We start from the raw sequence: 144,179 nt of genomic DNA on the forward strand, positions 1-144,179 counted from the left end.
TCCTTGAAACTAAGACATGCATTAAATAGGCATAAATGAGTATGGTAAATATAATGGAAAAACAAACTATAGGTGGGCACTACATGTAGTATCTCTCATCTCATTGATGCCAATGTCAACCTTATTTGGTATTGTGCTCAATGTTTAGGCCTTATTCTACATACTACTAATATTCAGACCTCTATGCCTATTTCAACTTTTATTCTTAGTATGGCCGCCTATGCTCCAACTCATTATAACCACTTAAATTCAAAACTCTAATGCTTTTCATGTTATAATTACTAATCATATTCCTCCTTCCATTTCTTCAAGTGTGCCATGATTTCATTTCCTTCATCCATGCAAACCTACCATAATGATCCCTTTTCACATTCAACCATTCCTTTAATTTCCAACAATGTTCCTAACATTTCCCATGTGTCCCATCCTGCCATCCTTTACCATTAGTAACTTGGCTCAAATTATGTCTTGTTTGCAATGAAAAATTATCTTAATAACTCAATCCAAGTTCTAGATTCCTTGCGATATTAATAGTCTTGTGTCTTTAGATATTATTCATGTCATTATCCCACATTATAAATAAAGACATGAATTTTGGAGAATATATAGTAGAAGAATACCTATAGATTAGAATTTTACATAATTGAAAAAGTATGGTCGACTTGCATAAATCCCATGTCTTATTTTTTAGCACAGAGTTCAACTTTTCTTTCATTGCAAACTCCCATTGAATCTTTGTATCCACCTACATGCTTCATCATAACATTCAGGTTCACTAGCATCAGTAAGTAAAATAGAATACAAGGAGAAAATCTTTTTGGAGGTCTACTTAGCCTTGTTGACCATTTAACATTCACTGGGGTGTATGGTATTTGTTGTTGCGGTTGTTACAGATCATAAGGAATTGCTGGAACATTAGCTTTTAGAAAAAATTGAGTTCCAAAAATTTCTAACATAATTTTTAATGGAGCTTATAAACATCACAATGATTATAGATTGAGTAGTTTTGTGAGTATCTGACATTATTGTCAGATGTTGCCCTAAGTGACATTGACCTTTTTTTTCATCACAAATTTTAGATATAGGTTATTTTACATCTCCTTTTACTATATCTATGTGAGTTTTCATTTCTATATTGCAATTTACTATATATGATGAAAAAAGTCAATTTTACACCTTTGCCTCTAGACCTAACATTATATTTATATATTTTAAGAGTCATTTTCAAATCAAGTATGGAGTGCTAAATTCATTCTATGCTAAATCTGTTGAGTCAAGTATATTCATTCTCCTTCAAACAATTAAAGTGGAAAAAGACTTAGCTTCCATGTTTGCATATGGGTAAAATCACAAACTTGTGTCACCTTTTATAAAGAAATGGAATATCAATACTTAAACTGTTCAACTTTAATGACAAAAAAGGGACATTTGTGTTTGGAATTTGAAGATGATGTAAACTAATAAAATGTATAAAATTGGATGAAGTTTATGACTGTGATTTTTTTTTTAAAGAATGGAGTGAAAATTTGAGCATTTTTTTAATTTTTAAAGTCTATTTTCTTATTTTTTTATAAATGTTAAAAATATAGAGTTTTATTCCCACCAAACAGATATATGCAAATAATCATATTTTGGTTTGATTTTGTAATATGTTATAGTTGACATGTATACCTAGTAGACAAAAAAATTTGATTTTGGACTTATATATTTCAAGTTATAAGTGTTCAAAGTCGAATTAGAAATTAACAGTTTTTTTTTTCCTACCAAACTTTTTCTATCAAATCTACATATTTTTTAAAACAAATTAAATCTTCTTGAAGATGACTCTCTCCTCTAAAGGTACACATAACTTTTTAATTTTTTGAACATGATTTACTATTTTTTTACTTTTTTTGAACAAACATATTCTTGAATCTTAAAATACCTACTTGTAATATTTTAAAATTATAGCATATTATAAATACTCAAAAACACTACAAAATTTATATGATCATAATTTTGACTCCGAGATCTACAAAAGGGTATTTTTAGTTTTTGAAAACACTTAATTTTGTATGGAGAAATATGCCTTGAAAATGAAAAGTTTAAAGAAATTGCATGTTTTGCTTGTGTAACTGCTACTTAGGATGACACACAAATAGTTATGACCAAAACTCTTTCAGCCATAATGGTTTTGGTCGTAACCCCTATCGATCCAAAAGAACCGCTAGCGGCCACATTGGAGGTTCAATATAAAATAAAGTGTTTTTTATTTCAATTTATAATAAGTATATAGTAAATTGTGAAATATAAAGGAGCATATTCAGAAATTAACATTTTTTGAAGCCATATTTATCAATAGTTTCAAGAACAATTACAAAGGATCATCATTAAGGTATTTTTTCACCTAGTTATTTTTATGTACTCTATCTTGAAACTTATTGAAATATATTTCTAGTGGAATCTAAATTAAAATATTTTTCATGTAGATCAAAGTATTCGATGGGTAATAAAAAGGCTAGATCAAGGAAATAAGATAGAATAAGAGATGAAAAATGAAAGGTCATACAAAACGTAATCAAAACCAACCTACTGAAGTTCATGAAGAAGATGAGATTCAAGAAGATGAACAAATTGGTAGTTCTAATGATAGAAACGTATTATTAGGTGTAGGAAATTTGATGGATTTGGATGAGGACCTATTTTTTAGTCAAATTCCATCTACACATATGGTAAAAGAGAAAAGTACTAAAAAGCATTGCTAAAACATGTGGGATGAATATTTCAAAAACAAGAGTATATTTGGAAAGACAATTATTTGTCAAGTTATTTAGGAGAAAAGATATGAGGCCTGTTTTGGAGTTGTTGGGTGTTGATAATAGGAAAAACCATGCACATAATGTTAAGAAACAATAGTTGAAAATTTGCAAACTTCTTATAACAAAAGTGACAACACAACTTGAGGAAGCAATTTGAGCACTACACATAGAGCGTTGATGACTACTATTTCTACTAGAAAGTTGACACATAGAAAGAAAGTACATGCAATTTCTGATTTACTATATATATCTAGAAGAACTATTCAAAGATACATTAGGAGGAGAAATTTGCTAGATGAAAAAATTAAGAATAATTAGGTGAATATTTGCAGACTTCCTAAAAAAGAAAAAAATTTTAAAGATGTAAAAAGACAGGTTATTGAATTTCAGACCACATCCTCTCGTGTTTCTTCCAATAGATGTGATACTATACAAATTAAAGATCAAGAGGCATGGGCAAAAATTGAAAATTCAAAACATTTTATAGATATAACAGAAAGTGAATTATTTCAAACATTCAAGCAAGAATTTTCAAATGTGAAAATATGTTAGAGACTATTTGAGAGCATGCATCCTTCCTTTGTACTCATAAACTAGATACGAGAAACTTGTTGTTGTCGAAACCATGTTGAATTTGGTTTACACTTGCAATCATATAAAAAAGTTATGGCAGCACTTGATCCAAATGTGGTCATCCCTAGCAGTACGACACAATTCATGAAGTCTATATCATGTGATAAATTAGAAGATTCAGATGAGTTCAAAGTACAATGCATAAAAAATCGATGTGTAGATTGTGGAGATTTATGTAAATTTCCACCGCAAATTGAGAATATTAATGAATCGACACCAATTTCATGGACGAGATATGAATATGAGACATACTAAAATAAGATAGGAGTTGAATCCAAAAAATATATATTGAAGGAGAGTGAATTGTGGTATGATGAGTTTATGACCAAGTTTCGACCATTAATATATCCACATATCCAACATTGTCACGGTGCACGATGGCAAGCTAAACAATTTTGTGATTGAAAAAATTGTTTTCCACCTGGTTGTATTCTTTCAGCTGTAGATTTCTCTAAGAACTATACATTTTCACCTCAAACAGAGCTTCAAGGGCAATATTTTCATTCTAAACAAGTTGCAATATTTGTGCAAGTGACTTATAGACATGCACCATTTGAGGTGGATGAGAAAGAAAGTTTAGACGAAAATGAACACAATATCATCAAGGAGGTTCATTTCTATATTAGTGATGATAGAGTTCATGATATGAGTTATGTCACTCATTATTTTTCAATGTTCTTTGAAGATCTTAGGAATTGTAGAATAAATCTTTCAAAGCAATGGATCTAGTCTGATGGTTGTGCAGGTTAGTGTACATGTGTACATTTTTATTTAACTTTCTTTAAAACTTATATTGATTTGTATGCGCATATTTCAATTTGATGTATATATAATTATTTTTAATCTCATTTCATGAACTCACAATATAATTTAAATATGCAAAAGCATTTAATTAGCTAGTCATGCAACATGCTACAAGCAATGTAAGATTTTTGTGAAACTTCTTTGAAAGTGGACATGGAAAAGGGGAGCACGATGGAGTAGAAGCATGTATAAAGTGCACACTTCGACAACATGAACTTGTAGGTACATATAAATTTAGTGTGTTCTTGATCTACTTATAACATATATAGATTCTCTTTAGAGATCTAGACATGTATATATAGATTTAGTGTATTTTAAATTATATACATGCATGTTACACTTTCAGGTAATAGGATAGAAAGTGTGAGTGAAATTATTGAATGGTGCAAAGATCATTTTGCTACTCAAGATATTGAATAAAATAAGCATTATTTTTGGGAAGTGAAAGGTAAATATTATATATTTATTTATTTATTTATTTATTGTTGGCATTTGAAGATCGCCAAAATGCAACATACTTTCACTATGACATTATAGAACACACATGTATGTACACAAGTTAGATTGAATCAAGAATATGTGTATGTCTCTAGGTACATGTATTTAAGCTCAAGTACGTCAAACTTATAAGTGTAAATTACATTAACAAATAAATTTGAACATATAAATATATTTACCATAGCATCATGTAATGCTCTACCAATCTGATTGATATCTGGATCGTGTAGTGATAAAACAACCTAGTCCAAGTTGACCACCTCATGTGAAAGCATAGTGGTAAACAGACGATGTCATACTATGGGGGCCTAAGTATGGAGGGGTGTTATAGGAGGAGCAACAGGATCCTAAGTAGGTGGGGGTTGGATGTTGTAGGACCTTGCGTAGGAGCAGGTGTTGTAGAAGTTGTAGGAATATCCTCCTATATCTATGAACCCTACGATCCTTGTGGTCCTATTGTGTGTGAGAGAATATGGTCAATTTGTCCACCAATATCACCAACATGAATCCTCGTGACTGTCAATAATGTCTAATATGAACTAAGAAGATCATATGCTAAATAGGATTCCATACGATGCAACACATCCACATCTGATATAGCAAAAACCTCTAGTGGAGATGGTATATCTGCTATCCCATATGCATCATCACCTCATATGCTAGAGGATGTAGCTATCAGAACGATACCACAAGATCATAACATATATTTGCCACATCGATATAAAGATATCTTCTGTAACTACGTACCAACTATGGAAATGCTAGAATACTCTGAGTACTGACTATATAATCTAGAAGAGTCATACCCGCAGCAACCATCTATAGAGCTCTCAGCATGACCAAAAGGTTTGGACCCACCGTCGCTCATTTATTAATGGGTGTAGGGGTGTTCGCAGATCTAAATCTCTCTAATAATCTATTGAGGCCTTGTCCAACATGACCTAGAAAATATGTATAATCTACATCATGGTGTAAATGAAATTCTACAAACAATTGTTTGCAGAAATAGAGAGGAAACTCATCCTTCTATGGTCACCTATGATGAGCAGCTAACCAACGAGGATATATAAATGGTGCAATAAGCTAATTTTTACACTTTGTAGTCAAATAAACTCTAACCCTATGCCTATCTATATAAAAAGGAAACATGCTCTTCACCATAGCGGTGGAAACCTTTATTTCAATTTGTCTATACTTCACAGTGCCAATGACACTACGAGAAAGAGAAGAGTAAAAACTCTCAATGCTAATATCATCATATGGGTTGTATGATTCAATCGTCTGAATCATACAACACAACCCATCTCTCATAGCAATAATCTTCTCCCTATTAGGGAGGATGGTAGAAGCCAACAGTGTAGAATCTAAGAACTTGATAGCATGAGATAGCCTAGCAATTGTATCTCTAAGAAAATGTTGTCTCTTCTTAGTAGATGATATCAATCTACGTGTTGTACTAGACTCAACACTATGACCCCCTCCCTAAATGCTAGCCTCCCTTGAGGATGTAGGTGCATCACCAGTACCAGATGTCATTATGTATGATATGCAAATAAGATATGTCTATAAATGCAAAGCTAAGATATGTAAGTATATATAATTTACTAAAAGTTAAATTTAATTTAAAATACATATGTATATATGTGTTTGTATATAGGTTTGTACTATGTTAATATTTTTTGAAACATAAATAATTTAGTTATCTAGGTCTAGACTTAAGTTTTCTATGTTTGATGTAAAATCTACATCTATTATTAAGTAGATATTTAATTAAAAACTACTATAGTACTCTAGCGAACATTGATTTAACTATATATAAAAAACAACTAATCTAAAAAAATAACTACTAAAACACTTGAAATATAATTAATTTAACTATTACTAATATGTAATAAGTAAAAATAACTTGATAAAAAAAAATCTACCTACCACTCACGACCGAAACACCCTAATCCGCTCCTCACAAACTAGAAATTGCAATAGTTAAAATGCCCTCCAAAATTGATTTCGATGGATTTATATTGCTTTGTACCCTTTCGATCGGAACCCTTTCAACTGAAAGGGTTTTTGCCATAACCGTGGTGGCCACATTGACCCTGGAAAGTGCCATGCACGTACAACTGATAAGGTTACAATCGAAACCTTTTCGATTGTAACCCTTTTGGTTGTAACCCTCCAAGATAACCCAAAGGGTGACACAAGTTTGTGCTTTTACCCATACATAAACTAGTGAACCCTATTTTCCTACATTACCATAATTTTCTTGTAGCGTATTATGTTAAACTTTTATTTTCCTTTATCTTTCAACGTTTTGTTAACAATTTTTCAATCTTCATGTGACCAAAAATTTATTGGGAAATAATTTAATTTAGACTTCATAATTTTTAAATCTATTAGTAATCATAGCCCACATCTCACAACTGGGAGGTGGGGGTAATCAGTTTTATACAATAACAAAAAATTCAAAAATTCTTAAACTGATAATTAATCAAGAATATAAAAATGCATAGCAATATAAAATCCAACACCATAAAACAAGGATTTTATTCTTGAGAAAAACCTTATTAAGGGAAAAACCTGCTCGTGAATAATACCCACAAGATCATGCACTAATATGAAAATATCCCTTTTAGAGAACCTGACCCTATTAGGAGTCGATAATATACATTTAGTACATTTACCCTTGTTAAAGGACTAAACCTCTATTAAAAGGTTCCAACCTTGTCAGGAACTAATGTGAACAAAAGGCTCACTTCCCAAAGAGAGAAGGTTAAATCCACCTTCAAGTAGACTTATTGTACAATATGTGAAGGTTAAAGATGCATTCAAGGATTTCCAAATTCAAATAATGAATTGATTAATGACAATACACTTATCTTAATAGTTCCAATGAAGCACACTAGGAATGATAACACTCATACCTCTTCTCAAAGAATCTTCCAAACCTTCATCTATACTCTAATATCCAACATCAAGGCTCATACTTATAATAATCATTCCACTCATTTCATACATTACAACCAAGCAATTAGGTTGGTCTATTGAGAATTATCTAATGAAAAAATAAACAAATATACCCATGCTAAGATTCACATGAAACCTTTTGTAATTATACAATAATTACACAATATAATTATATTTCATGATCCAGACGTAATGTTTTCTACATCAACTACCAAAATAATAATCCACATGCCACATGCTATAAATTAACACAATATAAAAAAATGACCCACAAATCTCAAAACAAGCACAAATCCAAGTATCATATCATTCTTTATGCTTTCAAACCTTAAGTCCTCCTTGTAATCATGTTATACTCAAAATTATGCAACTATCTTTGGTACAATTCTCTACTACAAGCTTGCAACCTATCTTCACCAAAATAACTTTAACTCACTCAAACTAGCACATAAACAATTGTGGTGATAGACAAAAGGTCTACAATTATCATGCAATACATATACAAGCTCACACAATTAGGAATAACATATGTTTTCCATATTGCTTTGATCAATAGTCTGTAACACGCATAATCTAACTCTATCTAACTCTTGTTTGAAACTCCAATATATATGTTGACATAAATGATAACACCTATATGACCAAAATCAACATGTCAGCAACAATTTCAACTCACCAACCTCAACAATCTCCACTATTCTTAGAAACTAAAATTAACCCTAATAATGTTAAACATAATTCACTCAAATACTAATTATTAAAATCAAACAACATTGGGGTGGGGGTGGGGGGTGGGGTGGATCAATGTTGCAACACTTTAAAACCAATTTAACACTTTATTACTTAACGATATATAACCAAAAACCACAATTCATAAAAGTAAAGCATACATCGAAAGAGGGAACTCATTAAACCATGATTTGTTTTTGAGGAAACCTTGGTGGGAATAAAAACCACAAGATGATGCACTTATATGAAAGTATCTACATTAGGAGATATGGCCTTTTTAGGAGTCATTGCATAGTCTTTAGTACATTGGTTCATGTTAAAGGATAAGATGTTGTTAAAGGTCTACAATCTTGTTAGGATTTGAGAATAACAAGGTGTTGAGTGGTCATTTTTCATGATGCTAACAACAAAAATTCTTTTGAATCTCTCTCTTGAAAATTTGATCAATGACCAACCTCAAGGTTCTAGATAGTTGTTGGGTAACTCAATTGAAGATAAATGTGAATCTTCACAATGAGGCCTTTGTTGGTATCCAACAAATCTACACAACTTTACTGAAATGTAACCGCAAAACCAATATGTTTTTGTATTTTCTATTTTATGATGAATGAAATTTCCAATCAATGCAACTATATGAATTCTTATTTTAATCAAGTGTTTGAAAATAAAATAACAAAGATAGAGTGACAAGAGATTTGAATCAAATTACTGAAAGAGAAATTCCTAATGGACATAAACCAAAGTAACAACACGTCTGGGAATTAAATTATCAAAAGGACATGGTAGGAAACCAATGAAATTAAGAGCATCACTTCCTCGACTCCATTTATGCAATCTTCAATGATAAATTCAATAAAAACCAAAAGATGTTTCATGTTTCATCAAATTGCAAGGCCACAAAAAGTGTGCTCACCTGAAACAAAAAGCTATGTAAGAACAAAAATGATCCTTTCTCCAATTTGTCATAACAATGGAATTTGTTAACATAAGGGAAACACTAAAATTAAAAGATCGCACAATTATAACAACTAAATAAAACCATTAGCTCCATTATCATTCATGAACATGGTTTCACAAAAAATAACACACTCTGACAAGATTTACTACACTTAGAATGAAAACACCAATAGCATTTATTCTTACATCAAAATATGACCACAAATACATATTACATCCATGTACTTATAAGAAATCCTCTCCTTTTGTGTTAGGAGTGATACCTCTTCTAATGCAAACTCATGCTAAAAAACTAATAAAATAAAGCTAATTATATACAAACTGACTCTCTAAATGGTACTAAGTAGGTCTCCACCTTTGTTTATATCAATAAATGGGTGCATGAGCCTTCACATGACTTAAAACAATAAAAGAAGAAGAAAATAAGAAGAGAGGAGCCATGAGATAATCTGGGAGTCATTGGGACTTCTAAAAATGTGAGGTGAGTTAAACTATAGTTAAAACACGCTTTCAATGCTCAAAAATAGCAACTAGCAGTTAACTGTCAGCACACTACTTTATCTCCAAAATTGTTGATGCACCTCTTGATTTATTGCACCTTGGAAAACAACTGCACCTTCAAAAAGTGCACCTCCAAAAAGCGCACCTCTGTGACAAGACCAAAAAATACAATTTTTTTTGCCAAGTGTCAAAACTTGATTTATTACATCTAGGTTTTCAAATACCAAAATGATGTATGGGTGTTTGCTCTTGAATTTCTTAATTATCTCTATAATTTCCTTAACCTTCAGTAAGTATAGTGACTCGTACTTATTGTGTACTACCTGGTGGTAGTTACTTATTTATATCCTCATATCAACATAGTCTTCTAGCTTAAAGTCCAGTTCTAACAATGTTTCTTCCGTTTTGAACACTTGTCTGATGTCATCTTTAGATAAAGCTACTTCAAATAAATCTCTAAATTGTTGAACTATTGTCTTGACTGAAGAAAGCTTAGTTCTTGATTCATCCTCAAAAATATCTAGGCTAGTGAAATTGTAATACTTGTTCACTTCCAAAAAACTTTAATCTTTATTCTTTATATCCCTCCATGACTTTATTTCCCACTCATACTTTATCAATCCAATCATCTAACTTATATAATTCTTCTACCATATAAACCTCCATTAACATTTGATACTTTTGTCCTTTTATAGACTTTAGTTCTTGTAGATCTTTGGCCTAGGTACGCACTTCATCCATTAGCCCCAAATCTTAGTTGACAATAACAACCAATTTGTCAACATTATTTTGGATGTTGTGCAGAAGGTTCAAATTACCTTCTATTATTTGTACTCCTCTATCTTCAAAATTGTGATGCTACCTTTTACAAGCATAAAAAAAATGAATCTCCTAGTGGTCATCTTGCCTCCTTTCTCTCTAATGTCACCCCTAAAGTAATCTCAAGGTGATCAAGGTCTATGGGACCCACTATCTCATTAAAATATCCTCTTAATAGTTCATTCTTCTTTCTCAGAACCAAAAGCTTTGATTCACCATTGTCTAGATGTGAGAACACTTGTTTGAGACATGTGGTGATCATAACTTTCATTGTATCCATTGCAGGCTTCCCTAGTACTATTGCCTTCATTTGGTACTCCTTAGGGGTCAACTCTTTTGTATCCACGTGAGGAGGCGAAGTAGCAGTATGATCTCGATCTTGATTCTTCATAATAGGAGCTAGTATTTTAGTATCGCCCTTGGGTGACTCAAGCTTCTTAGCCTCTGTTATCAACTCTACCATGCCCTCTTCTTCAATCAACTCCACTTGTCTCCTTTATCTAAATAAGACCTCATTTTTTGACCATGATGGCATTTTTCCCACGGGCGACATATATTGTGCTAAAGAAGGTGGTTCTAACGCTAATTATTTCCCCTTATCACTCCTCTCTAGAGTCTTCTTGTGTTAAGGACAGACTTCAGAGTGAGCTTCTATGTCAACATGAGATGGGGACCTATCCTATGTCCTAGGAGGAGCTTGTTGCCTTTCTTCCATAATTTGACCTTCCTCTGATACCTAATCAGTATGTAATTGGACATATTCTCCTTCCTCTAAGGTTTGACTCTCGGGTTCAACTATCGGAGGAGTTAGGGCAAACAACTGTCAAAAGTATAGACATAGAGCATATGATTGCGGATCCAAGCCTAAATGGTCATCAAATAAGCAAGCAAAGGTAAAGCATAATGACAACTCTTATAATTGGGATTATAATACTAGATATAGTTGTCACTATTATCAAGAGTATGGGCATGTTGCTAAAAATTGCATATGAACACATTTCATAAGTGACTACAAAAGATGATTGAGTCAAACCACATGTTTTAGTTGTTTGAAGATTGGTCAAATAAGCAAGAATTGTCCAACAAGGTTAACGGTACCGAGTAATGAGTTCAAAAAATGAAAAGGAAAGACATATGTTGAGAATGTTAGAGATGAGATGAACAAGACATGGAAGAGAAAGGAAGATTGCAACACATTATGTTTAGATAGGATCACTTCACCCAATGAGTCAAGTGATCACACCTCCTCAAATTAAGTAATCAAGAGGTATGTGTGGGACTGATATTTAAAAGATATACTATACATTAGTTTCAAGGATTTAGTTCTAAAAAGATTATATTTGCATGAAGAAAGATGCAAAGTGTTGTTAAAATCTAGAATAAATCTTTAAGTTTTCTCAGTTTTCATGTTACTACCGAGCATGAAAAGTTTCACTATGGCTGCTGAGTGAAATTTTGGTGTTGAGCTATCAAAGGTGATAGTGCTAACCGAGCTTGTAGCGGTTGTTGAGTGAGTTGAAATCTTTATTGAAGTCGAGCTTACAGCTGTGTAAGCACTAAGCATTAAATGAGAGGTTTTAAGGTCTATATGATCAATTTCTACTCATTTGACATCATTCAAATTTGAAGAAGAGCACAAAGAGTGGAAGGCGAATTGAAGAGATCATTCCAAGTATTTGCAAACAAGATTCAGCAATTCTCGACATCATCTCAACAAATTTAAAAAGTTATTTATTATGTGCCGAGCTATGCAGTTTGAACTTTTGTAAACCCTAGTTTTCGTAATGGTGTCTAGTTCTTTAGTTCCTAAGGTTAAAGATGGTAAAGAATTTTTGAATGTACAATTGGTAAACAATGAGATCAAACAACCAAATTTTTGAGCCATTCCTGATATTGCATACAAGCAAGATCCATGTAGTGCATTGTTGATGATACCACCTTGAGTTTTGATGATTCAAGATTTGAGATGTTGCTACACATGCAAGGTGGGTAGCATAGGTGACATGGAGATTAGGGAAACCTATGGAAAATTGTGTGAAAACAAAGCATTGAAAGATGAATTCAAAATTGTAGAGAGAAAAAGGTTAACCCATGCCCTAGATTTTCCCAATGTTTTCAAAACTGAATGGATAAAGATAGTTCTGAGTAGAATTCATGATATTTCTATATGGCTAGATAATGGACCAGTGAAAATCACAAAGAAAATTGTACACAGAATAACATGGTATCCAACCCTTGACTAACCTAAAACCATGAGAAGTGAATCCAAGGAAGTTATTGAGAAGAATACAGGGGCAATGTGTAATAAAAGAGGAATGATAATTGACACAATCTTAGATCCCCTAATTACTTTTGTAGTGAGGATAATAGCACATAGATTCTATCGATCTTGTAGGCTCAATAGTGTACCATGTATTACTATTGACATGGGACATAAAATAGTTAAGAAGGATCGTACCTATGACCTTGCCGAGTTGCAGATGCAACACTTGTTAGAAATTTTGGGAGCAATAAGGAAGACCAAGAGTGCACAATGTAGATTTGGTTCAATTCTTGTATGCATATTCTTTTATTAATAGAATACATTCCCTACTTTTGATAAAGTTTCATGGAAAACAAATAGATGTATTGTAGTGCAAACAGGTGAATTTGTTGAGCAACTTGGAAACAATTTTGAGTCTATTATGAGAAGCTACTTTGAAGATTTCAAGCAATCAATGAAGAAGAGTCCGAGGATACTAGTTTCACTAGTTGAGAAACATTTTAATGATGTTTTCTTTCTAGTTGATACTGATTTTACATATGTTCAAGTTGTTGTTCCAAGTGTAAGGTGGCTAAGGCCACTAGGCTATGAAATCAACATCGATGAAGCCTTTGCAACAATAACAACATTACTTGCAGAAGATGTAGATGTTAAGGTTACTACCTTTGGGAACTATGATGTGGTTAAATCTAAGATAACAATGGACTTAAAGACTGCCTCAGTCATAACAAAGAAAAACAAGATTGTCAAGAAACTTAAGGAGAAATTTGGCGAAGGAGCAGATGATGATGATGATGATGATGAAGAAGATAAACCTATTCAAGCACCATTGGCCTTAACTCAAGGTCAAGGAAAAGATCAAGCAGAAGAGGTAGAAATTGAAGAAGGTGTTGAGGAAGAAGAAGCCAACGAAGCACATGAGAAAAAGAAGGGGAAAGCTAAAGTCCCAGCAATTAGAAAAACAAGGAAGGTTGCAAAACCTAAGCCTACTGTTCACACCACTAGAGCAAGCACAAGAGCTACTATAAAAAAGGCTCAAGAGGTAGATAAGCCAAAAGAGAAGAGGGCTAGATCAACTAGCAAAGAAGAGGATCCTGAAAATAGACCAAAGAGAAAGTACATAGCTCCAACTAAATCTAATGAAGAGAGGACATAATCTGATGACAAAAACCAATTCAAAGTGGTAAGTCACTGTCCCTCCTTAGATTTAGACAATATATGTGAGAACATAAGGAATAATCTTGATCTTATCCAGTCTCACATATATTGAATTTGATAAACTTGGAAAATTTGAGATGAACCAAGTAGATGAGTCAATATATGCCATGATGGAAACATTCAAACAAACTCCAATTGAGATTGCCAACTCTCCACCAAAGGAATTATTTGATATAGTTGAGCAAAAGTGGCAATATAGTCTCAATATAGAAAGACAAATCAGAGAGATTACACTTGCACAAGTGATGCCAAAATTGGATAGGGAAACAATGGCTAAGTCAATAAAGAAGCATATTGGAAAGTTTGCAGCTAAATGCAGGACATAAAACATATTGTAGAAAAATGTTAAGGATATTGTATAAAAGATCACTCTGATTTGAAAATCATTATATGGTTTGACAACACCAAGGAAATAATTTAGACACCTACTAAAGTAGGTGAGGAAAAAGATGAGAAACAACAAGTAACTTAGGTTACTACAGTTGATACCGAGACAGTTGTACAAGAGAAAGGCACTAAGACACATGAAGACACATAGGAACCAGCTGAGGATGAGCAACAAATAGAATAGAGTGTACTAGATACACTAGTGCCAAGTGTTAGTCCTCCACATGAGTTTAATACAGATAGTGATACTATGAAGATTAAGGATGTTTCTGATACTATCACTTAAAACTTCAATCCCCTTATAGAGGAAGACTTGAAGAAGATACTAGTAGAATCCACTATCCAAGCTAAACTTTGTGAAAATCTTGTACTGGTGAGTTTTGATGAGATTGAGAAGGAAGATAAGGCATCTATAGGGGAGGAAGTACATAAACAAGTGACATCTATAGCCCCTCCTCAATTCACCTTGATACAACCTACATTACCCCTTGTGGTATATCAAAGGAAGGAGACAACAACCTCTACTATTAGCACATTGGTACAAAGTACTCCAGTCTGAGGACATGAAAAGGTCAAAGGAAATGACAAGGGTGAGACAGTTGGAGAGCATAGAGATGAAATAGAAGAGCATGAAAAAACTCAAGCACAAATAGGTTAGGATGTTACTCTTGCACCTACAACACAAGATCAAGGTGCATCTATGAATGAAGAGAAAGCAAAGGATAAGATTGGAGAGCTAGGTATGACTACAAAACCTGAGGAGCAACTAGTAATACAAACATTGGTGACTTTTCCAACATCTGCTACTCCTCCAAGTTAAGCTCTCCATAGGCCGAGTATAGAGGCTATATCCCTACAATCATCAAGGCCAAGTCCAAGTACATCTAGGGTAGATGAAGTTACATCATTTGTTGATGTGAACTTGGATGAAGTGATTGAGTTTCCCAAGTTTGATTTTGCAACCATCACTATTGAACAGTTGAGCATACTCTAGGATGCTCTTGAAAAGAAGAAAAACCAAGAACTACTCAAATAGGAGCATAGGCAGAAGCAAGCCTTGTTAAATATCAAGGACATTTTTCTGGATGCATTTAGCCTTCCAGCACCAGAAGCAACAAAGCCTATCATAGAGCAGTTAACCAACATAGTTGAGAAGGTCAATGACACTGACCTAGATTCAAATGTGAAATTACTTGAATGGTCTACAAGGAAGTTTCAAAATAAGGTTAATGAAAAGATATCAAGTGCTATTGCACTATCACAGGTTGAGTTAGCAACCAAAATTGATAGTGTGAAGAAGGTACTAGAGAACATTTTCTCTTTGTACACTAAATTGTGCAATCCAACACCCTTCACACAAGAAATCAGGAGTGACATTTTGAGTTTGGAGAGTCGTATGCAGACATCTACCATAACTTTACCAAGGTCTCCAACCTAGAGTGAGAAACATTTAAGAAATCTCCTGAACTCCCAGAGTCAATTAGCAGTGCTATATACAAATGAAGCAAATATTAAGGCTAAATTGATCAAAATCCAGTCTATCTTGACTCCACATATGGAGATATGGCACAAGGAACTAGCCTTTACTGAAACACTCATGAAGAAAGATCCACATCTTTCTACTCATGAATGCTTAGTTCACCTTGTTGTTGAGCTGGCCATCCAAATCAAATCATTGAAGGTAGCTTGTGACAATTGGGATGTTGCTTTGAAAATCATGCTTGAGGTCCACAATTTTTTTTTGGACAAATACACACTAAGTGTATAACCCTTTGACATGTGTCAAAAAGGGGGAGAAATAAGTATGGGGGAGATGATGGAGAGATAATTTTTTTTGGGGAGCTACTATTTTTGAAGAAAAGAGGAGTCAATGACAAAAATAGAGTACATAGATAAGCTAATGGAAATCTACTCAACATGAGGAATGATTTTGATTCAGATACAAAAAAAAATAATCAACTCAAGGGGAGTTATTGAATTTTGAGGTATGACTAATGAGTCATAAGTTTTTGCTAAATTTTTGAATTTTTTTGAAGGTGTGTGTGTAAATGGATATTATCTGAGTTATGCTTGAAAGGCTAGAGTTATTCATGCTTGACCAAGCATTTTTGTCACTCATTTCAAAGGGGGATATTGTTAATCTCAAATTGGTTTTGACATGTGAGTGACAACATACTTAAACCATTTACTTAGTTCATGGCAAACAAGTAATACATGTTGAGCATAAGTTATCAGATAGTATATGTTGAGCGACAAATATTTAGTATTTGTTGAGTAACTAGTAAGTGCCAAGTCACTCAAGTGTCGAGTAGATGGTATGTGCCAAGCTATTAAGATGTTGAGCGATCGATGGATGCTGAGTCATTCAGAGGCTGAGTTACAACATTGAAGTTGCAATTGATGCCGAGCATCAAGGACTTCAAGTGTCAAGTTATATAGTTTTGACATAGTTGTTTGCAATTGCACAAACTTGTATGTAAACCATTTTTGGGTCGACTTAAGGATTTTTTTACAATATTAGATGATAAAGGATATATCTTAATTGTGAATCCCTATGCATTACATGCATCCAATCAGAGGAAGGGAATGATTAAGCAACAATATGGGTGAATCACTATCATTGATTCATACCTAACCCTAAGTCACCTAGGTCTTCTTAAAGAGGACAAACCATGAACTTTTTGAGAATGCTTAAGGAGAATTGAAGAGAGTTTGCATGCGCAAATAGAGCATTCATAGTGACTAAGGAGTTATAATTTGAGTTACATTGTAGAATCAATTATAGGAGAACAAAGGAAAGGAATTAGAAGACAACAGAGATACATCTGATTAGAAAGAATCAAGTACACATCAAGATGGAGATGATCTGACATCAAGAAACATAGTGCTAACCGAAGGATCATTTTTGAGACATTTTAACAAGTGAATCAGTTAAATATTTTAATAAAGTAGTCTTGATAGGTTGTTGTAAATCCTTTAACAGGGTGCTTACTTCATTGTAAGTTAAAATCCTTTTACTAGGCACATTTTTAGCAGGGTGTCAAAATCCTTTAATAGGGTAAGATCTAACAATCTTGCAAGCCTTTAACATGGTAGACCTTTCACAAAGTAGATCATGTTTCATGATCAAAACATTGTAACCTTCATTGGATACACTTTATTACTACATTAGAGAAGATTTGTAGGTGTCATCCCCACCCCAATTTCACCCTCTCCTCGGAGGGTTTTTGGGTAACCAGATATCTTGTGTCATACATGTGTTGAATGTTTTACTTTCATGCTATAGATGTATATGCTTAATTTGGTATTTCAGTTTATATGCATAGATTGTGAGATGGATGTGTGGTGAATGGTTTTTGAGGTTGAAAGTTTTAAGTGGTTTTAGGTGTCATCCCCACCCCCCTCTTTCCACACCCTACTTCTTAGATTTTACTTCCCTATTGTATTTCCAACAACCATTAGCTCATATACACTACATATACCATGTTCCCAAAGTTATAACCACATCTAAATTTTTTGCTATTGTCACTAACCAAAACTGTTTGTTGGTATCTTGTGAACCCTTCCTGGACTTAAGGCATTTTTTACATTCAAACCTTAAAAAATTGATTGTTACATCAATAAAGCTTGAAAATGAGACATGTTTCCATCAATGACAACACCTAACTACTCACTTAACATTCACTTTCCAAAAATCTCCCCCTTTGGCATTGATGGCAACACTTAGTAAACAATGATCGAGTGTCCAACACCAATACAAAATTCTCTTAGTAGCTCGATCTATCAATACACTCCCTTTACAATATAAAATTTACATATATCATTATCAAAACTCATCTAGCTTATGTACAATAATCCAAAACTTTGCATCAAGGCAAACAATATCTACACAAGCCTCAAAACATCTACAAAATTGACATTCAATGCTTGAAATCCAATGCACCGTGTCTTCTCCAATGTTTCTGTAACCTATATCTCACCACACAAGGCCTATGCAACTATCTTTGTTGCCTCAAGGTTAGTAGGTCTGACAATTGCATAAGACTTTTGAGTTATCTAAAGCAATTTCAACTCCATCTACATTATCTCTAGCTTAGGAGTAATGCGACTCCTTATCTCTGAAAACCTTCTAAAAACTCCATCCTTCTCAGACTAAAGTGATATAATCTTATCCATAATATTTGTCACTTCTTTGTCAAAATTTTTCTTAGCTTGACTAGATGTCTCATACATAGTAGCCAAATTATGCAAACTTCCCTCTTCTTTGATTCTTTGATCATCTTATCAACATCTGCTACACACTTAGCTAATCTTATGCAATGAATGCATATTTTCTACCCCCAAACTACAAGTTTAACTTTATTAAATGTTCATCAACTATCTCAGTGTCACTAATGATGGAAGCACATATCTTGCTAATTATTTTCTCATTTATTCTTTTCTAGCTCTTTCGCTAGTTGCTTGCTCCAAAGACTTAAAATGAGTATCAAACTCATCTAATACCCTATCCAAGTTTTCCACCATGTTGCTGCTCAAAAAGTTTTAAATGGATAGGCAATATCTTGTTAAAATTTCCTAGTATTCTACTTAGAACTTTAGCCTTTTCCTTTGTTTTCCTTTTTTATTTCTCTTTTCCCTTAGAAAAATCCATCATAGATATCTTAAATTAACTTATCCTCATCAAATGTTTCTAGGTCTACTTCCTTCTCAACATTTTCAAATTCCTTTATTAAATCACTGACCAATAATGAAGTTCTGTCGGAAGTGGTGGGAGTCTACATTAGACTTTCCACTTTTTCAGTTACCACCTTTGTCTTCTTTGGAACATTACCCTTATTCATAGGATCAATGGTCATGTCTCGGAGATGAAGGCTCCAACTAAACATTATCCTTATTTGCGTCATCAATTGTGATCATTGAAGGCTTGCTTTATTAATTGCCTTCCTTATCTCATCTTATTCTTCTTCCGCATCCTTAACTAGATCATGTACCTCTAGAATAATTTATCTAACTTCTTCATTAGAATTGAAATTTTCCACGAAGTATTCTTTTCCTACTCTTCCTTAGATGGTTCTAAGGTAATTAACACGCTAGAGACAAAAATTAGGTTGGTGCACTATACTAAAGAATTGATTTACACTCTTAGTGTCATTTGTACCTTACTCCATGGGTGCAACTGATTACTCTCTGATTATAATGGCTTTTTATATTGGTGCTACCACTTCTACACCCTTGTAATCTATACTTGTTAATAAGGTCCAACACTTCTTAAGTACTCCATGAATTAAATTGGACATTTTTTTGAGTAGTAAATAGATAGTTTTTTAGACCCAAGAAGTAAAACTAACATGTAGTTCTACTGAGGCTCCCTTGTTATGATATTTAGACCCAAATGTCATTTTTATTTATCTTCTATTTCTAATTAAATTGTATGCCCTTCTACTCTTTTTAGTAAGACAATTATTCCACCACAACCTTTTGTTGGAATCACTACTGCCGTTACATCAAAAATCAAGTTGTCAATGAACGCTACAACAACTAGAGACAATGATCTGTGGGAGGCGGTTAAGGACATGTCACTAATCCGTCAATCTATGTTGGAAAGAGGCACCAACCTAGAGGGGATGGAGGCACCAACCTCCCAACACCTTTAACATTACTGATCATTTTGATCCAAACCACAAATTTTGAGTATGCTTTTGAAATGACACCTTGCATCCTTCTTGCTCATGAGTCCCAATGAGATGGATTATGTTTCTTTCTTCCATGATAGGCCCTAACATAGGTCTCCTTCTTGATGAACAACCTCTACAATTCCAACATGCTAAACTTTTAGGTATATTTGTGAAGCAATAATCACTATTTGCTTTGGTGCAAGAGACTCAAACTTGAGTGCATGTATCTTTTTATTCCTCGTCATCTTACAATCATCCACTCATTCTTTACTAGCTTCATGTTACATTTTACTCATTATAAAACTTAAGATTGATAAATCTACTTCATCATGGTATAACCATGCCGTTTTTCCATCATCTCTTCCCTTTCTAGAGAATTCTTGCTAAGAAAGGTTTTGTGAATACCAATATGAACAAGAGACATAATGCGTCATAGTTCCTGCCTAACACATAATGGTTGTAGAGGTGTAGATGAGTGAGAATCTAAATTAACATTATGAATGCATTAATTTTTGCTTAAAAATGCACTTGTGATCTGATAGGATTGCTCATATTTTGTTGTTAAATTCTCGCCCTAGAACTTGTGATCTGATAGGATGGCTCATATTTTGTTGTTAAGTTCTCGTGTTGTATTATTATATCTTTGGACATTTAAGCTCAAGAATAAGAGGCCGAAGTTCCCAATATGGCACTAAGTACTTAATATCATACTATGATCAATACATATGCTTTAGACAAATTTGCACCTTCTAAGTTGACAACTTAAATTATGTGCAATGAGAAAAGATATCCATACCAATATTTGAATTATAGAATTTGAAGAAGTGATGAAGCATTTGGAGTATCACATTATATGTTTAAGCATACTATGCATGCTACTAGACAACCATAAGTAGTTGGAATAACTCCCCCAACTATGTATTATTCTCATCTTGATTATCAAATGGAACTCACACTATTTTTAATCATTAGCACTGGACAAAAACTAAGATAGAGATATAGATAGAGATAAATAATAGTATACAACAATAACAACATAAACATATATGCAGAGGAAAAAAGGATAGATAATATAGAGGAGGAAGAGGAAGAGAGAAAATAGTAAGATAGAGTGATACCAACATAAGTTGTGTGTGTGAGAGAGAGAATTAAATATAATTATTTTTCTTAATAAAACAAATAGTCAAAATAAAATCATGGTTATAATAAAGAATTAAAATATATTATATTTTAATTAATAAAACTAAGAATTTAATTTTTATATTAAAACTCACATTTTTATAAGAAAAAATGAAATGTATTGAAATATAAAAATATTCTATAAGTAAAACTAATTGTTTAATTTTACACAATTAGAGAAGGTTTACTATTTAATGTTTTGTATTTCCAAATTTTTAATAAAATTAAGTAATTTTTAATTATGAAATAATATCTATATAATTTAATATGTACATTTATAAATAATAAATAGATGTAATACATATAAATTTGATGTCGATGAATAAATATGATGTAATAAATAAGAAATAAAATATAACCATTTAATTTTAATACATAGTTTATAAAAACCTAATAATAATTTAAATATCTTTGAGAATTGAATTATTTCTATTTTGTGGTTATTTCTTTAGTATTTTTTTGATATAAAATATAATTATTAATTTAATATTAAAATATATATTTAAGTTTTAAATGTATTTAAACTAAATGATAAATTGTTTAAATAAAAAATAATAATAATAAAAATACTATAATTTAAAAATTGTAACACTTATCAGTTATACATATTACAAACACTATTATAAAATATAATTAAAAAATAATATTGTTTAATTTATTTTTATAAAAGTAAAATAATAATAATAATTTAACCACTTTTATTAAAAAAATTAGAAATCCAAATACAAAGATATAACATATTGAAATTATGTTAAAAAGACAAAGATATATATATATATATATATATATGAAAGAGTCAAAAATAAACATTAATGTAAAATTAATAATAAATATATTTAAAATAAGAAATTAAAAATATTTAATAGATTGTGATAATTAATATTGATTAGACATGTTGTGTGAGGTGGAAGATAAAATGATTTGAAAAAATAAAATCTTATCAACTTGTCACAAATGTGAAAAAAACAAAATTATAATTAATACATTCATTAATGCAAAATGAAGTTGTTAAGAAAATATTTGTATTTTTTTGTTGAGGAAAATTAATTTTCTCCCCACCAAAAATAGTATGAACCAATAGAATGGATGAAAAATATGATTTATAAAATACTGAAAAATTAGAAAAAGATATAAACATTTGAAATCTCATATAATCTTTTAAATTCTTGAATTTGATTGGTTAGTGTTAATGCATAAGTATTCCTACTTGAAAGGAACTAATAAATGCAAGATTTTAATAATAACTTCAAAATGAAAGCAACCTATGAAAGAGGGGTGGACCTTTAGTTGGAGTATAACCTTCCCTATAGTAACTATGATACAACCTTTAAATAAATGATAAAAAATAAAGAAATAAATATAAAGAAATCATGTCCTACTTATCAAATAAATATAATTTATTCTTTATTCATTTGAAGTTGGTGCCCGTGAATATAGTTAAAATGTATCAGTCGGGGCGCGAGAAGTAGCGTAATGTCTGCAACGTTCCCGCATCTTCAGCCACTCGTTTTGTCCACGGTACTTAGCTTTAACAAAATGTTTAATGGCTCGTATTTGAACAGATCATACAGAATTCTGAATCAATTTTTAAGCTATGCCCGCATCCAATTCTTTCCAGACATTCAATTGTTGCTAACTAAACAAAACTTCAAATTTGAAACAAAGGTGGAACCATTGATGCCATTGCAAATTCAGCTATCAAACTTTACAAGGTGGAGCACTATGCGTTTTTCCGAGGCTCGAGGCGCTTATTTCTGATCAAGTTATTTTCAGAGAATACAATTTCATTCCAGCACCTTTCAAAGGTTTCGCTCCCACGGGTTAGAAAAAATGTTCCTTCCTGTAGCCATCTTGTAGTTCCTTTATCTACTCACAGAGTGCTTAATATTAGGAGAAATCTGGTTATGGCTCCCCTGTTCGTTGCGAAGAGAAAGGGCGAAGAAGAAGAACAAAATAAAAATTCTCCTGCAAAGAAGCTAAAAACCGATGTTGCCGAAAAAAATGTCTTCGAAGGGGAGGTTGCAACCGTGAAGGAAGTTCAGAATGGGAGAATTAGGGTTTTGAAGGACGGCGTAGAGGGAAAAACAGGGCCTGCTGTGTATTGGATGTCGAGGGATCAGCGTTCGAGAGATAACTGGGCCCTTTTACATGCAATTGAGCAGGCTAATAGGGCGGAGGATTCTGTGGTGGTGGTCTTTAATCTGGTTGATGAGTTTTTAGAAGCCAGGGCTCGTCATTTTGGTTTCATGCTGAGAGGGTTACGAGTCGTCGAAGGAAATCTCAAGGCCCTGGGCATTCCGTTTTTCCTGCTCGAGGTGGGTTTATTTTTTCTTTTATAATTTTATTTTTTTCAAATAAATTGTTTATTATAATATCTTAAATGTTGGAATTCATTTAGAGTATATATATTCGTGTGTTGATGGTGGATAAGAGAATGCAATTGGAAAGTCGATATTGAATCAAATTTGGGAACTATTAAGTAAATTTATCATTCATTGAATTGTAGAATTTTTTATTGCTTTTCATGATGCTTTTAGATTTTTTCCATGTTTTTCAATGAGATTATCACGTCCAGTTATTTCATCTACATCATTACTCGTCTTTGTGATTGACTATCATTCATAGAATTGTAATTTTTTTCGCTTTCCATGATATATGCTTTTAGATTTTTTCCATGTTTTCCAATGAGATTATCACGTCCAGCTATTTCATCTATTACTCTTGTCTTTGTGATTGACTTGTTAGATCGATAGTAAGAAATATTTCATCCATTTTGAAAAATCAGCATCTACGTCATTACACTGTCTTTGTGACTAACTTGTTAATTTAGTTAGAAATCTTGTGTCTGTTTTTAAAAATCAACATCTTGTGAGAATGATGATTTTTATTTAAACATGTTTATTGACAATGCATATAATACTCAGGATTAAAGGTTTTTGTATGAGTAATTCATTTTTTATTATTATATATAAATTAATTTATAAAAGGATAAATTTATATATTTCATATAATATTATATCTGAATGTGCTCATGTAAAAATCATCTTGTCTGAGTTATGTTGAGTTTTTGACACACATTCATTAACGAATGCATTAACAATAAATTTATTATTAAGTATAAACTTATTTATGTAAAAAGACAAATTCATCTATTCATATAATTTATATTTGAATGTTAGAATATCTCCTGCTGAAATTGTAATCTTATATTCACTATTGATGTGTAAATCTAAATGCCTAGCTGCTGATTCAGAATTGGAATCTGATTCGGGCACGTGAATCGGATCTGTGGATTCATCAAATTTTGTTTTTCTTCTTATGGTCCGTAAGGATTTGTGTGTGTGTGTGTATACAAAAAATAATAAGAGAACTATACACAATTCTAAAACCAAATCATTTTAATATGAATCTATGAATCTAGTATACTTGATCATTGATCTATTTTCACGATTATAAAGAAAATCAACACACTTACATTGAATTACTGAGTTACTAAATGAAATTATAAAAATTCAAATATTGATCGGTAGACTTTAAAGTTTGCAACATGATTCACTCATAAAAGAGTCAAGACTAAAGTTTTCAATTTTAATCATCAAATGGATTTTCAAGAAAATCCGCATCAGAGGGGTATTGATGAGTTGCAAGTGCCATTTATACATCATCAGAGGAACCCAAACTGGTTCCACTAGTAGTTGAGTGGATTCTGAACTCATAAGCCTCCTCCTTATCATCCACATCAGCCAAAGTGGCTCTAGCAAGATCCCAGATGGTCATATCTAGATCAACAGTCTCGAGTTGTACATCCCAAAGCTTCGCGGGCCCCTACTTGTACTTGGGATCCTTTTGTGACAAGAGGCCTAAGTTGCTGTGAATGAAAACAAGGTCTTATGCTTTTCTTGCAGCCAATCGGTTATGTTTGACTAAGTGGATAAAGGAGTAAGTACTCCATCTCTACTCAGCTACTGAAGAGCTTGCAACCTAGAGAGAAATTAAAAGAATACAAGACTTAAAATAAATTCAAGGAATCAAAAGTGTTAACTTTAAGAAATTAAGTGTTAAATTTTACAAACTTGGGATAGGATCTTTGTAGCAAGAGTTTGGAGGTATGTATAGTCTCATCCATGAAGGTACCACCATCTAAGGTTGAAGGTACGTATATCTTGCTTTGGTCCTCTGTAGCAGTAGGGTGATGATCATTTCCTAAGATGAAGGCAGCAAATTCAGTCCTCACATTCACCCCAATTTCTAGATCTTGGAAGATTTTAGCTAGTGCCTTCTTATACCCATTTGCAATCTCCACATCTCTAAATGGTACCGCCCTACTTGGAAGGCGAAGCACTTTTGCACTATAGTACTTGTGGGATAACATAATACAATTGAACATTATCAAATATCAACAACACAAACATTTGATAATATAAGCACAAACATATGATAAACACTACAGCACCCAGGGGATAGAGCATATGTGAGGAGGTGCAAATGTGCGGTCATCTTGCTCCATCAATGATGAACAATTTCTACCACCTTTTTGTAAAAGGTGTCCTGAGGATCATTCTCCCTCTTCTGTATGACCTGGAATATGAGATATGAATAATAAATATTATTAATGATTATGTCAATTTAAATCTTAGAATCTGGATATCTCTCAAATAAACAATAGTAGAGGAATGTAGAACTTACCATTTTAATCTTTTCCAACATGGTCTCCATGGAATCATAAATATCCATGAGGCATGGCTCATCTGTGTTTGCAAGCGAAGCATTGCCATGATTGGATTGGTGAATTCCAAAACATAATCCACACGACCCCACCAATCATCATCTAGTACCATTGCTTTTCATTTTTTGGGCCCTTGCTGTATAGGAAGTCTTCCAAATGCCCCGTTGGGAGCTAGTGACCATCTGTGCCAATGCATCCTTTACCCTCACAAGTTGTCTCAAGACGATTGTGTGAGGCAAAGCGGCTTTCAGCCACCTAAGAACATGTTAAACTTAAGTTACACATCTAAAATATGCTAATGTAAACAATACAAAAATAATTTTATGTAATCCAAATAATGTATAAATAAAATTTTAAATTTACAAATTTACCTTCAATAATTCCAAGTTTGAGAAAATCTTGAAAATTGCTTGTGACATGTGGTGATTTGTCACGAACATTTGAATCTCTTCAGCCTCCTCATATATTTGTTTCACCTAGTCAATTTGGTTGCCAATTGCTTTCATCACCAAATTGAGAGTGGACGATGCACGATGTCCAAAAGATATGATCATATCTTGACTCTATTAATAACTTGGACAACATTATCAACACCGATTGACTTTATGACATCAATGAGATTGTGGGAAATAAATTTTGCATCTTTGATTTGCCCTTCACAATCAACCGCCTTCAAGAACATTGCCCCCTTGAGGCATACTATAATTACATTGATTAATGGACAGTTTTTACAATCTTTCCATCCATCCGAAATAATAGACACCCATTTGAGCTCAAAAATCTCTTATTGGTTTAAGTTGGGCCTCTACATTTTTTCTCTCATGATGCAATATAGTGGTGCACATTTTTTCATAACTAGTGGCCTTGGTAACCAAAAGGTGCTGCATTTATTGCTTGTGCCATATTTCTCCAATAAGGTGATCTAATTAAATTGAATGAAACCCCATTTACAAATAGACAACATCCAACTTTAGGATCAGAAATATCTCTCAATTGATTTTGAAATGCCCTATATAATGAGCCTCTCTTGTGGGTGTGTGCACTTTGTTCTACAACTTCATCATCCGAAGATGGTATAGGTAAGAAAGGATGTGTTCTAGTACTTGGTTGATTGGGTGGTGATGTTGGTTTACTTTTTTGTTTGCTATAAGCACTTTGTTTTCTTTTTGCAAATGCTCTATCTGCATCTTCTTGCTCTATTGCTAAAGCTGCTATTTGAGCAGCTAACACTCCCTTCTTTCAAGCCCATTACCCTCACCCATGTTAATTTTTTGACCTCAAGGACCCAAAAAATGTGCTTTCACTCAAGTATAGGAGCTTCTATATTGTACATGACAATAATTACACTTCATATGTATGACCCATCCCCAAGACATTGTGTGATTCTTGTTGTGTGTCTCCATAAAGAAGACCCTTATCAATTTTTAATTCTTGCTATCCCTTCCTATCCACTGAGCCTTGAATACTTATTGTATGATTGTTGCAATCTAGAAAAAAATTGAAAGAAAACCATGCTTTAACACTTATACAAAAGCTTGAGTTTTTTTTTATAAGTTTTGAAAAACATGAAATAAATAAATGATCTATGAAAGAACTAAAAAAATGGTTGAATTGCATACCTTAATCACTTCTTGCAAGGTATTTGCAGCTGCACAATCGATCTCCTACGAATCCAATGACTTCATTTCAATCTTACAACAATGAGATCAAAATAGAGAGCATGTGAGGTGAAATGTATGTGGAGGTTGAATAAACGATTGTTTTATGGTTAGGAGGAAAAAAACATTTAAAATGATGTCCGACCCATCATTCTCTGCTTGTGAATCCTCACGGATTTGCGCTTGATCCTCGAGGATTCACTCAGATCCTTGCGGTATTTGCACCAATCCTAGCAAGGTCTGTGCATTTCCCCGTGGATCCGAGCTCCCGATGGATCCACTTGGATCCACAAGGTAAATGCATAGATTCTGCTTGGATTGTGTAATACCCTGATTGGTATTATCTTCAAACTCTTAAGTGAAATCTCAAAAAAATATTGAACAGCAATGCATGGCACTGAATCTAATAATTTTCAACAAAATAACCAGCAATTCATCCAATATAACAGTTTCTATAACCTCAAGCTCACCATCTTATTATATATCAGCAACACAATAACTTATTATCACCATAATCCAACTTTAAAACAATATTACAGTCAGATTGGAAATACTGGACCAAATACAATGTAAGTACGAGTGAGACACTTGAAATGATGCCTCCACCACGATCAGTTTTTGTCCACCATCTTCTGGCTTGTGGGGTTTCGTCCTCCAAGCAGGTTGAAGCTGAAGCTGAAGCTTCCAATTGACTCTCCTAGAGAGATCAATAATCAGATCAAAAACCAAGTAAATATCCAAGCATACTTGCGAAAGAACAAGACTCCCTCTTTTAAAGCTCAACTGTGACTCTTCAGATTCGTATTTCGTCTTTCGTCTTATCTCCTTTGTCACCTTTTCCCCTTCTTTAGTTAAAAGAGATTTTTTAAATAGTAGTAATTTTACTCCAAAGTCACTTTTAATTGTCTTGTAACTGGGACTTGTAATTTTCTAATGTCCCCAAAAAAGGGACATTACAAGCCTCCCTCCTCGAGGTTGCTTGTCCTCAAGCAACTAGTACCAGTATCCCATATGAAATTGTGGGTAGCTTTGTAGCCCAATCTAAAAACAATCTTGCCACATTGCGGAGCAAGGTGTCAAAATGCAATCCATCCATCAACCAAATGCCTGGATCCCATGTTAATCTGTGAAGTATTGCAGCATTGCAGGTTGTGCAACTTTGATCCTAATTGCATCTGGTCTCAAACTGTGTAGAACTACAGCAAAATCCTCAAAATGCCCCATATACATACGGTTGACACCTGGATTCCAAACCATCTTATCAACACAATCTTGGAAAGTGTAATGGATGTCCATCAACCTATCATCGTGGATCGACCAACTGAACAAATAGATCACCCAACCAAAACTGCGAGTATGCATGAAGTTCGACTCATAAGTCCACCATAGATTGCTATCATAAACTAGAGCGATAATATAGAAGACGACGTGGCTGTCACCGTGCCTATTTGTTGGAAGGGTAACCATCTCATAAGGTGTGTGTCATAGGGTGAGGCATCCCCATGAATCAACCCTTGCTAACCTCTAGAGGCTGAATCACATAAAGAAAAATGGTAGAAGGCCAAACATAAAGCTCACTAACAACTGGAGTTTGCATAAAGATAAAATCACCAGCTAGCAAATATATAGCTGTCATCTCATGAAGACTAAGTGAAATGTCTCTACATAATTGGTAGAAGCTATTAGCATACAAAATGGGTAATCTAGGATTATCAGCTTCACCATAAATACCAATACTCAAATCAACATCTCCATCTATGAAATGATCACCATCAAGTGAAATCTTTGAGTTGTTTTCACATGTTTCTTCTCTATCCACATGCCATGGTGTAGATGCATAACTGTTGTTATATAAATATTAGAATTCTCATGGTTGTCTTCATGCTGTTCAATCCACTCATGGTCATCATTGTCAATCTCCTCAACTTCTACATCTGAATGTTGAGCCAAGGTAGAGCGTGCCATATTCAATTCTTGATTAATCTCAACAATCTGATTTTCTGCCTCATGAAATTCTGCCAAGGAAGCCTCTAGGATGCCCTTAGTATTCCTGAACTCATAAGAAAGGGTGTCTACTTCTTCTTCCTTCTTCCTTAGTGCCTCGGAATAGATCACTGCGAGATTGAGAAGATGATCATGATCTGAAGGAAGATGTAGATAGTTTGATTTCATTGTTTTCATTCCTTCCTTAATCACATGCAAATGTGAGAACTCCTCTTTGAATCCCTTTTGTCTTCTTGCTAGTTCTCCCTTCCAAAATTGTTTTTCAACCATCTCATATATGTTGTCAAAATATGAGAGGGCTGTGACAATTTTCCTTTCAGTCATTTTCATTGACTCTCCAAATAAGGTGATCTAACAAGAGTATGAGATAAGTCAAATGGATATGAGGTGGAAGCAATTGTTTCATCATACATGTCTGCATCATCAATGTCATTCTTCGTACCCAGCTGCTTATAGGAACTAGGGACAGGATTATGTTAAAAAAAAACTCATCACACAAGGAATCCATACCTTCTATATTGACTATTAAGTCTGAATTAAAATCAGCATCCACACTCAGATAAGATGGTGAGTTGTCGTCATTAGCTGACAGGTCAAATTCTACCCAGGGGCTATTAATGCAAGCAGCCTTGTAAGGTTCTTGTACATCCAATCTGCCTATCAACAAATGTGTGCCACTAAAAACATCTATCCCATGATCATGTGAAGGTTGTAAATAACTTGTAGTTGGTTGTTCTTTGTCCAAACCACATGTAAATTGGATTTTGACTGGTGAAAACTCTTCATGCAAATTTTTGCACCTATCCTTTGCAAGAAGATCTTGGGCCGATTCATAGTACTTCTTCTTCGCCATATCAGTCTTGTTTTGAAGGTTTGGATGGAAGCCCACATAATCAATAAAAGGTAAGTCTTTCTGAACCATCGATGGGAATTTGTTATATTCTTCATATATGCCAAGTATTTCAACTCTTATATCAGGCTCAAAATTCTGGGATAACTGCTGCTGTAACTTCATAATATCTTTCCTAATATCTCGCAGACCATGTGATCTTCCCCTAGCTAGGTACCCCTAGTCTTTTCCCCAAATTATCAAGATAAATGCTCTTTCAAAATGTAGAAAACTGATGTGCAGAGACCTTTAACAACGCTGCTCAAGTCTGACTAGACTTTTCACTGTTTTTCCCCTTTGATGCATTTTGTCAAATACTTTGTTATGAAGGGGTAATTGTGGTTTTCAGATTTATTCCTGCTAGCTTGTAGGCTTCGATTCTTTGTCCGGAGGCAATTGGGTCTCAAAATTCAAAATATCTATCCTCTGCTTTAATTGAATTGTGTTGTGAGGTTTTCACACATCGCCCCAAAATCTTGGGGACCCCCTTTTTAATCGCCTTTAGGGCCAGTGGAGAAGGTTAGATGTATTTTTCACCCGGTTTCAACTTGATTTTCCAGAGCTATCAGTTCTATCCTTAGGCCGAATAAGTTCAAAATTGATTTCAACTTGGCAGGATAAGATTGTGAATTTTGTACTTAGACGATTTCTTTTGAAAATTTGGATTTGATTGTAAATTTGAATGATTTTCAAATAAGGAAATTTTTCGTTAGACTTAGGTTCTTGGAAAATCTTATTTTTTTTTTTGGTGAAATAGAATTTAATTTTGTAAGATGAAGTTAAATTGCAAAATCGATTTTTACTCTAGAGGCAATTTTATTTTTTGTCATAAAATTTTAATTATTTAGCAAAATCGATTTAGAGGAAAATTGCAAAAATTGGCTTTAATAGATTAAATTTGCCTTGAAAGCTTTTGGTATTTAATGAAATTGGTAAATTAATATTAAGAAATGGCTTTTGGTTAGCCAAAATTCAACTTCAAGGATGTATTAATTAGCAAACCCTCATTAAATAGAAATTTTTAGCATCCCCAAGGCACCATTCAATTTCGTTTTGCAATTTGTGGTTAATTAGCAAATTAAAAGTGCAGTTTTCATTTTAGAAAATTAAAATTTTGGCAAAGTATTTAAAGTGGGCCACTAACTTAGCTTTAATTTTGGTTTTTTTGTCCTCTATAGGACCAAGTCGGCCAGCCTGGGAGGAAGGTGAAAGCTGCTATAAAGGGAGTCCCCTCCCATTTCATTTTCATCAATTCATTTGCTCCTCATGCTTGGGCGAATTTGAAGCAAGGGCAGATTTCCAGACTTGGGCGAAATTGGTGGAAGGCAGTTTTTTAGCGATTTTTGGGCAATTTCTCCATTGTCATTGTTGGGCGATTTGTCTAAGGGCCAGATTTTTTGCGTTTTTGGGGATTTTTGCTCCACTTTGTGGGCTGCGATTTGTGCCCTAGGTGGCAGATTTTACAGATTTTGCTCCTTCTATGCTTGGGCGAATTTTGTGGAAGGGCAGATTTTTTTTTCATGCTTGGGCGAATTTTGTGGGAGCCGAATTTTGTGGGGGCCGAAATTTGTGGAAGACAAAATTCTGATTTTCTAGAGGGGCTGCAATTTTTATATCAGATTTGGGCAATTTTGTTGGGAGAAGAGATACATATGAAAGTTTGATTTTTGCATAGAAGGCAAGTGTTGGATAAGCTTAGAGGCTTTGTTTTCTAATTTGCAAAGGGATTTGTAATTCTTTGATGTCATATCCCGAGTTCCGAAAAGTTGCTGTAAGATTATTAGTTAAGGTGAAAGTCATCATCTAGAGTTGCAAGGAGTGCTTAAGCTGACATCCATTCTTTCGCTCTTTTCTAAGAATTGCACTACTTGGTTCTTCTTGCCTTTTGGTCCACCACTCTACCATCCCGTAATAGGGCGACGAGCATGGAGGATGATAGTGCAAGTAAGAATCCCAAGCGGGCAAACGCTAAGAAAGACAAAGAGGATATGACGCCCAAAACTTCCTTCTTCTCGAAAATGAAGAAAATAACCGATACTAATATCGCTACAGTGGACATGATACGGATGAGGGACAGACTAAAGGAAGGACAATCCCCCTTGGCAAAGAGGATATACAAGAGCGGAATTGTACATGCAGCAGCTTTTCCTCCTACTTTGCCTTGTCCGGAATTGATTATGGAGTGTGCATCTAGATTTGATCTAGACAGTAAATCCATCATTTTTGGCGAAGGGAAGAGAGTGTTGGCCAACATTGGCGAACAAGCAATTGAAGAGACATTTAATATTCCCCAGAGCAAGGGCATGACAGTTGTAATGGTGGATCAGGCGGCCAAATCATTTCAAGGTAACCAAGAGGCCTACTTCTCACATTTAAAGCGGAATTGGATACACGAAGGAAGGAAAGGAGTTAACAAATCAACAAGGCTTACAGTGGCAGATTTCAAGCCGGAATATGGCGATCTCATTGTTCTTCTCAGCCGGATCATGGGCCTAGCTCAAGCTATGCAATTCGAAAACTGGATGTACTTCTTCATTGATGAAATTGAAAAGGGAAAAGGAAAATTTGATTGGGCTAGGATCATAAGTGAAAATTTAGAGTTGCAACTTAGAACAGTTCAAAACCAAAGGCAATTCTACATGGGATCCTATCTGTTTTACTTAATTGCTAGATTGTATGAGAGTTCGGGACTTAGGGCCTTAGGAGAGATTGGTAATGGGCCGGGGCAATATTTGGTGCATGAATGCTATCCGCAGCTTCATTTGCACAATAACAAGGATTACAAGATATTTTGCGATGCATTCGCCATGAAGACAGTAAGGGTATTACAAGGGGCGCCTGCTAAGAGACTTTCATCGGAAGCAGAAGCAAGGATTAAGAAGTTTGGGAGTTGGTTCATCCAATTCCCGCAATTCACATACATTAGAGTGGCAGGAAGTACAGTTTGTCCCAAGAGGCTTCCAAGATACCCGCCCGACAAGGTAGTTTTGATGGAATTGGCTAGGCAGCTTGAGCACTATGATAGAGTAATGAGGAATGAGGGGAAAATAGGCGTTTCCTTCTCAATTATAATTGGCAATGATAGTTGCCCAAATCGGGCCACCTTTGAGGCTGCGGAAAAGGAATTGGAGTGGTATCATCTAGGATGGTACAGAGCAAGGCAAGGATTCGACCCTGTTGGTCTTATCAAGGCATCTCATGGAAGCGAATTTAAGCATGTTCCCACTATAGAGGACTTTTGGGCCAATGCAAAGGATGATTTTCACGTGAGAAAGCTAGCTTTCTCGAGATTGTCGGTGAACATGATGAGAGATATCAGATGGAGAGGCCTTGATATTCCCGATCAATTGGAGGATGATCGTAGTGTGTTGAGAGAAGACTATGAGACAGTAGTTGGAACAGAGTTGAATCCAGTGGATTGGGACGATCATCAGGATCCTTCCTTGGAGGCAGTCACAAGGACAGTAGATTTGCATACCGAGTCGTGGTATAATGCCAAGTTGAGAAAGCTACAAAGACAAAAGGTTCTCCTTACTTATGAGATGATGAAACCGAAGGAAGGTCTAGTAGAATCAATCGGACAGAAGGGTGAAGGAAGTGGCCGGCAATCGGAGACAGTTAGAAATAGCAAGAAGAGGGCTTTGGAGGTAGAGAAAAGCCAAGAACGTTCGGAACCTCCAGCCAAGAGACAGCGGGCAGCGCCGTCAAGGGAGAGTATAACTAAGGCTAGAAGCCAAGAGGTCAATTCGAGTGATAAAGGGGCCGCAGTGGAGGTGAGCTCTGATTCGGAATCAAGTGGCTACAGTGAAAGTACGGAGTACTCCCCTCTCTCGGAGAACCAGCAAGGAAATATGGCAGAAACTAGTAGAGAAGAAGATGGGCCGATTGATATTGAAGAGATAAGTCAGGCGTCTAAGGCCGTTGGTGATTCTTTGTTGGTCGAACCGAATCCGGATTTGGGGAGATGCACTGCACCACTATGGTTAAGGCAAATGCTTATGTCGAGAGGCGAGGTGGTAATGGCTCACGCAGTTGATGATATCCAAGGACTAATAGAAAAGGATGATAGCGAGAACCAAAAACAGATGGCAAATACGGTGGCAAGGGTAATCAGAAGCGACAGTGATGGTCACCGAAGGGTTCAGATTGCTATACCAACAGTCAATAAGGCAGTGGATGAGATTGCAGCCCAGGAGTACGAAATAGTAGAACATAATTTGGGAAGAAATACAGATGAGATGGAATGTGAGGAGGTTCAGGAAGGCATAGCATCAATCAGAGAAAGATTGAGGAAGGCAAACGAAAAGATAGTAAAGTTGGAGGCCGAAAACAAATATTGGAGAGATTGCCAACCAATCCAACAGCTGCATCAGGCAGCCCTTCCTCAAGACAGCGGGAGCAATTCAGAAGAGGTATCAGCTCAGTTACATGAAGTAAGGGGTTGGATCTATGATACAATCCAAGATGGGCGAAATTTCTTGCCCTCCTTCATCTCAACATTCCAGTCATTGGTGACTGTTAGAAACAAATTCAGATTATTTGAAGAGGAATGGAAGAATTTTCTTCCCATCAAGGATTTGGTTATTCCTAGGCTGCAGGCGTTCATTAGGCTACCGGAGGCATATTTGGAAAGAGCCCGGTTGGTTGATGAGAGAGGATTGAGCATAGTTGAATCTTGGTATGTCGCATTGACTACCAGATTTAGAACACTTGAAGAAATTCATGATGAGATTGCACAACACGGCCCAAGCGTCGACACTTCCATTTCGACCATGATGAGCGACGTTGGGGTAGCGCTTGATTTTGAGGGTATTAGAGAGGAGGATGTCAGTGAGACAGGATTTGGATCGAGATTGGATGAGTTAGGAAAGGCTGCCGTCAAAAGGAAACATCTGAACACCCTTTCCTCACTCAATGCTTTTATTGGGTTTGCAAAGGAATATGAGAAGGATCACGAAAGGATACTACAAGCAGCAAACAGCGTGGCAAAGTCAGCAGAACTCCGAGCGAAGCACACAACTTGTCCTCCTATGGAAGAAGTTAACGAAAGGCTAGCTAAGTTCATTGCCTTAGCTAAAAGAACAAAAGAAAAAGGAAGAATTATATTAGAAGATCATCTTATGTAAGCCCAAGTGGCAACTTTCTCTTTCTTCTAGAATAGGACAAGTGTTTGTTTCTGATTGGCCACCATTTTGGTGCCTTCTCATTGGTTGCCATTTTTGCACTTTTTTCATTGGTCCATTGATGAGGTGGCATCTTCTCATTGGCCGATGGGGTGGCAACCCTAATTAGGGTTTTTGGATCCAATCTGGATCGTCGATCTTGTTTTGATCTCTACCATCCATTGTATTTTGGACCTCTATATAAGGCCATTGGCTCTCATTTGTAAAGGAGGGGGGTTGGAGAAATTGTTGCGAAAATAATACCAAAGTGCTCTCTTTTTCATTGCATGTTGACTAAGAACATTGGGTGTTATTGCATGTTTTCTACTTCCACATAGTTAAATTTTCTTTTCAAGTTGAAGCAATTTCATTTCAAGTTGTTAGAGTAAGAGTAAAATAAAATGGATAGTTGCATGGTAGCTTTGGTAGATGTTTGATAGGGGTCAACACTAGGCCACTAGCATCCTAGCGGCTGGTTGGGAGGCTTTGTGTGGTGATCTAGTTTACTTTCCTTTGAAGCGTTGCATCTATGGAGGTAGGGCCGCTGGTTAGCCTTCATTAGATTCGATCCCCGTCCATCTGCTAACCTTCCATTCTTAGGAGTAGGAGTAGTTGAGTAGCCAAATTTCATGCTTAGAAGAGGTTAGTTAGAGAAGTAAACCAAAACATCGGCATTCTCACCTTCCATCGCCATTCACCCTACATTGCCATCATTGCGCCATCAACATCATCTAGCATTCACACCGAACCACCATCTCCATTTTCTCACCAAGATCCAAATTTTTCTCAAACAAGAAAATGTAAGGCCGCCTACGTGATTACCAGCAAATCACATTGATAAAACTGAGCGAGTATCCAACGGTGTAAGGAACATTGGAGTTATACTCATGTCCCATGAGAGATAACTTTTCAAGAGAGGAATTGTGTATTTGATATTCTGTATCAAGCATCCAATTACTAATATGTGATGTAGTGACACAAAACTCGCATCAACAAATTGCAATATAATACACAATTGCACAATTTTTTTCTAAGCAAGACAAATGATTTTGTTAAAACAAGCTTCTCAATCTGACCCCTTTTGGCTACAATATTCAATCTGAAACCTGACCTGTTGCACAACCAACTATTAAGTAACAATTGCTTTGTTGCGCCCAATAGAGTCCCTTAACATTTCTGTCCATAACCACAGTTCCAAGCAATAACTCACACTCTGAGTGCACCTCTTCAATTGTTTCCACGTTACGATGTCTTGCTACATCTGATGTGGTACACCAGGCACAATGCTACAGAGACGCTCCAACAAGGAAACTTTTACTGGTCTGATGATGATGTTTGCATGTGCTAAGCAACCCGGACACCCTTCTTCAAACCCGTCACTGCAAGGGAACTCTAAATAGTTGCAGAGGATATGCTTTGTCAATTTTGTAATATCTCTATTAGCTCAGCGACAATAATCTTAAACTCTCCTATCCATATCAGACCGCTAGTATTGGTTTAATAGTGAAGTCTACTGCCAATATAATATCAACAATTAAATTCCACGACAAGTCTCCTGAAGATTCTTGCAACAGTTATATCTATAGAAGCATTTGCCAGACTTAACTTCCTGGCATTTGACTACTTAAGCTGTAAAAGACGCTCTTCTTCCAGTTTAGTTTCTTCACCAGTATTTTTTGCTTTCTTAAGCTCTTTCCCCAACTTTTTTTTGTTATGGTGTGTTGCCTCTGTCACAGTAACTGCAATTCGATAATCTAGAGCACTGACGTTAATCAACTCCTCTTGCACCTTTTGATGAATTTGGACTCCCACAATCCGAACGTATGTACTCCTTATTTCACCAAAACTAGATGATCTGCTTAGTGTCAAACGTACATACGAAATAGTTGTTTCTGCCCTTCACCTTCTCCCACAGAGATTCTTGTAATGACAGGGGTACTAGTCAAGCCCATTGTCAGATGCAAGACATTTATCACTTCCGAAGATAACAAATATTCACTCTAGACATTTTTCCGATGCACTCTAATGATACGAAGAGACGCTTCTAATTATTACGTTTGAAGCTTACACCAAAACACTAGTGATGTTTATTTCCACTCAGAACTATATGAGAGTCTCTAAGAACATGATAGATATTTATTTGTTTCCCTTTCCAAGACTTCAATGAATTGCCAAGTTTCACCAACTCCTCTTAACGCTTCTGTAGATATTATCTCACCCTCAATAGGTGTGGCTTGGTTACATTCAAAGCCTACTCATTTGTCCTTGCTTGAAATAGATTCAAGGAGAATCCACGTGGCAATCACGTACTCAGGAGTTACACCATCGAAAGAGTCTTCAACCAGGGAAACACTACCAAGGAACTCCTTCCGCAAGCACTCCAACTCACTTACTAACAATGATACCAAGGAAAGATTCATGTTACCAACTCTGTTAGTATCCAAAATTAGTTCAAATATTTGTCTATAATGCATTAGTTTCTTCTCTCATGATGCACGATAATTTGTATATTGGATTCCCGAACTCCAATTCACAAACCAAACAACTCCTGAGTATTTCACCTGTTATCATGCACTCATATGTCCAGTTCTGTTCTATTTGGACACAACACGATAATCGTGAGTAATCCTTCTGCATAAAATCTAATGGTTGGATGAGACAAGCATAGAAAGAGTGTCTCGATGCTTGCTGTGGAAACACAGTCTCTCCTGGATATGAATCACATAATCTCGACTAATGATATAAGCTTGATATGAAATCTCGAGCCATCATTGATGTCTTTGTGTAATGATTTCACTACATTCTCTTCAAAGTCTTAAAAGCTACCTTTACAAATCTTATTGCAAACACGATGGGATTGTATTGGGTCTTCCACTCCAGGAAATGCCTAGAAATTCAGAATGACAACTGTTGCGAATTGTCTACAAGCCTTCTCCTTCCTCAAGCTCCTGCAGATCGACTTCTTCAATCCTCAAACTCCACACAAACTTGTTTGTTCTCAATTCATGTATCCTCCTACAATATTCTCCAGAAAGGAAATCCAATTTCTATCTTTGAGAGTGTCGCAGTAAGGTAGAGAGCCCCGAAACAAAACCGCCGTCATAAATTACTGTCTTGGACTGACCAAAGCATTTTTACAACACTGCAATACGTCTGCCAATATTTAGGATGGGCTCAGAGTGCTTGGTAAATCGATTGCAATATATAATATGCTGTAGCACAAATTCTCTGGCCTGAAACAACACTCCCACTAGCAGATGTCACGACAGAAGGAAATGATTTCTCACCGTATTCTTTTGTGACTATGAGGGATGACTCAGACACTTCAGATTCATCTATCGACAACTTCACCTTTTTAATGGAAATGCGCCATGTTCCCTTCTAGGCCAGGTATTATACCTACCGTGGCCATCGAACCTTGCAATGCTTTCCACAAACGCTTCTGTTTGTGCAATTACTTCACGACAAATTGCTCTTTAGTATTTACAAATAACTTAACACCATGTAAAACTATTTGCAACACAAACATAAATGTGTATCTCCTGTTCATAACACCCAGACAGTCCTCCTTGTTATGATAATAACTCCTTGTTAGTAATGAACATAACTTGTGCATGAATCTTCACAACATAGTCATTACCATCACCAGAATAGTATGAAGCTTTAGGAGGAATAAAGATGTGCATAAGGGGGATACCAATTCATGAGTTAAGATTTTCTATTTTTAGAAGTTGTTTCACACAAATTAATAGTTTGAGCCTTTTGCAGAAAAAATTCTTCCTGAATCTTGGAACCAATACTTTGACACAAACCAAAATTTTTTTTCTGAACCAAATCTGATAAAATTCCTGTTAAATAATTTCCAGCTCTCTAACAATGATGAAATCAATATAGTAAATATGTTCTGATTGAACTCCACAGGATGGCAAAATACTCAGCTTTGATACCGCTGTAATACCTCGACTGGGTATTATCTTCAAACTCTCAAGTAAAATCTCAAAAACATATTGAACAACAATGCATGGAACTGAATCTAACAATTTTCAACAAAATAACCAACAATTCATCCAATATAACAGTTTCTATAACCTCAAGTTCGTTATCGCATTATACATCAGCAACACAATAACTTATTATCACCATAATCCAACCTTAAAGCAATATTACAGTTAGATTGCAAAAAGTAGACCAAATACAATGGAAGTACAAGTGAGACACTTGAAATGACGCCTCCACCATTATGGGATTTCGTCCACCGTCTTCCAGCTTGTGGGGTTTCGTCCTCCAAGCAGGTTGAACCCGAAGCTTCCAATTGACTCTCCTAGAGAGATCAATAATTAGATCAAAAGCCAAGTAAATATTCAAGCATACCTGCGAAAGAACGAGACTCCCTCTTTTAAAGCTCAATTGTGACTCTTCAGATTCCTATTTCGTCTTTCTTCTTATCTTCGTCACCTTTTCCCCTTCTTTAGTTAAAAGAGATTTTTTAAATAGTTTTAATTGTACTCCAAAGTCACTTTTAATTGTCTTGTAACTGGGACTTGTGATTTTCTAATGTCCCCAAAAAGGGGACATTACAGATTGGCTCGAATCCGGCTCGGTTCCAAATCTGGATCTTATTACGATTATAGATAGTTTCTATCATCTTTGTTTAGTATCTAATGGTTATTTATTGTAATCTTCTGTAAATATTAGAATGTTTCTAATATTTAGTTTTTTGTTTCTAGAATAGAATGTTTCTATTCTTAACGATTGTTTCTTAAGGAAACATTGTTCAATCTCTTGTATAAATTGATCTCCTGATCACTGTTAATAACAAGCAAATATTTTCAAATTACTTCGTAATATGGTATCAGAGCCAGTACGCTACTTTTTTTGAAAATAATTATAATTCCTTGGTTGGAAAAATTTGCCTTTCATTTTTGAAATTATTTACATGCATATTTGCTTCCAACTCTCTCTATAATCCGACCAAGGTTTCCATTCTGAGAGATTTGAATCCGCCGAGTTCTGGTTCGGTTCTGCAACCCATTTCTGTCCAGATCCAATTATTTTTTCTGCACATTTCTGCCATTTTTTGTAGTAGGGCCATTTTTGTTCAAAACCCTAATTTTTAGGTTCGGAAATTTTTTCTGATTGCATATTTTTGGTGGGTTTTTCGAGAGCTCAATTGGGTTGTCGTCAGATTTTTCCTTGTGCCTTGATTTCCATGCCTCAATTTTCGAGCCAGCCGCTCCAGAAACCGACAACATACTTTCTTCATTTTTTGAGCTCTCTTTTGGATTGCCCTTCAAATTTTCTAGGTCTCTACTTTTGAGGGTTTCATGTACTTGCATGTTGTTTGTATGTGTTACTTTACCATGCAAAGTCTTGTGTTTTGCCTCCGTTAAAAATTTTGGTCGGTTTTCATAATGTTTTTCCTCAAACAAAAATTTCTAATCGGTTTTCATATTTGTTTCCCTAAATTTTTTTTATTGGTTTCTATAAATTTTATATAAAAAATTTCCGATTCTCTAATTCATATGGTTGTGTGGGATTCCTTTGTGGGTTTGTAAATTTTTCCTCAAAAATTGTCTGTTGGGTTTTACCGTTTTTCCTAAAAAAAGAAGAAGCTTTGTAATGTTAGGTTTTGATTGATTTTTCATCACAAAAATCATGTTGGGTTTTGATTGATTTTTCACCTCCTAAATCATGTTGGGTTTTGATTGATTTTTCACCACAAAAATCAAGTTGGGTTTTGAATCTTGATTGATTTTTCACCTCAAAAATCATGGCTTTTTATAGTTTCATCTGCAAAGTTTTGGAGTGTTATCCAAAGTACCATCAGTAGATCTTTTCAGTAGACATCCTCTGCTTCGGATTAAGAAGGCTCTCAGAAGAAAAAACATTCAATGCAACTATTGCCACAAGTTGGGGCACATGAAGTTTGAATGTCGGAGCCCCTGTAGCAGACAAAATCTTTTTTTTACACTTTTTGACAACTTCCTGCTCTCAATAGATTAACCATTAAGGGAGGGTGTTACGATAATAGATAGTTTCTATTATCTCTGTTTAGTATCTAATGGTTATCTATTGTAATCTTCTGTAAATATTAGAATGTTTCTAATATTTAGTTTTCCGTTTCCAGAATAGAATGTTTCTATTTTTAATGATTGTTTCTTAAGGAAACATCATTCAGTCTCTTGTATAAATTGATCTCTTGATCACTGTTAATAACAAGCAAATATTTTCCAAATTACTTTGTAATAGATTTGACCTCGAAGGTACAAAAATCCGGCAACTAAGTCTAATTGTGTACTCCTTGGGTTGCTTTCGTTAAGATGGGATAAATTTGGATGCATGGAAGTGAATTTGAGATTCAAGGATTTGATTTGATTGTATTTTGTATAATGGATCCATTCCTTGATATTTTACATTATTTTTTAAGGACAAGTAATGTTAACAAACACCTTCAATTTGTTAAATTGTGAGGGTCGAATTCTTAGTTTGAACGTAGTGGATTAATATTTTGACTTTGAAGAAAAAGTTTGAAGACAACAAGCATACATGCAATGGGCTTAAGATGACGAGCTCCAATAATTTCTGACAAAAGATTCTAGAATGCTTTCATAAATGTTCGAGTCATAGAACACTAAATTTTTGTTGCTAACTCCCTGTCAATAATATTTGATGTTTTCAAGTGAGTGAATGAAAGTTATCTAATATTACAGCCAAGCACACAAATCAACAATGCACGTGTTTAACCAGCTTATAATAACCAATGAAGTGTCCATCAGGGGAAAAGTTAAAATTTTAAATTTCAAAAGTTTGGGGATTAGATGCATTACTGTAGAAGGACCCAACGCAAGTTTACACACATGGATTCAACCTAGGATGACAAATAGTAAACTTGTGGAATCCAGTATGAATCCATGCCTAATGAGGATTAGAATGAGTGATGTTATGGTTGAATTTGTGCAAGATTATACCACTTGTAACCTTATTTTATTTTGTTGCCACTTTGATGTGTATGAAAACTACCAAAAGGAAGCATGTCAAAGTAAAACAAGTAGGCAACATGTACATTAGATGTTTTGTAAACACTCAAATGATATTCAATCTATGTAATGCAATTCATCATTCTTCAATTATTCTTGCCATTGACACTCCATATAAACTTGCAATATTGAAAAAAAAACAGGCAATGAGAAGCATTTGTCACACATAAAATAACACTAATCACAATGTACTTAAATAAAAGTTAAAATAGAGAAGGGATGGGTAAGAAACTCCAAATGCAATGGAAGAGTGATAAAAGCTTCAACTAAGTGAACCCCCTTATTCTGATAATTTTTTCAACGGTTTCAACTTACAAGAATTTTGTCAAACAGTTTGCAAGCATGCTGCCAATATAGATCTTGTTAAAGTTTGGTGTAGCTGCGAGAAAGATCTTTTCCATGATCAACTCTGAAAGTTTGCATTTTCCCTATTTGCTTGGTTGATGTTCGATCCTACATCATTGTTCTGTGTTTTTCTAATGCTTTTTGGGATGATGTTCTTTCCTCAGATTTCTCGTGTACTTATTGTCATCTCTTAGTCAATGATGACATTATACATATTCTATTCATATTCTTTATTATCTATCATGGCCTTTTTTGATGAGAACTCCATTTATAGTCGGTCTGCATTCTAATTTATCTATCGTGGCTACCAGCTCAACATGAATTAGTCCGATTGTTTAATTGACTTGTCTTATATGGTAATGAGTCAATTGAGCACACACTTTTTTGCCTTAAACATTGAAATGAAGGATCGCGTTCGAGCATGGAAGTCAAGATACCATATATTGACTCAAATTGTTTACAACAAAACAAATGTTTGGTTGAGTGTTGACCAGATACATCAGTGAGCCAATAAATTGCCAATAATCTAGAATCTGCTAATGCTGACTTTGGAGAATCAACCTTCTTTAGGTTGGTTACCGCTGGCATAGCCATTGATCTACTTTCCTCCATATTGAATCTCTAAGGATTTGCAGTGTATAATTCCCTTGACCAAGAAAGATCTCTTGCGATCTTTGCCAAACCTTAAGTCCGAATGTAATGCATCATCAACCCAATGTCCATCTCAGATTTTGTTGCTATCTAATTTTCACTCAATGATCACTTTCTCTACCCCTGTAAGAATTAAGTCATCCACATAGAGCACCAAGATGAGGAGCTCAGATCCAAGTAGTATGAAGTATAGGTTGGAATCCGTCTCACTCTGGATGAAGCCCATACTTTGCAAATAGGTCGGTCCTAGAGTTCCATGCTCTCGGAGCTTGTTTGAATCCATACACGGGTTTCTTAAGGTTGCATACATGTCACTCTCTGTCATGTACCTCAAAACCTTGTGGTTGCACTATATCTACTTTTGCCTCAATGATTCCATTGAGGAATGTTGTCTTCACATCCATCTGGTGGATCCTCCACCCTAACTTTGAAGCAGTGGATATCACAACTTGCATAGAAAAATATCTAGCAACAAGAACAAAGGTCTTCAGGGTCTTCTCCCTCTTTTTGAGAGAATCCTCTGGCCACAAATCTTGCTTTATACTTCTCCGCACTACCAATTGCTGCATTTTGATTTTGAACAACCATCTAGAAGTTAGTCTAGACTTCCCCACTGGTCCTTGTATACACACCCAAACATCATTCTTCATGATGGAGTTATGCTCCTTAACCATTGCATCTCTCCACACATGTTGGCTAGCTGCTTCCTCAAAGCTAGAAGGCTCTGAGTATATAATGTCGGTCATCAAGGCCATATATTGCCAAAAACTTCTATGGAGACCTACTCTCCTTGAATGTAGTTCTTGGATTCTTACATGTTCCCGAGCATCTCTCCAAGTTTGCTCAAACCATCTTGGCCTCCTAATTGATTCAAAAGGGGCTAATCATCCATATCTTGAAGTTTGGCCCTTTGCACTAGAAGTTTGTGAACCTATTACCCTTTAAATCCTACTGCAAAATATCCTTTGCAATTGTGGGTGGATCATGAGATTTCTTAGAGGCCAAGTTTTCTTGAAACTTTACATTCTTGCGCACAACTGTCTTACACTGTATTGGTATAAAGACCCTATAAGTTTTTGACTTTTCATTGTATCCTACAAGAATGTCGTTCTCCCCTGAGGGCTTTAACTTTTTCCTCTTATCTATAGGCACATGAATATAGACTGGACAACAAAAATTCCTAAATGTGCTATCTTAGATTTAATCCTTGTGAATACCTCCTTTGGGGTCTTGTCCTCCAAAACTTTGTGAGGACTCCCATTTTGCAAATATATGGCTGTGTTGCACGCTTCTTCCCATAGAAACATGGGCAAAATCTGATCGTGGATCAGAGCCTTTGCATAACTGATGATAAATCTATTCTTCATCTCTACAACCCTAGTTGTTGCAGATTATAGGAAACTGTCTTCTCTGAACCCATTTGAGGTATACTGACCCCCATTGTTTGATTTGAGCACCTTGATCTTTATTGGCTGATTCTCCACTTGAGCTTTGAACTCCTTGAATCGATTGAAGGCCTCATCTTTGTTCTTCATGAAGTAGATCTAGGTCTTCTTGGAGAAATTAACAATGAAGAGGTCATAATAGGATGCACCATTCATCGATGCTACTGACATAGGCCCATTGATATAAGAATGTTTTAGATCCAAAATCTCTTTGGATTGAGTCTCATTGTTGGGAAATGAAGCTTTGACATTTCTACCAAGAGCACAACCTCTACACACCTTCTAATGCTCCAGACTAAATTCTGATAGTCCGACGTCCATCTCTCTCAATATAAGTAGTGCTTTGTGATGCAAGTGCCCCATCCTCTTGTACCTCAACTCACACAAGCTCTCATTGTTATGCACTAGTGCCCAAGTGGAGTTACCCTATAGCCTATATAAGTTGCCTTCCCTGACTCCAATCCTTATAGTTGTGTGACGACTGGCTCCCTCCAAGTATATAAACACTTGGTCTTTGTAGAAGGTAATTGTGTAACCCTCTTCCTCCATAATTGAGATGGACAACATGTTCTTCTTCATACTAGTTGCATACAATACTTCATGGGCATCAATTGATCCTCCTAACTCAAGTTGGAATTGCACGATTCGTTATCCCTTTATTGCATACAAGGCATCATTGCAAAGCTCTACATTGATCCTTGAGTCATACTTAGAAAGTTGATTGAGCAACTTTCGTGCTTCAGTCTCGTCATGAGAGGTACCACTATCTAGGTACCAAGCACTTCTAACTATAGTGCTTGTAGAAGGGCAAGCCACAAGGGAAAAATCATTCTCAAACTTTGTTGCAAATTCACTCAATTGAGTCTTTTCTGCTGCTACTACTTGTTTCTTCCCCGTGTCTTTCTTATTCTCTGGAAACTCAGAAGCATAACGACCTTGCTTATGGAAAACAAATTATTTGATCTTGCTTAAGTCTTTCTTCTTTTTAGGTGGATGTACTCCTCCATCATTGCTACCTTTCTTGGTGAAAGCTTTCCCTTTGCATTTCATAGTCTTGGAGATGAGTGGCAAGTTTTCATCACCGCCTCCTAGCATGGTGGATCTGAACTCCTATTGAGTATTCTCTTGCATACAATCATCCCATAGCCTTTGGCAATCTGGAATGTTTTCTCGAGCATAGATTCCCTTCACAAAGAGTTCCCATGGCTTGGTGAAACCATTTCGAGTTACATTCACTAGCTCTGCATTCGAGATCTTTTCTCCAAGTGCTGCAAGCTAATTGCGGTTCTGTGTGATCCTCATAATTTAACTAGTAACATTATTAGATTTGGTCATTTGGCACTCTCAAAGCTTGTTTTTCAGAATCATTTTTCAATCCATATTGTCACTTTGAAAGAGACCAAGGCTTCAAACACGTCCTTGGCTGTCGCCTTTTCTACTATATGTGGAATCATGTGATCCTTTAGAGCATCTAGAATCACTGTTTGTCCTATAGTGTCCTTATTTTGTGCTGCCTGAAGTGCAAGATCTGTTTGTACTGGAAGAACCTTTTCTACATTCTCCAACAAGTGTTGTCCTTTCAGAAGAAGTCTGACTCTATCCTTCCATGGCAAGAAGTTTGAAGCTCCATCTAGCCTGTCCTCGAAACTTGGATTTCTGGCTGCCATATCTGTCTTGTGCTTTTCTTTTAGAGCTTAAAGCTCTGATACAATGTTAATTTCTTAAATCCAATATCTAGGTAAATAGATCAGATCTAGGTTTACAGTACTAGATTTATTTAACAAAATAAAGCCATAGATAACGAAAAAAGCAGAACACAATTATGCATAGTTCATATCTCTTCAATCAGTTCACCCTTCAAAATAACTTAAGATCTTTCAAGAGCATCGAGTACATGGGAAAATGGCTCTAAAGCAAGTTACAATCAAAACATCAAACCTGGAATATGCTTGGTATTGCTACCTTCTCCTTTGCAATTAACTATTGTAAACTTTCTCCTTTTGGCCCTACTGAAACTCATAAATCTCCTCTTTGATTTTCTCTCTCTCAATGTCCTTGAGAAAGATAATTGATCTCTCAATGTTCTTGAGAAAAATAAAATTGATCTCTCAATGTCGTTGAGAAAAAATTAAATTGAACTCTATTTTATCCCTTACCTTCCTTTTATAATAGAAGTTGGGTAAAGTAGAGTCCTACTTGAACTGTACTTCCTTAAGTAGATTCCTACTTGACGTCTACTTCCATAAAGTAGAGTCCTAGTTGAACTCTCCTTTCTCCAAGTAGAGTCCAACTTGAAATCTACTTCTTAGGTGACTACTTTAATTAGTTAGGTGGATAAAGTAGAGTCCTACTAAAGTCTACTTCCTTAGAGTAGAGTCCTACTTGAACTCTACTTCGTCCAAGTAGAGTCCAACTCGAATTCTACTTCTAACTTATCTTTCTGAGCTACAATTATCAACACCTTTGAGGGCCCACTTCCTTAATGGTTTGGCAAAGAATGTTGGCAATAAACGCACGATCCTTCACTTGTCCTTCATGATGTGCTACTTTAAAAAACATTGACCCTTCAGGAGACATGTCAATAACATTGATCAATGACGGATATCTTGCATTTTGGCATCCATTAGATATGATGGCTACTCCTTTTTTGACCCGTGAACTCTTTATGGGTTTGAAGGAGTCTTGTACATTTTTTTTCTCTTTGTCCGATAAGTTAGTACACATCTTCTCATAACCCGGCTACTTGTACCTCATTAATTGATTTCACAATCTTTTTGCAAATATGGTGACCGAACAACATTGAATGTTGATACATTAGCTTAGATATTAGAGACATCTAGCTACATCGTGATCGGCAATCTCTCTAAACTCATTTTGGGATTCTGTTTTCTAATGTTGCTTTGATCACTTAGGTGTAGAGATCACAGGTTATTCATCACATATGGACAAAAGTGGATGGCCCTTTGTAGGTTGAAGATTAGAAGAGGCCTTTGATCCTTTCTTTGTCTTTACCAAAGGATGAGTTGCAGATCTTTCCGTAGTGCTTAGTTTTCTTTTTCTTTCTCTTCAATATATGCCAAATTTTTTCCTTTCCAAGAAGGCCTTTACCATTTTGGGTGTTTGGAAAATAGTTGATACCTTGGCGAGGGATAAAGCATAGATGGGCTTTCACTCAACTGTATGAGATGTTATATTTTTTTTTTATAGTGACCACAAATCCCATTGTAACCTCCTTTGCTTGGAAGTTGTACCATTTTAACATATTTTCGAAGGGGAGAGTGTGGGTTGTTTTGAAGGTAGGTTGGCTCCTAGAGTGAGAACAAGTCATCATTTTAATATGCAAGACAAGTCCTTTAAACAACACATTCAAAATAAACCAAAACGAAAAAGCTTAAAAGCAAAACTAGAAAGTTTATTTGTATAGATAAACATAAGAAAAGAAAACAAAAAATTTCAAAAAACTTACTTGTATTAAATAAATCTTCCTCTATGGTCTTTTTGATAACAAACCAACACTTGCAAATGCATAAGTAGAACAGCAAACAACTTGGAGTACTCAACAATCAATCTTCAACTGTCTTTGTGCAAGGGAAAAGGGAAAAAAAAACTTAACAAATAGAGCAAAATGTTTTTTTGCATTCACAATAGCAAAAAGAGATAAGTTTTTCCATTTAGATGTTTCGTATGGACAAAAATATAGGGTTGGAGTGGTGGGGAGGTGAGGTGGAATTTCACATTTGCAATAAGAAGAGATTCAAAAAGTCAAAAAGTTTCAAATTCTTCCTAGGTTTGGCATACAATGTAGTCGAGGTAAAATTTGCCTTGGGTTTGGCAGGGCTAGACCCACATGATAAGGCCAATACCCTACTTGGACCCACAACGAATTGGCCTAGGACCTCGGATTGGGACCTGATACTTTTTTCTTGTGAACTGAAATCCTAGAAAATATCATGTGAAAATTATAGCCAAAATAAGAAACTTCCTTTGAATGGTATGATTGCCTTTAAAGATGGACAACATTCAGAACAAATATTAAATCAGTAGCCTTTAAAGGTCACAACATCCCTTTAGCTTGCATGCAACTGATATTTCAAAGACTTGAACATTTTAAAATTAACTCGTGAAGGAATCACTCCAACATTGATTGGTACCAGAGCTTATTCCATCCAAATGAGTACACCTAGGAAAGCATCAAGCAACCAATAACAAATATTAGATATGTTAGAATTATTGTCATTGATGTCAGATGATAATCACCATCACAATAGTTTATCATTGATTTCAAAATGTCATAATGTCATAATGTCAAAGGAGAATCAAATAGTAGATCTCCATGATGATTTAACTATCTGATTGTTCCTCATCTGTTTTTGGTGCCCATATTTCAAGTCATCCCATTTAAATTAAAGTTATTATATTTTAAAGTGGCCGTTCTTCTTAGAGAAGTCACCCTGCTTGGTGGAATTGAATTAAATTTGTCATTTTCAACGAGGCCAACCACTTTGGGGAATCACTCCTCTCAAAGAAATCACTACTCTTAATGAATAGGCATAAAGGGGGATATAAAGAGAAGTTGTAGTAAAGTAAGCGAAAAATTGTAATATCATTCTAGTAAAAGCAAATTTTTGAAGAAGAGTATGTGTGTGAACACATTGCATCATATACATTTCTTAGCTATCACAAAAACTTTCGAGCACCCAACATGAACCCTGTCACAGGCAGAGAGTTTGCTGATTGAAGCAAGTGCGTCACAATTGAAAGAAAGGAAATTTGTATCAGAGTCATGGCCCATAATTATGCTCAGGAAATCATGTACACATCCATCATTGATCGGATACCTAGTTGCAGCACTTTTAAAAATCATTTGGTGGTTTCAATCTTACATTGCTGCAGCTGTATGTTTATAAGTCACCGTTGCACATCTTGTGATGGATGATAGACTTCTGCCAATTGTCCTTGAAATTAAAAGTTTTTTCGTTTCAGCGCTGACACTATCAAAATATCAGATATATATCCATGCTGACTTCTACTATATCTGTTTGACGCAATAATTCTCTGTTCCATCACAAATGATAATGTATTTTATTGATTCGTCCACAAATAAATTTGTGCATTTCATATTATGCCGTCTCTGATTTTCTCTATTCTCTGCCTGTGCTTCTTGTTTTTGCAGTGCTGCTCTGATACCATGTTGAAGAATTAAGGATCTCTGCAAATGTAATGGCACTATATGTTTTTATGTGTTTTCCAAGTGCAGATCCAAATGCATATATGTAGGAGTAGAAGAGACATGTGTCATAAGAGATATGTCTCTATGTTAATCAATATTGGCTACTGTAAGTTAATTTCCATTAGACATTATTAACAACAAAGTAAGTGTGTGTGTGTGTGTGTGTGTAAATGATGATTACTCAAATGCATTACCGTTCAACCAATAACCATAGGGGATTAACTTTAGGTCAATTCAATCTGACTGAAGCAACAACATTAACAACAAAAAGATTTTATGAAGGAGATGTTAATGATCATCATCTATTGAGGAATTAATATGCAAGAAAGTGAAGACTTATTTCATTTGGAGGTTGGTGCCTCCCAATAGAAGAGATTGGTGTTTCTTGCTAGGGTGGTGCTTAGTAGTGGGGATTAGTGTCTCCAATGTGCTGGTGCCTACAAATACTTGTAAGACTATATTATTTCCTGGCTAGCTTTGGATAGTAGTTCCAAGCAGTCTTTCTTTGTAGATCTTATGTTTCCTAATTGTTAGATCTTACGTGATTGCTTTTTTGTGCCTATAAAAGTTTAGCAAGTAGAAGATTGTCTTATAATTAATTAATAACCACCTTGAATTTGAATCTTGTACATATCACATCAAATCCCTAAAAAATTTGACAATATTCCTACCCACACACTACCAATTGAAAATTGTTAACTATCTTGCAACTGCTTAGCTCAGTGGTAATCCTTGAATGGAATTAGTTAAACAAATAGGAGGGCTTTTGTCCTCAAACCCATTCTTTGTCAAAGGTTTTTCACAGGGCAGAAAAGAGGAACAATGATAAATCTCAAGAAAACTGAATTTGATAATAATGTAAATGAATTGGTAAGCTTTATCTATCCTCTACTCCTTTTATAGGCACTTTTGAGGAAATGTAATGACTTATTATTATTTTCCTGTTTTCCCTAAATCTGAAAGTGTCTTGTAGAACCTCTTTGAATAACATTATTTTTTACTTCGTTCCTAGCAGCACTTTTTGTCCCTTTTGTCTAAACATTTTTTTTTAATAATAATAAAACATAAATTGTGACTTCGAATATCAACTAGAAGTTATTTGGACAGCAAGTTAAATTATTAAATTATTCCTCATCTTCCACTTAAGCCTATGGAAAGTAAAATAATAATTCTTCATTTCCCAGTTTTAGTAAAACTAGGCATCATTAAAGACTTAAGGCATTGTGAACAGCAAGCATATGACATTTGTCAGCTTTAGTCTCATCACAAAACTAGAGATACACTGTCTACAACTGCTTTCTGAGCTTCATCCATTGACACAAGACAACCAAATGCTTTACTAGGTGTCTTTCAGGTCAGTGCGAGGATATTTTCATACAAAAAGATCACAGTTGTTTATGGAAAGTATACCACTCTCCACTTTGACAAATTGGCAATGAGAAAGTGCAGTGCAATATCGATTCATTTAGCTTCTGATGGGGGGATGTTTTGCTGTTTCTGAGCCTAATCTTCATGGAAAAATTGTATTTTGTGTACTTGCAAATTTCGATAAATTATAGATGCAGACCATTTCCTGTGTATTATGTGCAAAGACTAATACGTAATTCTGTCTGCTTAGCATATGTTATATAGTTTGAGTTTAAAAACAATCTGATTCATTTCATTTCAGTTGAATGCTTGTAATGTGGTTGCTAATGTCGGTGTCTGCCTATTTTTATGAATGTCCCCTTTCAGGGCAAAGCAGAGGAGAACATTCCCAATTTTTTGCAAAGATGTGGTGCTTCTCTTCTGGTCATGGATTTCTCACCTTTACATATAGGTCGAGTATGGAGGGAGACCATTTGCAAAAGAATACCTGAGGGTATTGCTGTTCATGAGTTAGATGCCCACAATGTTGTGCCGGTGTGGAAAGCATCTGACAAACTAGAGTATGGTGCACGTACCATAAGAGCAAAGATCCAAAAGCAGCTTCCAGAGTTCCTTGTTCAATTTCCTGATGTCAAAGGACCCGATAAGAAATGGTGCTCTGAGCCACTTGTGGACATAGATTGGGATACTCTGCTTGATAATGTTCTCAGGTAATCTGTTGTATATCCGTTATGGCTGTCAGGTAAGGAGAACATTCCAGATATTATAAATTTTACTTGACAACAAGGGGAGTTCTTGTATTTACAACGTTAGTCTGATACATCAGGAAGGGAGCAGAAGTTCCTGAAATTCATTGGTGTGAACCTGGAGAAGATGCAGCTAAGGAGGTTTTGCTTGGGAAAAAGAATGGATTTTTGACAACCAGGCTAAAAAACTATTCTGATGATCGGAATGATCCTGCAAAGCCTACTGGTTTATCAGGACTATCTCCTTATTTGCATTATGGCCAGATTTCTTCGCAACGATGTGCTTTGGAGGCTCGTGCATTCAGGAAAGCTTATCCCAAGGTATGGGTACTTTTATTTGCTCAACATGAATATTTCAGTATGGCTATATTCTCTTAAATATTTTGATTAAATGATGCCTTTTGGTCAGAATATCTGAGACAGTTTTAAGTATCACCATAAGAAATTGCATCTGCATTTACAAGATGACAGAAGTGGTCTTCAGGTAAATGGTTCTGTACTTTAGCGATTATTGAATGGTTCTGTACTCTAGCGATTATTGAGAACATTTGGATTAACTCTTTAATTTGTTATTGATATCTATGAACTTTATGTAAAGCTTTGTTACATATGGATCCTGATAGCATACACTTGCAAGGGTTGAACTTCTCAATTTTTATCTTGTAAGACTAGCATGCAACAGAGGCTGCCAAGGAGTTTTAGAATTGATACATATCTCATTAATCTCAGTCTTTCTTCACAAGCATATAAGTTGCATTGGATCTCTGTACAGAGGTCCAGGCATGTAGATAGGTTAGTAAGACCAGAGTATTCAATTGATTAAGAATTATGACATAAAGTTTTAAATCTGATTTGGAGAGGATTCAAGTCTATCGCGTGACAGCTCTATATATTTGATCGAAGATAATTGGCACTTCCCTCACTTCGTATAGTCTTCTATGAGTCAGTTCTCTGTTGGAACCTTTTTAATTGCTAAATGATCTTGGTCAGTTCATTCATTCAATCCCATATCTATTTTTGGTATATTCTCTTCCTTGCATGATGTGTATCATAATTGTGTGAGCTAGTTAGCCATTTTGGCATTGATGCAATTGTGCTTGTATTTAACTGGTTTGGCTTTATCAGGATTCACTGTCACTATCAACCATTTTGGCTTGAGCAATTCTATGACTGCTGAATTGTAAGTTGATCTGCTAGCTACCAAAACCTGTAATATAATTCCTTTGTCCTTGTTCTAAACCTGTATATGCTATCACCTTGCCCATATCAGGAATTGGGTTATCAAAAAGAGCTAGAATTAGATTCAATGTCAAAATGTTGTTGGATTTGAGCTAATACCTTGTGGGGTTTATTACAATATTCTATTGCTCTCTTTACGTGGATAGCTATTTGTTTATTTTATTGTTATTGAGTGCCACAGTAACTATCTATTCCTCTATTGGCGGATTCTCATTACTTTCAATACTTTTAGGTTTTTAACAGTAGCCCTTTCCAGATGATTAATTGTGGCTTCCTTGGCTACATCACCCTTTTGTGGTACCTTTGTTGCCCTTCTTTGGGTTGTTTCAATCTTTTTTCTTCTTCCATGGCATCTGTTAAGCCATCTTAATTTTTTTCAAAATTTTGTTTAACTTCTTGTTATCTCCTTTTCCATGGGTGTTTTTGATCAGGAGTTACATTAATCCTTTTATTCATCTCTAATGGTTAAATTAGATTTTCTCTAATAGCTGCATCTCCTCAAATCTCCTCCATTCTATTTATTGACCTTAGGTGCCTAACTACTCTCCTATGATAGGACCTAGTGTATGTTAACGTACATCTCTTCTCTTCTATACTCCTTTTTCTGATAGTATACCTTACCACAGAACTTTTTCCCTTTTCCTGTAATTTCTCTTCCCACGCATCAACAAACCAGGGTCTTGAATGCAATGCTAACAATAAAATGCAAGCTTGAGGTTTACATTATTCATTTTAGGAAAAATAACTCTAGGGTGATGTAATAGGATGGAAATTAAAACAGTGGTAGATAACATATGGATAACATAAATACCCGCACAAGTATACACATTCATTAACATCGTAAGGTAGGTCTTCTATTAACTTTATGTTACGTATTATCATACAACGTACAGTCTTAATTGTAAGCATATATAGACACATCAGATATGTTTGGGTATTGTCTATAATACTATATATTCCTTCTTTAGCGTCACATATCTGGGTGCTGCTTTTCTATAACTCCTTTTATCATCACATATGTTCCTTGCAGCGATGCCATATGCTTATGTAGACTTTTAATGTGGGAAGGTGTCTTATATATTCTTGTGTGTTTCCATCCTTTAAAAGGTACTACATGATGATATTTGCTATCACAATGGTATTTTGGGGACTGTGTTCATCCACTTTGCGACTTTTGATAAGCCATTTTTTGTTTTTGGAAAAATGGAAATAAAACCTACATAGCAGATTAAATGGAAAAAATCCCTAGTGGGTACCATAAACTAAATCAAATAAAAAAATAGAACAACAAATAACTAAACCTATCACTACAAATTTCAAATGAAATTACAAAACAAAAATTGAAAAAAGGAATCATACCTTTGGAATGTGGCTGAACAATAGCTGATTACTTAGCTAATCTTGTTCTCACTTCCCTAACACCTGTAGATAGATGGAAAATGCTCTGTGAAAAATAAGTACCATAAAAAAGGACTCTAGACATGATACAAAATGAATTTTCTATTTTTTGTGGCATTAAATATGTAGGTGTGGGCAAGTTTTTCCATTGAATTTGCAAGTTTTTGTTGAGATTTTGTAAAAAAATTGGGAACAACTCTCCCGCGGAAAATTATAAATATTATGATTACTTATAAGTCATGTGAGCTGTTGTTGATTTTTAATGTAATGTCCATTATTGGAGTATACCTGAACAATTCCATCAACATAATTTGTTTACAATAAATAAATCATCTAATAGTTATTGAACTTAAGAGTAAACTAACATTTAACATTAAATGAAATGATGAATAGTATCACTACCTAGATCTAATCTATTGTCTGTTTGCAAAAACCAACCATAGTAAGGATTGTATTGTTCATCCTCCCCCCGCCTTAATAGGCTGTGGCAGTTTACTCAAGCTGAGACAGCACCTTAACATGTATTGCAGTCTTTATAACAACTGCTTGAACTTTGTTAAAACTGTCCTCCCCTGTAAAGTATTTGCAGCAGCCTTTAAAAGGTAATCAAATCAACAGATACCTTTATATGTCTGTTCTCATAGGGCTGAGCAAGGATTTCTTAGCAGTATGAGAGTAATAAAAATAGAAACAGAACAATAATAATAAAATTCATCAAATAATTTTTGCTAATATTATAGTAATTAAAAGCAACAAATATTAATAAAATGGTAATGTTAAATTTAGCCAAAATAATAAATTATTCTCACACAATAGTAAATAGTGAAAACCAACGATATATGAATTAATTCAAACTCTCAATAAAGAATTTTTCTTGCAAATCTAAATCATTCTTCAATTAAAGCACAGTCATGATCCATTAATAGAACTGGCCAAAGAGAGATGAGGGTTTCTGTCTTCAAATCTGAAGAGATTCAAAGAGGGTTTTTGCCCTTCAGATGTTGCCAGCCAAAGGTTTCCATCCTTGAATACAACTTGAGATTCATATTTGAAAATGATCTTAAAGGATAATGTATGTTCTGATGTGAGTGTTTGACTTCTCTTTTATAGGCTAATTGCTTCTAGTCCCTACTTTTATTTATTTCCTTTTTTCCTCTCCAAGTACTTGACAATTGTTTTAAATTACATCCAGAAGCCCTTTTTTGAAATGCATTTTGTGTACAGTGTTGAAAAAACGTATTTTAATATTTTATTGGTTTTATAATAATATTAAGTTGTCCCTTTGAAAGTAAAGTGATTGGGACTATCTTGAAACATTATTAATTCTCGTAGTTCTGAATAGAAGACATGACAAGGTTTGGCTAATGGGCCGATCTAGAACATCACAAAGGGTATTGGTAAGTGACTCAAATATATGGATGTTAGTGTGTGCAAAAACTAACTAGGGGTCAAATGAGTTGCTGGATTATGTTGATGCGAGTTTTGTATCACTTACATAACATATTAGGATTTGAATATTCAATACGAGATATTAAACATACAACTCCTCTCTTGAAAAGTTAATGCTCATGAGACATGAGTATAACTCCAATGTTCCTTACACCGTTGGATACTCGCTCAGTTTTATTGATGTGATTTGCTGCTAATCACGTAGGCGGCCTTACGCTATTTATTCAAGGATGACTTGGACTTTGGTGGAATGAAAGCGATGGTGACTTGGTTTGTCAAATGTGCGGAGGCAAATAATGTTGATGGTCACGATGATGGAGGGTGTGTTTGCCAATGATGATGTTGATGGGAAAGCGATGGTTGTGGAAGGTGAATGGATGAGTTCTATCACTTGATCTACTCTAACTTGCTTCTCTAAGCTTTGACTACCCAGCTACTTACTATTCTACTCCTCCTATGAATGGAAGGTTAGCAAATGGTTGGGGATCGAACCTAATGAGAGCTGACCAGTGGCCTCACTTCCACAGGTGCAATGATTCAAAGGAATAATAGACTAGTTTACCACACAAAGCTTCCCAACCAGCCGCTAGGATGCTAGTGGCCTAGTATTGATCCCTATCAAACATTTACCAATGCTACCATACAACTATCCATCTACTTTAACTTCACTGAAACAACTTCAAATGCAACCAACTTAAAACAACTTGAAAGAAAATCTAACTAAGTGGAATTAGAAAACATGCAATAACACCCAATGTTCTTGATCAACATGCCAATCGCAACAATGAAAAAGAGAGCAATTTTGGTATTATTTTCGCAACAATTTCTCCGACACTTTACAAATGAGAGCAAATGGCCTTTTATAGGGGCCAGAAATACAACGGATGGTGGAGATTAAAACAAGATCAACGATCCAGATTAGATCCTCAAAACCCTAATTAGGGTTGCCACCCCATCGGCCAATGAGAAGCCGCCGCCTCATCAATGGACCAATGAAAAAAGTGCAAAAAGTGGCAACCAATGAGAAGGCACCAAAATGGTGGCCAATCAAAAATAGACACTTGTCCTATTCTAGAAGAAAGGGAAATTGCCACTCGGGCTTACATCAAATGATCTTCTAATATAAATCTTCTCTTTTTTTTCATTTTCTTAGCTAAGGCAATGAACTTAGCTAGCCTTTCATTAACTTCTTTCATAGGAGGACAAGGTGTGTGCTTCGCCTTGAGTTCCGCTGTCTTTGCCATGCTGTTCGCTGCTTGTAGTATTTTTTTCATGATCCTTCTCATATTCCTTTGCAAATCCAATAAAAGCGCTGAGAGAGGAAAGGGTACCCAATTGCTTTTTCCTGATGGCAACCTTTCCCAACTCATCCAACCTCGATCCAAAATCTGTTTCATTGACATCCTCTTCTCTAATATTCTCAAAATCAAGTGCCACTGTAAGCCTCGATGATCTGTTAACTCCTTTCCTTCCCTTGCGTATCCAATTCTGCTTTAGATGAGTATAATAGGCCCCTTGGTTATCTTGAAATGACTTAGTTGCTTGATCCATCATTACAATTGGCATGCCCTTGTACTGGGGAATGTTAAATGTTTCTTCAATTGCTTGTTCGCCAATGCTGGCCAACACTCTCTTCCCTCCATCAAAAATGATGGAATTACTGTTTAGATCAAATCTGGATGCACATTCCATAATCAATTTTGGACAAGGCAATGTGGGAGGAAAGGCCGCTGCGTGTACAATTCCACTCTTGTAAATCCTTTTTGCCAAGGGGGATTGTCCTTCCTTCAGTTTGTCCCTCATCCGTATCATGTCCACTGTACAGATACTGGTGTCAGTTATTCTCTTCATTTTCGAGAAGGAAGTATTGGGTGTCATATCCTCTTTGTCTTTCTTAGTGTTCGCCCGCTTGGGATTCTTATTTGCACTATCATCCTCCATGCTCATCGCCCTATTACGGGATGGTAGAGTGGTGGACCAAAAGGCAAGAAGAACCAAGCGGAGCAATCCTTAGCCTAGAACGAAAGATGGATATATCAGCTTAAGCACTCCTTGCAACTCTAGATGATGAAAATTCACCTTAACCGATAAACTTACAGTGACTTTTCGGAACCTAGGATATGACTCTCAAGAAGTTCAAACCCTTTTGCAAATTAGAAATTTACACTCCTAAAACTATGCAACACTTGCCTTCTATGCAAAAATCAAATTTTCATATGTATCTCTTCTCCCAACAAAATTGCCAAAATCTGATATAAAAAAATGCAGTCTTAAGTAGAAAAAAAATCAGACCTTCACCATGAATTGCTCAAAAATCAGAATCAGATCTGCCTCAATAAAATGCCAAAGATGGAAAATTTTGCCTTTGTCTCAAATTTGCCCAAGCATGAAGTCTGAAATCTGCCCACAAATCTACCTAGGGCACAAATCGCAGCCCACAAATGGAGGAAAAAAACCACCAAAATATGCAAGAATTCTGCCCACAAAAAAATGCCAAGGTCTGAAAATGAAAAAATGCAAGCAAAAATTGCCCAAGCATGCAAAAAACTGCCTTCCACTAAATTCGCCTCCACAAAATTCGCTCAAGTCTGAAAAAAATCTGCTCCTCCACAAAATTCGCCCACATGGAGAGGAAGAAATGATTTGTGAAAATGAGATGGGGAGGAGACTCCTTTTATAGCCAATTTTCTTTCTCCATAAAGCTGGCCTACATGGTCTAGGAGAAAACAAAAAACAAAAATTAAATTCAAGTTAAGGACCACAATTAAATACTTAGCTTAAAAAAAATTAATTTTGCTAAAAAGAAAATTGCACTTTTAAATTTACCAATTAGCTCCAATTGCAAGACGAAATTAAATGGCCTTGAGGGTGTTAAATATTGCCATTTAATGAGGATTTAGTAATTAATACATCATTAAAATTGTATTTTGGCTAACCAAAAGTCATTTTTTCAATATTAAATTACTAAATTCATTAAAAACTTAAAAGTTTTCAAGGCAGTTAATCCAATTAAAGCCAATTTTTCGCAATTTTCTACCAAATCGATTTTTCCAAGCTAAAAATTAAAAAATTAAAATTGCATTTAGAACCAAAAATCGATTTTTTGCATTTTTCCTCATTTCGACAAAATTAAAAATTTTCACCAAAGAAAAATTTGAGATTTTCCAAAAACTTAAGTCTAATTAAAATCTCTCTTTTGAGAATTATCCAAATTTACAGAGTTAAGACCAAATTTTCAAAAGAAAACGCCTAAGTACAAAATTCACAACATTATCCTGCCAAGTTGAAGTTAAATTAGAAAATTATTCGGCCTAGGGACAAAATTGATAGCTCTGGAAAATCAAGTTGAAACCGGGTGAAAATTAATCTAACTTCCCCATATCTGTCCTGAAGGTGCCAAGGCGTGAAATTTTCAAAACTCATAAAATTTGGGCAATCCAAAAAGTTGCCGAGGCGATTAAAAAAAAGGGGGTCCCTAAGATTTGGGGCGAGTGTGAAAATCTCACAACAGATTGTAATATCCTTGTGATGCCTGGGAAAGGCAATGTGAAAGATTGTGTTTTCCAAGTGGTGCCTTGTATAATACCAGCTAGAGTAAGTTAATATTATGCATATGAGTAAGGAATAGGATATCCCAAGTAATCATTAATGCGGGAATACAATTTGCAGAGAGTGACTATTTAGGATGTTGCACTTGTTTTTAATATTTTATTGGGGTAAATGCTTTTGATTAGAACTATAAACTAGTGAAGCCATAGTCATGAGACTTTGCCCCCAACATTTATACTCAGCAATAAAACCATCACACAGTGCTATTAATGGCAATACACTTCAAGCATTTATTGTTTATTCTGGTGTGAGCTAATATGGAATGCTTAAAAATAGAACACATTTAGACAGTTCAACTGTCTCTCCAATTTATGATAATTTTTGCTGATTTAATTCATTGTATATGTGGTTGATCAGTATCCATTTGGTGTCCCTGTTATTGTATTCACTTTTTTATTTGTAAAATAAAAAATATATAATATTCTAGTGGCATGGAATATCAGTATTATGCTTTGTAGTGCACATGAAGTGCAATTTTGGGGTAAACGCTTCTGACAGGAGCTATAAACTAGTGAATCCAAAGACGGGAGACTTCATCCCCAATATGGTTAATTAGCAATAGCACCCCAGTAGGGGTTCAAACCTTGGTAGCAAGAATCAGATTCCATGATTTGACCATCATACTATGCTATTATTGGCAAGACACTTTTGAGCATTCATTGTTTATTTTGGTGCGAGCTAATGTGCAATACGTTTTTTGAGTAAGGTAAGACTACTCAACTTTTTCTTGAATTTACCATATGTTTTCTGATATAATTAAAATTGTATATGCGGTTGTTTAGTATACATTTGTTATCCTTGATACTGCATTCACTTTGTTATTTGTAAAATTAAAAACATATCATCTTCTAGTAGCATGGAGTATCAGTTTTATGCTTTGTAGTGCATGTGAAGTGCAATTTTGTATGAGCTCAATCCTCTTGGTCCTAAACTCCAATAATCAACTTCAATTTAGATGATCTCTAATTTCAACTCCTTCATGCCAGTCTGTAGATGCTTTCCTTGAAGAATTGGTCATAAGGAGGGAACTTGCAGACAATTTCTGCTTCTACCAGCCTAATTATGATAATCTACAAGGTGCCTGGGAATGGGCTCGTAAGACCCTGATGGATCATGCATCTGATAAACGAGAACATATCTACACGTACGTGATTTTAATTTTTCATGTGCAAATGATTTACACATTTGACTTGATCTTTTGTTGAATTGTTAGGATGACATATCATTTTCAGTCTGAGTTTTCACTATAAAACTCATTAAATCTTGTTTTTCACAAATATGGAGAAAATACCTGATATTACTATTTGTGATGAGATTAAGATTTGCTGGAAGTGGCATTTGTTGGTATGGAGTTATTTGATAGACATGCCAGAAAAATAATTTTGGAATCTATCTTGCTGTTTATTTTTTTGACAGGAAGGAACAGCTTGAAAAGGCAAAAACAGCTGATCTTGTAAGCTGGTTTAAATTTGGGTTGTTTGATATACAAATATAGTTTGCAGGTTATATTGATAATGATTCTATATTTTACTCTTCTGTAGCTATAGCATATTCTGGTACTTATTAAATGTTTAAAGTTTACATATGATCTTTTGCCATTTTGACATTTAATTGGTGGTCAAACCCTCTGAATTTGAAAATTTACAACAATGAAGCAAATTTGGCTACTGCTTTTCAAATGATCAGAATTGATCTTCATCTCCCCAAGTGACTAGGGCCTTGGTTTAGAAGCTTAATAGCTAGCATGTTCACTGCTAGATGAAGAGTGTTATTAATTTCTGTAAATACATATTTTGGGTCATCTATATAAGTTCTAGTGTTCAGGCTGTTCTTGTTTGAAGAACAATTTTCGTAATGCATTTTCATTTAGTAGCTATTTTAAACATTTGCATTTGCAGCTATGGAATGCTTCTCAGTTGGAGATGGTTCACCATGGGAAAATGCATGGTTTCATGCGGTAAGTAATGCTTAGGCTATTGCCTTACTGAGATATCTTAGAAAATAATGCACAAAAACTGTGGGTGTGGTAAATTGCAGTTTGTAACGGATTTAAACCACTGGTCTATTTTTGTGAAAGATCTATCAATATGTGAATTTTCTAGGTTACGGTGATCTAATATATAGGAAAAGGAAATATGTGTGTTTTGAGAAAGTTGACATGCATATGAAAGTGATTCCATTTCAAAGAACTTTTATATTCACTCCAATATTCATGAAATGCTTCCCAAGGTTTTGCATTACATATCAAAGATTTTTTTTGGACTCAATGCCAGGTACAAGTAGCAAATTTTCCACCAAAGCCTCTGGCATTTTGGAATTGATCACAGCTGTTATTTTATGCCATTTATGTTACATCCCAAATTTTTGCCGATTTAAATAATCATATAGCCATTATATATTTCATGCGAATGTCAGTTGGATAGTTAGATCAGTTGAATATTATGATCATGTGAAATGGAAATATGGTTGTTCATTTTGATTCATGTAAAGATGACTTGTTAGTTTACAAGAAGTTATAAAACTTAGTTGCTTAGTGGGAATGGTGATTAGCCGTTAAGATGATTATGAAATAACTTTTTGATTATAGTTATCCTAATTTAAATTGAGGAGTATGTTATTACTGTGGAAATCCTTCATCGTTGCAAGAGAAGACAAAGGGGGGAAGTATTGCTAAATGGGAGCTAGGTATTGGGGCACCAAAATTCTACTGACAGGCCATCAGATATGATTTCTAACCATCTTGGTTAAGGATTTAATGACTAGGCAAGTAAGAGTATACCGTGGACAACCATGAGCTACCCAGTCAGTTCATAACACTTATCATGAAAATATTAAGCATTTAAATAATATAAAATTGTTACCTTTTCTATCTGAGATCATTGTGTAGCTTCATTATATTTCCATATATTGAGATCATGTTACCTTGGCATTTGTACTTGCACTTACACGTAAATCAATATAATGATACAAAAGAATCATGTGATTAAATTTATGCACATATATGTATGTACAAATTAAGGTGGCACAAATAGCATGATGCCAATATATTTTAAAATCACGAGGAAGGATAACCTTTATGAATATCTTTAATATTGGCTCATTATTTGAGCGATTGCCCATCTTTTATTGGGCTCATAATTCTTTTAAATATTCAAATCGACGAAGTTACTTTTTTAATTGGAAATTAATTTATCTTTCGACCGATCGCTGGCTTGGACCCGCCATCTCAGCCTCTTCTTGTAACCGAGAGTGCATTTACAGTTTGCTTATTTATGCTCTCACAAAGTCCATGCACAAATAGTTTATGCTTATTTATGTATATATGTATGCACAAATAGAGGCAGCACAAATAGCATGATGCCAATATATTTTAAAACCACAAGGAAGGATAACCCTTATGAATATTTTTAATATTGGCTCATAATTTGAGCGATTGCCCATCTTTTATTGGGCTCATGATTCTTTTAAATATTCAAATTGATGGAGTTACTCTTTTAATTGGAAATTAATTTATCTTTGGACTGATTGCTGGCTTGCACCTGCCACCTTCGCCTCTTCTTGTAACCTCAAGTGTGTTTACGGGCTGCTTATTTATGTTCTCACAAAGTCCATGCGACTACCTTTTGTTGTAAAAGTTTCTTTATGCTCTGCAATTCCATCTCATGACAACAAGCCGAGTTTGTGATAACAATCGAAATCATTGGGAGAAGCTCTACAATTATTGTGAGTCTAGCAGATAGATTCGGCTCTGTCAACTTCATTTCCAACATTTCCAATTAGCATTCCGCCTGCATCATGGGCCAATGATCTCAAATCCGCTCTAGGCAGCACATATCAGGTTATGCAATCATTGTTTCTTACTATGCTTCCATTCATATAGATTGCTTGTTGCTATATTGTTATGCCAACATTGGTCTTATTACGTTGCTATGAATTGTTTGCTGATTGAACTGTTATACAATCACCGAACATCATTACGATGTCATGCATATAGTTTGTTTGCTAGTAACACTGTCAAGCAAAATCATAAGTTGTCTTTGTGAATCACTGTAAATAATTCGTATTACATTCATTGGCAGATTTTGTGTATGAAATGCTTTGTAAGCAAGCACCAAAATACTTTTGTGCAAATTAATCAACCTGACTTTTACAGAGGTGTTGGCAATATGCCTCCGAGATAAGATCAGCTTGTGATGCCATGAATATAACATTAAATATAGAATACTCAATCTGATACTTGATTTGAATATGATCTCTGGATCTCCTAGGAAGCACTCCTAAGATTGGAAGGGTCAAGCCAAATGGGTGGGAGGAGAAAACATCCATGTAAGAACAAAGGAGAGTCAGAAATAAAAGTTATCTAATCATAAAACTGTATAAATAAAACTGAGTCAACTCATGGTTGTCCGATACGTAACTCTTGTTGTTAAGTCGAGTGGTGGGTGATCTAGCAAATTAGTAGCCCACTGAAATCCTTGGCCAAGGTAGGTTAGTGGCATGCTTGTCACAACAATCACTAGAGGTCAGAGTGCTAACCGACAGAGGGGAGGTTGATGGAGGATATCCACAACTTTGTTTGTTGTTTAGCCGACGCTCTAACACCAAAATGCTCTGGTGGTAGGACCATAGTGCCCCAAGTCTAATCCTGGGGTAAGGAGGGCCTTTCTCAAATGAGATTGTGTGGGGATAAGTTAAGGTCCGTGCTTTGGAGGTGAAGTCCATGACAATGCTTCTCTTCACCAGATACCGAGGCTTGCTCAACACAATGACTGTCATCCGATTCATGTATGGTACTTGATTCTTTTGTACATTTCATTTATCATTGTCATAATCTTGGATCATGTTATTGAAATTGATATATCCTTACATTATCTTTGGAGATTGTAATAGACTTGGAAAGAAATTAGTTATAGAAGTTATAGTAGTTTTCTTTCATGTGAACTAGATTAGTTCATTACTCATTTTTTATTTTATAAAATGAAATAATTTGATAGAATTTCTCTTCGTGTGAAGTAGTTGTTGTAACTACCATTATGTTATTTTGTTATGAATCTAGATTTACTTTAAAATATGGTTCTTAATTTGCTTCGGGAAAATATATGTTACAATTCAGATGTGGCGAACCACAATTTGAATGAGATACGATAGGATATGAACTCCATTAGGCACTATGTAGTGAACAATGCCTTCATTGTAATTGAAAAGACAACAAAATGTAGTTACTATTAATATATGTATGCATCTTGGAAATAGAAAACAATCAATAGCTTATATGAGTAAATGAACTCCAAGTGCTGAGGAAGTAATTAATACTGAAAATGAAAATCCTAACTAGAGAGGGTGAGCCTAAAATGTGTACATTCTAGACAAGTTTGAATATTTCATCATGCAAATAAAAGTAACTATGTGAAACTAGGGAGATGAAACCAAACTAAATGAGTTGATAAAGACTAGATCTTGAGATCAAAGTTCACATGAAATTGTATTAAAACCACAAGCAAATGAAAGAGTAACTATTTTCTCATTGATTGCCTGGCTAGATAGTTTTCACTAGAGAATCGCTCAGTTGAGTGCCTGGTTGGATAATTTTAAGCAAAAGCAGGGTAGGTTTCCTTGAACATCCACAACTCTCCTACAGTGTGAGAAAAATTTGGTGACATTCCTACCCTTGTAACTTTGCCATGTGCAAGAGAATCTAACTTTCCTTCTATGTTAAAGAGTGGGCATCACACCATGCCCGGTGTGAGAATATGAGGGCTGGGTAACTTTGGCTTTAGCATGCAGGAAAGGATACCCTTTCAATGATTGATCCCCATTTGTTGAAATACATTACTCAAAGGGCACTTGATACTAATTGTTAGAGAGGCAAAAGGAACATTGTAATGTGCATTGTCTCAAATTGATAGCTTCTTGAAGGTAAAAGACAAAGCATCCATGATTTGGAGGTAGTCATTGTACATGGTGGAATCGCTTATTCACAAGACCTTAGTGCAGAGTGCAATCGAAATAGCAATGAACTATTCCAGACCCAAGAAATCACTATTAAACAAAGACTCCATGAACATCTCATGTTTCCCTAACTACAACTGCTAAAATTGCTTTTAGACCAACATCTTAGTGACAGTTCTAGAACGAGAGTATGCTATGAATGCAAATCTACAAAAGTCTATGTGAGATCTATGTGAAAATGCAGATTATATGAAGATAATAACACTAGAATGCTAGAAATTGTGCATGCATAATACTAAACAATGCCAAATGATGTTAAATAACTACTAAAATAACACTAACATGATACCAAAATGACATGAATTCTATATAATAACAATGCTAAAATGGATGATAGCTCTAAATATGCGTATAGTGCAGATGCCTAAAACTCGGGTCCTTTTGCTCTTGGATTTCTCTCCTATTTATAGGATTTCAGAAGGGGGTTGGGGTAAGGATCAAGATTTTACTTTCATTAGAGGATAATGGTGAAATTGCAAATATCTCATAAGGCACCAAGAGGAAAAGTCCCAACAGACTTTGTTTGTGAGGATAAATGAGGATTTTTCAATTCTTTTAATTTCAAAAAGTAGGATTTTCACTTTTGAGAGGATAAATGGCTTTTATTGATTTATTAAATGTTCCATTTATTTTCAACTTTTGTCTTTTCCTCTTTCCTTTATTTATTTCATTTTATGATTTTATGAATTGCTTTTCCTCTTTTTAAAGTGATTTAAGTCCTTTCTGATTTGATAGGTGATCGATTGATTAATGACTTGATGTAACCATTGATTTGAAATTCTGCCATTTTCCTTCGTTATATGATTTTGTCCTTAAATTTGTGTTGTTTGATCGAAATTTGTGTTGTTTTAGGTCTTTGCCAATTTTAGGGTGTCTACAGTCATCTTAGTGGATCTTAGTTGAACCTTGTAAAGTGCATTGCCTAAAATTGAAAGCATGGAGGACACAAGGTATATCCCTGAGAAACTTCATATGGGAAAAATTGAATAATTTTAAGGCTATATGTCCTTGTGTCAAACAACACTTGGCAAGATTAGAAGCCAATTATTCCAATGGAACCTTGAAGAACATTGTAGGATTGTAGGCTGCAATAAAGTCATCGAGGTAATTTATAAAGTAGTTGGGAATACATATGTACCAAGAATTGCAACGGTTGGTTCTTGTAACCAATTCGAGCATTATATGTGGTGAGCATAGTGAATGGGAAGGGAGATGGTAATATTGGGAATCATTGGTATTGGTATTGTACCTCTTTGGTACAATCAATAAAGATATATTTTGCCATATATGTGTGCTATTCTCAGAAGTAGTATGAATGCTACAATAACATTGGTAATTAGGCTTGGTATTTAATTCCGTATTTGGTAGTAGACCGCCATATATGGCAAGTAATCACTTCCATACCAGGTGGGTAAACACTTGCATATATGGCATAGAACCACTTCCATATTTGGCCTAGGACTACTTCCACATCTGAAACAAGGCTTTTCCATATTTGGTAGACAACATTTCTGACACTGTTGCCTAAGTACCAAGTTGTGGTTTGAGAAGACGGGGGAAAGATGGAGGCATAATGGGCCAACCTTTTGACCAACAAATAGTGATTACAGATTGCGATGTCAAGGAAGCAGAGTCATAAGGGAGGATCACTTGACACAATACCTTGTTCAGGCATGGGACATAGCAGTAGATGAGTATGTGTGGCTAGAGGTGGAGCAAAGGGCTCTCCCCATCGGCACATAATGGGCCGAACTTGTGGTGAACGGAGTTGTGTATGATCTTGTTGGTACCCTTCCATGGTTGCTAGCACGTAGGCGGGTGGAGGTGGAAGAACACAAAGAAGCTATACAAAGAGAGTAGAGAAGGCAACATATACTACAATGATTCCGCGAAAGGAACTATAGAGAGGAGGGACCCAAATACAAGTTAATGTAGAACAAACTCTAGTGGAGAAACTGTGAGACATAGAGAACTCAAGAAGGAACCTCGGGGAATCCGCCACCTACCAATTAATGCCCCTCCTTTCTAATAAGGATAGGAGACACAAGAAGGAAACTCAATTGGAAGATATTGAGGAGGAAGTAAGGTGAGTACTCTTAGCACAACAACAAGTGGAAAGGAGGTGAAGGTTGCAAGATCTTGCCCAACAAACACAAAGAGAACTAGAGCAGCATGAGGACTCTCACAACGAAGACGAAGAACAAAGTTTGGACGGAGAGGTAGTGAACCTACTTGAAACTACAGTAAGGAGAAAAGATAGATTAGCCATCTCCGATGAGATAACCATAGGGCAGACAAAACTAGGAACTCCTGGAAGGTGGGAATACCAATACCACCAAGGCGGAGAAGGAGGTGAGTGTGAAGGAGAAGATTTTCAGCCGAGTAGAAGCGTACCAGGAAGGCAAGTGAATTTGCAGCAAACCAATCAAAAAAGAATGTCGAATACACCAGACACACAAAAGCTTCCTAAATTCAAAGATCCCATATGACATTGCAAGACATGCATAACTGTTTGGGAGGCTAGAGGGCAGGATGACAAAGAATACTAGCTGAAAGCTTTTCCAACTACCCTGCAAGGAATATCAATTTACTGGTACTCAAACCACTTAGATAAAGAGAAAGCAACATGGGGTACCTTGAGGAAGGCTTTTGAAGCCGAATTCAAGTTATTAAGAGATGATGATTTGGTGGTAGCGGAAATATACAACACATGACAAGGTAAGAACGAAAGCGTTGGAGTCTACCACAGAAAGTTGAAAGAGCTAATAGAGAAACTTGAAAATAAGCCAACTGACAAATTAAATAACAAATGGTTTATAGAAGGATTTAATCCTTCCATCTGAAGGAAAATGAAGGTGGTGTCAACATCCACTTATAAAAAGGCATGGGATCGAGCCATGGACATGGAAAGCGAAGACAAAACCACCTGGAACAAAAAGAAATCAAGTGATGCTAGTAGTGAGGAGGAAGTGAAGAAGAATCGAAGACAATTCAAACACTTCGTAAAGATATGATGCGAATGATGAAGGAGATGAAAGAAATAAAAGAGACTGAAGGAGGTAAAGAAATATGGTGTATGGAATGCACATAAGGGCACACAAGGGCCGACTGATCAAAAATTCATTTTGTGACATTTTTCAAGTGGCGGGACATGCACTCAAAGAATGCCCATACAACTTAAAGGGAAGAAGTGCACAAGTACCTTTGACCTTAGAACAAGCTACACCACCCACTACCCCTCCAAGGAACATAAACTTTGATGCCTCCCTAGGAGGGTATTGCAATAATAGACGAGGAAGCAATAACAATAACAACACCCCACGAAGCCACATCCAATACAATGCAAAAGGCCAACTAATGATATAGTATAGAAGATGTGACAAATGAGGACACTTTGCAAGGGAGTGCCAAAATGGATGAAACAAGTTGTGTTGATGGTGTGGGCTAGGGAATCACGTAGACGTTGTGTAACAACCAATCTTTCAGGGTCTTAATTAACAACTAACATATCTAAGAATTACAGATATTACTTCATTTTCATAGGAAGACAATTATGTCAGTCATGTTCATGTGAATGAGATTTACGGTTAAAATCAGTTAAACAAAATTTCATAACTAAGAATTGAAAACACCAACAATGAATTTATTATTGAAATTAAAATTTACATACCATGGAATTCGAGATCGAAAACAATCTAGGGATGCTTCTGAACCCACCCAGGCTAGTCCACAAATACCAGAATAACATTATAAAATGACGACTACTATCCAATACCACTATATCAAAATCAAATGACGATTACCCATTAAATACCACTATATCAATTAGGGCATCACATACCACTGTATCAATTAGGGCATCGATTACCATTGGATCATTTAGGGCATTAGATACCATTGTATCACTTAGGGCTTCAGATAGGGCATCAATTACCATTGGATCATTTAGGGCATCAGATACAACTGTATCATTTAGGGATTCAGATACCACTGTGTCATTCCTTTCCTTTCAAATTGCTAAATCGTGGCATCAACATAAGATTAGAAGATATGCTCATAATCATTATTCTATATATTGAAAAACTAAAATAACAATCTTATAGTTATATTCCATATTCAGTTAGAAGATTAACCGATCTAATTGGTTGCCAATTATATTGACGATAAGAATTGCTTTCATTTAAAGAAATAACTATAATGATGGTACAACTCATTTAATCTTAACTTCTACTTGAATATACATCATAAAGTAAAAATACCTGTTTCCGACAAACATTTGAATGCATAGCTTATCTTTGTTTGTTGCACGTCCAACAACTTGTGGAGAGGTGAAACATTGTTAGGGGCTTAACCACCCAACCTCAGACCATAACTTATCTCCACACAATCTCTGACGAGAAAGGCCCTTTCTACGTGGAATAGACATGGAACATTTTGTCATCCACTAAGCATTCTGGTATCTAATCACACCACTCGACTTGACAACAGGAGAATAAAATAAACATGATTATGCATGAACTATTAAATGATTCCTTTTAATAGTAATAAACATTGTTATACCACATTTGATTTAGTTTCATGTTAATGCAAATTCCTTTCTCTCACCTCTTCACCCTTTCTCCTTGGCTATATAGCCAAGTGAGTCCCAGGTGTTTGAATCTCAGAGCAACCCGCTCTTTCTATTGATCCTTAATTGGTAAAAGAATATTATATGTTTCCAGCTTATCACAAACTGTGACTTGAAAGAATATGTTCTTTAAAACTAGCAGAAATATCATTGATTCTTATTTCCGAATTGTATATTTAAATCATGATTTTATTGCATCTTCAATAACTCTTTGTCAAGAGGTTCTATCCGATGATTGTATCTACAGTTTAGCTGTTATGGAAATCGAAAACCAGTAGGAAATTATAAGAAGTATACAGTTATGCTTGGAACAAGATTGATTATATACTTTTAGCTGTTCACAATCTGTGATTAGAAAGATTATATTCTGTATAACTTGCAGAAATAAATACCATTCCGATTTCAAGGTCTATTGGCAACGATAACTTATCATTCCATGTTATGGACACTTCACTAAGCTTATTGGTAAGCAACTCCCTAGAGTTATTTAGTTATAAATGAGATTAATCTACAGCTGCAGATATAAAAATCAATTTGTAATAAAAATATTGGAATAACATTAACTGGAGATGATCATCACATGACCTGATATAAATTTGAATCTATTTGAAGTCTTGCAAACTGATTGGTAATTTTCTGTTCTGCAGTTGCTTGTAGACGTAACTTCAGTGTATAAAATACTTAATTCTTCAGTGAGAAAAGAGTATATACGGCAGAGTAATAGAATGGCGCTGCTAAGAATTTGGAAAAGGTTTCAATGTTCTTGCAGATACTCGATATATATGAAGTAGAGTATCGATGGTAAATGGAGCCGCAATAAGCAAGGAAAGAATGTGATATTAAAAGGAAAAGAAACAGGAATGTGCTCTTGCATTCTTCTCTCGCCCGACTCAACATATAAAAAGGTTTAAAGAGACTTCTTGGCTTCCGTAACTTAAAGAATATTTGTCAAATAAGAATGCCAAGTGTTTAATCGGTTACAAACAAGAAAAAAGAAAAAAGATGGAAAAAGAGTTGGAAGGTTATAATTCAAATATCATTCTAATTTATATTTATATATGTACATGTAAATATATTAGTGAGATGACATTGTTTTATTAGAAGAAAATAATATAATGGTGCCACTTCATTTTTATATCTATATGTACATACATACATATATATTATAATAATATGGTGAAAGATCATTTTAAATCATTTAAGGTACGTTTTATAATTCAATTAAATTAATTAAATTAAATTATTTTATGTTTTAAATTATTTATTTAATAGCTCATGCAGTTCCATCAATTGTATCTTGATGTTCAAGTCGCTAGGTCCTCAACCCATTTGTCTAGTGATGGTGATGCTTCTGTGCCTAATTCTTTTCTGACACTGCTTCCACCCCTTCGATGTGCTTCCTACAAGGAAATTCTCTGCAGTTAATTCATATTATCATAACAAGTTATAAATAATCATAATAGCTAACCACCTATTCAATTCCATGAATTAGTGACAAATAATTATAATGACTAACCATCTTACCATTTCGCAGGATTATAACAAATTTAACTGTCAACTGACTTCATGTGAATCACAACGGCTACATTTTAAATTAGGGCGAAAATTGGGATGTAACACGTTGATTGTCCAAAAGGGAATAGAGTAAACATGTTGGGAATGGAGGAGCTCGAAGAAATAATTATCATCACTAGATTCCAATCAAAAAAGGCCTCATACTTGGATCCTCCAATGGAGAAGGAAAGTCTGAAGGAGACTTGAATGACAGTCTAGGAGGGAAAAAAACATAGTAAAGAGGCAACAACCAACCCCGTATGTTTGACATCGGAAAACAATATAATAAAGCAAATGTTACAAGCCATCGTACAAGTAAGAGTGGCAGACTTATTGGATACATTGCCCCAACTATAAGTAGAGATGTCAGGAATAGAAGGCAGTACTATGGAAGCGGGTATGCCTACCAAAGAAGATGGCAGTATGGATATTCTTGGTAAGGAATTGACAACTACAGGTCTATGCTACTGACGGTGGGATTGGGAAAACTCCAAATTAGTGGAAATAGAGATTTTGGGTCATAAAGTTACCAGCATGATTGTGGATGGAGGATCTATAGTTAACATACTCCTAGAAGAGACATGGAGAGCCCTCGACAAACCCACACTTTGGCCACCTTCCATTTAGTGGACATAGACCAACATGGCAAAAAATCACTAGGTACGCTCATGGGCCAAAAGGTGATGGTAGGAACACAACAATTCTTCCTGGACATTGTGGTCATCACCTTGGAAAAGAAAGGGTACGACTCCTTGCTCGACAAAGAATGGTTAATAATTGCTAAAGCAAAGCATAACTGGAAGAAGAAAACTCTCTCCATCGAGAACACAAGAAAAAAGTATACTATTGATCTGCAGAACCAGAGAGTGAGCCAAGACTTGGCATCTAATTCAAAATTAGTAGGAGAGTGTGTTAGGAAAAGTGATGAAAGGAGGATACTACAGTAGGATTAGAGAGATGGAACATGACGAAGAAGGAATCTCGAGACTTGGTAGTTGTTTGGAGGATGAGACTGATTCTCTTAGAGGACTTTTCCATTTGCAGATGGAAGATTATGAAATTTTCCAGTTAAGTTGCAATCTACTTGAAGTAGCTGAAATGGAAGAGAATGGCGACACATACCCAAGAGAGTACAAGGAGTATAAAGAGGGGACAACCAGGATAGATGATACACTGGCCCACAAATTCAAAGAAGACAAAGAGGTAATTTACAAGGAACAAAATACCTTGCATGTAGAAGAGGAAACCACAAATCTAAGGAGGAATTGTATGGTGAGAAGGTAATAACAAAAAACCAGTCTGTATGTGTATGTGTGCATACGAAAAGAAGGGAAGTCTTACTTGTACATAGAGAAGATCGCACGCATGTCTCAAGAGAATCGATCGGCACGCGTAAATCATCGTACAACAAAAGGTAAAAGATTGGTCGTGCGGGCCCGTACGTAGACTCACAATAGGTGGCCGTAGTACGAAAACCAACCGTACATGCATGAGTGACAAAGGAGGCCATACAAATGGCAGAGGAGTTCATACAGATTGTAGAGGAGGTCTTACGGATATTGGCAAAGAAGGGCATATGAGCATCAACGAGTGATGTGCGGGTGGCAAAGAAGGTCGTACGGATGACACAACTAACATGATAAGATTGAAATTCATAGTTGGCAGAAAAGGAACTGGCATAGGAGTTAGCAACAGACTAGCTCTTCCAGATTGGGGAGCATAAAGAATAAACTTTACATCCTCTCAAATTTCATTCATAGCTCATCTTGTTTTGGGAGAAAGATTCCCAAATGCCAAAGTGGTGGATTTGGGGCCTAATAAGGGGACAACACACCTAATAGAGGTAGTAGCCACTAGATTGATGCACTTTGAGGTATGCACTCAACGATTCCTGGCTGAATTGGAAGCCATGACTAGGGCCACTCAAGAAATAAGGAAAGAAGCTAAGGAGGCCAACATGTCAGTAGTGGTATCTGCAACAAAATCCTTGTACTTTATGAAGGAAGGTTGTCACAAGGACTTCAAAAGAATGTTTACCGAGCAAGGATGGCCTATTGAGGAGATAAAGGAATAGTCTCAAAATTGGCAAGGATCGTGGATTGTATAGGCACATGGGCCCTTCATGACCATTTTGTCGTAGATGAAGGAGACTTTTCGGTTTACCTTTCTGGAATTAAAAAAATCTAATTAGGAATTGGCAAAGCCAGAGGAAGATTGGATTATTCTCAGAGAGCAAGTAGAGAAGCTGGAGGATAAGCTTGAAAAGGAAATGGGTGTACAAACAGAAAAGTTGGCAGCAATAAAAAAGACGGAATGGGTGCACTCAGGCTTCTACAAGGGGCATGAACTAAACAACTCACGGTTGAATGGGATGTGAAGCTCCTGAGGTAGTAGCTTGCCCAACTCACATCAGCGCCAAGGACGTCTTCTCAGCCGTCCCATTAGTTTACTATTTTGTTTAGTCATCTGGAAGATGACTTCTTTTGGGGGTGGGGATAGTGTAGGCCGTAGTAAAGCCATTAAGATAATTAATATAGTAGTTAGGAATACATATGTACCAAGAGTTGCGGCAGATGCTTCTTGTAACCAATCCGAGCGCTATATGTAGTGAGTATAGGGAATGGGATGGGAGATGGTAATACTAGAGATCATTGCGATTGGTAATGTAACTCTTTGGTACAATCAATAAAGATATATTTTGCCATTTATGTGTGCTGTTCTCAGAAGTAGTATGAATGCTACGATAACATTGGTAATTAGACTTGGTACATAATTCCGTACTTGGCAGTAGACTGCCATATCTGGTAGGTAATCACTTCCGTATCTCGCATAGAACCACTTGCACATCTGGCAACAGGCTCTGCCATATCTAGTAGACAACAAGAATTATGAGAATAGCTCTTCAGTTCTCTTGGTTGCAAGTTCTGCAATGTGATTTTACTCTTGAACAACCTCAATGCAACTTCTACTTTCAACAGAAATGCATTCTACAGTTCTAGATGCTGATGCAAGAGGCTAGTAGGCATATTTACGAATAGAGTGGTACATTGGAATGATACTGAAGATCACAATAACTCAACATTTGGTATGTAGGATGACATGACTCACTTTATGGTTTGGTGACCTACCTCTTGTCAGTTCTTAGGGGAGTTTGGTGATGTCTAAATCTGCAAGACACATTTGCTGATCACAGAATTTTTTTGTTTCAAACTGTTGACTTGCCTCTCACATGCCTGTATTTCAAGATCAGAATTACAAATGAGTGACAGTTCTCCTTGGAGCCTTCATATATTACGTCAACCCTGCCTAATTCCTTTGATTTAATGATTAAGTCCTGTTTTTTGTCTTTCAACATACAGTTGTGAGAATTTGGTTATTGTTTATAACTTTATGTATTGTATTAGGCTATTAGCGATACAAGCCATGCAACTAATTATAAGTTAATGCAACTGACTACCATTGCTATCAAGTTTTTTACATTATTGATAGAAAATGTTAAATGCACCAACTTTCATCTTGAAACTGCACTCGGAGAGAATCAATGGAAACTGACTCTTCTTCCCAAGCAAATCAAGAGTAACAATTTAATCACTCGATAGAATATTGCAATCATAGCTTGGGAGAAGCATTCTAGAAAATGCACCTTCTGGCATCTTTTGACAGATGCCAAGCAAGTCTTGATTTTTACCTTTCAACATACAGTTTTGAGAGTTTGTTTTGTTTAAGTATTGTATGAGCTACTGAAGCTTACTACCTATGCCATAGGGTTTGGGAATTTTTTAATATGAAAATGTGAAAAATTCGCTGTCAAATTTGAACGTAACAAAGCTGATTTTTTTCAAATATATAAGCAATAATGTATGCCAGGATTTTTAGATCTTTGAATTAAGATACACCTTAATCAAATGCAAAAACACAACTGCAAAAAAAAGACATCATGCTCGGATTGAGAGGAGTGACACTTATAGGTTCTCAAGGTGATTCATAAGTTCAACACGAGAATGTGTAAGAGTCAATTTCATTTCATGTTAAAACAGCCTTATAGATTAGCTACATTGGTGTGAGAGGCATTGAAACATCTTAGACAAATGACATGTAGAGTAACTGGATACTCGTTTGTCCCTGTTGGGCACACATATCCCCACATTCGAAATGGATACCTATCTGATACTGCCTGGATATTGTACCTAGCATGCTTAAAAAATCCTTGATTTTCCAACCGTACCAGATGCAATGTGATTTCGTTTCTTTTAAATTTGGAGCAAATCTTCTTAATTTTAACTCTATCTATGGCCAATATTGTATTGATTTAGATTCTGTCAATTTAGTTTGGTTAGAATTGATACCATGCGATTGATAATATAATTGTTAACCATGCGATTGATAATATAATTGTTGATAATATAATTATTGGGGCCAACTTGGAAGATTGGTGTCCCTTGGTGAGGGGGCACTATCGATAGGTATAAAGGAACAATAGATCTTCCTCTCTTACTATCGAACATACACAAAACCTATAGAGAATCGAATAATAAATCTGCATTATTTAGAGAAGTGGTCGGGGAAGACGATAACCAGTTATCATCTATGTTTGGGAGGGCAATAATGACCGGAGTCATTTCCCATGGTTAAATGAACACCAAGAAAATAGGAAGGAGTTACAAGTTCCTTCTTTACCCACGATGCATTATATAGACCATAGATATAGGACTTTGCATGACCTTGGAGGTCTCAGTGAGTCCTGAGATGACTTGAGGCTCCAAAGTTTTTTTGCCTTTGGACGCGGTCTTGGCCAAGTCTAGCTGAGTTTCGGCTGACTCGCCAAGTCCAGATGGGACAAACTTATCAAGTCTTGTGCCTTGGACTTTGTTACGACAGTCAAATATACAAAAGGCAAAAAAAAAAAAAAATTAAAAAAGATTTCTTTGACTTTTTTTCTTTGTTTGCTTCTCTAAGACTTAAAAAGGCCATTCCTTCTTTTGCAAATACAAAGAAGAGAAAAAATGGCTTGAGAGAAGAATGTTGGGGTTTTTGGAAATAGATCAACAGATCAATTGACTCTCACATATTGGTTGTTTTTTTGTGCAAGTTTGTAGCTTGCATTCACACAAGAGGAATCCTTGAGCGCTCATTTGCATGGTTTAGCATCATGCCCTTATATGTGTTCAAGGTGATATTTCAATTGGTTAATACCTTCCCCACTATATTTAACACCAGAATGCCAACATACAACTACTCATCTTTTGGTTCACGGATGGCATGTTTCCAAGCTCCATTCCTTTGGACTCTAGCAGGGTTTGCATCTAGATTAAATGGAGGCTTAGATAAACTACCCCTAACTTTAGACATTATGTTGCTACTACACTATATTATTAATAAAAAGGAGGGCTTTATAATTAACAAAATCAAACACTAGGGCTTCTTACTTTTCAAGTTTTTAAACAACATAAAATGAAATAGAACTAAAACAAATGTAAACAAAATGAAACTATGAACTAATTTGTTTAAAAACAACACAAAAAATGTAAGTTATATCTTCAATTGCATGTGGAATGTCAGGGGATGTAATAAAGAATAGAGGGAATTTTTTTAGGTTGCCAAGAAATCAGAGCAGATCCCGAAATTCAAAAATAGATGCATGGGTCATTGTAATGTCCCTTCTTTGGGGACATTAGAATTATTAAGAAAGAAAGAATTTACAATATTAAATTTGACTATGTAAGTTGGAGATTTATTATTAAAGGACAAATTAATATTCCTTGTGGTCACAAGAGGACGAGGAGGAATAAGACAATTTATCAGAGAGAAGTTGAAGAGTCACAAGGAATAGGATGAAAACCAGAGAGGAGCCGAAGAGTCTTGGTTTCTGTATAAAAAGGGGAAAGAGGCTTATTGTTGGGCATGCTTGATTTTACTATTCAATTCAATTTTCTCTCTTGTGAGAGTCTTAGAAAGCTTCAGCTTTCAGCTAGTTGGAGGACGTAGCCCCTCGTACTAGCAGAAGTGGACGCAAACCCATTGTCCCGGGAAACATCAGTTCAGGTGTTTCATTTGCGCTTACGGGTTCTTATTCTAGCATCCCAATTTGACTGTTAATCTGTATTTAGGATTGGGTTTTCGTACTAGTTATTGTATTGCTGTTGTATAATGCAATAACGTATTTACGGAGTTGTATGGAAGTTTTTGGTTTTAAAATTATAAGTCTGTAATGCATTTCTATATGCATGAAATCTTGAATATTAATTTGAAAGGAACTGGTTATTAATTTGTGAAGAATCTTCTGGTTTAAACATTGTATTGTATTCCATTTGCCAATATCTAAGTTTGAGCATTATAATTAAGAAGAAGCTGGTTAAACATCTGCTAGCTATTGTATTGGATTCGTTTGTGCTGGAATACATTTGCAAGGTTTTAGTTTTGATTATTTTTTTCTAAAGAGAAATCAGCAAATATCCGGTTAGGGATATTACAGTCAGAGGTGATGAAATGAATTATGGGATAGAATGGAAAATGGGAAATATTGCATAGAAGTTAGAGCCAACCTTGAGTTTAAGTAAGATTGAGGGAGGAGTTGGACCCATATTTGAATTAAGTATGCATTTAAGTGCAATATGAGGTCCTACCATAGAAAAGACACTAAAGTACGCACAAAATGGTCCCAAAATTGTTGAGTAACAAGGATTGCTTCTGCAAATGTAATAATATTGCCATCGTATTGATGTGTTCCAAATGCAGATTTGAATGACTTATAAATATGAGAGGAGACATGTCTCTATGGTTAATCATTATTAAATAATATATTAACAATAACATATATGTTAGTAAACAGTTTTTCCCAAAGATTTTATCACTTTTGATTAGGGAAATGTTTGTACACTAACAGGTTGAATTCCTAAGTGCAAATAAGGAATTCTTTGCGTACTATTGTTTTACAATACTATTAGGTCTTTTGAGGGAAAACCTTCCCAATGAGTATTTTATTGAAAATATTGAAAAGCTTTGAGTTATGCCGTGAACACAAGATAAATGCGAATACTGAAAAACCATTTGATTTTAACAATTAGTATTATCCACATGATTGAATGTTAAAATAAGGATAGATAGTGAAATAATATAGATTACACCTCCCACAACCCTCAAGATTTAAAACAAATAATTCCAGAGTACGCATCAAATCTAACTTCACTTTCACATATAACATACACCCTCAAAAATGCAAATTATCATAAAGCAGACAATAGTATCTATTTCAGAAAGCTTTAGCACATAAAACTATAGAAATTTACTTCAATTTGTTGGTAAACCCGAAAATAGTCTATTCAAAATTCAAAGTGCAGAATTTTAAAACAAAAGTATTTTTGTTTTAGTCTACAGAGAGATGAATCCTATTAGATGAACAAAAGTATATTATCTATTACATATTTATACAACATAGGGCTGGATAACTACCCAAAAATTACCCTGCTAGGAGTAAATTGTCTCTTAGTTAACACAACTGTGTTAACTGAAATGCATAAAAGGAAATAAACAAGAGAAAACAAAATGCAATTGCCCAACGACCACGTGCCATGTCAGGAAGAACCATTCGCACTAGTCGCAATTCTTGCGGCCTTCCATGTCTCGTAAGCAGTGGTAAATGTAGAGATAACTAACTGATGAGGTAAACCAATGTAGGTAATTCTCTGTTTCTAAACTTCCTTTTCCCTCTTCAGCTCTGTTACTTTTTCTTCATGCATTTCCAAATGCTTCAGGTTTGTTATCAACATAGCCTTAGTATGAGCGACATTTGAAAAATCCTATCTAATCGGTGTTTTCTTCTCCTGAATCTCTTGAAACTTCTTCTGGACTTCATTTGTTATTTCCTCCACTTGGGCTACGAAGTCATTTTTTTTACCCGCGTAATGCTTGCTGAACCACTTCAAATCACCTTGGATTATCTCATCCATAAGCTTGAGACCATCTAGGATTTCTTTGATCTCAGTTACTTCCTGGACTAGTGCCTCATTCTGCCATTCGATACAATCTTTAATCACATACAGAGTCTTATCATCAAGGCCAGCCATAGGGCATTCAGCTTGAAACCTTTGCAACCCAAAACTTTGAATTTCCTCTATCCAAAGCACCACTTTTACCCAATTGTTTCTTTCTTTCTCAAAGCCTTCATTATTGGACTCCACCTTTTTGATGATGGCAGCAATTTCCTTTGAGGCCTTGTCTAAAAGACTTATCTATTTTACGGTTTCATTCAGGACATACTACAACCATTCTTTAGATGTCCTTGCAACAACTTTATATTTCTGCAAATTATCAAGAAATTGCTGATTGGCCGAAGAAGATACATCCACAGTTGCAGACATCTCATTTAAAGGCTTAGGTTCCGAGTGCAGGATAGTGTTGATGTATTGCGCCATGCTCCTCATTGCCTCTTTCATATCTTGTTTATCCTGAGCATCTTTCTAGACTCTGTCGGCAATCTTTTTGTTTGAAGCTTCAAAAATCTTCATATCCACTGCACAACTCCCCTTCCCAAGGTCAATCCTTGATAATCTTGAGGAGTGAGATCCTCATGTGAGCTGCCTTCTGGTGGCTTGGCGATCTCGGTTGACCAATGCCTTGAACTTTAATCAAACTTTATCTTGGATTAAGTTCTAGCCTTTTGATTTTCAATGATTTTCCCAGACACTTGCTAACCAGATCATCAATAGGCATAGATAGGGGCACCATACTTCTTTTCTTCTCAATGGAAGTCTTCAGCCACTTGGGCGTGATAGGGTCTTTGCCCATCATGGGAGAAACCTTAGTTAAGGCGAGGGTACCTGATTGAGTATTAATGCTTTTAGGTAACTTTTGAGGATCCGATGCATTATCTGCCATGTGAGAACTGGGAGGTTGCTCTGGATTTGACTTCGTTTCCGCAGGATCTAGATCAACTGTCACTGTATCTTTCCCTTTGCTTGGTGTTGCCTTCTTAGTACTCGAGCAGGTTACTCTTTTGACCTTCAACACCTCTTTATGAACTTGGAGTTGAAGTGGTTGCGGAGTTACTTCAGCTTCAACTTCGGGTGAACCTGCAATAAGATCATTAACACTAGGGTTAGTGATGACCTTTGGTTTTGAGTGTGCCTTTTTATGTTTGGCTTTTGAGTATTTCTTTGGGGCACTAGGGGTGGCTGATTTAACAGTCTTTGATTTCAACAGATTTTCAGTTCTTCTCAATACTTCTGAGGTACATGAAAGAAAATCATCCTCTTCCCTTCTACTCCAATCAATTTCGGGAATTGGCATACGTTCAATTTGATTAACATAAAAGGGGTCAATCACCTCATCAACTTCATCTTCTTTTATCCCATTGGTGTTGAGGTCAACTTCAAACATATTAGTTTGGCTAACTGTTAATCTAGACCACAACCTCTTTCTAACTTCAAATTCATTAGAACAATTAGCCCAGTAATCTTCTAAATGTGGAACATGGACTAGTGAAACTGTGTGTTTGAAATTATTTCTAGCAAAACCCATGTAATAAAAATCTTCTCTAGGAGAGTAGGGTTTGAAGCATAAGTTTGACAGTTCAGTTTTTGCTAATACAGCTTGCTTGAAATTTGAGCATCTGTAGTGACCAATTTCTATGGGAAATATGAAAGAGGATGACTTTTTGGTACTTTCAGGAGATTCTATCATAGAAATAAACTGCCTGCATATTTCAGATAGGACAATGTTGTCTAAACAATAGCGTGGTAACCTAAGAGGTTCACTGGAAAAACCTCCAACTTTGAGATATGTAAATTTAGGAAACTGGATATAGAAACAGCCATATATCTTGATGGCTTGCATTGATTCTTTAGATAACCTATGATTTTCATGTCCTTGGAGCTCAAGCACTAACCTTCTGAGGAATACATCATTCGCCCTCTTGAATTCCTTGCAAAATTCAGTTGCCTAGAGATCTTTGTAGTATTGATAGATAGTCATTTCATCGGTCCATGGCATGTGTGGAAGACCTTCCCACTCCTTAGATGCTGCTAAAATGTAGATTAAGAACGAAGACAGAAAGAATGAGCTGAAACTACTCATAGCTATCAGGCCCTTATGTAAATTTTCAGCGATTAAATCAGCCCAATCAATGATTTTTTCACATTCGACAATCTTTTGAATAAAGAAGTACATCTAGCTCTCCTAGTGAAAGGCATGGTCATTACCCTTAACTCTGTTTAAGAGTAGCACAATGTCTGCAATTTCTCTAATGAAATGCTCAATAGTCAAAGGTTTGGGCAATCTAGAGCCTCCTTCGGCTGGTTTTAAAAGCCAAGTTTGAGCTACAATAGAATCATAGTCTTTCTTTCTGTCACCATATAGATGTTCCATTTCCTCAAATGTCCAGGGTTCATAAGGTTCTTTGTGAGGAATTCTTAGAGTTGAGCTGATACTAACCTTGTTTATCTTGCCCAACACTTCTCTAGAAACCTTCTTTATGCACCTGGTGTTAGGGTCATAATGATTTGCACATTCAACAACCAATTCCGGACACCCTATGGCTGATGGAAAGGTGGCGGCTTCGAATAACCCACTATTGGTCAATTTTTGGTAAATGGGTCTAAATTGAGCATTTTTTGCCCGCTCTACTGTATCAGCTAGGTTTTTATTTACTAGGAAAGTATCCCGGATTTTTGGGAGGGAACTTAAGAGGCATGGCTTTCTAGCTTAGGCATCTTAGGGCAAAAGAGTGTCATGGTTTGGTTTGAAAGAGGAGGATTTACAGAGATAAACTGAACAAATTTAAACGAAAACTAGGCACAATAAAAATGACAGAGTAGAACAGGATAATACACTTACAGTTGTTGATAGAGCTTAACTCTCCACCTCTCTTGCTTACCAGTTGACACTGAGAGCTCAAAATGATTAAATGAGTAATTATGCTAGCTAGATAGGTAATTTTAGGAAATGATTTCTTGGAAATCTCAAGAAAGATATGAGTGGGCGAAGGTATTTAGAACAAGTGTGTTGCTTGTACTTGACAAGATTTGCGAGTTTATTTGCAGTTAATACCCATCAAATCTGCACGCAGATCTACATCTCATGATATCACAAAATCCAAACTCCACCTTTTCCCATAAAACCAATCGTACTTTGGCATGATTTTTCTTAGTTGTCACATTTATTGCTTTACATGCCTTCAAGATCGCCGTTGGGTGGGGCCATTTTCCATTTTGGAAGTTGCATATGTCTCTTGTAGGAAAACAAGAAATCATTAGAAAAACACGAAGTCGAGGTTGAAGATGAAGTTTTGAATCAACTCCAACTTCAACTTCAACTTCAAGGGTGCAAACTCGGGCCGACGGATAAAGACTTTGCCGGTTGATGAAAAAGTGGGCGGACCTGAACTTGAAGTAAGTTAAAACTTCAAGTTACAAAAAGGACTCTTGGCCGACACATTGCATTTTGCGTAAAAGTGGGCTAACAATATATATATATATATATATATATATATATATATATATATATATATATATATATATATATATATATATAATATAATATAATATATATTATATATAAAATAATATTATATGTATTAATATATATATTTATAAGTAGATATAAAAGTATTTTCTAAATGACAATTTACCAATAACCATAAAAGATTTATCTCCAAGTCAATTCAATCCGATTGAAGCTACAATCTTAACACTCCCTCTTAGTTAGGGAGGATTGTTATAGTACACATTACGCTCTCAAGTATATGGAGAGATATCATCTCAGTATGATATTCCTGGAATGGCATAATTAAGGATATCAACATATATCCATCGACTTAGATGTTATCTTTCAATATAATACGAAGTATGATTCAACAAGAAATATCAATCTTATACTATTCATCATACTTATATTCTTTTGGTATGCACACTGGCATCAAATCCTAGAGGCCTACCAAAAAAATATGTTATATCTTGAAAATATGTGTGTTATTCGATCTCTGACACTCCAGGACAACAACTGAATGTAGTCTATCAGATAAAAGTCACGATCTCAATGACAACCACTTAATGTTGTCCATCATAAGAAGTATCATGACCTCCGACACCCTCTGGGACATCAACTTAATGTATTCTGTCATGATATGTTTATTATCATTAATGTCATGAATCAATTAGAGGAACTATCTCGTCATATATATTAATGTATGCAGCTCGATCAAGGCATGATCATAAAGTATCAAATGGCTTGAGATATCAGTATGTGAAGTAAATCAAACATACATGTATGTATATGTATTTACATATGCATCTACACACACACATAGGTATATGTATGTTCCATATGTTGATATTTGATCCAACCGAAGCTATTACTTTAACACTCCCTCTTAGCGAGGTAGGATATGATCAATTTCTTAATGACAATAATCTTATATTTGAGTTTGCATAAAAAATGCTTATACACAATTACATCCCTTTAAGAATATATACTATCTGATTTCCGACACATTTCAGGACACAAACATAGTCGATTAGATAGTCTGTCTTGATCTCGTGATTCCCGGCTCAATCTAGGACTATCATGATTTAATTATTGTCACGACTTCTGACACAGTTTGGGACAGCAAGTTAATGTAGTCTATCATGACAATGGATCAGGAATACATCACAACAACCACAATATCATGATTTTCGACTCATTTTAGGACAACAATTTAATGTAATTGATCATGATACATTTTGTTAACATGATTACCAACACATTCCAGGACAACAACTTAATGAAGTCTATCATGATAATATGGTCAAACTATTGCTAAGATCGTCACCTTTCATGAAATAAATCACAACATCATGATGTAGTAACTCACATGATATCCACTGTGAACCAAGTTAGAGGGTGGACCCACCATAACTATGCCTAGAGTGTGGAGCAAGGGTTTTCACCTCAAACTTCTCTCACGAGGAATTTCACTTCAAACTTTTCGTTCATAGAGAACTCATTAACAAGGAATTAGACCTTGTAATTCACCCTCTAAACAAAAGATCTTGGTAAGTCAGGTCCTCTAGCTACTCCCTTAGAGGCTCTTCTCACCAAAGCATGCTTGTTGGACTCCCTCTAAATCTGATATTAATCTTTCAAGTTTCAGATGACAAGTCATTACTTCCTCGTGATGTATATAGGGGTAGGCCCATTAAAATCACGCAGTCACACACGTATTTTAGCATAGTAACGAAAATCATGGCAAATTTTCTATTCACGCGATTCAGTGACTTGATTCAAGCCAAATGATTTTTTGTGAATCGATGAATCGAATCAGTGATAAAGGGTTTATGAAATAAGTTACTAAATTTCAAGGGTTTTTTTCATTTGCCGGTTCGTGGCTGATTTGATTCCAATTCATGGTCGATTTGTGATTCGATTCGGACTTGCTAATTTCGATCCTTGATTCTTGTTACTTTGAATTTTTTTAGAATCCCTATGAATATCAATCTTCCGAGCTGCTATGCCGCCTTTGAAGAAGTGTCAGACTACCTCTTAATGGAAGAATACACAATCTCGATCATCAAAAATATTTGAACAAAATTTCATCACGGTATGCTCCCTCGCAATGGAAGAGTCTCTTGTCTTGAATTTATTTTACGGTTTTGGATGTTATCACCCACAAAAATGCCTCAACACCATTCCTAATGCACCATTCTTCTTTTCCCGGAAGAATATCCCTGCACATCAAGAAATGGAACAATAGTATATCAAGGAAAATGGCTCTTATTAATCATATAAATAAGAGACTACAATTGGCAAGTAAATATAATACTCAAAAATAGTAAATACTTATTTGCACATCAGCATCCATATGCGTCAAATCTGAAAATGCCTCTATATCAGCATTTGTCAAATAGTGGGAATGAAATGTTGGTTATTATTCCCCCCACAATGTAAAATTCTCACTCTTATATTGTCGAATACTTTTGCATCAGATCAAATATGACAAACTTATTTTTGTCTGATAGATCTCAAAACCTTTGTGTATTATGGGAGGATGCAATAGAAGCGATTAGGTCGAGCTTTCAACTACATTTCTTATAATAACACTTTATTAAGGTTGATGCTGTGCTTGAATTGTTCATTTTGTCTCTTTGAGAACATCTCATGCCCATTAGTTCAACATCTCATCTTTGTGTTGAGTACTACTTATTGACTATTAGGGACTCATTTATCATTTTACTAAACCGAGCCATTGTCCTAATGAATTCTGCCATCTATGCAATTTGTTGAAACTCGTTTTGTAGATTAGGGAGGAAGGATATATGTCAAACAAAATCTGGCATTGAGGAGGAGCAAAACATAAATAAAATTTGTGCTCCCAAAATGAGAAGTTGGCAGTGTCCTCCATTCAAAATCACGTATATGACTTCTCTTCCTTAAAATATTCCACCCCTTTTGATGGTCCAAAGTTGGCATGTCTCTTATAGTCGCTCCAACTTGATGATGTGGCATTGCTACTTGATACATCAAAATTTTCCACTCCAAATACTTGCTACTCGTTTTCATTAAACAAATCACTAATGGATTTTTGGAGATCAATACTCTATGTATCACTGTTCACTCATCATATGTTTGACTATATAAGAATTACACTCCAACCATTAGAAATGAAGATAACACAAATGAATAAAAGAGGATTGATGATATCCATGTGAGAGTCACTTGGTAAATGGTCGAAAGGGCTTCTTGAATCACTGGTCCGTATATCTCAATTTACATAACGGTTTGATGTTCATCAGAGGCTTGCCGTGGATTCTATTTGTCAGGTGTATTTGACACGCTGAGTTTATTATGATGACTTATTTCATGGTTTCATTCAAGACAATGATTCAATGTCTTTGTCCTCCAAAACACATTGAATGATATTAGGTTCAAGACTATATTTTCCGCGGTCACTTACTCCATTTTGAAATCTTCGAGTTCTATAATCCCTTCTAGATATTTATATGGTCTTTGTCAGTAACAAACAATCTCTATGTTGCCTCAAACTAAATTCTACAATAACAACAATGGGGCAACTTTCATTTGATAGGAATAGTTAACTAATTGTTGAGATCAATTGTCGGCTCCGTCAATAATCTTTGGCATCATCTTCCATAATGTTTTAATCCAACCCAAGACTTGTTTCCTCAAATGATTCATTACTATTCCTTTTCCTCTAATGTCGATAACAGACAGGGTTTACTATGTTACTTAATATATTTAGGATGCCTTTGTTTTGGCTATATTTTACGGTGACTATCGAATAGATCGATTATCTTTCCTTTGTAGTTTTCATAGGGATTGTATATATGCATCAAAGATTTTATTGATTTTGTATTCCAAGATCTATAATTTGTTTGGACTCTATATCTCCGTCTTTTTGAATCAATAATATAATAATAATATTATGGCCACCCACAAACAAAATAATATAAGGCTGATGCAAACATTATAGAAATATGGCCGCTCAAGGTGAAAAATAAACTTATTGCCAACGAATATTATTGATAATATTAGAACATATAATAGTATTAAACATAAGATATAGGGGCCAGTGACATAAGATAATATTAAAACATAACATAATATTGCTTAAAGATAATTATTGTTCTCAATTTGATTTAAGCTCGAGTAATTATTAAATTATATAAGTTGGACCAATTAGCTCATGGTTGTCCCTTAGTATACCCTTGCTTGCCTAACCATTTTCCTTGGTCATGGTGGTTTAGGACTCCCACCTATTTGGTCAATGGTAGGTGGTGCCCCTGTGCCCACTTCCTTTTTGACAATGCTTCCTCCCCTTAGACGTGCTCTTGCGAGGAGGAAATTCTCCATGATAATATCATATTCCTCAATATAATCACAATTTTACTATAACAAGTTATTATTCATAAACCATCATAATGACTAACCACCATTTCACTTCCATGAATTCATGATGAATAATCAACTTTCCAAGATTTCAAGGTAAGATTATATAACATCATAATGATTAACTAACATGCCATCTTCATATGAAATTATAACGATTATCCAAATTACTATTTCACACGATCATAATTAATTTTACCTGTCAACTAACTTCACATGAAACCTCAACGGTTATATGAATATTTTAAAATTGAGCCAGAAATTGGGATGTAACATACCCTCCCCCTTGTGTTTTATTGTCCCCGATGAACTTTGAAAATTTTAACGAACACTGTATAAATGAACATTTAAAATTGGGCCAAAAATTGGGATGTAACAAATCTTAATGATTCAGCTTTCACAATGATTTGCAATTCACAAAGCCTCTTATTGTTCTTCTATGTATGGTGACGGAGAGAAGCCTGCAATGACTTGGGATTCTTTCTTCCCTCAAGGGTATGTTCTTGAGTGTTTTTGCTATGATTGTTCTTATGACTCTTTCTCTTTTTTCTACCAATTGTGTGATCCATCTAAAAAAAATTGTATACATACTTTGGTTCCATGCTAGAATACATATGTTGAACATGTTTTATGTGTTATGTTCTTTGTATTTGTAACAATTTTTTAAGCAAGTGTATAATTTGCAGGATCTATGAGATTTTGAAAGTTTGATTTGCATGATTCATTAAAGCATTTGTGAAAATTGATTGAGAAATCAGAAAAAAATGATTCTTGTGCTAGAAATTGACTTTTAATTGGGTTTTCTTACTGTTAGAATGTACTGGGCCAAAAAAATCCTCGAGTGGACTAAAGGACCAGAAGAAGCTCTTGCAATAGCTATATATTTGAATGACAAGGTGGAGTAAAATTTATGATACTTTTCCTGCTTGATGAATAAAGCACCAGGCTTTTATTTTTCCTTATAGGGAGCAAACCATTTTTGTCCTGTCTCAAATAGTAGTAATGAGATTGATAAAGTATTTTGGATGCTCTTTTGGCCGAATGAATCTTTCTCTTTTTGTAAAGTGTAAAACTGAAAAGTCAATATGAAATGGGTTAATTTTTAGGGTGTGACGAGTTCATATTTTCTACTAAGATCAAGTTTCTAGTGTCTGATGATATCTATGTTTCTTGAAAGCAGTACGAGATAGATGGCAGGGATCCCAACGGATATGTTGGCTGCATGTGGTCTATATGTGGCATCCATGATCAGGTTTGGATCTTCATGCTTATTAGGTTTGAAATAATTTAAGGTTTTTAATACAACATTCAAGAGAATTTTATCTACCAGTGAATGTGTTAAATGATCTTTTCTCAGTTTGTAATTTCATTTTGGAGTTCAAACTATTAGCTATGTGGAAAATATCTGATTTTGTATCTGAATGAATAGACACACATGGAAATGCTCCCTGGTATATGGGTTGTGACCTGAAATTGAAATGGCACATTTCAATATGTACACAATATAATCTTGGTGTTTTTAAGACTAGTTAGAGTTGCAGAACTTGATCCATATGTGATTTTATGTTCAGTTCATAGGAGAATAGTCGTTTCCATTAAATTATCTTACCATTTTGGTGTTTTGGCTCAAATTATTTATGTTAGGCTTGTGGACATTCATTATCTAAGCTATTTCCAAACACTTTTAGTGTCCTGAAAAGGCATGAGATGGGAACAGTTTTTTCAAAGTTCATTTGAACTCAATTCAATCTGTGGTATAGCCTAGCTGCCCACATGGTGACTGAAATTGAAAAGTTACAATTATTGTCATGGCTTAGAACATTTGTTTACATAAGATTTCGATCATATCTTAAGGGAGATGGAATATAGTCGTAGAATGGAAGCTAGAAATAACTTTCAGTTTAGATAAGATGAGATAATTTTATTAATTTCCAACAAGAGACCAACAAAAGGGTCTAAGGGACTGCTAAAAACCAAGCAGCAACCCAGCAAACAGGAGGAGCGCCAAATAGTGTCTAGAAGGAAGACAAAACAAAGAGCAAAGGAACAAGCAAAGAACCAAGAACCAGGAAACCAAACCAGCAACCAGTAAGCAGGAGTCACCAAACCAGAAGCCACCACCAGCTAACTGTTTTGATCATTGTGGAAGAAGTCTAGGATCGACGGGTAGGTTATAGTGTAGGAGACCCAAGATGCCTTCGAGAACCCTTGGAAGAGTTGGAGGCGGAAGATCGTTTTTGAATGGAGGATCTGCGTGGTCTCATTACCTTCGGAGACCCTGATAGGGGATCCAAAATCCACTTGGTGCCTTGCATGGGGCCAGGGATCACGATGAAGAATGAGGTGATGAGCTGGTCAGACCATGATATTGTGGGGAAAAGCTGCTGCAGGGTCAGGCCTTGGAGCGTCCAAGTCTCTTAAAGATAAAGTGAAAGGCACCTCCTATCCATATAAGTGAAGAAAGTAGGGAGAGACTGATGCAGAGAGCACAACTAAGAAGCTTCAAAAGAAGCTTCAAAGGAGCACAACTAAGATTTTTTTTAATTTTTAATTTTATTTATTTTTATTTTAGAACCTCCTATCACCCTTCTTCTGTTTCATCCCTTGTATCAATTTTTGTTGTACGACCATGCAATGATGTTCTATAATTTCTTCGTACCTTGTCCGTACCCTCTTTTCATTTTGAAGGCCATATGGTATTGTCTCACTTGCTAAGTGTTCTGTGTTACCTATAATGGTGGCCGTACAACCACTATAATTCTCGTATGAGTCATACGATGGACTTGGCTTGCATGCTTCTAATCTTTATCTTCGTATGACCGTACGAAATAACTCTTGATGTTCTACTATTGTTCGTACAGTGATGCATTTGTTTTATTGTCTTCCTTATATCGTACGACTATATGGTCGAGTCACTTATTCTTGTCTCGTTGCCGCTGTACGGTGTCCTGATCAAGGCTGTGCAATGCGCTCATATTTCTTCACGCGGTAGAATAGTGGTGAGTATTTTTTCAACCTTATTACAAGGTTTCAGCACACTCCAATCCTCTAATGGATCAAAGAAACACACTCTCCAACTTCACCAAGAATCCAAGGACAAAGAACCAAACTTGCCCCACTTTATGGGTGTTGCACCAATCTCCCACAATTGGGTCAATACTAGGAAACCACCCTAGAAGTTTGTCCCAAGGGTTCTAAGATGTTAAATGATCTTAGGGCACCTATTTACCATAGACCACACCACTGGTTTGAATCATACGCTTGCACAAAGCCTCAAACACCAATTTGGCCTAGTCGCCCTATGAGCCCCTTTTAGCCCTCTTGAAATGGTTTTTTGGATCTAACTTCACAAATTTTCAAACAAAACGCAAAACAAATTAAGTTTTTGAATACCCTTTTCAAAGTTACTTTAAACCCCAAAGCACCAAGTTCTAGCCCCACTCCAACATTCCCTTTCCTTCACAAAGCAACACAAACCTAAGTAATCAAGTTAGGCTTGGTTTACAAAGGAACCAGTAGGAATTGGGGTCATGGAAATGAACTCAATACTTAGGAATGACCGGCAACACTAAAATAACTTATTTACAAACGCTCAGCCCTTCACCAAGTCCCAAACTCCTGCCATTCACAAATCAGCACAGTGCCAGAGGTCAAATCCTTGATGGTACTTGACCTAGGGCTTGATTGGAAAATCACAAAAAACATCCTCCAATTTTGGAACCTTGGAATCTTTAAGAGGACTCTACTAACTACCATTTCCCAAGTGGCCCTGAAATTCCAACCAAGGAAATTGCAGTTAGAGGCCCATCTTTGCTGAATGCACCAAAATGCTGTCCTATAAACCTAGTTTCACTAAAAATGCAATAACTTGAGCAATAAAATACTCAGAATGATGAGACTAGAAGCAAATGAAAGCTGATTCAAAGCTCTATCTCAAACATCCATCAGATTTGGTCTGACAGTCCATACAGTTCGTGCAACGTGCAAACAACAGTAAAAACAACTCCAAAACTGAATTTCCTTCTTTGTAACTTCTTCCAATCTGTACATTAATGCCCTCCAGACCTCACAAATGAGGTAAATATCTCTCTTATGTCTATTTCAAGGTTCCAGTTTTGGAACCTTGGAATCTTTAAAAGGACTCTACTAACTACCATTTCCCAAGTGGCCCTGAAATTCCAACCAAGGAAATTGCAGTTAGAGGCCCATCTTTGCTGAATGCACCAAAATGCTGTCCTATAAACCTAGTTTCACTAAAAATGCAATAACTTGAGCAATAAAATACTTAGAATGATGAGACTAGAAGCAAATGAAAGCTGATTCAAAGCTCTATCTCAAACATCCATCAGATTTGGTCTGACAGTCCATACAGTTCATGCAGTGTGCAAACAACAGTAAAAACAACTCCAAAACTGAATTTCCTTCTTTGCAACTTCTTCCAATCCGTACATTAATGCCCTCCAGACCTCACAAATGAGGTATATATCTCTCTTATGTCTATTTTAACGGTTACAACCACGATTTTAATAGTTATAACCCTTTTCCCACCAAGTTGCAATTTTGAGCAACTTTTACAACTTTTCAACTCTACAACTTGCACAAAAAGTGTATTTTTTACATTTTTCACTTGATTCCACTTCTAGGACTTGGAAAAGGTTCCAACATACCTAACACCAACTAAAACCACCTAATCCTAGGCTTTCTTCACCAAAATTATTAAAAAACCCAAATTTGCCTAATGAGCAACTTTTGCTTATAAATTGCATAAAGTGCCTTAAGCATACAAATTGGTGTCTTGCTTTGACAACCATGGACTTTTCATCCAAGGTTTGTTTATTCTAGCCTAAGTAGGTGAAAACAAACATGAAAACCAAAATATAAACCAAGTGCCTTGGTGCTCTGCACTAGAGACCTGGTCCCTTTGAACAAGCAATAAAATCTTCCTCTGATTCAATAGTAAATGGGATAGCCAAAGATGTGAGTCTTTGTCTCTACTTCTTCGGGGTCATAAAGCTTCCTAGTCAAATGGTGGTTTGTTGGATTCGGAGTCATTGAGAACCCACTTTTAACAAATCAAGAGAGATATGGAACACATGAGACCAAGCATGAGCTAGGTGTTGGAGGTGCAACATGATCTCGTCTTGTAACTCGAGAGAATGCTCCACATAGAATTGCATCTTAGGATGAAACCCCCCAGGGGGACATGTTGAATTAGTGTGAATATACTATTTGTCGATGTTTTCCCTGATGTGCTTGTTCAACTCCTATCGGGAAGATAAAAGGTGAGAGGGGGTGTAGAGGGAGTACTGGAAGGAGGGAAGGTGATCAATGTCAATTTGAATAGATCCCAACAAAGCTAAGGCTTGGGTAAACCAAAACCAGGCCCGACTAGTAGGGTGCAAGCTTGCAATAGCCTCTGAGGAATCTGCAAAGTCGTATAGGCAACATAAGAACCAAACCTGATCGAAGATGGTGCCAAGTTTTAAAGGATGGGCCCCAAACTCGACTAAAAGAATATTGTGCCGAGTAGACTATCTATATCTGATAATATGCCAAAGGAGAAGGGTTTGTACCCGCTCAATAGAGGCCCAACTCGATTCCAGTAGGGATGGTCCCAGAACGGAACCATAGAGCACAGTCGGCTAGATCAAAGTATCGATAAGAGTCATCTTGAACCCACTGTCTTGAAAGTGATGTTTGAAGCATCGTCTCTCAACAAGGCCAAGAAAGCCATAACCCTTGTTGATACAAGGCCGGATTTTCTCTCTTAAGATAAAGCAATGGCCTAAAAACTTAAACCCCATACAGGTGTGGGAGGAAGCAATCTTGATCTCCTCGCCCTAGAATAAAAAGAAGAGGTGGGAGTTCTTAATGCAATTAAAGGCTATCGCCTTTGTCTTGCTTAGGATCACCGTCAATTGTCAAAGGTCCCAATATGAGGCAAGGCCATCAATAAGTTTCTGTAAGCTATTAGGGGAGGAGGCCATGAGGACCACATCATCAACAAAGAGCAGGACCAAAATTAACCTGTGGTGTAAGTAATAGTCATCCCCTAGAAGGGAGTGTGTGCAAAGGAACTCCTCCAACTCATCAATGTAGAGCCCAAACAAAGTGGGGGAAAGAGGGCAGCCTTGTTTCACCCCAATGGTGTTGTGGATGAAGTCATACATCCCCTGAGGAGTCCTAATGCAACAACCAACCATTGTCTCGTACTGTCTCATGATTGCACTATGGAGAGTGTCCAAAATACTAATGTCTTGAAGTCTTTGGAAGGCCGTGCTAGGGACGGAGTTGAAAGCCTTGCAAAAATCCACAAAGCAACAATAAACCTTTGAAGATCGATGACGAGCTTCCTCAATAATAGCCTTGAGAGGCAAGACATGGCCCATGGTCCTGTGACTAGAAGGTGGCGATCATAAGTTACGTTCTTGATTGTAAACTCAAGAGCCACAAATAAAAGGCCGTTGGATAAATTAATAGAAGGCCGATGGAAATAATATCAAAACGGTGTCATAAGATGGAAATAATAATTTGCTCCTAATGTTTTAATATAAAGACACCATCTTGTATCTACATATATTTGTATATGTATGTACACATATACATATGTATACGTATTATTCTAAGTATGCGTATCTTGTGTATACGTCTTATTTTAAGTAAGCATATACATTCATGTACGTCATATTTGAATATACACGAATGTACGTATATATGTATGTACATGTACAAGTACATGTAAGTACCATGGTATCATTATATTAGAACATGTCTGCCATAACAAGGAAGCTCTAAGATTGATCCAAATCATAAAGGTAACAATTGTTCTTAGTTCGTTAATTTTATTATCTTATTAAGCGTGTTGACCTAGTCAGCTCGTGATGGTCACTTGGTATAGCTTTACTTGACTAGTTCTTTTCCTTGGTCATAGTGGTTAGGACTCATACCTGTTGGCTCAGTGACAGATTGGTGCCCCCGTACCCAGTTCCCTCTCTGGCAAAGGTTCCCTCCTTCGCTGCGTTCCTGCAAAAAGAAATTTACCCTGGTAATAACACATTTCCAAATCTTCTAATCAAAATCAAATAATCATTTTAGCTAAACCATTTTCTACCTATATAACATCATAACGATAACCACTATTTATAACTCCACGAATCATAACGTATAACCAACACTTCAATTTCACATGAAACCATAATGAATAACTAATTTAACCAATCAACTCAACTTCGCATGAAGTTTCAACGGCTATATAGAATATTTTAAAAATTAATCAAAATAGGGGATGTAACGTACCAAAGACAAAAGCTAAGGAGAAGAGGTCACTGGGACCAGTTAATGAACTGAAATTGCTTTGTCGATTAGACCTGACCTGAAACTTGACTAATGAGTAAAATTGAGTAGGATTTGGTTTGGATTTATTGACTGCATTAAACCATTTAAAGGATGAATTTTTACTGCTTTGGATCTGCCAAGGAATAGTTTAACTGGAAATTAAGCCAATAATGCGGTTTAATTTTTGTAGAAGTTGTTTGATAAAAGTACAATACCCATTGTTACCTGGAAATTCATACCCTTAGAACTCATCTCTTATATTGGAAACATGCCCCTATCTTGAAGATGCATATGTGGATGTCTCTAGATGTTGAGAGGCTGTCATGCCCCTGAACTAAAAACAGATTAGAGACTACATTTATATGGGATAATGCTTGGGTGACTAAAGGAGTAGGGCTGACCCAGAATAAAAGAGAGTACAAATAAAATAAGCATCGATTATCTATTTGAAAGGCTGAACAGCTTAAAGATGTGTCAATTTGTTAATTATAAAAGCTTGCTTTTTATCTGGCGAAGGAAACACAACAGCTGCAACTCATCAAGGGTACAAATATAATTGGAATGGCATCAAATGGGTTTTTGAAAGGAATGAATGATTAAGAAGGTATGCTTGTCATGTAGGAGTTGTATGATTGTATCACTTGTAAAGAGTTGTAAACTTGTGACTCTTTGTCCCGTTATGAGGATTATAAATAGGGCAGGTCTACTCATGAGGAAGCCATCGAATAAGAACTCTGATTCTGAGTTCAATTCAGAAAAGTGCAGCCATCTGTAATATTTTGAAAAGTGATTCATATGCAGTGGTTGAATTTAATTATTTATTTGTTTATATATTTGTTATGAAGCTTTAATTTATCTGTTGAGTTGAACTTCCAATCCATCAAGCAAGATTAGTAATTATTACTTGATTTCCGACAATCAATTATATTTGGAATCAATGTGAAACGTGTGATAGGAAGTTGCAGCTGTAGTGGTTCCCTCATCAAGTAGACCACTGCAATGGCCAAATGACCCAGAGGCTCATTCTGCGCACTTGGACTTGATCGAGGAGGACAGTCTCCTGGTCTGCTATCATACTTGCCCATTGAATTCCTAAATATGATTGGCTGTTGGAATATGCTATGAAATGGATCCAATACATTTAGGTTACTTTGTTTTCAATAGGGATTATTTATGATCATAATGCTTAATGTTAATAATTAATAATTGTCTCTAAGTTTACTTGCCATTACATAATTCATTCATGGGACACTCTTTGTAAATAAGTTGTATAGTTGGAATTTTTATTTTTGGGCAAAAACAAGCATATCCCAAAATCAGATATTACAAAGGCTTCAAACTAAGTTTTAAAGCTGTAAATAGAAATATTTAAAGGAAGCACCCCATGAAAATTGTAGGCTACCCATAGACTTAAGTTTTTTGGTAATCCTAAACTACTAATACTTGGTTGAGAAGATGTCGACAAATTAAAGGCACAAGCATACTTGTAATTTGAAAATTCACTTCTTTATTTTGTAGCTGAAAATTTCTTGAAGCACAAAGAGATACTAGTAGAAGAGAAGCTATCAAAAGGCTTGAAATGTCTACTGGACTGAAGGTTTACCAATATTTAAATGGGAAAAAGGAATACTCCATGATAGTAGCTTGTACTCGTAAACTCTATGGTATGACTTTATCACTAAGGCTAACACACATACACATGTATATAGGCATGTCTGAGTCCACCTGTACCTCGTTTTATAAATAATGATGTTCTTGTTTTAATCATTGTCTCCAGTCTGCAGGAGTTTTTTTTTGAACGTCTGTTTTTTATATCATATTTATAATCAACTTTTACTTTTATTGACATCCATCTTTTTATGCAAGATTTTAAGTCCGTACTTTTTCAAGTTACATTTTAAGTTAAGTTGTAGAGCGATTTTTTAATTTTGTATTATAGTATTTTACTTTTTCCCCTAGTTTTTTAATGCCTGTCTATTCTCTTTCTTCGAAAAAATGCATACCCATATGTAATACCTTTCCCTATCTCCTGTACCACTAACATCACCTATATTTTGGTAACTATGACTATATTTGATTTTTCTGTTGACTAATTTATATTATCATATTGACCATCCTGCTGTTTCTTTGAATAGGGATGAGAATTTGGAAGTAGGCTTTTGGTTGATATTCACTTGTCATTGTAATAAGGCTATTAAAGGATAGATTTCTTAATATTTTAAGTAGCTTTAGGGGACTTCATTTACCTGTGATGAACGTACAATCTTCCTTGTTAATGATTACCTTGTTCTTAGGCTTGCTTAGTTGGGCTATGCTGAGCCATCTCTTCGTACTTTTGTTTCCAACATGAGTATGCATTGGTGAGGTTGTTTATTGTTGCTAGCTCACATTATATGTTGAATTTGATCACAAGCTATTATTAATTGTTATATGGTGTTGAGCTTCATAGGGTTTATCATGCTTGCTGGAAATGATGAAATTGTAAATGTCTTCCTTAATTGGTTTTATTGTTCCATATTAAAGAATTGATGAGAGATAAAGGCCGCGTGATTGTTTGTATGAAGTGGCATATTTGTAACTGTTATTGGGAGTTATTGGTGTCTCATGCAATGATTCTTTGGCTTCCAACGTTTTGATCTCTCTAGGTGGCGTCACGTATTGGGGAGTTTTAGTATGGGCGGTGATCATTCAAGAATGAGAGTGCAACATGATCGTGAATAGGAGAGTGTTGTTATTAAATATTAAAATACAATAATAATGTAAGGCAATATATTATTAATATGATTAAGATATAATTAAATAATATACAGTCAAGCATTATTATCTCATATAGATATGTGGGATAATTATTAAGATCATTAAGAATAGAAGTATATACCTAACTGAAATTAAAAGGGGGAACATCGATAATAAATAGACGAATAATCTTAATTACAATGTTGCTATTGACCCATTACAAGTCATCCTTGATAGTCGTAGACATTAAGTGATCAAAATAAATGTCATCTACAAATATATGGTTAATCCCTTTAATATTAAATAGCATCATCATCAAATTATTAATATTGTATATTTGCAAGACAATAATAATAATATATTACCTACTTGTATGTATATATATATATATATATATATATATATATATATATATATATATATATATATATATATATATATAATATTTGTTTTGGCAAGTTCTGCCTAGGGGGCAATAACCTTTTTATTTATCTAAGAAACTTACATATGGATCTGGAGATCTCTATTCCTCTTACATAATAGAAACAAACTATTTTTATATACGTTAACAGCAATATCTAATAAATTATAATCCTAAACAATCCCCAATATAAAACGCATATTATATATTGGTTGCATATAATCAAAGTACATTGAATAGGTGACACCCTTTTGGATCAAGGGCCCACAAGAAATGAGTAAGTGTCATGAAGTGCTTGGACAAATTATATAGAACAAGGAGCAATTTAGAATGGGGCATGAAAGGGATTTTAAGAGATAACAGTGGATAAAGTTAGAAGGGTTGTGTTATATAGTGGGTGTTAAATCCCATTAAACCCAAACAAGAGGAGACATTTTTAAAGCTAAGAAATAGTAACATTTTGAAACCAAATAAAGGTAAGATAAAGGGTGGAAATAAAACATGGGCAACTGTGAATACACCCGTGCATAATATAAACTATTGAACATTAATTTCAAGGAGAGATTGAGGATTTAAGATATAATAAATGTATGTGGAGGATTAATAAAAAACAATTAAGGTATTAATTAGCAGATTCTAAAAGTAATATTTGAGTAAGGATCACAAAATATTATAAGCAATACTTTCATTAGTAGAGTCAAAAGGAGATGAGAAATCATCTATAAGGCCATCATGTAGTCACTATATTGGATAATTATTAGGAGACATGTTATATATTTCCCTTTACAAGTACAATAAGAACCCCAAGTTGAGAAGCAAAAGAGAATTGAGGATAAGTCCCAAGATTGGTCATTACAAGTGGTATTAGAGCATGTCCTTGCCATCTTGTAAATGATAGTGAATGCAAACCTATCATTGAGAGAAATAACAAGTGCGGAGGACCAGAAAGAAAGTAAAGCACTGTTATATTGTTCAAGAGACCTGTAACCAGTATGTCATACCCACGACATAGCTGCAAGCAAAGATAAGTTCTCTTTTAGAATTATGCTTAGTATTATTAAATTGAATGCTAAAATAAAGTTAATTATTATAGATATATTTATATTTATGATGATGAAGGTATTATTTGAAGTAGAAATGAACCTCACAAGTATCATGTCCAGTTTGTGAAGTGAAATGCAGAGTAATCTGGTCATAGTGAGGAGAAGATTTCCAAGATGGGCTTTGTTCATAAGGGAACCTCTTAGAGGCTGTTTCACATGCCCATAGCACAATAATTCCACAATACTATTTTGGAGTTGGGAATGGTGTTTTGATGAAGTTGAACCCTAGTAATAACAAATAGTTTGGGGAAAATGTCACCTCACTATAAGTAACTTTCCAATGGAGTCTGCAAATAAGGGAGAATTTCTAGGGCACATTATAGTAGTAGTAGTTAAGGGAAAGACACTAAGGGAACCTTATTGCAAATGGCTTTCCTATGGAGTCTACAATTAAGGGAAACCTGCTATGACACCCTATTGCAATACCAATTAAGGCCAATTAAGGCAAAGATAGTAAGGGCATCCTATTGCAAGTGGCTTTTCTATGGAGTTTGCATTCAAGGGACACTCACTATGGCACCCTATTGCAGTACTAGTTAAAGGAAAAACAACAAGGGCACCCTATTGCAAATGGCTTTCCTATGGAGTTTGCAATCAAGGGAGAACCACAATGACACAATATTAGTTAAGGGAAAGACAATAAGGGTACCCTACTACAAATGGATTTCCTATGGACTCTACAATTAAGGGAGAACTGCTAGGGTACCCTATTGCAGTACTAGTTAAAGGAAAGGCAACAAGGACACCCTAATACAAGATTTCCTATAGAATCTTCAAGAGGGAGAACCACTAGGGCACCCTATTGTAGGAACCTCTCTTATAGAGGATATGAGGCATAAATAGATAAGCGAAAACAAGCATCCCACTAAGTACACCACCTGGTGTGAATACCTAATACTTGCCACTGAGGCCAAGGGTGCTAAAGTCTCACTCTTGGGCTTAGTATGGAATTGGCTTGGACTAACTTATCACGATTCAAGTTTTTATTGAAGCTTATATGTACATATGCATGTACTTATGTTCACTTTGTGGTTGCAAGGTTCATATTCAAATCATAAGGAAGAAGTAAATTCTGTAAATCATTTTCCTAATCTTGGCTCATTCGAAATAGGATTTAATCAAGAATATGTGTACTATGCGTATACTTTGTGTGTGCTTTGTGTCTACGTGTCTTGCTTCGTGTCTTCATACATTCAAGCGCCTACTTTGTGTTTGCTTCATGTCTTCATGCATTAATATGCATACCTTACGTATACTTTGTGTTTCCTTGCATGATATTTTTATTGTCTCCACATGGAAAGATTTATATAAAATGTCATTGTTTGAGGACAAACAATTTTGGGATTTTTGAGCTATCATGACCCTTTTTGGAATGCGACCCAACAATTATAAAGAATAAAAAAACATTAAATATTAAAATATAATAATAATATAAGGCAATGTATTATTAACATGATTAAGATATAGTTAAATAATATACAATCAAGTGTTATTATCTGATATATATGGGATAATTATTAATACCATTAAAAATTAATTGTATATACCTAATTGAAATTAAAGTGGGGAACATTGATAATAAATAGATGAATGATCCTCGTGATCCTAATTACAATGTTGCTATGGAACTATTACAAGTCATCCTTGATAGTTAGAGATATTAAGTGATCAAAATAGATGTCATCGAAAAAAATATGGTTAATCCATTTAATATTAAATAGCATTATCATCAAATTATTAATATTGTATATTTTCAAGACAATAATAATAATCTATTACCTTTGTATATACGTTAACAATAATAATATCTAATAATTTATAATCCGAAACAGTCCCTAATATAAAATGTATATTATATTCTAATTGTATATAATCAAAGTACATTGAATAGGTGACACCCTTTTGGATTGGGGGCCCACGAGAAATGAGAAAGTGTTATGAAGTGCTTGGAAAAGTTATATATAGCTAGGAGTTTAGAAAGGGGCATGGATAGGGGTTTTAAGAGATAGCAGCGGATAGAGTTAGAAGGGTCACATTATATAGCGGGTGTTAATTCCCATTAAAACCAAACAAGAGGAGATATTTCGAAAGCTAAGAAATAGTAACATTTTGAAACCAAATAAAGATAAGGGAATAAAGGTAAGATAGAGTGTGGAAATAAAACATAGGCAAGTGTGAACTCCCCCATGCATGGTATAAAATATTGTATGTTAATTTCAAGGAGAGATTAAAATTTAAGGATTTAACAGATAATGAATATACATTGAGGATTAATAAAATGATAATTGAGGTATTAATTAATAGATTCCAAAAGTAATATTTGATTAAGAATCACATAATATTGTAAGCGACACTGTTGTAGGGAGAGTCAAAAAGAGCTGAGAAATCATATTTAAGGCCATCAAATAGTCACTATATTGGATAATTATTAGGAGACATGTTATAAGTTTCCCTTTACAAGTACAATCAAAACCCCAAGTTGAAAAGTGATAGTGAATTAAGGATGCGTCCCAATAGGGTTCATTACAATGATCTGGGCTTTATTAGTTTTATTGTGTAAATCATTTTTGTAGTATCTGCAAGATACATGTTCTCTAGTTTTTTTTAGTATATACTAAGGATGTGTTGATTGAACTTTGATGATAAGACATGCTACTTGATTGTTGAACAGCTAGCAAACATTGGTTATATCATATTTTGATTAGCTTGAGAACATTGTATTCAGAGTTTTGACCTTTCAATAGAGGATCAAATTTCTGGTGTGGCTGGGTTTTTCACCCTTGAGTGGAGGGTTTTCCTAGGATAAATCATTATATCATATGTTCTTGTGAAGTTTGTGTTTCAAATTTTTGTTTCTCTTGTATTCTGGTTCAAAATTTAACATGGCATTAGAGCAGGTCTAATGAAACAATCCTGAAATTGAACTTTGATGAGAAGACATGCTACTTGATTGTTGAACAGCTAGCAAACATTGGTTATATCATATTTTGATTAGCTTGAGAACATTGTATTCAGAGTTTTGACCTTTCAATAGAGGATCAAATTTCTGGCATGGCTGCGTTTTTCACCCTTGAGTGGAGGGTTTTCCTAGGATAAATCATTATATCATATTTTCTTGTGAAGTTTGTGTTTCAAATTTTTGTTTCTCTTGTATTCTGGTTCAAAATTTAACATGGCATCAGAGCAGGTCTAATGAAACAATCCCGAACCAGAATTTTTTAAGCTTCGAATAATTCTTTGCTCTACCTTTGGTTTTCTTGTTTCAGCTTCCAACAATGGTGAATGGACTTTAAGTTGAAGACAGGCTGAATGGTGCATCCAACATTACTTCTTGGAAATTCAGGGTCCTCATTGCTCTGGAGGAAAATGATCTTCTGAGCAATATGACTTCTAATGTAGCCGAGCCAATAGATGACACTAGAAAGCTCAAGGGAGAAAGAAATATATCATGGAAAGAAAGATACTAATTGATTCTGTTAAGGATCATCTGGTTCTTGTTATATCCAAGTTGAATTCAGTGAAAGAGATGTTTGAGTGTCATAAAAGTTTGTATGAGTTCAACAACACTAGCAGAGCTCTAGCCTTGAGATGCCAACTCCTATGTATTAAGATGGCTAGAGGAGATTTTGTTATATCTGTTTTCATGAAGTTTACAGAATTGACAGATTAACTCGATGCTATTGGAGATTCAATTGAGGACAAAGACTTAGTTATGTTGGCCATGAATGGCCTTCCTCATGCTTGGGAATCTTTCACTCAAGGGATTAGTGGAAGAGATGAACTACCCAAGTTTGATCGGTTGAGCACTTATTGCATTCAAGAGGAATGCAGATTGGAGGTTAGAGGAAATGGGTGTAAATCTCACCATGAAGAAGATCATGTGCTTTTTGCCCATACTTCTTAAGGGAAATGAAGGAAATGAAACTTTAAGAGGTTCAAAGATAGGAATTCTGATTCAGGCCCTAGATCTAATAAGGAGGAGGATCTCTCAAGGATTCAATGTTTTAGATTTGACGAGTATGGTCACTTTGCTAGAAATTGTTCAACAAGCCCTAAACATCAAGTTGATGCTACAAATGTTGAAAATGTTTCTCCTTATAGAGAATCAAGTGAAAATTTAAAGGGTTTCTTATTTATTTCTGCTTTCTCAAGTAATGTTCCTATTGATAGTGACAGTTGGCTAATTGACAGTGGAGCATCTTGCCATAACACAGGTTAATCTGAACATCTCTGTAATCTGATAGAAAAGTAACTCATTTACAAGTTATTATTGATGATGATGCTTGCCATCTTGTGAAAGGTGTTGGAACTACATCTTTTCATTTAAACTCTGGAATTTCTTTTCATCTGAGTGATGTGTTGTTTGTTACTGGAATCAAGAGAAATCTGATCTCTGTTTCAGCGTTGGAAGATAAAGGATACCAAGTGGCATTTGCTGAAGGCAAAGTTCTTTTATGGAAGTAGAACACCAACATTTAGATAGCTTGTGATATTTTTGTTTGTTATGAAAGTCTATTTTGACTTTCTGTTAATTCTGTAACTTTGATCTCATACTGATCTGATTCTACAGATCATACAGATCTGAGAATGCATGAAATCCTTTTGGAAGTAAAGCCTATAAGTAATTGTATTCTCCTTAATAGGTATCAGCGTTTCCTTTGGCAACATAGTTAAGGATTAACTAAATCATCTTGGTTAGTTTAATGTATTAACATGTCTCCTTGTAAAGTTGCCAATTTTAATGAGAACAATTCAGGGCTGACCTAGATAGGGACATGTCCCTTCTAGGGATATGCCCTTTGGTTGTAATAGTTGTATAGGGTATGTTTGTGGATAAAGGACACACAAATGATATATGGTCTGCTCCTTTAGCACTCCTGCCCTATCCGAATTAATGCAGAGATAAAACATTTTTCAGAATAGTACTCGTACTATTGGTAACACTTCATACAACTCTGATTTATAGAAGATCATCTTCAGCAAGCATTAGAAGGTATTATCTCAGTCTGATTGATAGCAGAATTTGCAAAAAAAATTACATGGTTTCAAAGCTCTGATAGTCGAATCTAGGCTCTGCAAATTGACAATCAGACTTTAAATATCTAGCAACATCCTTCTATCTTCAATGGCAAGCACAATCAGACCCGAGGACAGGTTTGATGGAAAAGAACACTCCGTTGCTTGGAAATTCAGAATTATGATGATTCTTGAAGACAATGATGTGAAACAATTTGTTGATAAAGCAACCAAGCAACCTAATGTTGAACCTAATAAAACTATCTAGAGTAAAGGAAATAGGAAAGCCATGCAAATCTGTAATGTCCCTGTTAGTTGCTAGCATTGGAATTTCAGGGATTAGCCTAATACTGGACTCTCATAGGCTAATGAGGATGGTTAGAGGGTCTTTTGAGGATTGATTCATCTCCAACTTTCAGTGATTTATGGATTTGACCTTCGTTCGATGTCAATTGGATTCCATTTGCCATACTATGTATAGTAAGTCAGGGGTAATAGAGATGGACCCTTTCTATTTTTAGAAAGTGTATTTCATCACATGGGGAATTATGAGGAGAGATTCCTATTTCAGACGGCATGACAATCAGAAAAGTATTTCAAGAGATATTAAAGTTCAAGTGACTTAAGTAATTTATTTAAATATTTTAATGTTATAAAGTTATAAAGTTACTCAAGTGACTAAAAGACGAAATTGGCTTTTGATTCCACATTGCCTAGTTGTTTGTGTCTTCCCTTATATTGAGGTTATAAAAGCATGGAGCTACATTGGGATGCGGAGAACGAATATATATTGTTTTTATAAATCCTAAAGGTTGCTTAATGTGATTGGATATTTCCTAAGGACGAAACCCCTTAAGGAAAAACAATGACAGTAGACACAAACCTAGCATCTCACTTTTGCACTTTAAAATTATGATTCCAGATTGATGCATTGAAGATCTTTGAGAAAGTGGGAGTTCAGCGGTAGAGAGAATATAGGTGTTTGAAGACTTCCAAGGAATTAATACGTATAGGTTAGTGCTTGTGTTTTATATTGGACAGTAGGCAAGATAGGAAGACTTTAACGTAGCTAAGTACGGAGGGTTTTGAAGACTACAGTCTGAACATAGTTGGAGAATCAGGCCACTCAGAGCAGGTCGTCACACAACAGGGTTGGTAGTCACTTATACATAAGAGGTTGGGTTGTAAGCCGGACCACATATAGCCGACATATCTCAGTTGGCGACCAGGTAGCGACACCATGTAGGAGTATACAGATCGACAGGGTTAGCAAATAGGGTCATGGTCATGGTAGTCGCCAGCTTGATTGAAAACCCAAGCATTGCGGGGACTCCATTTTGAGTATCACCTACAGGTGGAGCAAGGATATAATCTCGGGCGGAGGAAGGTAGCAGTAATGTTGCTCTTGCATGCAGATAACTATCTACAACACCATCATATACGACAAGGAGCTCTGAAGAATCCATGAGCATTGTCACTTTAGGTGTTGTGTCACCCTTCTTGCACTTAATATAATTATTAAAATCAAATCTTTCCATAGGGTGATTGTAATACTGCTGTATGCACGTTTTAATATTGATGAAATAAGATTTTGTGAGTGAAATATCCATTTCTGAGGTTGAGCATCTATATTGTTGTATGAACATTGTTATGAGATAGCCTTCTATCATTTCATAATAGGTGAACTGGAATTCTCAAGCTTACTGGACTAGCAGTTTTATTTATATTGTCTACTTGATTGATATTTGTTCGAGAGAAATTGGTATCCAAGCATTTAGCTCAATTGCTTGCAAACCGTTCGTAAAAATATCAATGAAGAAGCTTTGAATTTTTTTATAAAACTAGGGAAGGGATATTTCAAAATCATATTGGATGGACTGAAAAATGAAATAGTACCTATGCTAATGAAACATCAAACAACATTATATTTGATGAATGCATTATTAAATGCATATGAGGTTAACAAGCGACTAGAACCCTTGCACTAAAAAAACAACTAAATCATATACAGATAAAGAAGGGAGAAATCTATGAGCTCATACTTCCTAAGGGTGGCTAGTCTAAGAGACGAACTTCCAAGCATAGGGACAATAATTGAAGACAAGAAACTAACACTTATGGCTATAGATGGGTTACCAGATTCATGGGAAACATTCTCACAATGAGTAAGTGCTAGAGACAATTTTCCAAACTTTAATAGATTTAAAGCAGATTGCCTACAAGAAGAATCTAGGAAACTTAAGAAAGGAGGACAATTGAAAATTGAAGATGAAGAACTTCATGTTCTCAACACAAATTCCTATAAAGGTAAGAAGAAGCACTTCAAGAAGGGAAATCAAAGAAACTACAAACCTAAGAAAGATTTATCCAAAATAAAATGCTTGAAATGTGAAAAATTTGGACACTATAGGTCTAATTGCCTTGAGAATTCAAAGCAACAAGTAAACTGTACAAACATGTTGATGTGAGTTTTTGTACCACTACATAACATATTAGCAATTGAATATCTAATACGGAGTATCAAACACACAATTCCTCTCTTGAAAAGTTAATGCTCATGGGATATGAGAATAACTCCAATGTTCCTTACCCTTGTGGATACTTAGTTTTATCGATGTGATTTGTTGGTAATCACGTAGGCGGCCTTATGCTATTCATTTGAGGATGACTTGGATTTTTGGTGAGATGGTGATGATTTTGTATGAGTGCCAGGTGATGTTGATGGTGACAGTGTTGGTGGAGGGTGTAGCGCCAGATAATGTTGATTGCGCGAGGAGGCAATAATGCCTCTAATGACTTCTACCTTCCTAACTTTCTTAGAGTGAAATTTGACTACTCAACTACTCGCTATTCTACTCCTACTCCTATGAATGGAAAGATTAGCAAATGGACGGGGATTGAATCTAATGAAAGTTAACCAGCGGCTCCACCTCCATAGAGGCAATGATTCAAAGGAAAAGAGAACTAGTTTACCACACAAGGCTCCTTAACCAGCGATTAAGATTTTAGTGGCTTAGTTGTAGATCCCTATCAAACATGCTAGTGGCCAAAATTACAACCGACGGTAGAGATCAAAAGCAAAATCAACGATCCAGATTGGATCCTAGAAACTCTAATTAGGGTTGCCACCCCATCGGCCAATGAGAAGATGCCACCTCGTCGATGGACCAATGAAAAAAGTGAAAAAGTGGCAACCAATGAGAAGGCACCAAAATGGTGGCCAATCAGAATTAGACACTTGTCCCATTCTAGAAGAAAGAGAAATTGCCACTTGGGCTTACATCAAATGATTTTCTAATATAACTCTCCCTTTTTCTTTCATTCTTTTAGCTAAGGCAATGGACCTAGCTAGCTTTTTGTTGACTTCTTCCATGGGAGGACAAGGTGTATGCTTTATCTTGAGCTCAGCCAATTTAATCATGTCGCTTGCTGCTTGTAGTGTCTTTTCATGATCCTTCTCATACTCTTTTGCAAATCCAATAAAGACGTTGAGGGATGAAAGGGTGCCCAAATGTTTCTTCTTGATAGCAACCTTTCCTAACTCATCCAATCTTGATCCAAGCTTTGTTTCATTGATGTCCTCTCCTCTGATATCTTCAAAATCAAGTGTTGCTTTGATGTCACTCATCATGGTTGTAATGAAAGTGTCGACGCCTGGGCTGAGATGTGCAACCGCCTTCTGTATCTCTTCTTTGCCAAGGGGGATTGTCCTTCCTTTAGTCTGTCATTTACCTGTATCATGTTTATTGTACCGACATTGGTATCGGTTATTCGCCTCATTTTCGAGAAGAAAGTTATTTTGGGCATTATATCCTCTTTGTCTTTCTTAGTGTTTGTTCCCTTAGGATTTTTGTTTGCACTAGCATCTACCATCTTGTCAACCTATGATAGGATGGTGAAGTGGTGGATGATGAATGCGAGAAGAACTAAGGGAGACAATGTTTAGACAAGAACGAAAGAGAGAAATCTGCTTAACGACCCCTTTCAACTCTAAATGATTTGAAATTACCTTTACCAATAGCCTGTGATGTGCAACCGCCTTCTGTATCTCTTCTTTGCCAAGGGGGATTGTCTTTCCTTTAGTCTATCCTTTACCTGTATCATGTTTACTGTACCAATATTGGTATCGGTTATTCGCCTCATTTTTGAGAAGAAAGTTGTTTTGGGCATCATATCCTCTTTGTCCTTCTTAGTGTTTTTTCCCTTAGGATTCTTTTTTGCACTAACATCTACTATCTTGTCAACCTATGATAGGATGGTTGAGTGGTGGATAATGAATGCAAGAAGAACCAAGGGAGACAATATTTAGACAAGAACAAAAGAAGGAAATCAGCTTAAGGACCCCTTTCAACTCTAAATGATTTAAAGTTACCTTTACCAATAGTTGGATCTCCTTTTTGGAATTTAGGATCAGACTTGAGAATTTCAAATCCCTTGCAAATCTTGAGGCTTTAGTTGGAAAAAGTCAGAATTTAGTGCTCTCGGAATTGTCCACCATTTGCCCGAAAAAATCAAACCTTTGATCACAATCACCTCCTTCAAATAAAATCGCCCAATTAGGGCAGAAAACGTAGCTCTTTGCAAAAAATCAGACCTTGCAAAATCACCTAGCAATAGAAAGTTTCAGATCTGCCCTAGAGAAGACGCCATGCATGAGAATTTTGCCTTAAGAAAATCGCCAAAATGAAGGGTGCCTAAGTATGACGGATCTTGCTGCCTTTGGATACTGAAAATTGCCAATAAAAAGTGCAGATCTACCCTCTAAAAAATTGCCAAACATGGGAGAGCAGCTCCAAATTATCTTTAAAAACTTGCCAACATAATGCCCATCTGCCCTAGCTGAAAGAAAAATCGCCCAAAGGATGCCAATTTGCCTTAGGAAAAACACCAAAGAAGAGAAAAAAATAAAAATCTGCTCTTAGCCAAATCGCCTAAACACCAAAGAGGAGGAGTGAGGAATGAGGAAATGAGGGGAAAGAGTTTCCTCTTATACCCTATTTGCTCATCCTCCCTAGCCGACTAGGACCCTGGGAGCAAAAATAAATTAATTAGAAAACAAGAAATGGCTCTCAATTAAATGCTTAGCCCAAAATTAACTTTGCCAAGATCAAATTTACTTTTAAAAATTGCCAATTAGACCAAAATTGCAAAAATAAAGTAAATAATGCCTTGGAGATGCTAAATGTTTCCATTTAATGATGATTTAGCAATTAATATATCATTAAAATCAGATTTTGGCTAGCCAAAAGCCATTTTTCAATATTAAATTACCAATTTCATTAAAGGCTTAAAAAATTTTCAAGGCAATTTTAATCCATTTAATGCCAATTTTTTGCAACTCAATTCAAATTGATTTTGCCAAGCAAGTTAAATTTTTGACCAAAATAAAATCATTTCTAGAGTCTAAAATCGATTTTGCAATTTGATTTCATCTTCGCAAAAGAAATTTTTTTCTCACCAAAGAAATTCAAGATTTTCCAAAAACCTGAATCTAACAAAATTTCACCTTTTGAAAATTATTTAAATTTACACAATTATATCCAAATTTTCAAAAGAAATTGTCTAAGTACAAAATCTACAATTTTATCCTACCAAGTGTTGCTTTTAAAAATTTTTTTTGTCCGGCCTAAGGATGAAATTGGTTGTTTTGGAAAATCAAGTTGAAAGTGGGTGAAAATAAACCTAGCCCTCTCCCCTCTAGCCCTGAAGGTGTCCAAGGTGTGAAATGTTCAAATTTGAAACTTTTGGACCAAAAAATTGCTAAGGCAACCCAAAAAAAGGGGGTCCCCAAAATTTTGGGGCGATGGTGTGAAAACTTCACAACAAAATATTACCAAGAAAGAAGAAAACTATGATCTTAAGAATCGTGTATTGTATTTTGCACTATCAAATGAAGTATCAAGCAAAGCATGGGTAATTAATAGTGGATCATCTCGACACATTATAGGATACAAAGAAGTACTAGCTTCAATATCAGAAGAAGTTGATGGCGAAGTTACCATTGGTGATAATTCTTCTCATTCAGTCAAAGGAATTGGGAATTGCACCTTGAAACTGAAGTCAGGTATTTCTCTACATCTCAAAAGATTACTCTATGTACCAGGATTAAAGAGGAATTTAATTTCTGTTACAACACTTGAAGATGATGGACATAATGTTGCATTCATGGACGATAAAGTAATGAGCTGGTCTAAGAATTCTTCATTCAAAAAATCAAAGTTGATTGGTCAAAGAAAGGGATTATTGTATGAATTAAATACAAAACCTAGTCAACCTATTCAAGCCTTAATTCATGAAACTGCTGATATAAACGAAATATGACAGAGAAGGTTAGGACATCTAAATTTCAAAGCATTATCGGCTATGGAGAACATGGTAACTGGGTTACCTAAGTTGAATAAAGATCATTCAAGCATATGCAAAGGATGCGCTCTGGGTAAGAACACCAAAAGTCCATTTCATGATAGCACTAGAAAAACTAACAATATTTTGGAATTAGTCCACTCAAATTTATGTGGACCTATGTTTGTTCCTTCTCTTGGAGGATTTTAGTACTATATACATTTTATAGATGACCTCTCTAGAAAACTTGGATCTACTTCTTAAAATGTAAAGAATTAGAAGAAATCCTTAAGAGATTTAAAGAATTCAAAACCTTAATTGAAAACTTATTAGGACACAAAATTAAAACTTTTAGAACTGATAATGGAGGGGAATATACTTTAGATTTGTTTAAAGAGTTTTGTAAAGAAGCTGGAATTAAGAGGGAGCATACCTGTTCTTTATTACCCACAACAAAATGGGGTAGCAGAAAGGAAGAATAGAACAATTATAGAAGCAACAAGAGCTTTGATATTTGATCAAAATTTAGAATATTATCTTTGGGCAGAAGCCTCTTGTATTGCTATCTATATTCAAAACAGAAGTCCTTACTCCCACCTTAGAGATAAAACTCTTGAAGAAGTCTTTACTAAGGTTAAACTTAATATAAGCCATCTTAGGATATTTGGGTGCCCAGTATATATACATGTCCCAAAAGAAAAGAGAACTAAGTTAGAACCCTCCGGGAGGAAAGGTATTTTTGTCGGGTATAGTAAAACATCTAAAGCATATAGGATTTTCATACTTGGTCAGAAAAACATTGAACTTAGTAGGGATGTAATATTAGAAGAAGATTTAGCATTCAAAAGAGACCTAAGTTGCGAAGATTCCTCTCCCTTACCTAGTTTTGAAGAAAATATCGAATCTGAGTTTTAGAGGGAGAAGATTGAAGAAATTGAAGATGAAATTTAGAATCTTAATCTTAAGGAAACTTAAAATCCAAAGAAAAGACCTCTTTGGGTCATTAAGACTGTAGAGGAAGCACAAGACTTCGTTGCATCATCTAGAACCTTCAGAGAAAGCAAAAGACCCAAAAGATTTTCTAGTTATGCAGCAAACATGAGTGATTTCTCTAAATCAGAACCAACCAATGTTTCAGATGCTATTAAACATACAACTTGGAAGGATGCTATGATGGAAGAATAACAATCCATTATTAAGAATGATGTTTGGGAAATTGTTTGAAGGCCTGAGAGAAAATCAATTGTTTCTTCTATAAGTGGATTTATAAAATTAAGCATGCTTTTGACAGTAGCATTGAAAAATATAAAACCAGATTCGTAGCCAGAGGTTTCACTCATGAGGGAATTGATTATGAAGAAACTTTTACTCTAGTTGCTAGGTACACCTCTATAAGAGTAGTCCTAGCTATTGCAACATCAAAGGGATGGAAAGTACATCAGATGGATGTAAAGAACAACATTTCTGAATGGAAAGATTACAGAAGAGGTATTTGGAATAATTTGAAGGATTTGAAACTCATAACCCTAAAGTCTTTGTTTGCAGGCTCAAGAAAGCTCTCTATGGGCTTAAACAAGCTTCAAGGGCATGGTATGAAAGGATTGACAAGTATCTCTCCAATTTAAGATTCTCTAAGAATGAAGTTGATCCAAATTTCTATTATAAAAAGGATAACGATGATATGATCATTTTGATACTATATGTTGATAATTTACTAATAACAGGTAATGATCATCTTATAGATCAATGCAAGAAAGATCTAATCAAAGAATTTGAAACGAAAGATTTAGGACTCCTTCATCACTTCCTAGGACTGTAAGTATGATAGAATTCTGACAACATCATACATAATCAAGGAAAGTATACATTAGACATCTTGAAGAGATTTGGAATGTGGAACTGCAGACCTATGTCTTCTCCAATGGAGACTAATCCACTCAAACTTAAGGAAGCAGTTGCAGAATTACCCTCCACAGATTCTACTCATTACAGAAAGATGATTGGATATGTACTTGATAAATTCAAGACTTGATATTTGCTATGCTGTTAATACCTTAAGTCAGTTTATGTGTGAGCCAAAGGAGATTCACCTAGTTGTAGTCAAACACATCATGAGATACTTACAAGGTACTCATAATCTTGGGCTCAAGTATGAGAAAGTTGACTTGGACTTACATGGGTACATAGACTCAGATTGGGCTGGAAGTATTACTGATAGGAAAAACACTTCAGGATGTTGTTTCAATTTAGGCTTAGCAATGATATCTTGGATATGCAGAAAGCAGACATCAATAGCACAGAGTTCTACAGAAGCCGAATACATCGCTGCAATAATAGCCTCTCAGGAAGCAGTTTGGCTTAGAAAGTTACTTGTGGGATTATTTGGTCAACCCATGAATCCTACTATTATTCATTGTGATAATCAAAGTTCCATCAAATTTTCTGTGAATTCAGTTTTTCATGATAGGTTCAAGCATATTGAAATTCCTTACCATTATGTAAGAGATATGGTAGATAGGAATATTGTAAAATTAGAATACATTTGCACTGCAAATCAGATAACAGATATTCTTACCAAACCTCTCTCTTGAGTGAAGATAGATCACTTCAGGAAAAGACTTGGTATGGTTGAATTGTAATACATTTGTATTCTTTAATTATTAATAATTTTGAATTAAAATTATTATTGTCGGGCTATTGACTGTTATGGGCTTCACCATTTGTATTCATTATTTAAGAAGTGATGATCTTTGAGATAATGAACACTTGTATAAAAGACATTATGAGAGATGATGATCTCTTAGATAATGTGCTGAACAATAGAGAACTATTGTCAGATCTAGATGAGTTTAAGATCATATTGTGATGTAGACATTTCTTTGTCTATGAGTCACAACTTGGATAAATGAAGAGTTAATCATTCTACGGATTTTATCCTGTGTTCTGGTAGATCTTAACTTAGGATCATGTTGTGATATAGGCCTGCCAATACCTATGAGTCACAACTTGGATAGAGGAAGAACTTAATCATTCTCCAGACTTTATCCTGTATATTGCATTCTATGCAATATCGTTATCACAAGTATAAGTCATATCACAGGTATAGTAATATGACATAGTATCATGTGTTCAATGATACCACATGTTTAGAAGATTTAGATAGATATACAGTATCAATCTATGCTTATTTATCTTAATTGATGATGCTAGATATGTTATCTCCTAGTATGATTATCAAGTTAAGAGGGAGTGTTAATTCTGTAACTTCGATGTCACACTGATCTGATTCTACAGATCGTACAGATTTGAGAATGGATGAAATCCCTTTGGAAGTAAAGCCTATAAGTAATTGTATTCTCCTTAATAGGTATATGCGTCTCCTTTGGCAACATAGTTAAGGATTCACTAAATCATCTTGGTTAGTTTAATTTATTAACATATGTCTCCTTGTAAAGTCGCTGATTTTAATGAGAACAATTCAGGGCCGACCTAGATAGGGACATGCCCTTTGGTTGTAACATTTATATAGGGTATGTTTGTGGATAAAGGACACACAAATGATATATGGTCTGCTCCTTTAGTAATCCTGCCCTATCCGAATTATTGCAGAGATAAAACATTTTTCAGAATAGTACTTATACTATTGTTAACACTTCATTCAAGTCTGAATTATAGAAGATCATCTTCAGCAAGCATTAGAAGGTATTATCTCAGTCTGATTGATAGCAGAAGTTGCAAAAATAATTACACTTTCAACTTGTCCTATTCAAGTCTTAGCACATGATTCCATGAGTTCTAATGAGCTATGGCATAAAAGATTTGCTCATCTAAATTTCAAAGCTTTTTCCTCAATGGAGAAGATGGTTTTTGGTTTTCCAAAGCTCAATCAAGAACATTCAGGTGTCTACAAAGGTTGTGTTTTAGATAGGAACATTAAAGTAGAGCAAAGGAAAGTTTAGAGCTAATTCATTCTGACTTGTCTAGTCCTATTTTTATTGTTTCATTGAGTGGCTTTTGGTACTATGTTACCTTTATTGATGACTTCTCACATAAGACCTAATTTTTTTTCTTCTGAAAACTGAAGAGTCCGATATAGTGTTGTCTAGATTTAATTAGTTCAAAGCTCTAGTAGAGAATTTTTCTGATAAGATGATCACAGTTTTAAGGTCTAACAATGGGGGCAAATATTCTTCTGGTATATTTCATAATTTCTGTATTGAAGCTAGGATGAAGAGGGAGTTTTGTGTACCTTATAATCCACAACAAAGTGGAGCTGCAGAAAGAAAAAATAGGTTTAGTGTTGAGGCAATGAAAGCCATGATCCATGATTAAGGCCTTCAGACTTCTCCCTGGGCAGAAGCTTGCAGGAGAACTGTTTATGTTCATAATCAAAGTCCATATCAAATTCTAGACAATATGACTTTTGAAGAAGCATTCACAGGTATTAAAACAGGAGTTAGTCATCTTGGGTTTTTGGGTGTCCAATTTACATATATGTACCTAAAGATAAAAGTTCTAAGTTATAGCCTTTAGGCAAGAGGGGTATTTTTGTTGGTTACAATGAATCATCAAAAGCTTACAGGGTCTACATTCTAAGTTAAAAGCAGATTGAAATCAGTAGAGATGTTTCATTTGAAGAAAATGTGGCTTGCAAAATATCTGAAGGGACCATTATGGAAATTGATAGAGAAGATCATGAGACTAATCGAGATATGGATATTGCTGCCCCTAATTCCCCTTCCCAGATTCAAAAGGAAACTTCTGATTTAGAAGATCCTATTGATCCTATAGATTCCACTGCTGGTTCAAGTAATTCTTTATTTGGCAAAAAAGAGACCTTTGTGGGTCAGGCATACTATGCAAGAGGCTGAAAAATATGCAGCCCCTTGTGACACTTTCAGAGAAAGTAAGAGACCTCACAAGTGTGCAAGTTATGTTGTTTTAATGAGTCATATTATTGAATTCGTGCCTTAAAGTTCTGAAGAGGCTTCAAATCAGCAAATATGGAGAGATGCCATGATGGAAAAATTTCAATCCATTATCAAGAATGATGTTTGGGACATTGTTCCTAGGCATCGAGGTAAATCTGTTGTTTCTTCCGAGTGGCTGTTCAAAATTAGACATGTAGCTGATGGAGGTGAATTTTTTCAGTTACTTTTAGGGATGTGAAAACCTGTAGCCATTTGTTATTTGAATAAAATAGTGCCAGGCTTCAGCATTATTTGACTAATAAATAAAAGCAGATACACTAATGCTATCCAAATTTCGAATGGGTTGCATTAAGTTAATATAATCAATTCGGAGTTTCAGCATGTTTCCAATCAAGGAATTCGTTACAGTAGAACTTGAAAGAGGTCCACAAGTAGTTGTAGCGTGAGTTTATGTGGAAGGCATTTAAGCATCTTCACTTAGGTCATTGTATTTACTTTCTGAATTATTTGATTGTAACCATAGCAGCATCACTTTGAATTGTGGTTTTCTTAGCATTTAAATCTAAAAGTATAAATGGAATTCAGTTGGCATTTAATGAGAAAAGATCTGGAAAATAAAAATGTTGAATACATTCTTAAAAACGGGGAGAAAACAATGCTTTCCTGTTTAGTGCACCTGAAACATACATATATAATTTTTTTTAAATTACCAAATTGGAGTTTGGGATGGGCGTTCCCAATAGGAGCAATCACTAGCATTCAAGCCGAAATCACGACCTTTGAGAACAGAGTAACTTTTATGATGCATGCCATTTTCTTTGTGCCTTCTGGGGATGTCCTATCATTTTTGGGACAATCAAGGGACACCTAGACACCTGCGGGCATCCCTTGATGTCTCTGTAGAGGAGAATGCCCTTGCCAATGCAAAAGGGTATCTTGAGAATAGATCCCTATGGGAACCTTGATTCAGGGGACATGTCCCCAAGGTGACAAATCTAATCAATAAATAATTGGAGTATTCTCTCTGATATATTTCTCTTATTACAATTGGTTCATTCAACAAACAAAAATAATATCTGGTATCTAGGAAAAGTTTCTGTGCATCGAAACATTGTTTTCTATATTGCTTTTTGATTCTTTGTAATGTGAAAATAATAAAATATCATACCCTGCATTCTTTTCCCTAAATATAAAATGCATCATCTGGGAAGTCTCTCTTATATCATTTAATCTTTTGAATGTTCTGTGCCTGTTTAATTGTATATGGTTTTCTCCTAATGTTCGACTGTTGCAGGGGTGGCAAGAACGGCCAGTCTTCGGCAAAATAAGGTATATGAATTATGCAGGCTGCAAACGGAAATTTAATGTCGATGGTTACATCATGTATGTGAACAAACTTGTAACTGAAATCAAGAAGAAAAAACTAGCCATGTAAAGTTACAAGTCTAGCATCTCCAACATAAGTTTTATTGGTGGTGGCTATTTTGGACTGCTACTTTTTTGGACTGCTCGTCACACAAAAAACAACTATAAGAAATCATTTGATTTGCAATTTGGGGGGTCGGTAAGTTCCCTGTGAGAATGTAAAATGGAGATTATTTTATTTATATTGAGTAGTTGAGTTGCCCAACTATTGCAACATTTTCCTTTGAAAATATTTATGTCTAACTTGCACTACGCATTTATTGACAATTGTTTGCATTTGCCAACAAGTTGGTAGGATAGTAATTTTTTGTTAATTTAAAAGCAGATTTATTGTTGGGTGTTTGGCACATTTTATACGAGAATTGAGATATTTTCGATGCAGTCAGTGTTAAGCCTTCATTTTCTAACTTCAATCTGAGGTCATTTATGATTATGGTAAAGGCGATGTTCATAGAAGCTTAGGAGTTGTATGACGCTTTTTGAATTCTGAAGACAGCTAAAAACTACTCATTGAATTTAAGGATTTGATCCCAAACAACATCCCGTTCTTTGGGTTGGAGTTATTTTAAATCACTTTTGTGTGTAAGTTTTTTGTAATTGAGTTACTGATAAGAGGTCATGGAAAGATGTGTACAGATATTAGCTTTAAAATATATATTTTTATGACCTTTTCATTTCTCTGTTATCAATGCTCTGAGACACTTCCTCCTACCCGCATGTACTTTCTGCTTATTTTGCGATTCATTTTTAATTAAGGCTTGTTAAACATAATAAAAATAAGTGATGCATTTGTTCCCTATTTTATTTGCAAGAGAAGAGAGATTTTTAGCCGATAGGCTTTTTCATCTGGTCAGCAGTCCACCAAAAAAGTCTCACGCAGCTGGAAACATTTACCGGGTAATTTTTTTGGGATCAGTCTTAAACATTTTCCGGGCGATTAGTGTTTTCATCGTAGTTGAAGCACAACAAAGACGACTACCCCTGTCGGAAACATGTAGGATGCCCTACAATGTGTGTCTATCGCTAGGTATCTGATGGGTACATGTTCAAGGGCCGCAAATAGCAGTGTTGATAGAGCGTGGCAGCTCTCACCAATCAGAGCGATTGGGCTATTTTCATTGTGCTACATTTTGACAAACATTTAGTGTCCATTCGGATCCCTGCGACAGCCATTGCTGCAACTTTGTTTTTGATTCATCATATAGATCATTGATGAAATTTGAGTCGATCCTCTCCATCGTTCGTGTTATAGCCTTCAAATCCTTTTAACAGGGTACGTCTTAGATGCTGAAAATAATACAGACCTCACAATAGGCTCGGGATAGCCAAGCTATTTTGAATCCTGGAAAAATATATTGAATATTCTGAAAGTCGGATCATGGCGAGTCGTGACTCCCGGCAGATGTTTTATTAATATCTCCATACCTTAATTCTCTACAGAGCCTATGCAGATTTTATTGGCAATTTTGACCCCAGGCAACAGTCTTAACTTTCGGTCGTGATCCTTCCTTATGCCTGGCGATTCCACTAACTTTTCATTATTAGTTCCTGCAGGTAACTATTGTTTTCATTCAATGCATTCTACTATTAGCTTGCACCAATCAGATTTTAAATTGGTTTAAATCTTTGTCATATTTACAAAGTCTATTAATTTTATTGCATTTAAGAAATTAGAATATTACTATTTATTTAAAATTTAATTAGACTTGAATAAAAAAGGCAATGAAAAGATTAATTTCAGTGTTAAGAAAATTAGTAAAATTAGAGACCACCTTTTATGGATCTCTAGATAAGCAATAAAGTTTATGTACTGTCATCGTTAGGTTTACATTAATGTGTCTGATAGACTCTTTATTTAAATTTAATGCTCATTAGAGTCGGTTGATTTTTTATATATATTTTTTCGTGAATTGGTTTCCATTTGCTTATTTTGTTTTCTATGAGCTTGCAAAGTTTAGTTTGTTTGTGTTAGAATCTGAAAAGATTAATAACCCAGAAAACTAGTGCAAAGAGTAAATATCTAAACTATGAATGTAAATGATACAAAATCAAAATAGCATCATAGAGTTAGTCTCCAAGAGAGTAATGCAAACGCTGGAAGCAAAATAACATTAAGAGGATGCAAAAACAAGAGATCCAAATACAAGTTAGGTAGCATGCTTATATAGGCTAGGAAGAGGGAGGAGATGACAACACCAACCAATGAGGAGCAACCATCTATCGAACTAAAGATAGCAAAGTATCTTCCCAAGATAGCTAATGGATGCTCACATGTAGGAAGGTGACACCTCACAACTATTCACCTAATAAGACATGCTTTATTAACTTAAGCGAGATTATTAAAAGTGTAGGAAAAAACTAGCGCAATAGGAAAAATAAAAAAACTACACTAACACCCCCCCATAAGCGAAGCTTAGGTGGATGCTAACCTAGCAAAATTATGAAAGTAGGAAAATGGGTCTCGACAACAAGGCCTGATCAGGTACCCAATACAAGAAAAAGAACTAGATGAAGGAAATTAAGCCTCCAATCTAGGAAATGTCGCAAAGAGAGGAACAAAAAATAGCATAAAGCATTTCCGAAGCATGAAGCTGCAAACATTGTCAGAAGAAACTGTTGGAACCCCCACTGAAATAGTGCATGACCAGGTAGAGAAGACAAAGTCTAAAGAGTTGATCAATCGAAGAGGTGACCTCCAAAGGTAGGAATGAATGAGTGTCTATATAGTAGATGAACCATCTCACCGAAATGCATAGGTGCCTAGCCACTGCATCCGCCTAGTACATAGGAACAAAAATTGAATACGTAGATCACTCAACCGAACCAAGGAAGCAAAAAAGCCAACAGGTGAACCCCTCCCATAATGCTGAACAGGGAGAGGGGTGACAGGAACACTGAAATGTAATGCCAAAAACATCTGCAAGAAGAAGAATTAGGAACACCAACAGTGCAATAGAAGTACAAGCATAGGATGAAGGGCGGTGTCACCGACACACTACATGGGCTAATGTCGTGGAAGAAAAATTCACTTGACAAAGGTGGATGAGCACAAAATGGCAAAACATCATGACCCCCCATGGCACTTTATAACTGAGTGCAAGTACAAACAAACACAAGGTGTACAAGATCCCAGATATGCAAAAGCAGGCACTTTATCTCAGTGCGTTTACAAAAAAAGGAATGCAACAGAATAGAAACATACAATGCTCAGAAGTCAGAAAGAAGAGAGCCAAAAGAACAGAAGAAGAGATTCCAGGACCTGTAGAATCTAAGTAATCCGCTAGAGTGTGAAAGTGCAAAACTCGAAAGAGAAAGAACCTGGAGCAGAATTTGGATAAAAGACCTCTGCAACTGAATAACTCACAGAACCATCTTTCCAACGATATCTGACGAGCCCAGAAAAGAGTCCGAATGAGTGAGATATGGCTCCCGGAAGGCAAAATAGAACATCTGGCTTTGATTGCCAAAACAGGCAACCAAACTATAGAAAAAATTAAAAAAACCTGTACCATCATCTTCGTCTCAAAACTAGCTTTCCGACGCATTTTTTGGATCGAAAAAATACGTCCGTATGCTCAAGTTACGGAAGAAAAACCAAGAGGGCCTCCTCATGAAGAGCATATGCTAAAAGTGAAACTTGGGCACGATAATCAAGGAAACAAATAGCACCACTGCGATCTACTCGAAAAATTATGCACTTTCAAAAAAAGAATCACCTCGATACGAGGTCGTATGAGAAAGTTATGATCCTCCGAAGTTTCCAAAACGAGAACTGTGCACAGTCACGGCTGAGAATTTGCAATTTTTGAAGAATTCATGCATGAAAATCAAAAAACAACTCCACTAATGGATAGAGCACAAAACAAAATCAGGTTCGTAACAAGAATCATCAAAATCGAAGTCCGTATGAGCAAGAATGAGACATTTGAAAACTGCGTTCAAATTTGCGACTGCCAACGGAGAGGGGTATGGCTGTAGCTTTGCATGCTCGATTTTGCAAAATATACAGCTTGCATGCAAAATTTAAAAGATACTCAGATGGTTTTTCGAGGCTACGAACAAAACCCAGAAAGCATTTTTTTTGCTGATGTACAGAAGATGTTGCTGTAGTGTAAATCAAACGCTTTTAACAGTAAAAACGGCTTCAAAAATAAAAAAACGACCCCAGCAACCAGAATATGACATGCAAATGCTGGATCAGCTTCCTAAGTCCATCAATGGCATGCTGGAACTTGCAAAACTGATTGAAAACTCCAAATATGCAAGTTGGTTGTCAGATTTGAGATTGAAACCTCAGATTAAAACCGTTTTTGTCAAAACTTTTCTAATTCTCAGGATCATCCAAAGATGCAAGAGAAGAGCATACTTCGTTTTTCAAAAAAACTACAATAAAGTTTATTTGCCCTCCCCCTCGAATCTCTCAAATAAGGAAACTAAAATTTACTCTTGCACATAGAAAAGCTCTGATACCATGTTAGAATCTGAAAAGATTAATAACCCATAAAACTAGTGCAAAGAGTAAATATCTAAACTATGAATGCAAATGATACAAAATCAAAATAGCATCATAGAGTTAGTCTCCAAGAGAGTAATGCAAATGCTGAAAGCAAAATAACATTAAGAGTATGCAAAAACAAGAGATCCAAATACAAACTAAAATCTACTCTTGCACATAGAAAAGCTCTGATACCATGTTAGAATCTGAAAAGATTAATAACCCAGAAAACTAGTGCAAAGAGTAAATATCTAAACTATGAATGCAAATGATACAAAATCAAAATAGCATCATAGAGTTAGTCTCCAAGAGAGTAATGCAAATGCTGAAAGCAAAATAACATTAAGAGTATGCAAAAACAAGAGATCCAAATACAAGCCAGGTAGCCTACTTATATAGGCTAGGAAGAGGGAGGAGTTGGCAACACCAATCAATGAGGAGCAACCATCTATCGGACTAAAGATAGCAAAGTATCTTCCCAAGATAGCTAATGGATGCTCACATGTAGGAAGGTGACACCTCACAACTATTCACCTAATAAGACATGCTTTATTAACCTAAGCGAAATTATTAAAAGTGTAGAAAAAAATTAGCAAAACAGGAAAAATAAAAAACTACACTAACAGTTTGTTTGAACGCATTTGGGAAAGTATACAGGAGCTATGAGATACACATTTGGGCTATGAGATACACATTTGGGAAAGTATACAGGAGCTACATGACAAGGCACTTGCTTTGTGGGTACGACTTCCTCGCTTGATTTTGTCACTGTGATTTTTCTCTTTGAATTTATTTCTTGAAGTTTTCCAGATTCAGATGTAACAGCAAAACTATATCCTTTCATAAAATTGGTAGCTTGGAGCGTTGTTTTAGGGCCTTGCCTTTTCTGCTGATGCATTGCTAACTATTGTTCTGGGTTTATAGTTGATAATGACATCTGGGTTTTTCAGGGCCTTGCCTTTTCTGTCCTTCATTGATGCATTGCGAAGTATTATTAAGCTTGAAATGCATTGCCAGTCCGTCAGTCTCCTCATGCGGGCTCATCACCTCTGTCTGCACGGTTTGAAGGTGTTGTTTTTGTGAATTTGTTTCCATCATTAAAAAAAATCCGAGCTCTTTTTCCTGCCCCCATATTGCCTATGACGCCTCATGTGCCTTGGATGGGCTTGTTTCAATGTCCACCTTTTATGCACTTAGACTTTGCCTTGGGCCTCATCTTTGCTCACGCAATCGCTCACCACTTTCAGTTCAAAGTTTTCAAGTTCTACATATCCGTGCAAGAGACTCGTGGTGCGAGGCCGTCTAGTCGTCTTAATATGCACTCCCTGTTGCCTAAAGATGTCTAAATTGTTTCTGAATTCTTCAAGAGTTGCCAATCGGTAATCTTTAGGCACCAAACATGCCTTTTCGCTGTGACTTCCAATGTAGAAGCACTTGAATTTGACTGTGGGACCGTGTGGGTGTTCCAATAAAACCATATATTATTTATTTCTATTGTAATACTATATTCATCCAAAGAAAGATGCAAATTTCTTAAATTAGAAATCCATCAAAAATATTTTTCCGTGACTTGAATGGGCTAAAATTGATACTAGAATATCGTGGGCCTTTAAAATATCGAGACCTAAGAACGCACTTGAAGCGAGATCTCAATACGGGTGGTGAAAAAGTAGATTTGATCTGAATTATTTTACCTGCATCTGATTGGCTTTGCAAATGACCAACACAAGAACTCACAACTCTCAATGTCTGCGTAGGAAAAATGATGTGTAGGGTTACCAGGCTTTTTGTTTTACCAACATCGTTACAGGCATGGTTGGCATTTAGGGCTTTTGTTCTATAGCATACTGGAGAGGTGTGTGGAAAAGACCACTTTAATCAGTTTGAGACAGAAGTATTTATTAATACTTTGGTTCTTCCACTATTCAAATACGAGAGCAAGTTTTATTTACAGTGCAATTCGTTCTCATAAGAGAATACTTTTGTTAGATTCAATTTTCAGCTTATAGACAGGTCAGACATTTTTAATATATTTATTTTTTCTATTTTATATTTTTGCCTATGAATGTATATTGAGAAAGATCTTTTGTTGTACTGTCAATAGTTTTTTCTCTTTTGCAAAATGCTTGCTTAAAAGGTTCAAGTGATTGTTAGCATTAGTTAATTGTATCGACAGTAAATTTTACTACACGGTATATTGAATAAAAATCTAAATATATATTTTATTGATTTGCAAATATTGTAATAGTAAGTATTTTATTTTATTCTCCATTTTAATAACATGCTAATATATGCATACAAATTAAATGGCTCAATCACAAGAACCAACTATAAATATCATTATACTTTATTGATTTTTTTACATATTAAATTATATTGAATGTTAGTAATATAAATTAACAATTAAAAATAAGAAAAGTAAAAAAAATATTCTTAATGTTGAAGTCATACTTTAAAAAAAAAAAAAATTCTACCACAAAAATTAACTATTATCATATTAATTTTTATTCTTCCTACTAAATTAAAACATAGTTTTTATTTTATACAGGTTTTAATGGATTTTATATTAACAACAAGTACTATAGTTGAGAATTTTTTAGGTTGTGAAGGTCTCTTAGAACTAGCTATCTCAAGCTTTTAGTTGAAGATGCAAGAAATCTCATATATCATGCGGAGTGAATAATTGTTTGTTGGCTCGCAAAGTACTACAAACCAAATAATCCATATTCATAGTAATATGCCAGCTGAGAATAAAATGAAATCATGAGAAACGTTTAAGTGTAGATACCTAAACACCCTTTCGATTCAATAGCCAACATTCTTCCATGCTTGTGCATTTCATTTTATATTGCTAAAAATTGTAACTAGTTCAATTTCCCCTTCATGTAATATTGCTTCAATCAACCATAAAACATGAAAGCGGGAACTTTGGTGCATGCGCCCCTTGTTTATTTTAGTTTTAGTTGAGATATTTGAAATGTGTTTCTTATGTTGAGGTTTTTACCATTTTAGTATTTTTTAAAGTTTTTTCCTTCTTTTCAAACAGCTATGTACATCTTCATGGGATTAGTACTTGTTTTTCATTTTCAATTTGTATGCATGATCAGTCTTTGTATTCCAAGAAAATTATACGATTCAGAACCTTAGTTGAAGTTAGCATTGCTTTTTATTTTTATTTGCTCATTTAGTGGATTTCTTTGTAAGTAATTTCATTCATATTCTCTTCTGAGATCATAAGATCTCGTTTGTCACGGTTAGGATTTAATGGTTGCCCAAAAAGATATATTCTAAATATTAGAAAACAAACTCTCACTAAAGCTGTATAATAACTTACAAATGTCCACACTATAAAGAGACCACTAAGCTATATCCTGGCTAACTCTCAAAGCCTACAATTATCTTCTCTTAAATATATAAAGAAATACACTTACCATAATAGTAGATGTGTAAATTTTTTTTTTGAATGCTAAAAAAAATTACACAATCGAATTCAGAAATAAGCTTTACACATTTCAAATGGATTGTGGAAATATGATAATGATAACAATAGATGTCGAAAAGTTTGGATTTCCATGTCTTGATTGCTAGTTTTAGTTATTTTTCATTGAGGGGACATTTTCAATATATCATTTACTGGATCTAATTATCTTCTTACCAAATAATGGTAAAATGATCAAAGGGCATACGATATGATTTTGGTGGTGGTTATGGATTAAACTCCTTATAAAGTTTGAATTTTCAAACAAATGGAGGAAATGTGTAGGAAGCTTCTTCAACATTTCTTCTATTTTTCTTTGTGGTTTTAGTCTTTTTTAGACAAGTAATTCTTCATCGCCTTGGTTATTTAATTTTATCTTAGATGAAGCCCTTGAAAGGGCTATAAAGGAAATCAAAACATCACAGAACTGCAACTTTGTAAGTAACTAGTGCTTCAAAGGTGCAAGGGATACACCAATAGTTTTATATATTAAATCATGTCACTGTAGCATTGACATGGAAAGTTTGCTCATAACATTTTGTGTGCATAGTAAAACATTGGTAAGATAGTTTTTATCTTTGTTATATTCACTTCCTTGGTACCAACATAATGCACTCTATTCAACTTTTCCTTTGTCGAGGTTCATCCAATCTTTTCAATGATTTATCTTCTTCACAACTTTTGCTAGTATTTTTGTACCCTTTTGCATTCATGATGGACTTTATAGGCTCTTGGTCATTATGTCTTGTACTTTGATTGCCCTCCAAAAACATGGGTTCCACAGGAACATTGGCATTGTTATCAATGAAGAACAAACTATGTAGTGGCTTCCATCATGATATGAGATGTAGCGCAGGAGTGTTTGAACTATCAAAATTATAGATTTGGGATACTTGGCCCTTCAAATGGTTACATGAATGTTAGTTTGAGTTGAGCCACCATGGAGGCACTGACTCACAATTCCTTTATCTACCTCCCTATCCCTACCTATATACATTTCTTACATATGCACATAGACACTCATTTCTCCCTCACTATCTTTGGCTTTCTCATCTCTTTACCTTCAACCTTATTATATTTATATTAGTTTGTTTATTTGTCTTTGAGTTATCTATTTACCCATCACCTCATAATCTTTATCATTTTATCTCTTCATCTCCACATCCTCTCTCCTCACCACTTTCATATTTGATTCTAATTCATTTATCTACATATTCTCTTTTTCCCTCCCTATTTTTATCTTTGTCAGTTTGTTCACATTAATATTTCTCATTTATCTCTCATATTCATCTTACTCACCATGCCCCCCTCTTCCTACATCTCCTTATCCCTCTATTGTTTCCTATATGAAACTAACCACCTAGCCTTTTTTAGATCAATAATTCAAAATTGGCTCTACTACATCTCTACCTCTCCCTCTCCATCTTACTTCATCATTTAACTCTTTGCCTCTTCCTCTCCTCTCCATCTTTCATTTTTTATTTCCATATATCTCTATCTTTACTTGTCCTTTTACCTCACTATCAATTTTCCTCAATCTTCCTCACCCACTCTCCCTATCTCTATTGCCTCATTATCTCTTCAGCTTCATCTCTCGCTAGACTTCTATACACATTTTTCTATGGTAATTTTTCCCAATGGAGCATAAGTGATCTAGAATCTTTCTCACTTAGCCTATTTTGCGATACAATTACTCAATGCCACATTGGTGATCTTGAATCTTTTTACATATTTATTTTTTCAAGAATATTTTATTTTATTTGTAATTTTCAAAGGAGTTGTTTTGGTCAACCATACCACTTGTCACATTCATTTTCATAATGAAATATGTATAATGAATATGGTGTTTCCCTAGTTCCATTATTGTACCAAGATAACAATCAAGTTAATCAATAAATATTTTATATTTTTAAATGTGTTAGTTTATTTTGTGATTTTTCTCAAGGATATTTAACCACATAATTACACGTGTTACCTTTTATTGGGTATTTCATTAAACTATCATTAAGCATTTCGTTAAACTAAATGAGATTGAAGTTAATTGATAGTATAATATGATACTATAATATATCAAGAAGGATCTAAGAATTCATATTGATCATCAAATTTATCATTTTGATTGTAGATCTTAATGCACTTTAAAGTTGATGGGATGTAAATTATAGAAGGAAGCAATCAATTTGTAAAAAAAAGGAAATATCTATAATAGAAAATGATCTATGTATATACCAATATATTTTTAATTCATGGATTGACAAAAAGAAGCTATATTATATGTGGCAAGACAATTGTTTCATAGGTTGTCTATAATCCAAAGGGAAATTTTTTTGATTCATAGTTTCCATGTCAAACAAATATTTCCATCTTGTTTGTTTTTACTTTGTTGTTTGTTAGTATCATTTTTTGCTAAATTATTGAAGATAATTTGTGTTTCTAAATACTTGTATTATTCTAAATCTCTTTTTACTTGTTTATTAAATAAGGAATAAAATTAAAAAATACCCATGTTGAAAATAATAACACAAATTGATATTAATAGGCAACTACAATATGATAATACAAATTGATGGTGAGGTATAAATAATTCAACTCATTTAAGAGCTCTCAAAATAACCATGATTAATACAGAAGGGGCATTGGGTGCATTGGGTGTTTAGAATGATAAAGGTAAATAATATAAAGCTTATTGGTTGAAATTGATTATGAACTTATAAGAAATATATTGATAGTTTTAAAATATAAATAATATTTTAAAAGATTCATAAATAAATTATTTATGTTGCAAACTGTATTGAGAAAAGCTTCAAAATATTAAAATAATAATATATAATTTTTAACCAAATCTAATCTATTTTTATAATGCAAACAATTAATAATTATAATATAATTAATTATAAAATATATAAAATTTTGTATTTTAAGAGTTTCTTTGTGCACCTTCATCCATAACAATCTGGCAACATACCTAAAAAGATAACCAAAAACCTCTACTATAGTTTTACAAATGTATGAACATGATTAAAAAAATATTTGTTTTACAAACAAAACAATAAATTAATTTGGCAGTTAAGCCACACTAAAGATTTCTATTGAAGCTCCATTTCTTTCTCTTCGTCAAATTCGCTTGGGTATTTGGGATTCTCCATAGGTTCAATGTGAGATTCATCATGACTCACAAGCAAAGGATATTATTGTTCATGCATTTCTTCTTCCCAGATAAACTGGATACCACGCCTTCCCACTTCTCTGTTGCTTTAATTTGCACCATTACTCTCCACAAGTGAAGAATTGAAAAACAATGAGAGAGAATGTCGTGGAAGGATTTTGATAAAATGATTGGAGCTCAACAATATAAAGGCTTGTGCAAGCATGGAGGACATGGTTTTGATGGTCTTGGATAACAATGGAGCAACGCTCCAAGTTTTTTAAATTAAGAGGAATCGATGAAGTAACACTAGTAATAAATTTGGATAAACGTAATTGTTTGCTAGCCATGAATATGAATTGAAAATAAACCACCTTTGCATCTAGCGTGGCCTGATGACCCCATTCTTTCCATGCCTTATGTCCTTCACCTCGAAACCTCACCACCAGGCATGGTGCACTTTTTCATCCATTCTTGGGACCTTTCGAATTTCCCAAAAACACTTTTTGATTGTAACAATTTGGCCAAAGTTTCTCCATGAAAAGAAGCCTATCAACTTAAATATCAGTTTTTTTTGTTCAATTTGTAAAAGGAAATCAAAATAAGTATATAAGTTATAGAACTAAATATTTAAAGTAAATATTATTTGGTTAGTGTACAATTTGTCAATGATTTAACAAAAAAAATAAAAATATTACATCTTTCTTTTGAAAGTCACAAAAAAAAAATTGAATTAAAAGACTACACTTTTTAGAATGTATGTATTCAAATACATTCCTACTTTAAAATTTAAATAAATGATATGTTTGATTTAATCTTGCATTCACATTCATCTATAGACCAAATGTTTTAATCAAAACTAATAATGTACGATTTGGTAAAGCTTTATATTATAATGTATGTATGTACAATATAGATTAATTTCAATTTTTGTTGTTGTTGCAATCACTTGGTTTTAGAGGGTAATGAGAGCTTGAGGTTAATGAGGGAGATAAACAATCATTCTCTATGATTGGCATTGGATATTCTCATTGTTACAGTTGATTATGATTAGCATTCCTTATTGCACTTGGTCAATTTTTGTCATGATTCTTATTTTTTAGTTTCTTTTAAGTTTTTCTTTTGGATAAAATATTTGTACCAATTATATTGACTATAAAAAGAGAGTACAAAAATTCTTGAAAGTCCAAGTAGTAGTTGGGAGCAATCTTCCACGTCCAACCATCTTGGGATTAACCCATTGCCAAAACCATCAAAAGGGTTAGCCTTGATAAATATTAGAAACAAAAGACTCAAGGCCAGCCAAAGAGAAACTACTCATGCCATGAGAATAGTGCTTCGGGGTGGTGGAGGATTATATTTATCATTGAAATCTCCCCATTCGTGGACCTAAGAGGGTTCTAGATGTGGGAGTGTCCAACCATTAACAACATCATCATCATCAATCTCCTTTTCTGTATCCCATTGGGGAAAAATGGCTAATGAGAGTCAAGAGAGATCCTTAGTAAAAGTCCATCTAGTTGGTCCACTAGCCTACCAACAAGAAGCTGGTGGTTAGGTAGGTGTTAGGCAAGCACTGGTTGAATAAAAGAGAAATGATGGCTAAGTTGAGTGTGGAAAGTATGTGGTGAGTGGTGGTGGGGAGGAGTGGGTTGCTAAGGAGGTCTAGAGTGAGAATTGTTCCGCCTATAGATTCATTGCATCACTAACATCTTCCTATGGAATACGGAAGGGTGCCAAAAGAAAAGCCATCAGGAGACACTCGAGCCGCAATGCAATGAGCATTTCCCTAGTGCTGGTAGAACTCCTATAAATGAGCCAACTTTATCTACTTGATTTTGAAAGAAAATACATTTACATATACACACCTTAGCAAAAATGGATACATTAGTGCTAATAACAGTATTTGAAAAAATATTTGAATTCCTTTCCTTTCATATTTGAAATAGAATTGTTTTCATTATGAAAGTGTGCCAAACTTGCAGGATTAGAAAGGAAAGAGAAGGGTGACCAATAAACAAAATGTGTAGCCAAATAAACATTACTAGAAGGAAAGAAGCAAAAAGGCTATGAATCCAAACCCAATAATTTTGCGCTCTTTGACAAAGCCAAAAAAGTTGGACAAAGGTTTCAGACTGATGGTAAAGAGGACAACATGCATTCAAAACACCAAAGTAATGCAATAGAGCACCCAAACATAAGACTTGAAACAACAAGCACCAATTAAAATTGAGCAATTTAGGTTTTGTAACATTATACCAAATAGTAATCAACTATTGCCTCCCTTGAGATTGTACTTGCTTGTACATGTCATATCTAGTTCAAAACATCCACCAATGGTAAATGACATGAGAGCTAGAGATATCCCTATCAAGGGTGGTATTTATCAAATGTAGTATCTCCATGTTACTACTCGAAAGACCAAATTATGCACAAGCATTCTCCCAAGTACATATTGATATAGTTTCTCGTCAAAAAAAGATCTTGAGCAGTGCACAGACCCTATTGATGAAAATGTAATGCATAAAGGCCTTGGACTCTAGTAGTGACATTCCTTGCGCATTTATGAGAAGAGACCACTAGAGGTTTTTTTTATTAAAAGAGAATCCATTGCGGAAAGTCAAACCATGCCAATGCATCCAAGGTCACACTACTTTCCAGCCTTGTCAAATTATTTTGACAAAAAATGTACCTGGAATATACACTAGTTCTATCATGAGGAGGATGTGAAATCCCAAATCTCTCCATGTTGGGCGGTGAGTAGGATGTCAATAAGCAATGTAATGCCAAAGAAAAAATTTCCATGCTTTGTTGCCAAAAAGGTTGTATACAATCCATTTAAAACAAAGAGCTTGGCCTTGCTTGTGAGTGGAAGTGAGACCTAGAACACTAGAATGACGAGGGAGACAATAATACTCCCTAGCCATACAGTCAAAATTATGTTGTCAAAAGCCCACATAAAGTCCTAAAGAAGGCAATCCAATTTGGCATGTGTTTCTTGAGAAGGGGACCAACAAGAGAAATAATAAACATGAGTTGTGACAATAATATTTGAACAAATTTGAAATTCACCAACATTCTGTAACTCAATTGGGAACCCATGAAAGGAAAATGGAATACTAAGAAAGTAGGATACATGACCAATGTGAATCCATGGTCAATTATAATTTAAAATCCATTGCGGAGGTGGAAGAAAGGTTTATTGAAAATAAAGAGTCTTATACCACTACATAGAGGAGCTAGAGGCCAAGCAAAAAATATCAAAGCATTGAATGAAATTTTGAATGTTGGCTTCGTCCTCAACAAGAGTGAGGAAGGGATCATCTACAAAATGACCTTTAACAAATTTAATATTGGAGTTGGCTAATAAAATGCCACAAATAGACACAATAGAGGTAGTAGAGGCAAGGAGATAATCAAAGCCCTTGACAACCAAAAGATATAAAGTAGGAGAAAAAGAGAAACCTCACCTAATGGATCTATGTAAACTAAAAGAGGAAGGTTGTTGGCCATTGATAGTAATGCAAGCATTGCCATTGGCAAAAGGTGTTTGAATAGAGGAAATAAAACATGGACTAAACCCAAGAGCAGACCACATAACTAAGATAAAATGCCAATCTATACATTTAGAAGCCTTTGCAATATCAAATTTAAAAAAAATAGCTAGCTGACCTGAGAAAATTTGAGGTAGAAGATGGAAAACTCGAAGAGACAAAGCCTTAGGAATAATTTTGTAAGAACAACGAATAAAAATAATAATTTTGTAAGAAACATTAAGTGATGTGATAGGGCGCCAATTAAAAAAGTCATCAAGATCACCAAATTTAAGTATGAACTTTATATTACGTCTATTAATCTCACTCACTAAAGTGCGAGTGTAAATTTGTTCTAAATAAACATGATATAAATCATTCCCTAAAGTGTCCTTTAAGACTATAAAATTCAACAGGGAAACCATCACATCCCAAAAAAATTTCATCAACCATGGAGAAGGAATCCTCTCAAAGGTCTTTCTCAGATAATAGTTTATCATGAAGGCCAACTTGGGTAAGAGAGAGATGATTGGGCACATTGACCAAGCAATTTGCAAGAGCTTGTTGGGAAGAAAGAGTGAATTCTTGAGTAGTGAAAACTTACTTATAATGAGCTACACATGCTTGAATAATATTAGGAAGTTTGATAAGTATTACATCCCCTTCTTTGATCCTTTTAATCCTTGAATTAAAATACTTAGTGCTAAAATTACTTCCTTCATGGCATGATCTCCTACTCTAAGCTATTGCAACTGTGCCTTAAGTTAAGATCCTCTAATGATGCAAGTGTAAACAATTTGATTTGCATGAGGAAGTTCTATCACCTTATGTTGTAGCGCATATGAAAAGGGTTGAGTTTCCATCTTGTAATAGGATTGACAACAATAAAAGATAGTTGTTTGCGAAAGAAAAGTAAAAAAATGCATGGTCTAAGGAACCACAATGTTCCACCATTCAATCCAACCTAACAATTGGGTTGGTCTCGGTTGAAGGATCCAAACATTCCTTATGTGGGCAAGAGCATTAAGATTAAACATTTGGTGAAGAAAAATGTTGTTGGTAAACTAATCATTGAATATAAAATTTAATGGGAAAGTGGTCTGTCAAAGTCACATCAAATAAAGGCATAATTGGTAATGCTTGAGAAGTCTCAAAAGAAAATATTAAATTTTAGATCATAGCACGATCGATCCTCTTAACCACTCTGCCAAACCTTACTAAAAAATTGCACCAAGTGTTTTGGGTCACATGTGGGATGCAACATTTAAATTTGGGGTCATAAAGGTGCAATTTAGTGTGCATGTAGAACCAAAGCTTCTCTCTCACCAATTAGCCAATGAAAGAGTGAAATGTCATCTTTATCCGAGGCCAAATCAACCATATTAAAATCACCACAAAATGACCAAGTTACATGAGGCAATGAATCAAAAATCTACTAACAAAGAGATGCCATATTAGAAGAGTCATTGGGAGCATACACATTGTTGTGGTTCCAAAATATATGCCCCATTTTTTTACTTCAGAAATGGGGACCCCCCCTTTATTTTTGCTCACAAAATTTGGTTCCTCAGAACATGGTATCTTCCAAGGTGCCTTAGGGAGTGGAAATTTTGTAGTTTGAGTTTCAGTGTTTAGCAGTTAGCATCAATATATTTAACCCTTAGCACTAGTATACTAATGTTTATCTTTTGTGTAGGTCATCATGACATCCTCATCATCCATAACACAAAAAATTACCGTGGTATTGCATGTGCATTTTTTAAAATAGGTGCCTTGGGATTTCAGATAGAAGAAGCAAGAGGAGTTCAAGTCTTTGACAAGGTTGGACTATATTGAGAAGTTTGAATTTTGGTGATTTGAGCACCTTGTGCATTTTGAAGGTGTGCTTTTCACAAGGTGCACTTTTTCAATGGTGCACTTTTCAGAGGTGTGCTTTTTCAAGGTGTGCTTTCTTGAAGGGTGCTTTTTGAAGGTGCACTTTCTCAAGGTGCACTTTTTGCAAGGTGCGCAAGTACACAAGTTGTGTATTGCAAATTTTGAATAGGGGTAATTTGGAGAACTCTAGAAGGTGCATATGTGCACAATTCTAAAGTCTTGAAGATGCCTAAGGTCCCAAAGATGCTAATGTGTACAGGTGCACAATTTTACAAAGTTTTAAAGAACAAAGTGCATATGTATGCAAAGTGCGCAAATGAGCCTAAATGATCAAAAATATCAAAATAAGTACACACGAGTGATCTAAAATCCCATTTGAGCCAAACCTAGAAACCATTTTCAAAATTGAGAACTTTGATTTTTTGGTGAATTGAGCACCTTGTACTTTTTGAAGGTGCTCTTTTTGAAGGTGCATTTTTCACAAAGTGCACCTTTCTCAAAGGTTTGCTTTTCACGAGGTGCACAGGTGTGCCGATGTACAGGTGCTCAAGGTGTACATTATAATTTTGAATATGCATAAGTTGGAGGATTCTAGAAGGTGCACATGTGCGAAAGAGCACAATTCTAAAGTCTTGAAGGTGCTCAATGTCTCAAAGATTCTAAGGTGCACAAGTGCGTAATTTTATAAGTTTTGAAGAGCAAAGTACATAGGTGCGCAAGGTATGCAAATGGACCTAAATCATCAAAAAGATAAAAATAGTACACTAGAGTGCTCCCAGCTTTTTGAAGTTTCCCTTTTTAAAGGTGCACTTTTCCCAAGGTACGCTTTTCACAAGACATTCTTTTTGAAGTTGTGCTTTTCAAAGGTGCACTTTTTAAGAGGTGCACTTTTAAGAGGTGTAGCTTTCTTAGAGGTGCACTTTTTAGAGATGTGCCAAATCAAGAGGTATGTTGATAATTTTGAAGAAAAAGCAATTCATCGATAGTTAATTGCCAGTTTCTATTTGTCAACATTCCATGCATCAAAAGCACATTTTGACGACAATTCAACTCCCAGAAATACCTAGAGAAGGCTGAGCTTGCATTTTTAGAAGTCATAGTGACTCTTAGATCATCTCATGACTTCTCTCTTATTATCTTCTTCTTCTTTCATCTTTTTAAGCCATGTAAAGTCTCACACACCCATTAATTGATATAAATAGGGGTGGAGACCTACTTAGCACCTTTTAGAGAGTCAATTTGTATATAATTAACTTTGTTTTACTAGTTTGTTTAGCACGAGTTTGCATTAGAAGAGCTCTCACTCCTAATAAAAAAGGAGAGGATTTCTTATAAATACATGGATGTAATATGTACTTGAGACCATTATTTTGATGCAATAATATATGCTATTGGTATCTCATTCTAAGTGTAGTAAATCTTGCCGGAGTGTGTTATTTTTGTGAATGCATGTTCATGAATAATAATAGAGCTAATGGTTTTATTGCATTGTTATGATTGTGCGATCTTTTTCTTATAGTGTTTAACTTATGTTAATGAATTCCGTTGTTGTGATTTATTAGAGAAAGGATCACTATTAATCTTGCATAGAATTTTGTCTCTTGTGAGCCCACTTTTCGTGGCCTCTCGATTTGATGAAACACAAAACATATTTCATTTTTTATTGAAGTTCCCATTAATGATTGCATCAGTGGAGTTGAGGAAGCATTGCTCCTAATTTCATTGGTTTCCGACCAGATCCTTTTGATAATTTAATTTGTAGATGTGTTGTTACTTTGGGTTATGCTCATTAGGAATTTCCCTTTTAGTAATTTGTTTCAAATCTCTTGCTACTCTATCTTTGTTATTTTCTTTTTCAAATACTTGGTTAAAATAGTAATTCATATAGCTGCATTGATTAGAAATTGCATTCATCATAAAATAGATAATACAAAAATATATCTTCTTTTGTGCTTACATTTCAACAAAGTTGTATAGATTGGTGGGTACTAGCAAAGGCCTTCTTGTGAACATAGACATTTATCTTCAATTTAGCTACCCAACAGGTTGAAAAATAACCATCCGAAACCTTGGAGTTGATCATTGATAAATTTTTCAAGAGAGAGATTTGAAAGGATTTCTACCATTAAGCATCGTACAAAATGACTGCTCAAAATAAGTGGTGCTAGGAGGGCCTAAAAACCATTCAGCTCAAAAAAAACAAGTTGTTTGAAAGTTATGTAGTTTTGGAAGTTCTATAATTTTTGAAGTTTTTCATTGTCAAAAGGTGCGCTTTTTGGAGGTGCACATTTTGAATGTGTGCTTTTGGAGGTGCATTTTTTAGAGTAAACACAAACTGGAAGATTTTCACCAACTATCTCTCTTTCAACAAGCATTGAGATCTTTGCTTGACAAGCAAGAGTTCCTAAGACTCAATCATTTTTGCAAGCTTCACAACAATAAAGGGATACCTAGGATCAACCCACTCACATTGAAGATTCTATCATCATCATCCACTCTACATTCTACTTCACACATTCTCATTATTATGTACCATATCATTCTTCAATGCCTAAAGTTCACCTTTGAACTGAACTGGTCCATTAAATGATTCGCTCAAAAATCCTAAAAAGTTTTGCACATGGTTCATCTATTGAGAATCACGAATAATAGAAGATCATATTATCATTTTCAAGGAAATATGTAATCAGAACCATATTCAACATATGGACGTGGTCTGTCACCTTTTCCCTTACACTTTGGGGGAAATGATATTAAATTAGTACCTCAATCTACCACCAACATCAATAAGAGATTGGAACTCTTTTGAGAGCAAGTGTCTGACACAATTCAAGGTCTATATTGATGCATCTATCCTACATCATCGTTTCATCTCAATTAAGAGGGATTCCCACGAGACTATTTCATAGTTTAATCATTGCTTCTATAAAGAATGGAGTTTCCTTACACTGTACCACAAGAGGTTACCATCCTAATCTATTTGGGAATAATGGATTCATTAACTTTGATTTTTCTAAGAAGGCTCCCACCTAGAGACATTGATACCATTGAAAAGGTCTTCAAAGAGGTTGTTACATTTGTGAAGCAGGTAGATCCTCATGGTGGAGGGAACTTTGTGTCTTCCTTCACTTTGAACAATATAGTAGTTATACCACCATTTCTAGCAGGAGCATCTACTATGCCCAATCAAATGCCCCTATTGAATCTAGTACCTTTACTGCCACATGTTACCGCGACTCCAATGCCAACAACTACATATTTAGGGTATGAGCTCGAAAAGACCATATTATTTGAGAAAAAGCCTTCTCCACTTGCTAAACTCGAGAACAATATGGCTAGTGAGTTTGAGGCCATGAATAAGACAGTGTCTCTTTTATCTAGTGAACTTATCAAAATAAAGTTGAATTCTACAAGAAACTAGGACTCTAATCCAAGATATCTTGCTGCCCAAAACAATTATTCTCAAAATCAAAGCAAAAATTATGGCCCCTATGGTAACATCAACAATGATAATAATGGTATTATAGGTATGAGTCCAGGTGAAAATGGATATGGGTACAATAATGTTCTAGATCAGCCTCCCCAAATCATGGAGGAACAACCTTTTCAGTTAAGTGCAATGTTGTTTGAATCATATGATAAATTTGCAAGAGGAAAAAAAGATGAAGATGATCAAGAGGAGTTTGTGTTCCCATTCAACAAAGAGAAAGAGCATGGACCCTATGGGATACATATTTATTGCAGCAATAATATGAATAGATAAAGTCTCAAAAAGCATGTAAGAGTCTCTAATAGATGATGTCTCTTTATGGTTGCATCCTAATCCTCCAGATATGGAGGTCTATAACACTCCAATGCATTATGAAGCTCCAAACAAATTTACACTAACTGTTCAGAAGGAATTACATGTAAATTAAGGATGAGGTTTTGAAAGGTTTTATGGATAAAATAACAAGAAATTTGAAGTATCTTAAAGAAGATCAAAATCCAAACATCCTTTTGCTTCCTAACCATTATCGCCTCCATCAGAGGATTCATTTAGAGTTGGAATGTGCTAGTTGCCAAGATGCAGTATCTAATGTGTTAGCACAGATAGATCAACCTATTGAAACTCCCAAAAGTAAAGAAATTGTTTCAAGAATTGATGTTCCAATAAGTGTGGGTATCCTAGGAAATTTTGAGAAGGCAGAAATTCCCAGAAGTAAAGAAATTGTTTCAAGAATTGATGTTCCAATAAGTGTGGGTATCCTAGGAAATTTTGAGAAGGTATGAAATTTTGAGGTTCATGATTGTAATAAGACCTATGTGCCAGATCTGGGGTAGTCAATGTTAGTCAACATTAGGATTTGACCAAGGTTATGAATTTTCATGTTTGGTAGAAGTCTATTATATTTTAGCATGCATTTGTATACATTTGAAGGTATTTAGATTTGTGAAACAATAAAAGATGAAAAGTTGTCAACAAGTTGTCAAGCAACATTTTTTGTTGCTGAGCAATTTTTGCAATTTTTGGAAGGCCATCAGTCATGGCCATTGAATGATTAATCAAATGTGAAAGAAGGGGAAAGGTCAAAATTCATGACCTATATCTTGTTATATCTTGTTGTGGTATAGAAGTTTGAATCAATAAAGTTGACAAGTTTTGGTGGGAAATCACACAATATTGTTATGACAACGAGTACTTCTTTGTATATGGTTTTGCTTCATTAGCTCATAGATTGCATTTTTTTTTTTTATAGAAGTCTTCTTTCATTTTTGTGGACATTGTGTTAAGAAATTTAGGTATTTGTACATGTTGAAGTTGATGAGAGGTCAACCTCACAACTCCCAAGATTCACCTACATGCAAACACCTGTTACAAAAGAGAGAAGCAAAAAGCTATGGAGGTAGAAATTGCTAGATCCATAGATGAGGCATTCTTGATGAGCAAAAAAGAGATTGCTATTATCAACAATGAATTAATCTCAGTCATCAATTTTCAATTTTCAATTTTAATTACAATGAGAGATCATCTTTATAAAGGAGACCGAAACCCTAAAAAGGTCTAACCTAGGTTGCATTATAATAATTAATAAAAGAATTAATTATTATATACCTAAAGTTTAGCTTAAGTGAACTAGAGTTAATTAAGAAATATCTAATTACTCTAACACCCCCCTTAAGATAAACTTAGGGAGTAGCTAAAGACCTAGAAACTACTACTGAAAGTAGAATTGGGTCCCAACAAACAAGGCTCGATGAGGTACCCAAGCACAAGAAAATCTCTGAAACAAGGAGAAATAAGGAAAACCACATGGGAAAAACTCTACTCCAAAAAGAGATAGAAAACGTGCTGAAAGAAACTAGTGAAGGATTGAAGAAGCCTCCAAACTAGGGAATGTCCCAGAAGATAAGAACAAAAGATGATCATGAAGAACACCATTGAAGCATGTAGAAGCTACAAAGCTCTATTGAAAGAAACTGCTAATTTTAAGAACCTCTACTGAAATAGAACCTGATCAGGTAGAGAAGATTGTAATCTGCATCGAATCAGGAGGTAGACAAAGGCAAACAATTGAACTCAAAGATATAGATGGCATGAAACACCAAAGCCTAAAGAGCTAATCAATCAAACTAAGGAAGCATGAGAAACAATAGAAGAACCCTCCCCTAATGTAAGTAAGGGTGAGGTGATAGGCAACTAGAAAAGTGAGCGAAAAGAATTGCATGTCAAGGAACCTCAATCAAGATGCACAAAATAGTACATGTGTGTGTACTGAGGTGATCAATCTCAAACATGTCATGAGGACAGTGTTACAAAAGGGACATTCACTAGACAAAGGAAGATGGAAAAAAAAGGCAAAACATCAACCATCCATATCACTTTATTAGAGTAGTGCATGTACAATAAGAAACAAGACATAATGAATCTCAAGAATACAATAATTTGCATGAGTGTCCTCAAATAGCACAGCTCGAATCAGAAGGCAAAACAAAGGCAAACAATTAAAATGAGTAGTATGGCACTTTATCTTAATGTGTTTCGAATAATGCATACAAATGATGTATAAATAGACTAGAAGAGACATAAGACTAGTACACTAGATAGTACAAGTTATGACGAATCATCTAAAGCAATGAAATTGGTCCCCAAACCTAAAACAACCAAGTTATCCACCATAATGCAAAAATCTAAAAGACTAAATAGAATGTGCCTAGAGAAAAATCTAGAAAAGCAACTAGCATCATTGAAAAGAGGTTAGAAAGACCTTTCCAACAATATAAAGAATTCCTAAATTAGAGATCAAATGCTCAAGATATGTCGCCTGAAGTGCAAAAAGGAACTCTAGACTTTGACAGTAGAAAAACCATCAAAACTAAAAACTAACTATACCACTATGTTAGGTTTGGAACCAACTTTGTGGCAATATCTTGTTTGCAAAAAATAGAGTCCGTATGCCTGAGATATGAGAAAAAATGCCAAGGTAGGTCCAAATGGAGGCCAAGGAGGTGACAGGAAGTGGTGATGTAGTGCTGACATGGTGCTGATGTCAGTAAGTGATGAGCCCAAATTTGACAGGAAAATAACTGTCAAGGAAAAAAAAGCCATAAAATGACACCTATTGGAAAAAATTTCCAGCTACCAAAAACACAATGTTGAACAAAGGGCCGGTGCTAAATTAAAAACTGGTGGCCAAAACAAACTCCATGTTTGAAAATAGCCATGAGAGAATCTTGCCCAAATGCATTAAAAAGCATCATAAACTTGTCTTCAAAAAACTCTTGCCTCTCAAAAACTCATACAGGCTCATCAAAAATCTCATGCATGATGAACAGAGGGAGGTACAATGCAGTGGAAAGGGTGCCACAAAAAAAGATGACACAACCATTCTTCCAATCCGAAATCAATGGCATGTATCACTAATGAAAACCTGCATGCTCCACGGTGTGAACAAAGGTGGAGCATTGAATCTACCTTTTAACAACAAAAACACTAACACAAATGAATAAACCACTGGTATGTAGGCTGGAACCACCAAACATTACGCTCCCTCAAAAATGCCATCAAGGCATAGTTGGGAAGATAAAGGATAAGACTGCACACAAACACCAAAACAAAGGTATCTTTGCATACACTAAAAAATAATCAAGGGATATTTCTCCAAAGGCATGATAAATAGCGTCAAAATCATCCAAAAAAAAACTGCCCAAAAAAGGAAATGATTAACTAGGAAGAAGGCCAGAAACCATGGATGAAATAACCTATCTTCTAATTGTTGAGAGAAATGACCTATTTGATAGCCCAAAAGGAAAGCACCAAGGCCAGAAGCATTTAAAAACCAAAAAAATATGCTAAACCATAATCCACACTCCACTCGTGAAAGAAATGGAAACAATGCCAAATTACCACCAAGCATTCTGCCAAATCAGGCATCAAAACCATTGATCTCTAGGTCGCATGGGATAATATGAATACATATCACATGTTGGTATGCAATGAATGGTGCATGCATTGATTCACTTTAGTGAACCCATGAACCTAAGGAAGGAAGAATTGCCACATAGTTGAGCAAAAAACCATGACTGCATCCTATATCCAAGGTGTGAGTATCTCCAAAGGATACAGGATAAAAGTACAAAGCTATGTCACCTTTCAGGATGACTCATTAGAATGACTGAATTTGAGTATTTCTATCCAAAAATCAATTTTATTTAAACAAATGATCTAGATAAATTCATTCTAGCTAAGTTATATATGGTCTCACACTTTGATGGGGACACCACCCAACAATAGAATAGACACAATAGAAAGGGGGAATTATATTAACTGGGAAAATATGCTAGTACAAACAGTGCAGAGAAAATAAACTTCAAACATGCCCTGCGGGCTTACAATAGCATAAATCTGGAGAATATTTCTCCTTTTAGCACCTCCTCTCAAGCTCCAATCCGAACTGCCTTTTACAATGCCAGAAATCTCCTTAAATAGACCCCGGAGGGTTAAGGACTAGGAGTACATTCTAGAAAGTGCTAGTAGGCATCCACCGACAAAATAGAAGGTTCCGGAAGCTGCGTTAGAAGTCGGTGCAATTCTAGAAGAATCCAGAAACGGTAGCCGAACTTCCGGGAGGCATAACTTTTGAACCGTAACTCCGATTGACGAACCGTTTACATTTTCGGAAAGCTCTCGAAGCGCTCTATAGCCCTATGGACAAGCTTCGCTCGTCCCCCATTTTTCGACCCTTTTCAAGGTCATTTAATGCCCCAAACCTGACTTTGAAGCATTCTTAGGGGGTCTCCAAAACCCGAAAATCTGCAATAACTTTCAAACCGTGGGGCCTTTTGACCTGATTCTTTTTCTGGAATGCTCTAAATCTTGATTACATTCATTTGGCCAAGTCACACCTTCTAGGTCACCAAAATGATGGTCAAATTGCATGTTCCTATTTTTTTGGGATTTTTAAATGCACTGATAGTTGAACTATGAGAGTTGGAACCTTTATTTGAGCCAAATGGGTATCCAAAAATGTAAAGACATAAAATAGAAACTAAGTCTAAGTACATTTTTTTGGGTGACACAGGATTGCCCTTATACCTCTGGATGCTCCTGCATCAGACACCCAGGGTAGATTGAAAAGTGACCCTGTCACTTTATGGATGGTAGAGGAAATCCCAAATGGGAAACCTCAGCTGCTGAAATCCAAGTTGAGTCTTCGATCGGTCGTCCTTTCCATTTGACCAAATACTCTTCATACTGCCTATTTCTGGTACTCCTACCCACACGATGATCTAGAATGTCTTCTATCTCCTCCTTCTTAGAAGCATGAATTGGGCATGGCTCTAAAACCAGCTCCTCATCTGCACCATCATCATGATACTCTGTTAAATCTGCAATGTTAAAAATGGGAGAAATGTGAATACCATCTGGCAGCTCCACCTCATATGCATTTCCTGAGTTATGTTTCTTCAAAACCTTGCAGGGGCCAAATTTCTTCATTTTTAGCTTGTTGTAAGTACCAACTGGAAATATTTCTTTTCGTAAGTGCACCATGACAAGATCCCCTACTTGGAATTCCTTATGTCTTCTCCTTTGATCAGCCCTAGCTTTATACTCCTGATTCATCTTGATAATGTGTGATTGGACCTCCTCATGTAGATGCTTGATGTGTTCAGCAAAATCCTTAGCTTCAGCACTTGTTCTCTCCCCTTGTTCTATCTTCCTCAATTCTGGTGCAGTCCTTGGGCTCTTTCCATATACAATTTGAAATGGTGATTTTCCAGTACTCCTATTTATAGAGTTATTATAAGAAAACTCTGCCTATGGTAGAATCAAATCCCATCCCTTAGGCTTATCTCCAACTAAACATCTCAGCAAATTGCCCAGACTTCTATTTACCACTTCTGTTTGGCCATCAGTCTGTGGGTGATGCGTGGAACTGAATTTCAAGTCTGTTCTCAACTTCTTCCACAATGTCCTCCAGAAATAACCCACAAATTTAGTATCTCGGTCAGAAACTATACTCCTTGGAAGACCATGTAGTCTTACCACCTCTTTGAAAAACAAGTCTGCAATATGGACAGCATCATGAGTTTTGTGGCATGGAATGAAATGTGCCATTTTGGAGAACCTATCAACCACCACGAATACTGAGTCATTACCCCTTTGGGTCCTTGGCAATCCAAGAACAAAATCCATACTTATGTCCTCCCATGGCCTTGATGGAACAGGCAATGGCTGATATAGGCCAGTATTTTGACTAAACCCCTTGGCAACTTGACAAACCTGGCAACTCTGTACAAACTTCTTCACATCCTGTGTAATTTGAGGCCAAAAATAATGTTCTCTAAGAATGGAAATGGTCTTATCCCGACCAAAATGTCCTGCCATCCCTCCACTGTGTTTCTCCTTAATCA

The 144,179-nt window shown here is 35.3% G+C and overlaps 1 protein-coding gene across 2 annotated transcripts; it reads left to right on the forward strand.

Moving 5' to 3' along the window:
* Positions 1 to 22,809: 22,809 nt before the first annotated feature.
* Positions 22,810 to 117,989, forward strand: PHR1 (photolyase 1). 2 transcript variants are annotated; one of them, XM_089802117.1, is made up of 10 exons: positions 22,810 to 22,943; positions 23,091 to 23,740; positions 52,307 to 52,650; positions 52,767 to 53,007; positions 61,368 to 61,525; positions 61,798 to 61,834; positions 62,280 to 62,338; positions 89,265 to 89,346; positions 89,631 to 89,702; positions 117,629 to 117,989. In XM_089802117.1, the coding sequence occupies exons 2-10, from the start codon at positions 23,330 to 23,332 to the stop codon at positions 117,767 to 117,769; spliced, it is 1,545 nt and encodes a 514-aa protein (XP_089658243.1). In that variant the 5' UTR covers positions 22,810 to 22,943; positions 23,091 to 23,329; the 3' UTR covers positions 117,770 to 117,989. The 2 variants fall into 2 exon arrangements, with proteins under 2 accessions (XP_089658243.1, XP_089658242.1); XM_089802116.1 differs by having other exon boundaries at positions 22,840 to 23,740.
* The last annotated feature ends 26,190 nt before the right edge of the window (positions 117,990 to 144,179 follow it).

Source organism: Cupressus sempervirens, chromosome 9 (assembly GCF_028749045.1).
Source record: "Cupressus sempervirens isolate cs-2001-9-10 chromosome 9, ASM2874904v1, whole genome shotgun sequence".
In the NCBI taxonomy this organism is placed as follows: Eukaryota; Viridiplantae; Streptophyta; class Pinopsida; order Cupressales; family Cupressaceae; genus Cupressus; species Cupressus sempervirens.

Excerpts from the sequence above, each read along its gene's own strand:
- PHR1 (XM_089802117.1), top strand. The coding sequence starts at position 23,330 with ATGGCTCCCCTGTTCGTTGCGAAGAGAAAGGGCGAAGAAGAAGAACAA. Across the intron at positions 61,835-62,279 it reads AGGCAAAAACAGCTGATCTT|CTATGGAATGCTTCTCAGTT; the intron begins GTAAGCTGGTTT and ends TTGCATTTGCAG. Across the intron at positions 89,703-117,628 it reads TATGTGGCATCCATGATCAG|GGGTGGCAAGAACGGCCAGT; the intron begins GTTTGGATCTTC and ends CGACTGTTGCAG.